Below are 144,179 nucleotides of genomic sequence, written 5' to 3' on the forward strand. Positions count from 1 at the left end.
GTAAAAATCACTTTCTACTGGGAATTCTCTGGGCATCTTTGGGCTTCCCCCACCCCCTGCCCTTTTTTTTGGCCAGACATAGGCCCTATTTATTATACTAGTAAAGTCATTTCCCTATATTCCGCCATGCCCTCCTCCTTTGTCAGGACATCAGGAAACTATTACATGTAATGCCCTCAAAGACCACCTTCTCAGAGTTGAGACAGCTGATTTCAAATGATGTTATAGAGTGCTGACATCAAGAAGCAAGTTTTAAAAGTTACGGTGTTCTGGATAAAAGAGCAGCTAGACTGGTGATCAACATAGAGAAGAAAAGCAAATATAAAACCAGCCTTCTTATCAGAGGTATACCTCATAAACACACACACAATACTTTCTAATTTGATGATCACATTCACCAACAAGGTCCTAAAAAATGTTTCAATAATTCTCAGATTCCTCATAAAAGAGCCCTCGTGATGGCAACAGATTTTTTTTTTAGAGAAGTCATAAACTACAAGCCCACCAAATTCATTATTTTTGGTTCAGTGTCTTCACCTCAAAGGAAGTATCCCCGAATTTAGTTCCCTTCATTTGTACGAGTGTCGGAAGCTGTCAGGGTTTCATGATCCTACTTCTCACACATACACACACACCACCCCGAGTAGAAAGACATATATGGGTGAAGGTGACAATTAAAAAAATGAAGAAAGAAGTTATAGGAAAAAGACAGGGACAACCCTCCTAATTCCTCATTATTCCTTCATTTACCTATATACCACTATCTAGAAATTCTTATCATGGCAAACACAGTCCCTGAGATGTTCCATGTAGATAACATATAACACAGTTAAAACGAACTGAATCTTAGCATACTCCGGATAAATGCATGTGTAGGGATAGTGCCACTTGGAGGTAAATGTGGCAGGGGAGCCTTTTAAATGCTCACACCCACGTCTAGATAAAAAACAGCACAGCACACCGTAGCAAATATTTGGTCTACCTTAAGTGGAAGAACAGAAACAGAAAAATCCTCTTGTTCTCTCCAACTATTTGGTGTCCATGAATACCAGTGCACAGAACTCACACCAAGTACTTTAAAGAGTATAAAGGATGATAATGAAGGGAAAAATAGTTTCTATCATTTCAATCTCCTAATAAAACTTTCACACACATTTAATGATTATTACACACAGAACCAAATGCAAGCATAATAAACCTATTCTCAAAAAATATGTTGCAGCACACAAAGAAATTTATCCTTATACAGTATACTATCAAATGCTGTAAATAAATTGAATCTTCTTTTGAGGGCAAAAACAAAACAAAAAAAGCCAGTGCTATTTCTCATCAATCCCCAAGAGATGTACATGTCTCTATTAAAGTTAACAGAGTATCTGAAACACAGCAGGTAATAAAGAAAAATACTTGACTGTTTGATTGGAACGAAGTGATGATGTAACTGCCTTCAACAAGATCACAATCTAAGGAGAGGGTCATATGACACACTTGTATATACACAGGAATCAGTGGCTAGGACGCTGTAGGCAAGCTGACACACACACAAACACACACGTAAACAATGGGGAACTACTGAGAAAGAAACTTAACTGAACACTCCCTACTCCAATACATATTACCAGCATCTAGGGCTATGCCTTGAAATGGCAAAACATTCCTAAAATAAGCCATCTTTGAGCACTTAGTAGGCCAGTTTCCAAGTACAGACTGAAGAAAAAGTCTCAGAACAGGAATTACAAATCAGTTGTTTACAGGAGCCAGTTCATAATGGAAACAAATGAAGTGAACAGGATGGGGACAGACTGAGGTAAACTATAAAGAATAAAGACTCACTCTATATGAGAGGTGCAAGTACCTAGGTGGGTCTAGCTGACTGTTGCTATGAAGAATTCAGGAGACGATGTTGCCAGATTTTCCAGTTCTTCAAGAGGAACTGATACTTGGATTTTGTCTACTCTTCATTTTTAAAGGCAACCAATTTACAAAATGGTAAATATTGTGTGAGATCAAAAAGGTACACCTAACAAGCCACATTCTGCCCAAGGTCTGAGAATTTGCAACCTTGGTTTTAAAGGGTGAGAGAATTAGGACACATATGAAACTGGAGGTGAAAGATGGACTACAAAATGTATTAGGCCTCACTGGAGTGAAGGATTAGAATAGGAATGTAGCATATTATAAACACTGATGGAAAGGTTAGAGCTAGTTGCTTATGTTCTTTGAAACTAAGAATCAAAGTCCAAGAAGACCGAGCTTCTCAAAGTCTGTGAGCAAGTCTCAGTTTAGCACAGCACCTACTTCACAAAAGGACTCTCAAAAGGTAGCTGAACTCAATATTCATGAATTGAGAACCACACGCATCAAAGTAAAACTGAGAAGCTAAGGGATAGTTCTACCAGGAAAACTTCAATAGGCAGAATTTTAAAAGATGAAACTATGACCTATACCCTGAAAACTACAAGACACTCTTAAGAGAAATTAAAGAGGTCACTAACAAATGGAAACTCATCCCATGCTCTTCGCTAGGAAGAGTTAATATCGTCAAAATGGCCATCCTGCCCAAAGCAATATACAGATTTGATGCAATCCCTATCAAATTACCAACAGCATTCTTCAATGAACTGGAACAAATAGTTCAAAAATTCATATGGAACCGTCAAAGACCCCAAATAGCCAAACCAATCCTGAGAAGTAATCAAGTGTCCCACTTCCATATTTCATGTATTTGAGAAGGTTAACTGGAGAGACCACATAAAAGCTAATAAGGCTTTCAGCATTTGAGCCATATACTATAAGGGTACAATTCTAAACATGACCAGCATCAAAGCCTTCCATTCTACTGATTAAAAACATCAATAAGATGAGAAGAATATTGTTTCTTCTCTTCCCTTCCTCTTGAACTGTCCCGTTTCTCTTTCCTTTCTATCTTTTCTTTATCATGCCTAGACTCCTATAAGGAACGGCGGAATTAGTTCGGGAAGGGAAAACCAATTACAAAAAAAACAGCTCAAAATCGTTTTACATCACCCATCAGTCACAATTTTTTCTTCAAAAACTTACTTAATAAATATGAGACCAAAAGCACAAGCAACAAAAGAAAACATTGGACTTCATCAAAAGTGAAAACTTTGATGCATCAAAGAACACTATCAAGAAAGTGAAAAGGCAACCTACAGAATGGGAGAAAAACATTTGTAAATCATGTATCTCATAATGGTCTAGTACCCAGACTACATAAAGAGTTCTTATGATTGAGCAACAAAAAGACAATCCAATTAAAAAACGGCCAAGTCATCTGAATACACTTATCCAAAGAAGGCATACAAATGGCCAATAAGCACATGAAAAGATTCTCAACATCATTAGCCATTAAGGAAATGCAAACCAAAACCATGAGATACCACTTTAAGCCCATGAGGATCAATATAATAAAAAGCAAAACAAAAACAGAAAATAACAAGCGTTGGCAAGGATGTACAGAAATTGGCACCCTCACACATTGCTTGCAGAAATGTCAACTGTGTAGCCATTGTGGAAGTTTGGCAATTCCTCAAAAAGTTAAACATAGCATTACCATGTAACCTAGAAATTCCACTTCTGGGTATACACACAAAATAACTGAAAACACGCATTCAAACAAATACTTCACAGCAGCACACAAATGTTCATAGCAGCACTATTCAAAATGGCTAAAAGGTGGAAAAGAACACAGAAGTCCATCAACTGAGGATAAACAAATGTTGTACATCACACTAGGGAATATTATTCAGCCATGAAAAAAAGAAGTACTAATACATGCTACACAATGGAAGAATTCCCAATACATTATGCCTAGTGAAGGAAGTCAGACTACATTATTATACAATTCCATTTATATGAAATATTTAAAATTGGTAAATTCATAAAGACAGAAAGCAGATTAGTAGTTGCCAGGGGCTAAAGAGAGGGAGAAATGGAGAATTATTGCTTAATGGGTATGGGGTTTCCCTATGGAGTGATGACAATATTTTGGAACTAGAGATGATTGCATAACATTATAAATATACTAAATGTCACTGAATTCTATACTTTAAAATAATTAATTTTATGTTATGTGAATTTTACCTCAATTGAAAAAAAATACTTATGAAAAGGAGCAGACTCCCATTTAAGAACTATTAATATATGGAATACATTTTTAATATAGGCCATAATAATGCTTAATAAACACTTTAAACTTTAGTAATGACTTGCTTATTACTAAATTATTACTTTATGGCAAATGCATGAGATATGTTTTGAATATCATCCACTAGTATCTAAGAAAATGCACACTACCTAATTTGAAAATGAAAAAAAGTTTGCAAACAAGTTTATCAGGAGAAAATGTTATAGAAATATGTTTAAAAACCACGGTTAATAAAGACTTTGTGAGAATGTAAGGATCAGGGAGAATACATGTGACCATCTTTTAATCTCATGAATGAAGAGAAACTAAAAGCACTGTTGGCAGAGAAAAAAGAGAACACAGAAAGAAAGGCTGAACCATGAACAGAGAAGTAGGTGGGAGTGGAATGGAGAGGAAAGGAATTTTACAAGTAAACCAATTCTACCTTCCCAGTAATTTGGGACTGAACTGGCTCTAATTCCCCAAAAATCTGCCCTCCCTCAAAGCCTCCTCTTTCGACCTCTAAATAATTAACAGAGTATTTGTGACTATAAAAAAACCCTCAGTATTTGCTAACTTTTCAGAGTTGGCTTTCTAAGAAAAACCATATTGTTCCTTTGTTTCCCTAATTTACCTTTTTGCCAAAGGAGATTTTATCCATCTTTTCAGATTTAAATGAATCGCTGCTTTTTCTTTGCCTGAAGATTTTGACATTTTTTCCCTTGTCTTTCTCATTTGGATAAGGAGACTCACATGGACTTTTACTTTTGCGCTTTGGAATCCCCACTAAAATTATAAAAAAGAATCATGAAAGCCTCTTCTAATTGAGGGTGATGACTGCTTTGATAGTATTAATAAGTCTACCTACTTGTTCCATTTTCCTCTTTTCGTCTCTTGGTTAAGTCTGGTGGTACTTCACGGTCATTGTTTGAATGATCCTAGAACCAAGAATCGTGAACTACATTGATCAAGAGTTTATGTTTTTGTTTTATTAAAATATTACTCTTACACAAGAAGGGCATAGTTAACTAGCATTGGAGAGTATCTGCCATAGTTTCACATACTTGGTAAAATGACATGAAAGACAAGCAGAGCTGGTAAAAATTATTAGGCTGAAGATCCTTATTACTGCAGAAGATTCACACTTTAAGATGAAAATACCAGTTATCAGACTGCCATGCAACAAACTAGTACTTTTAAAAAGGCAACAAAACATGCTACTGTATATAACAGCTTCCCAAACTAGTTTAAAAAAAATTACAAACCCTTTTCCGCTCTTTCCTGTCCTTTTCATCCTTTTTCTCTCTTTCTCTGGATCTTTCCCTTGACTTGTCCAAGTCTTTCTTGTCCATTTCTTTCTCCTTACTCTTGGACAGTGGTGGAGCATGATTAATGTAGAGCTGTTAAATTAAGGCAATATTACTAGAGATTATTAGTTTGCCAGCACTGGCATCATTTGCTTGATTCTTTATTTAATAAAAGATAATTGGTAGTTAGACCCAAAGTCAAAACTGGTCAGCAGTCTGGATTATGAGAGGTAAAATAAAAAGAGCAGGACACAAATTATGCAAAGACTTCAATTCCTGGCCATATAAAAATGATCATTTAAACCCAATCAGTGAATTCTTGCCTCAACTGAGACACATTAGTAAAGTTGTAAATTAGTAAATAGCTCCAGTTCCTTATACAGCTCTATTATGAAGACCTGTAACTACCATTAGAAGAGTCCATATATGAAAAATAGTAACTAGACTTTCTTTACTGTGAAAAAAATACAAGCCTCTACACAATCATAGAAATTTTGAATAGTTTTACCATCCACTGATAGGCAATCGATGACAGTGAACAGAAGCATAAAAATAAAAACAAGCTGTAAGTTTACTGGTCTTTTCTGCATCAGCATACACCATGCATAGATTATCCTAAATTATTTTTACAAATGTAAAGGCTGTACATTCTTTACTTCAGAAAGTGCTCCAATTTATCAAATAATCACAACTGGCTATGAAATTTGTCTAACAATTGGTTCTGAATAGTCTAGAAAACCATATAGTCATCTGAATGATGAAACAACTCAAAAGACTGAAAAATGATGAAATAATGTTCTCTGCCTATTATTTCTCTGCCAAAAGGCCCAGAGGCAATAAAAACAGACAAAGATCAAAGATATGCTAATTTTAAATAATTAAAAAGATGACCTTACTTATGCAAGTTGTTAATATAGAAATCCAATATAAAAGAAAATATGAAGTAATCAGATACCTAACCTTATGGCATTTATAACTGTGCTACAAGCTTTTTAAAGATATTATATGTATGAGGCAGCAGAATACGGACTAGAACTCATTACACAACTACACAATTGTAGATACACCTTAGGAATGAAGAGAAAGGTGAGGGAAAAGTCAAGTATTTTTACATGAGGAAATCCTTTAATATTCAAGAGAATATATGAAAAGAGACAACCATCAGTCTGAAAATTAAAAGAAACACATTTTTTAACACCATCAAATATTTCTAATTTCAGTTGGCTCAGAAATACTGCCATAGCAATGCAAAGTAGATTCTTTAAAATTTCATTGTGGAAAAGTTGTTGATCAAATGAAATAGACAAAATGTTTATTAATAACAAAGAGCAATAGAATGAGAAACAATCATCAAAGTGCTTGTCTGAAAGGTACTCCTGCTGGGTATAGTGCCCTAAATGACACTCAAGATTTTATAACTGTAATGCTTATTCATCTTAATATTACTTATGAAACTGACAAAGGAAATAATATATTACCGCAATACTCAAAGATTTCCCTAAGGGAATTATTGCCCAATTCTCCTGATAAAAAATTTTTTTTCATTACAAATGAGCAGGCACATGCACACACAGCCTCCACAAGGATGAAGTTTTTAACTGTGTCAAACTTGAATTCTGTATTGCAAGGAATTGAGAAACCTAAAAATTCTTAGTTTAGAAATGTACCCAATTCTATTTCTTCTTTCTAACCTTTAAGAACAGTTTGGATCACAATACCCTTTTCTACAAAAACATATCATCTCTCACCGCACAGAGAATAAATGCATACAACTTAGCATGGACATTCCAAGTTCTTCACAATCTTTGCACAATTATGTCCTACTGTGAAGCAATCCAATGTATTCGTGTTGTGACTACCACTGCTTCCTAACACCCTGTCCTTCCCAGCAGTTCTCAGGTGATCCCTTTTATCTTAATCCCCAAAGACTAAAGACAGCTCAAAAGCCACTAACACTTCAACCATCCTTCAATTCAATTTCCTGTGAACTCTTGTATTATTTCATATAACCTTTTTTGTGACAGATTATTTCCTATCAGTTTCATGGCTTTTGTTTTTGTCCATACATAGTTTCCATATGATAGGGGAGCTAATATGTCTTTTCTACCTTTACACACTTCCCAGTGCCTTGTACACACAGTGAGTACTCAATACAAGTTTGCAAAATAAAATCATTGATTTGTTAAAGTGATCTGCATGTAGCATTGTTGGTTTTTTTTTCTGATTTGCTTTTAGTTTTGGCATTGGGATCATTAGGTCCAAAAAACAATTTGATAATTCAAAATCTGTTTAAGAGAACATTGCTTTTACTTAGGCTACAATGTATAAAGATGGGCTCAGAATTCAAAGCTGAATTGATTTTAAGGTGGTTATGGTTGCCCTCAAATTACAGAGCAGCCTGTGGCATCTTACTACACTGATGGACAGTGACTTCATGGAGCGTGAAGGGGACTCAATAATATGGGTGAATGTAGTAATCACACTGTTTTTATGTGAAACCTTCATAAGAATGTATATCAATAATTCCTTAATAAAAAAAATTACAGAGCAGCCTGCTTAAAGTAACAAGCTTTTCTCACACTTTCTTCATCAGTATAGCTGCTGGAATAGCTAGGTGAAAACACAGCTGACCAAAAGTGGAAATATGCCAGCTGGAATTTGGGGGTTAAAAGGTGAACTGAGAGAAAAGATTTAGATACTAAATTAGGCTTAGGCTTTTCTCCCTTTAATTAATCTTACTTGAAAGGACAAGTCCATGTTACTTTTACCACTGATTAGAAGGTGAAAATAGTAAATAATTTAATAAAAATGAGGATCCCAGGGACAAAACATAACTAAAAGGTTAAACAAAGGAGGGAAACAATTTTATATGTCTGAGTGACAAGGTAACATGAAAAAATAGACACACGTCTTTCAAATCCTCTAAAAAGTAAGAGCTACCCCAGGAAACAGTGAGTTTATAAACAGCATCGATTTTAGAGATCAAAGCCCAGCAACATTTTTTAAAGACATTCATATGCTATTAAATTTTCCAAGACACATGAAAATGCAGCATCAACTCCTATGCAGACCAGTAAACACTGGATGTTTGACCAAAGGCCAAAGGCATTAAGAGTTCATTTCAAATATTTACTGATCACCTAACCATATTGTCAACGTACTATATACTAAGCACTAAGGACCTGAAAAGTGGTTGAGTCACAATTTTTAGAAGTGTATTCATATTCCATTTTCTAATTTTTCTGACTGAATGTGGAATAAATCTACTGAATTTTAAATGCCCACAAAAATCACCATCTTTTTTAAAGGGGGGAGGACAGACTGACTTGAATCACTGTAATTTAAACAAGATGAACACACTAAAGCGGCTAGGAACCCTTTCAACTAGTGTTGAAGCAGGTGCTAAGAATCAAGGAGCTACAATTTTTGTTGTAACATTTTTTCATTGTAGTAGGAACATTTGAGGAACCTTAATTTTAGTCCAAGATTTGGCACTAACAACTTATATGCCACTGAGAAAGGATCAAGAACTTTAGTCAGTTTGTCAAAAAAGATGCTACCACCTGCTCCATCTACCTCACAGCGCTGTTATAGCATGAAATGAGATAACATATGTTCATCTCACATGTTTTATTTTCAAAAGATTTTCACAAATATAAGAAACTATAATATTCATCAATGATCAGAAAATCCAGTCACCTGTAACAGCAGGTTTCAAATTGCTTCAAAGAATGTTTCAGGAAATAAATACTCACAAAGTAACATTGTTAATCCATGAATTTTAAATAGCCCACACAAGCCACTGATGATTAAGACTAACACAAACAATCTGGTTATGAAAACCTACTATATTATAATACATATTTAATTTAGCTAATAAAAAGTTACTTTAAAAGAAAGCATTCGCAGTACAGCTGATAGTCTTGATTAATACAGGACAATCTAAAAACAGTGCTATGAATTCAGAGCACAGGCACATTGGCTAAAGTGTTAAAAATTAGTCCTCATTTGCCATTGATATTTCATTATAAAGCTACAGAACTAAAAGCAGTAATGTCAACTGATTTTGTTTTAAAATTTCATTTTGCATTGGTCCACCAGTAAGAAATCATACTTAGCAGATATAAAAGGAGGCAAAGTAGAAAAGCAGAGTGAAAAGAGGGTACAAGTTTTATCATAAAGACAAAATAACATGAACAATGGACAATTCAACTACAATAAAATGAACTCGTAATAAGATACACAAACTGCACATTCTTCTTAGTAGCAGAATACTCAAGAAAGAAGAATAATAGGCAAGACAATACTGACATGTAAACACAACCATCAAGTTCAGTATTCCCCTCCTGGAGAAAGGTTGGTTTACATTAACCATATTTCTTGATATTATACAACTGCCAAAAAGGTAGCTTGGCAGAGGCAATAATATAAGACTTTTATGGATTTAGATGGGCTCACTTTTTAGAAAGTTATGTGAATGCATCAAATTTATTTTTTGGTCCTTTGCATTGTCTAAAATCAAAATCAACTCCCCAAAACAAACCAACAACCCATTCCCCAAAAATTATTTCCAGATTTTGAAGCATAATAAGATAATGCATAACACAGCAAGTAAGGAAATAATATAGGAATGTCCCCACATCACACATATTTGATAACAATCTCGGTAAAAGAGGCCACTGTCATCCATTGTTTGTAATAGGTATTTTTAAAGGTTATTCTCTTAGCTTATTGAACACTTACTAGGGCGAGGGTCATCTACTAAATAAATGAAATAAATACTTTTTTGTTTTACTTAGGCGTGATGATTTTAAAAGACTCAAACCTTTGCTGAAGACTTCTTGAGTTCGATGAGACTGTCCTGCAGAAAATGAATGGAGATGACAGGTGAGCTGGCATAGTTCTCGGAACCCAGAGGAACTTTGGGAAAGATGGCTGTAAGCTGGAAATAAACCAGCTACTTCTTGCAAGGATAAATCTTATGATGTCATTATTATATGAATATCAACAATAAAAAACAAAAGTAAAACCATATAATGGAATTGTAATGTTGAAAAAACAATTGTACGCACTCAATGTAACAAAAATCTTTCTCTGCTCAGAATTCAAAAATAAATGTCAATGCCACATTTTTCATAATACTGTACTTAAGTTATAAGTAATATTAAGAGACTTAAGAAAGCAAAACATTTTTCTGCACAAAAAGTTTAAAATAGTGGAGTTCACTGTGGAAGAACATTATCTTACATTTTCATAGTTTGTAATCGGGAGGCTTCAAATTTTACTTCAATTGTGACTCTACCATACACATTTTCATCCTTGCCAGAAAACTGAGTGGCATTACATTAACAAGAAAACAAAAGGTATTCTATAAGAGAGTAATCACTTTTTTTGCAGTGATTCTGATGGTGAATCTCATACCTCCCACAAAAAAAAGCACTTAAAAAAAAAAAACCAATTAGAGTATTCCACCACAGTGCTCTTGACAAAGAATTAGTTAACTTACAGTTTTAAAAGTTCAACATACTGCAAATTCAAATATTCCATGAAATTAGATGACTTTAGAATTAAAATTAAATATGGAGCAAGGAATGGCTACCCCGAGTCTTCAAGAAGGCTACACCCAGGATTTTGTGCTGCAGTTGAATGCCTGGGATTTCTCTGCTGGGTGGTAGGACTGGATGCCACATCTGCTTTTATTGTAATGCAAAGTTCAACTTGTTGGGAAACCAATGGGTATAAACAAACCTCCAAGGGAAGATACAACGGAAGCTGCATGTTCACTGAATATACACAACTACAGGAGAACTGATCACCAAGGAGACTTTAAAATGTAACTCCTTTCAAGACTCCTTCTTAGAAGGCACACATCGGTCTGATGCTCATCAAGAAGCTTGATGAATTCAAAGGTATCTTGTTTATCCTGTATCATCCAGGAAGTCTTCAGTGCTATAAATTCATCAATATTTATGCTGAAAAATATGCTTCATTCTGCTGAAAAGACTCGTTTGCTTGTAGCTACCATTGCACCCCAAAAATGACTGCTTAAAGAAATGAGGGTAAAATTTCTCCTGCACTTTGAAATGCTACAAAACTAGTGCTAGGTCCTTGAAGTTTTAATACTTTTATAATAAAAATACTCTATAGGAAAAAGTATCAGTCCACCAATACATAAAAATTTTATTTTCTAATGCAACATAAAACCTCCAGTGGCTCCGGTCAATACTTGGCACAAGACTTGAAGGAAGTCAGGACACGTATTCCAAACAGGTGAGCCTAACATGGATGCTGCCTTCCTGAGGCTATACTAACCTTTACTGTCGAGGAATATGATGGAGAATGGTGTTTATCAATTTTGCAGCGTTTTTGTTCTGTTGGGCAAAAGAAATAGTGATAATAAGGTATACTTCCACTTTTTCCAAATACTTAAAAAAAAACCCACCAACTTTTAGGTAATTAAGTAATACTTCCCCCAGTAAAGTCCCTAGATAACTTTCCAAAATAAGGAAATTGAAAACAACCATGCATTACAATATGCAACGTTAAACAAATATAAAGAAAGGTAAACTTGCCCCTTTCAGGCTCTGCAATAACTGATCGGAGAACAGGTGACTTTAAGGACACAGAAACTGATGCTTTTTCTCCTCCTTTAGCATTTTCCTTTGATTTCATTACCTTTACTATATCTCTTTCTCTGGATGGCTCCTTCTCTCTTTCCTTTTCTTGAGTAGATTTTGATTCTACATTGGGGCCGGTGGTCTTGAATTTCTCATCTTTAGCTTTTTCTTCTTTCTTGAATTTTTCTTTCTCTTTGTCAGACTTAGGTGTTCTTTCCTTCATTTCTCTTGCTTTTTCATCTTTATTTGGCCATTCTTCCTTTGGTTTTTCTTTACCATCTTTACCAAGTACCCTGGCCTCTGGACTCGTAGCTGGAGTCTTTTCTTTTTTCTCTTTTTCTTTCTCTTTCCCTTTCTCCTTGCCATTTTCTTTAACAGATTTGCTGCTTAGGAATACAAATATGAGATTTTAGGACAAATGGTCATAAAATACACTCCATGAAATGTTTTAAATCATAAACAAAGGTTTCTTAGTGGCTTCAAAATTCTAGAAGAGTAGCCCTTTGAAAACTGAAGAACAACTTTAAATGAAAAAGTACTTCTTTATCCAGTAAGTAATAAATAACCAAATTCATGAAGAGCAGATTAAGAAGAATGATTTAAGTGATGTCAGGCCATTTTCTTGCATATTTTCATAAACTTGGGAGATTACAAATGAACATAACCAAAAATTATCCCACAAGTCAACTGAAGGTGCTACTATCAGGAACTGGATTACCTGACTGGATGAATCACTTGCTGGTCTAAATCAGCGTAGGCTTCTCTTACGTAAATAATCCTTACCCAGACTGTCTACAGCAAACACTCAATCCTAAAATGTTTCTTGACTTCATCACCTACCTTCCCCTGCATACCCCAGCAGGGGAAACAGAGTCAGTCTCAGCTTATACAAAACATAATGAGGATGGTAAGCACATAACCAAAACAAGGGTACATACAAAATTTCAAAGCCCAACATAAATGACTTTCATTTCACAGCATTCAACTACCTTTCATTCATGTCTAATGAGGTTCATCATGTACGAATTCAGAATTTTGTGTATCAATGACACTTCAATAAAATAAAATAAAAAGAATTCAGAATTTTGACATATAGCACAGTGTTCCTACCTGTTAAAGCAAATATTTCCATTGCTTGAATTTCCTTTTGGTGTAGCACTAGAAGCTTTATTAACAGCTTTCACACCGCACTGAGATCTCTCCCTTGATTTATCTGAAATAAAGGTAAGGATTTATTTGACCACCCCCTAAATGTAAATAAACTATAATTTCACAGCAAAATGATTACAGATTGATTAGAAGGAAATAAAGGGCTGATGACTTTTTGATAGTTACATACTCCTACTTAGGGAATAAAAAGTAATACTAAGCTTGCATTTTACTTGTCATGTGATACAAAACATTTCAGTTGGTTGAAACAAAATGTGTTACTTATAAATTTCTATAAATAAGCATACCAGTCTCATCATTACTGCTTTCATCAGATTTAGATGCACTTCCTGTCGATGATGGAGAAGGCCCACCACCAGGCCCATTTTGTACACTGGCAACTGCATTCCTCAAAGAGGGGTCTTTGTGATGAAACTCATTTTCAGGTATCATGTATGACTTTCTACTTTTCAACTGCCCCGAGTAGCTGGAAGTCACACAAAGGGTTTACATATACAAATACAAATAAAAAAATACAAACATGGGGTTTAAAAGAATAAAATTATCAAGTTATTCACTTCACTACTTGGGTCCAGAAAATAAAAAATATTAATTTTCAGTGTTCTTGAAGGTCTTTATAGGAACCCTAGATGCTTCCTTAAAAATAAAAATTCCAGGGCTCTCTTGCCCCCTCCTGGCATGAGCCAGCTGTGTCCTCTCACTGTATCTCTCAATAAAAGCCTCTCCCTGGCTCTACCTTGGGTGTTTGCTAAGTTCATTCTTCGACTCCACGAACAAGAACCCCAGCACCATCTTTGGGGGCTCGTCCAGGACAGCTTTGGAGAAGCCATAAAACTGCAAATAGGAATAGAAATGGAACCTAGAATAGAAGTGCCCATATTCTGAGGCCCTCTTGACTGAGCAGTGATGGGGACCTAACTGCACCCTTTACTGTACCCCCTCTCAGCATGAAGCAGCCAGAGTGGTCATTGCCCCCTTTTCCTAGCAGCAGCTAGGGTCTCTATCTGTAGAGGGGGAAATGAGACAGGGACCAAGGATGTAGTCAGAGTAGGGTGAGGGCCTCCGGAAAAAGCAAGGTAGGATATTTACACTCAGAGCAATGTAACTACATACAAGGAAACCCCCTACCAAAACTCTGTGTTAAACATTAAGCTCTAGAGTCATTCTTCTGTGACATCAATTCATATTCCCCAGATAAAGGAAAGTAGCCTGTTTTTTATTATGCTAATCATTTGCAATCATGTGTGAGATTAACTTTAGCATGCTTTGTCTAGCATAGTTGTCTCATCAAGGACAAACATCCTAAGACCACTTTTAACAAGTCCACACCCCTAAGCCCTTTATCAGTTCCACAAAGTCCTCAACTGCCTATAAATCCCCTAGACAAGCACCACCCCAGGCTCTCTGGTCCCCTCCTGGCAGAGCTCTGTCCTCTCACTGTATCTCTCACTAAAAGCCTCTCCTAAAAAAAATTTCAGTGTGAACCAATCCTTAAATGAAGACGCTTTTCTTTGCTATTGATGAGCTGATTATCTGACGATGAAATGACATTTCCTTCAAACCAAGATATATTGGATGTCACTTTTGAAAGTATCATCCAGTATAGACTGGAAGGTGATAATCGGAAGTGACAACTCTCAACAGCCTGTGGGAATATGAACGCATAATCTCCCATATTTTCCTGAGGTAAAACAGAAGATAAACTTCACCACTGTAAAACATTTTAAAGTCTTCAGAATCCTTCTGTCATCTAGTCTCATAAATCACATTAAAGTATAATTGTGTTACCCCATAGCCATTGCATATAGATCTGGCCTCTTCTCTTTTTCTTCTTGGCAGATTTTATGTACTCTTCTTTCCAAAACCTGACCCAGATTCAATACTTTTGGGTACCAAGGAAGTATTTTTGTCAGCACAATCAAGATATTCCTGATGTGAGTATATTCGTCTGTTTCAAGGCAATGCACCGATGCCTACAACAAACATTTTAAGATCTGTCATTATAAAAGTCTAAGTATGGAGAAGAAAAAAACACCTTTGAGAAATTCTTTTTTTTTACCTTGGTTAATTTGTAATGCCATTTATGTACAACATGACAAAAATTTTCATAGTCTAATTGATCAGCTTTATTTCCTCCATCAAATCCAGTTGCCCATAATATAGTGAGGAATCCTGGATAATTTCCACATTCCTAAGGGGAAAAAAAGGTTTACTTTTCAAAGAAAAGTTCTGTTTCTCAAAATAGCAGAAGCTGAAACTTATGTAGACTAGATTAATGATTCCATGTGAAAACGTGATGCATATTTGAATGACAGGTAGTGTTCATAGGATGGTTCAGCTTAGTCAATGATATTAATTTTGGAATGTCAACATAAGGTAGGATATTTTTAAATAGCACTTTTTAATAATGAACAAATTGTGCTTAAATTTTAAGCTGTTTTACAGCTGAGTCTTAAACTCAGTTTCCTTTAAAAACTGAACAACCTAGCAATTACTAGAAGTGGCTATTAGAGACATGGATAACATAATGATATTTATTAGTCCTACCTTTTCATATGTGGCTCTGTCACTGTGCCACCTGGTCACAGTTTCTAACATGCAGCAAAGAAATCTCCTATATCGACAAGCTTCATTTTCAGTATAGCTTGCAACTGTGTAAATTATGTCAGAGAAAACCTACAAGAAAAAATATTTGAAAAATAAAAACAAATCAAGGTCAAAATTAGTTCAAAATACTAAAAGGTCATGCTATAGCAAATCATAATAAATTAACAGATAAGTTTTAGTCACAATGTATTGTCCCCTTTTATACTCACAATTTCTGAGACCTTTAAATATTTTGGCTTTTGTGAGGGAACAGCACATTAATAAAGCAATGACAACAAAATTTTTATTTAAAAAGCTGATTAACAATGACAGAAGAAAGAAACTACTATTATTATTATATCATTTACTGCTATAACAGAGACTTAGACACAGATACTACCTGGGGTTAAAGGAACAGTAAGGAGAGAAAAGGCTAATAGAAAACAGAAATAAGCAGCTAACATGCTGTAACATATAGCACATTTTTAAACCATGAAAATGCAGTAATTTATTATAAAGAAAAAGCCAGATGCAAAAATTTGTGAATGTGATCATACTGAAAAGCATTCAGAACTACAAAGGAGTATTTTGAGGGTAAAGTTAAGAGTGGAGAAGAGAGTTCTACCTATTATGACAAACATATAAACCCAAATGCTAAAAGATTAACTAGAGGTGCTTATTACATATCAGGCACTATTCAAAGTACTTTTGTGTATAGTGATTCATTTGATTCTCACAAGAATCTTATGAAGCAGGTATTATTATCCCACTTCACAGATAAGAAAATTGAGGCACAAAGAGGTTAAAAACTTGCCAGAGATCATGTATCTAGAAAGTGGCAGAGTTAGGATTCAAGTTCAGGCACTTGGCTCTTGGGTTCATGCTTTTAACCAGACACACAGTAATACTTCTTTAGATTATAATGTTTAGCTATCTTTGTGTGAGACTTTTTTTAAAGGTTCCAATAAAAAGAACTTACACGATCATAGCAAAGAAGTGTGGAAAAATTTGGAATTTTCTGTTAATGCACCAGTTCAACAAAACGAGCACAGTAAACAGCATCAATTGCTGAAAAAATACATCGAGGAAATATACACAGCTGTAGAAATTTTGTGATGGTCTCATTTTTGGTAGATTCTAAAAATAAGGAAAGAATATATTAAGTGGTAAAGTTCATCCTCAAGTGCCTCAAAGCCACTAAACATAATAAGAACATATTAATTTTAGCATAGAGAATGCTATAGAACCACAAACTATTTATAGTTTGTAACCAAAGGTCATGCCTGGGATGAGACTTGTTTTCACTCTGCGGATTTTTTTCTACCTGTAATTTCTCCAGAAGTGTGATTTTATACAGAAAAGTTGAATGATAAGCTGCCAATATTGTAGTCATAAGTTAATTTCACCAGCAAGCTAAATCGGTTCATTTAGTGAACATGTGAAGTTGACTCTGAATTAATGAGTGACCAAAAATTGGGATAGTGAACACTGAGTTGAAATAAAAACATAATACACTTCAACACCTCCAGAATTATAAAGGTTTGCTTTCGTAATTCAGCAGCAGCAGGAATGTAACCATTCTAACTTACTCGCTAAAAGCCAGCTGTCCTTTTCCAGTTTCAGTCTCTGTAGAACTCGCTGTACATGTTCCATCTGTTTTTTTCCTTCTTCAAGAAGCTTGTCCTGAAGGGCAGTACAGCGCTCCTTCTCTTTTTTCTTTTTATTTGGAGGCTACAAAGTGTAAGTTAGATACTTCTCAAAGTGCAGGCACATTACTTCCCTTTCTTTTAATTAAAAAAAGAGATAAATGCCGATATATTATGTCACCAGGGATATTTATGGATGTTTACCTCCATTCAACAAATCTAAGACAAAGTCATCCAGTCCTCAGACACCATCAGAACAGGCTATCTTCCCAACACTGGTACTTTTAGTCTAAGGCATGGAAGCACCTTTGACTCTTCCTTCTTATTCATTCCAAAATCCCAATTGCTTACAAGTCTTGTGCATTCCCAATATACCTCCACCAGTCTACATTCTCACAATGAATTACCTAAAAAGCCACTTTGCTGGTTTCAGCCTAATGCTAGTCCTTTCCCCCACTAAATGCATCCTTTATGCTACTGTCACAAGTCATCTTTCTAAAGTACCATTTTTACCATTATTACTTCCCTGCTCAGGAATTTAAAATAGCTCTCAATTTTATCAAGCCTTCTTTTCTAACTTTCATTGCTCTACATAATCTGACTCTATTCAAATTATCCCTCAGCCAATTCACTACAGTAGAAGTGGTCTCCTTAAACCATAGACTACTTTACTCCTTTGCTGGAGCTCTAGAGTGGCCAGTCTGCCTCCAAATTTCCAAACCTAATTTACCTTCAAGGCCCATGCAGCTCAAGACTTACCTCTTCAGTAAAGTCTTCTCCGAAAGAGTTCTCCTTTTAGGAATTCCTATTGCTCTTGCAATTGTAAAATGATCACACAGATCATGTAAAGTTGCTAGCCCAGCCCTCAGTAGAAAAGCAAACTCAAAAACTTTTGACTGATGCTAACTTCCAAGTACTCATCCATACCCATGCTCCTACCCAGGAGAGGTCACCACTAAACCCACTTAGGAACATAGATAGCAACAAGATCATAGCTTGTTAGTACAAGTTTAAACTATGGGCAATGCTGAACTAATACCATGAGGTTATTACACTTGAGCTACTAGAACAAAAACCTACCATTTCCTGATTGTCATCAATGGCTTTCATCTGGACTTTAAGTTTATTGACTTCCCGTTCGTAGCTGGTATGTGGAACTGCAAGGTCGTACATCGTCAATGACCAGAATGTGGCATAAAATTGAGGGCTGATGTCATCCCAGGCCTCGGAAACATGTAAGGAGACCACTGCTTCATGGACAGGAGCCATCACCATTTCACATGATGTAATGTACTTAAGAACTTTATGCTGCTGTTTACTTCCCTTTTCTGATTTTTTAAGTTCATCATACTTTGACTAAAGATATAAACACACACACACACATTTTTATAGCAGTGACTTTCATAGTATAAAAACCTATGTTCCCTTTTAAAGAGTCAAAAGATGACCAATCTAAACAGCTGTAGGAATTCTACTTCCTTACCAACATTGATTTTAAAATAAATCATCCCAGGAAACTGCTCTAATCTTTGGTCCTGGGTGCTCATTAGGAGCTTTTCAGGAAATTCTTACGAATCTAACCTGTTCAGTAAGGGGATAGGTATGTGTGCCCCTTGCCATTTCCCCCAACCATACTCTCTCTTACTGCTGCACAAAGATTAAACATACAGGGTTTCCACTCCTGCTTCTGAGATAGTCAAGGGAACCAAGCAGCGGGTCTTAACACTAACGAAGAGGCAGAATGGAACTAACAACAGCCAATCTGGACAGAATGTGTTATCACTACACATACCCATATTGCCTGTTACAGTTTCTTGATGAAGCTGGATCAATGGTAAGAAAGGTTATGAAAAATTTATCATAAGACTGATAAGTAGGGCGACCAACTGCCCAGTTTTGCCAGTGACTAAGTGGTTTCCACGGATGCAAGACTTTAGTGTTAGTACTAGGAAGTCCCTGGCAAACTGGAACCAACTGGTCACTAGACTGCAAAGCTAAACACGATTTCCTGTGAATGGCTGTGGTATATTAGAGTTTAAAGAGTGTGGGAACTGACACTATGGTGGGTTTTTATTTTGTGGCCTGACTGGTTTACCCTAATTTGAGGGTATGTGTGATGGGGGAGGGGGCATGCCAGAGGAAGGCCATGCTCTTAATTGTACAAGAACCTGTTAGTACCAGAGGGGGGTGGGAGGGGTAAAGGATGGGACACTACAGAGTGTATGCCAAATGCAAAAAAGAAAATAATACAAAGTAGAGTTGTATTATATATATATATATATATATATATATATATATATTGTTTGGGTTAGGCATAATCCTGAAGATGAACCTAGGAGGAGACCCAAAAAGAGTTTCTTCTTTATGTTAGAAAAACACTTAAATCATTCATTGGGCTGAACATGGAACCCAGAACTAGCAGGTCAGAGGTCAAAGGATCCACTTCCAGTTTCCATCATGGAAGAACAGTCTTGACTCCCCACAGTCCAGCTGCCTTCCCTCCTAAGTATGTCTATACCCCAGGCTCACTAGACTGAAGAAATACCAAGTGCTTTTGGTTCCAGAGGGTATCTCAAGCAGGCTCTGAGAATCTTAAAATTATTCTGGAAGTGAGAAGATTTATCTCCTCCTACCCCATTTTAGAAAGCACACTGATGATAACTACTGAGACTTCACAGGTGACAAAGCTATGAACAACATTACTTACAAGAGAGAGGTCCCAATTATAAGAGAGACCTAAGGGCAGAGCAGCTGGGATCAGAAAGGGTTTAAAAATTTGAGGGTGGGTACTATCAAGAGTAAATAATAATGAATCTATGTGAGCAGAATGATATCGTCTAAGGTTCTAATAAAACATAGTATAGGGTTGAAACAACCTGCACAAGATAACTTAGCTACCTGACTTAGACAAGATCTAGAATATGAACTGGGGGAGAGCCTTTTTTTCAGACCCACATTGCAAGGTGAGTCTCAATAATTATAGATGAAAACTAGGTTATAGGAATGAGAGGGTTATAGGATAGCCCATCTCCCCAATCCTCTTCTAAGTCTGTGACTTGTTACTAGGTACTCCCCTAGTCCCTATCTTGTTAAAAAAACAACAACAGTTTTTATCAGAAAAGATAGCTATGCTTCATATTTACCTATGATGAGTATTTGTCTAATGTCAGTTTAACTCCCTCTTCAGGCTCACATCTTCAGTCAAGTGGAGAGGCATAACAGCTCTACAGCTCAAGGCACTGGGACACTAGATCTATGGAATAGAACTGATACCCACAATTATTGCCATACTTCTAATTATTATTCAGAAAGCTCTTCCTGGCCCAATATTCTGAGCAGTGTTTGGTCAGCTGAATTGTTTTCAGGGGAGAAATCGGTAGTCAGTTTATGGAAGGGACTTTGCAGTCCTCCAATACGCATTCTCTCATCAAAGGCTTTACAAGACAGGATTTCACTCAAGAAGCAAAAGCAAGGATCCCCAGGAGGTTGGATACTCCTCCAAAGTGCAGCCAAGGTTGCCAAGAACTCCCTTTCCAGAAGACAGAATATAGCCAATGGGGAATAGACTTATCTCTGACTTAGCTATATAGCCACCTCTGTATAGTTGTTTTCCTCCTCAACCCTGACAGGCAAATGCCATTTATTGTTTAGATTTGTGTCATTCTTAAATGACAAAGACACAGTATTTTACACAGGCTACAGAAAAGGTAGCTACTGGTATGAATGACTGGCTCCATTTTTTGACCTGGAAAAGTTCAGCCAACCTCAGGCAGCCAAAGTGTTCACTATCACAGATTAGTGATAGTTCAGATTAGTGATATCTCAGAATAGCACAGGGCAGGGCAGAATTCCTGCCATGAAGCAATCCTCCAACCTCACTCCCTTCAAGCAATCAGGTCCCTTGTTGTATAGCTGAAACTGATCTTCTTGGGGGAAGAGGGGAGCAACAACACAGGGTATAACTATGCAAAGAGAGCATACCATTTTTTGGATTGAGAAATTCTAAGAGGAGGAAGAGGCCTTATCCCCTTCCCCTAAAGAGTATAGCACAGAATTGCTGCACAATGCTAAAGTGATAATTAAATCAATTAGCATTTAGTTAATTCTTAAAGGGAAGTGTGAGACTGCAGCAGTTGATATGTAAATACTAATAGCTGACAGCTGATTGCCTAATCAATGAGAACCCAGAATTTCTCAGTGCCTTTTTTCCCCACACTTCTACCGCACAGCCCTGTATTCCTACTGGGAACAAACATGGAATCCTAGTTTAAGAGAAAAGACCGAGATCATTCCCCAAACCATACAGTTACAGACTTTAAAACAACAAATAAAACAGAAGGGGAAGAATCCTGTACAAAAGTGAAGAGTCCGCTGGGGCTCCAGTCAGAGTGGGGAAGTATCACAGTTTCCACATGAGCACTGACCGTGGCCCAAGGCAAAAGGAAGAGTGACTCACCATTAGTGGTCACTGCTTTGCAGGAAAGCATGCAGGCGGCATAGAGGAGCAGAGGAGAGGGCAGGCTGTCTCCTTTTGCCCACATACTTACTGTAAGAATAGAAATAGGTTAGCATAAGCATAGCCATCTTAAAAGCCTAGAAGCCATTTTCTGAGTATGTGACATAGAAAGAAAAACTGGAACTGGGTATGGCCTTGAAAAACAAGCTAATCATGAACACCAGATGGTGGGCAGCTGTGGCCTTTAGTCAGCTAACCTTGGTCAGCTAATCCTACATACCAAGCTTATCGTGCAGAACCTCCCTGACAATTGAGGAGTGGTCTTATCTTGCTCCTGCCTAACCCCAGGATGTATGTCTTGCAAGAATAATGTGCAGCTGTGGAAAATTACTATGAGTTAAGTGTTTTGAAAATGCTATATAAACCCTTGGCTTTGGGTGCTCGGGGTCCTTGTTGAGACCGCTAGGGCTGACATTGGACCCCAGCTAGCTGGCTGAATAAAGACTTTGCTTGAATTTACATCTCTATGCCTGTGTAGTTTGTTCTCTGGAGAAGCCTCGGAAGCCCGGACCCTAACATTACTTGAATTTCAATACAGTCATTACTGGGCTATCCTGCTAGGAAGGCTCTAGTTTACTTCTGTTGTTATTTCATTTAGATGAAGATAAATAAAACAAGAACCAGGAATATACCTTTCCCAGGGATTATGCCACTGAGGTTGCAAGAGATTTTAGAGTACTTGCGGTGGTTATGCCTTTCTGTCCATCTGTCTTTATGACTTTCAAAGCACTCTGCATATCAACAAGTCAGTTATCTGACAGGATATTATCAGTGAAGGAACAGGGCTCTGCATTCAACTGGAGTGTTTCTCAATAATGTACCACATTTGCCTGAGTTAGAATGATCTAGGGCTTGTTAAAAAACAAACAGCAAACAAACAAATTCCTCCAGGTACTATTCTAGTTACTAAACTACAATTTGGGAACATGGGATTGAGTTTTTAAGATGCTTCCCTGGTAATTTTCATCTACACTAATGTTTGAGAGCTATAGTTCTAGAGGGTCCATAAGACATCAACCTGATCAACTGGTGATGCAGCAACAGTAAAATCACACAAAAAGTAAGGCTTATTTTCTTAAAGGGGCATTCTCATTGTATACTGCTCAGAGCTGAGTTATTAACAAAGAGTAACTCCAAGAGACACGATCTACATCTATGTCAGGCTAAAATGCATTTACAAGTAAAACAGGTAAGAAATAATTTGGAGTCATTCCTGAATGGCAGCAGAGAGTATTTATCTTACCGAAATGTGCTGTGCATACATTGGCCTAGACAGGCAAAATGCTGCATCGTAGGGTGTATGAAATTCATTACAGAGCACATCAATTGAAGGCACTCACTTTATGTAATCTTCTGTGCTTAGATTAGATGCTAAAAACCCACCAAATTGCATCAGGGCATCATGACACTAAATTTAAAAAAAGACAAAAGACAAATGCTACTGGTTTTTACAAAACCAAAGTAAACATTTTCCAAAACGATTAAGATATGTCATTTTAACAGTATTTTGGTTAACAAGCACAAATTCAAAGTTTCCAACTTGAAAGAACTTTAGAGACAATCTACAAACATAATCAAATTACAAAGAAAATAAACACCAAGGCCCTGAAAAGTTGACTAATCTAAGGCTTTAACAGTCAACAAGATCTCAAGTTCCAAACTATTCTTGACCACTTTTAGTAGCAGAATATATTTACCTAAATCACATACAACAATTTTATGCATATAGAAGTCAATTCTATTGTCCTTGATAGATGAAAACGTTATAAAATACATGTGGATCTTTTTTTCTCTTGGAATACTGTCAGTGATAAAAAAAACACCTTGTAGGCTAATCATAGGTTTTGGTGCTTAGTATGCAGAAATATATTTTATTAAGATCACATCTACTTTGTTGTGATTGAAATGTCAGATTTCCAGAAAGCAGGTAAGATATGAAAGCAAACAACTTGAAGTTATCTGCTTGACTGAAAACCTTATACATACATACATACATACATATATATATATATGTGTGTGATACATATATATATGTGATATATATATGTGTGTGTGATATATATTTGTGTGTGATATATATATATATATATATATATATATATATAAACCTTATCCAAGGGCCATCTCTTAAACGTAATTTGCACAAATAGCCCCTATATTTCCAAAATATCTATTTTACATTAGATCTGCTTCACATTCATATGATGTGCAAAATGGCATTTTTCAAATTATATAACATTCCATATTTTCCCGTATTAGGATTTTTAAAAATCCACATAAATACAAAAGCCACTTTAACTTGCCTGATGATAGAGCTTCCCCACAGGTTTCAAATGTTTCTCTCCACCTTCCTGAAAGTTGACCCCATTTCTCTGCTGAGCCATAAGCAAATACAGAGGAAGAGCAAGGTCGTGGTCCAATAGTGCATTCCTTCAGTCTGTGGGAGGATTTTTTAGTGTTTCTGCTCTGGCCAAAATAGACGCCCTGCACAAAAGAAAACAAATTTTAACAGCATACAGTACATAACACAGCACATCTGGTTTGAAGACAGAAAAAAAAAAACGGTCAGTTACAATTCAGTTCAGGAAGATTAAGAAACTCATATACTTGCAACATTCCTTCCCTTTCTTCACAAATTTATTTCAGTGACAGTGTTACTGATTATAGTCAGTGGCTGAAAGATAACTGATAACTGAATTAAAACTTCTGCATATTCTCCATTTTATACCTTGCAGTCCCTTACAAAGGAGAAGGAATATTCTTTATTCCAAGTGGAGCAGATTCAACAACAGAATAACTATGTTCAGATTTATGCCAGTTAAGAAATCAAGGACCACAGAAGCTGGTATTTATTTCTCTTACATATCTATTACTGTCTTTTATACTTTGCTTCAGCTTTAAAAAAAAATTAAAACAACCAGTTTACCTCAATTTTTAAGGGGAGGTGGGGGTGGCTATGAGAGAAGGGTACTATGGTTTTGTTTGGTTTTCTATACTTACGTATTTGGATTCTTCACTGTGAGAATATGCACACACTTTGAATTTAAAAAGTCAATAAACAAAAATAGAAACTCTCATCTCAGCTTTTAGCTGCTCTCCACCAGTCAAGGCCTCTAGTTGCTCCATTGTCATTTCCTCTGTAATTTCTATTCCTGCCATTTTCTGTACCGCTTCTTTCAATATAAGCAGGTCAAAACTATTTAGAAAAATAAGAAACAGTTTATAGTTGAAACTTCAAACATAAAAGTAAGAATATATTGTGATTAACATACTGAAAATCCCTAAATTTTTGCACACAAATATAGGGGTGAGGGGTTGAAGCAGTTTTTAAGGAAAAACTGCACTCCTAGAACTACACTGAAAAATACTTGGGGCATGTAATGTTTTTATGCTCAACTTTTTACTTGGAACTAATTTCAAACTTACAGATAAGATGTAAAGATAATAACAGTGCAAAGCATACTGATACACCCTTTACCCCAATTTCACCTATTAACACTTTTACTCCTGTTTGCTTTATCATTTTTTGTTCTCTCTTCCTCCCTCTCTCTATAGACACACAGACACACACACACACACACACACAATTTTTTGAACCACCTGAGAATACCTTACTTACTTAGCAACATCACTTAGGGGTACATTCTACCCCTAAAATTCCTAAGAATGTGTTTCCTAAGAACACAGCTATTCTCTTATATAACCACAACATAGTTACCAACTTAGTAAATCTAACACTGATACAATACTTTTATCTAACCTACAGTTCCTATTTCATTTTTATCAGTTGACCCAGAAAATGTCTCATAGCATTTTTTTAATCCTCCAATACAGGATGGCCAATATGTATTCTTTCGTTGGTTACAGCCATCTCTAAATAATCACACAATTGGAAAGAATGGAGGGAGGGAAGGAGAGGAGAAAGGAAAAAAGGAAGGAAACAAAAGTATCAAGTTGTGGTATTTGAGCCTAAGCTGGAAGTTTGGGTGGTCAGCCTTAACCACATCCATTACTATATTGACAATTATGCATTTTAATTCCCAAAGCTTAGGACTTTCAACAGATATAACACCTTATAACTTCTAATATCTTTAATTAGTTAAGTAATGAAGATAAAAATGAAAACATTCTTTCCTACAAAACCAATATAGATGTCTTTCCAAAGGGAAAGCTACACATACCCAAGATGCAAGTTTAAATAGACAAAGGAAGAATTTTCTAAGATTCTTATTGTTTTCTCTTGCAACTTGACTTGACTTCCCTTAACATGATTTTTGAAAACAAGAGGGCCCTCATGCAAATTAGAATGTAACAAGTACCAATGAAATATTTTAATTCTTCTTTAAACTATCTTTTAATTAGATGGTCACAAAAAACTATACTCACAGTACCCGAGTTACAGGACTTACAAATAACATGTTCTCCTGGCCTACAAAGAGTAAATAGAGTATATAGGAATGATCACTAGATGAGCACAGTATGAATGACATGCTGATAAAATCCTGAATCTAAATAGTACTTTTTTTTAAAGGTTTTCCCTAAACCAAAATAATAATCTGTCAAGAATTACTTAGGTAATACTTCTTTGGAACACCAGATAGCTTTATAAATTTCTGTTCATTTTCTACCAGAAAGCTTTTGGAAACAATTTTTCAGTTCCTTGATTCTAGTCAGTCTACTGCTGATGAGGTTTAATTCCCTTACATACTAATGCAAACTTTAAGCACTGGTATTGGTCCAGAATAAAATATTACACCTCAGCATTTACAAAGAAAATAGGACACTGTCCAGAAGGTATGTAAGCTTTACATATCTCTAAAGTTCAAGGTCAATAATTAATAGTGTCTTAAAGATACCATACCTGCAAAATAAACATGTCCTTAACCAAATGCTTAATGTAAAGGTCAATTACTGCCCAGTAGCAATAATCAATAGTACAATATATTTTGTCTTAAGAGGATTTACAATACACTATACTATTTATTCAAAAGCCTAACAGGTAGTCAAAGTAAGTTAGTCTTTTTAATCACATATGTAGCCAAATATTACATTTCTTTCTGTAAAAAAAAAGTTTATGTATTAAATTAAAGTTTTAGTTACAGAATTCAATATAAGTGAGCAACTATTCTAATAAGACTGTACCAAATACATTTTCAGGATAATAGCAATCTCAATATCCCAGTAATACCACCAGAAGAACTCAAATTACTTAATTTCATTTACATATAATTTGCTAAGAATACCTTTGGCCCGCCTTTAGCTGATTAGCCACATATTGAAGAAGACCAACAAGATTAATTGGGTATTTATGAAAAAACCGCACCACAGAAACTAGCCAGACCTATATGAAATTAAAAAATAGGGCTTTTTAAAAAACAGTTCATAAAACAAAAAAACACAATACTAAGTGTGTGATTTCTTCAACTAACTCAATTTCTAAAAACAAAATGAGCCTGGAATAATTGTATTGCTAATGCCATTGAATGGAATTTTATAATAATAGCTAATATTTATTGAAACATACATACATATGCCAAGCACTGTACTAAGCCCTTTGTTAATTATCTCATTTAATCTTTGCAATAATCATCTCAGGTTGGTATAAACCTATCAGTGAGGAAAATTTGGGTAACTTGTTCATGGTCGCACAGTTTGGTATGGGATGGAAAAGTGATTCAAACCTATCTGGCCTGATTCCAGGGCTTATGATAGGCCACTACAAAATCTTTGCAGATCGCTCCATAGAGCTGAATGATCAACAAAACACCCACCTCTCAAACGTTCGAGTCATACACACACAAAAATCTTTTTATCTGGGAACATGCTACTAGCTGTGGAGAGGCAAGGAAACAGGTGAAGCATTGCCAGAGCAAGAAGCAAAGACCAATTTTAGCCAACAGTCCATCATCACTGAATAGTGAGAAAACCCCAGTCAAGACAAGAGGAGGAGATCTGAGTCAAGTCAAGTAATCCACAGCTTTGCAACAATTGTTTGCTGAGCACCTAAATAATGAACAAACCTAGGTCCTACCCTCAAGGATTCTACAGTCTAGTGAGGGACACAGAAAAGTAAACTGAAATCACTATGACAAATAAAAGATTCCATGGGAGTACAGAAGAGGGACACCTAATACTGACTTCTGGTGGGAGCATTAACAGGGAGAGTTCCAAGGAAACTGACCTCTAAACTGAAATCTAATGAGCAGGTAGAGATGTGGTGGAGGAGATAAGTGGGCACAGAAGAGTATCCCAAGTAGAGGGAATAACACGTGCAAAAGGGCACGCAAAGTGCAAGTAGTTCAGTATTAATGGAACCTAGAATATTAGGGAAGAGGCAAAAGACGAGGCTAGTACAGTGAGTAAGGATCCAACTCTGAAAGAACTACTTGTATGACTTCTACAGACTTCAGATTCTAAAGGGCAATGAGGATCTATTGCAAGATTCAGCTATCAGACACAGTAGGTTGAAAGAAAAGTGAACTAGCTGCTAAGGTACAAGAAATAAAATATATATAAAACAAGACTAGGTTTTTTGTTAAGCAAGAGAAATTTTTTATTTCTTTTAAGATGACTGGAACCTCAGAATGGTAAAGATAATCATTCCTTTAAGATTAATTCCTCTAAAATAATAGACCAGAAGGGAATTTTCTTCTCCCCCTACCAATGCTTATCCAAATACTACCACAGCCAATACCGGTCTCTTGAGTTGGGAAGTACATAACATATAAACCTCCTTACACAGCCAAGGACTTGGACATTCAGTAGAAATCAAGCGGCTAGATGTTCTAAAGAGCTCTTGACAAGTAGGTCCTTAGTACAGGTAATAGAATACATCGAATGGGTAGTCACGACAGATGAAAATTTCATCCTCGGAAAAATAAAAATACTTACTATGAAGCCAGCTTGAGATGGTTGCATCATCGTGTTTCATTTTCTCCTTTTCTGGATTAGCTAGAGCTTCAATGATACAATCTTTCATACATTAAGAAATAATTTTTAGTCACTATTTCTCTAACAAAGACTCTTAAAACAACAACAAATGCTGCATCTTGGGAAAAACTAAGCTTCAAGTTATTATGAATTATTTAAAAATACACACACTGTAGTACCAACTTTTCTTTTTGAGCTTCTTTTCCATCTCTCAGCAAGCAAGGCAGATGCCACCTATTTCAAGATGTTTATAGTAAACTTAACACTGTGTCTCTCTATATAATGCACTCACTCACCCACTCATTCACTCACTCACTCACTCACTCACTCACTCATTCACTCACCCACTCACTCACTCACTCACAACTGGCCAACCTTCAGATCAGCCAACAGAATCATATGCAAATGGTTTCTAAAGGAACTCAGAATGAAAATAAAATGTTCACCATTAACACCTATGAAACATGAAATGTATGCATCACTTCACTCAAAAGGATACAGGCCAAGACATCATAATTCAACGAAGTGAGATATTTCAATGAATCTACTACAGGTGTTATTAAGTTATCATACTTTTGTATTTGTGACAAGATCTGGAAGACAGCAACAAAGAATAGATCGCGTTAACTAATTAAAGGGAACTTGGTGCTATCTAAATAATGGCTACACTTTTTATTTTTCAAAAGAAATAATACTTAAAATTTGTTTCCTTCCATTTTGTATTTATATACAACCTACTATTCTACCATTTGAAAATACTTTGTTAGGCTGTATTTTCCAATTAAGAAATAATTCCAGGGCATCTAAACTTGAATTTTGGAATTACAGAGGATACTTTCATGCTAAATGTTTTAGAGATCTCTAAATATGAAAGTGTTATATCTGAATCACTATGAAATGTTATTCAGATGTTTCTAATAACTAAATCAACAATTAATCCATCTCTTTAGTATGTTTCAATAAATCAAAATGACTGATAGAGTGTTTAAAACAGTAGCACTGTTATAGAAAAATATATCAATGTATTAAATATATTGTATATTGTTTCGTTTCTGAAATAACCATTTGCTAAAGGTTCCACCCCAAGACTACCACACATTTTAAAAACTACATTATTTCATTTACACCTGTGCTGATTAAAAGATAACAAACAGAAAAGTCCCTTAAAATAATGTTAACCTCAAAACGTACATAATCAAACAAAATGGTTGGATTGCTGTGGCTCAACTTTCCAATTTGTCTTCCAGAAGGCTTCACATTTTCCTTGGTTAGACGCCTACGAGGGGAGAAAAAGGTGGCAGGGATCATCGTACATAATTTTCCCTATAATGTTGATAACTTTGTTAAATCATGAAAAAAAAATTCTTTCCCAAGTATCCAAAATGAATCCATGTAAACAACCACATTCATCACATACTTCACTGCAGGACTTGAGCTATTTTAATTAGGCATTCTCCCAGGGGATATTAAGATTTTGTGCTAATGCTTAATATTTATAATGTATATACTTCCTTATATAATAATAATAATAAGCATTAAAACTCTTAATGTGCCCTACAAGTACATACAACTCTTCTTATAGAGAATCATTACTTTAGATTTAGAAAGGCTCATTTATCACCTTAGGGATTAAGATATCAAATTTGGTATAATGCAATGAATTACCTTGTGCCATCTGTCTCAGTGACCCCAAAAGAGTAATAGCTAAAGCTGCACTCCTTGATACAGGAAATTCTCTGGTATTTATATTCAAAGTAAACAACTTTTGAAAAATAAATTTTACTCCTTTTCTTCCTGTTTTATTTTTCCTCTGTTCAGTATTCTTTTACTAACATTCTGGAAATTCATACCTATGAAGTACTTAGAATTCAAAACAATTATTATACAGCACCTTCAACTCTTCTGGTGAGATTATTACATAATAAATCTAGAAACTTAAAAAGCATACACGTGACAAGAAGCTTTCTAGATGGAAAATATAATGAAGCGAATAATCAATTCAGTTGATAGTTCAAGGAATGTGACCATTCTGGAAGTGGCAAACTTGATATACCTTAAGAAGTTTCTTATGACAATACTGACCCATCAATCAAAATTATTTCATCAAGTGCTTCTCTTTCCCATTCTCCATGGCCCAGTTTCTTTTTTGCCATGGTAAAGAGAGACCCATCAAGTTTTAAACTTTGGCGATACTCTCTGTTCTACCTTCAAACTTAATACCACCTGTCCTTACTTTTAACCCTACTATTTCAGGTGGCCTCACTACCTGAAAAAGCTAACCTTCGCTCTCCATACTTTTTTTTATCACATTCCTTTCTACCTCTACCACCCTGGGGGGGGTGGGGAACAAAAATAAAAGGAATACTTTCTTGATTATGTCCTCTCCTCAATCTATCATGGTGTCTGGTATATGGAACACAATCAATGAGAATTTATGGAATGAATTACTGGATTCCCTACAGCAAATTCATGTCTTAAAGAGTAATCAAAAACTTATAAAATTCTAGAAGTAATACATTAATACATTCTATTCTCAACATAAGGTTCAATCAATACTAAAATCACATTGTTCAAGCCTGGTGAAACAGTTACAGCTTAAAAATGCAACAAAAATTCAAGAGTATTAAAGAATTCTGCACATATTCTTCTATGATAAATATTTTAGTTAATTAATTAGTCAGTCCCTTCATTCATTCATATTAATGTCTTCTATGAGAAGCAAAGTGCTAAGCATTAGGGATACAAGGACGAATAATAGATCCTCTCTTAACTTCAGTCCAGCTGGGGAGACAGATTTAAAACCATTTAAAAATTATTATATTCTTAAATATAGCAAATTATAGAACAGTACTTACTGTGTGCTGTCAATACTATAAAAGGGGGAATAATATATTTGTATTCACTTTCACATAAATAAAAATTTCTGGAAGGATCAGTAAGAAAATAAACAGTGACTACTTTTTTTTCCTTGAGAGAACTAAGTGGACAGGCAATAGGCTGAGAGACATTTTACTGTCTACCTGTTTATACTTACTGAAAATCAAACCAATGTGAATGGATAAACTATTCAAACAATTAGAAGATTTAAAAAAAGAAAAGTAATCATAATATATCAAGGGGTATGATACCACTATATGCATTTGGGACAGTGGTGGCACAAATTAAGAATCAACTGTGCTTGGTGGTTTGTGCAAACAGAGGGGCTTCACAGAGGAGGTGCCACTGGAGGCCCACCCTCTGAGGATGAGGTCACCAAAATGGAGAAAGGAAACAGAGGTAAGGGAAAATCTGTACACAAGAAACAAAAAATATATGCAAATGAAAAGGAGATCAATAGCACATTTCAGGGAAACATAAGTGGGCCTCACTATAACTGGAGGCAGAACTGGTGGGAAATGAGGTTGGAAATAGGAAGGGACAGGTCATGGAGGTTCCTTTACAACACCATGCCACAAAGTCTGACATATAACCTGCAGGGTTTGAACAAAGAGAGTAATACAATGTGCTGTAATACTCCAAATAAAATTACTAAGTTAATGGCGAGGAATGAAAAAGACAAATTTAAGAGATTTAATATTATTAGATATATTACTAAGTAATCCATATAAAGCACTTAATTCAATGCCTGGCACATATAGTAATGGCTCCATAAATATTAGCTGCTGTTGTTAAGATAGAACCTCTATTTGAGAAATTCCTAAGATTGGAACTCTTTCAGAAGGATCAGTTCTAATATATCATCTCCTTTCATGCTCTCCCCATTTCCACAGGATCAGATGATTCACTCTTTTTTCTTTCCTCTAAGTCTATACATACTGTACAACAGCACCTATTAAACCAGACTATGACTGTGCATACATGTTTCCCCCACAGACTGTGACCAAAGACAATGCAATTGGGTAAAGATAGTATCACTGCATACTGTTACAGCATGCACTACTTTTAATGAGAATAGCCATACCACAAATGTGAAAGAAAAGACAATAAACAGCCTTGATGAAAACACTGGGAATACAGCAGTGTGTTTAGTATCTTAAACCAAAATAATCTGAAGTATATAATTTTTCGATTAAACTTCTCAGTTTACCAGGAAGTAGAATAAAATCACTAGTAAGTTTTTAATGACATGAAAAAAAAGCACACAGATGAAAAAAAATAGAAAACTTTCAAAAGTTGACTCCCTGTGGAAACAGTTCTACATAATTCCATTAGATCTTCCAAAAAAAGGAAATCACTATAACTTTAGCAGAGGAAATTTGTAGAACCTTGACTATCTTGTACCAACCACTAAATGTATTTTGTAAACTGAGCAATGGCCACAGTATGCTGTCCTTTAAAAAAACTCATCCTATGATGCATTAAAGAGGATTTTTATTAGATTTTATAACTACGCAAACATGACAACTACAAAATCTTGGTAATCAAAATACCACAAAAATTGATAGTCATTTTACCTGCAGTATCCATACAATCAGTTATACCATTAGCAAATACTCCTGGGCTCCCTCAGAATTAAGGCTCACACACAAACTGACTGAAAGGAAGTAAAATAGATTCAGATATACTTTAGATTAATATGAAGAAAAACAAATTAAGACTTACTTCATGATATATTTGGCTTTGTCTATTGTTTGAGCTTTAACTTTTACTAAAACTGGATGATTGTTATAAGTTTCATTCTTCCATTGGCCATACAGATGATATCTTAAAAAATGATGAGATGAAGAATTAGGAAAAGTTAAACACTTAGAGGTTAATGCACTAGAATAGTAGTTAAAATATATTTTGTATTTACCTATGCTGATATGGAAATGTTTTAAACATTCCCCATAGTTCCTCAGAAATACAAGCATTGCAGTCCATCAACGAAAGAGATGGAAGTAGTACCTGGTCAGTAATGCTAAGCAAACAGCTAAGGATAACTTCCTAAGAACAAGGGAGGAAAAATTATTTCAGTAACAGGTCCATATTAATCCACCCTCCCCAAATAAATTTATGTCAGCCTTGGAAAAACTGCCATATCTACTTTCCCACACTATCACTGTCCTTTTCACAGTGGTTCGTTATGTCTCTCCATCTAACAGAGCAAATGAGGTGAGGGGAGGAAAGGGGTAGGAAGAGAACAAGGGATTTTTATCCCTCTTCCTTTCTCAACATGGTAATCCTCAAGAACAGGAGGCCATCACTCTCAAAGATAACTGTATTATATGCCAAAAGCTATATTCAGTAAGAAATGTATAAAATGATTATTCACAAGGGACAAAAGCTGGCTCACAGGAAAATCTGCAGTATGTTGCACCCAGACAAACATCGACACATTGGATTTTTCTAGTCTTACCGTTTTCTCTTTATCTTCTTGTTGGCCCCCAGCAGACTGAAACTAAAAATTAAAAAAACTATATAAATAAAATGCAAAAAGGTTAAGATTATGCTGTCACAGTTTAGTTTCTAATTTGAAAAAATTAATTTGCACATGGTTGTGAATTATTTTCTTACTTTTTATACACATAGATTTTAAGTAGCCAGCACTACCAATGAACATTTTTAGACTCCATCTATATTTCTAATCCCCAAATAATTTGGGACATTCATGAATTTTAAATGTCAATTTTATAAGCCAATTATTTTCTCAACCTCATTATCACAAACGAAAGCATCCTAAAACCACAGCCAATATAATTTAGTTGGAATGCATTTTCCGATCTAGATGTTCTGGTTTTGCCTCTACAGAATAAAACCTAACACGAAGGCAACAATTAAAAAAAATTAAACCCTAAGAAATTTAAAGCTATGTTTTAATTCAACAATACTTAGCCATCACTGAGAAATAAGCCTAAAATATTAATAACACTGTTGACAAAAATACAAAACCACTGCCTAACTTGAACAGACTGAACCAAAAAGACCTGGTCATTATTATACCAGTGATTTGCATGACAGTCAGAAGTGCCTCGTCTGACAATGCTGACTGGTCATTCTGAATGAAGGAGTAACACTTGTGTATATAGGCAGGTGGGAGGTCAGAGGATTGTGCAAAGGCCAACAAGACTACTGAAGCACTGATACTCAAGAACAATTGATTTCAGGGAAGGATTGAGCAAAATACCAAATCAGGGAGGGGGAAAAGCTGATAATGCACCTAACAACCTTATCTCCTTAGCAGATAAGGGAATTTTGTGCATGCATGTTTTCATGCGTGAATAATGTAACAGGTGTCACTACCGGGAAGTCAAACCTCTGTGCAAGATCTTCACATAAACTAATTTAGAGACTGCTGTATTAACCTGATGGGAAAACACACTTAGTTTTTTCTAACTGGCAGGTTAAAAAGATATAGGCACTTTCACAGCAACAATTACTAAATCAACATATATCCTGCTCAGCAAATATCAGGTTATGAAGGAGTGACCTGGCAGAAAACAAACTAGGTTGTTGCTTTCTTCTGTTTGGTTGGGGGTGGGGAGGGTAGATAATTCTGACGGCATATGGAGTATATGTTGGGAGGCAGAAATAAGGGTAGGTCATAATTTGAAGAACTAGGTTTACAGTATATTATGTTGGATATAAAGGCAGTTAAGCTATTCCTTTCCTGGTATACAACAATGTGAAGAAACCTAATAAAGCTACACAGTTTTCTCCATAGAAATAAAACATTCTCTCAGTTAGTAAGCTGTCCTAATTCCCTACTAGATATTTATATGAGTTTCTAATGTCTATATGTCAATTATCGTTATTTCATCTGTAGGAAAATTTGAAAAAAAGAAATACAGAAAGTACAATAAAACCATTTAGAAGAGCAGCTAAGAAACATTTTTATCAAACATTAATCATAACAATGATGAAGAAAAAACATAAATCAAGAGGGGAGAACCAAGATGGTGGCATGAGTAGAGCAGCAGAAATCTTCCCCAAAACAACATACATTTTTGAAAATACAACAAATACAACTATTCCTAAAAGAGAGACCAGAAGACACAGGACAACAGCCAGACTACATCCAGACCTGCGAGAACCCAGCGCCTTGCGAAGGGGGTAAGATACAAGCAGCGGCCTGGCGGGACCCGAGCGCCCCTCATCCCAGCTCCCGGTGGGAGGAGAGGAGTCGGAGCAGGGAGGGAGAGGGAGCCCAGCACTGCTAAACACCCAGCCCCAGCCATCCGCACCAGAGCGCACAGACACACAGTGCGTGGTGTGCTGGATACTAGGGAAACAGGACAGTAAGATGTGTGAGTGGGTTCCCGCAGCTGGCGCACCCAGGACAAAGAAAAGCGAGTGCTTTTTGAAAGTCTTAAAGGGACAGGGACCCCCACAGCTGGACAGAAGCGTCCCGGGAAACTTAGCCCAGCAGCTGGGAATCCCAGGGAACTCTGGGTGCCCTAACCCCCTGGGAGGTAGCGCAGCTCGGAGGCCCCTCATGACGATAAACAGCTGCCCGCCCGTTCCCCCTTGGACGCAGCTCCGCCATATTGGAGAAGCAGCCTGAGTCTGGCCACGACCACAGCAACTGCAGAGCTCCACAGCAGCTTGGCAAGAATTAGATACCCTGGCTGCTCACAGCTACCCAGCACATGCCACTAGGGGTCGCTGTTCTCCCAGGAGAGGAAGGCCACAAACCAGCAAGAAGGGACTTTCTGTTAGCCAACACACGTGCCAACTCCCCACAAATACCTCTATCGCCGTGAAAAGGCAGAAGAATTTGATACAGACCAAGATCACAGAGGCAAATCCTGAGAAGCAGATAGACCTAACCAATCTCCCTGAAAAATAATTAAAAATAAAGCTCATAACCATGCTGATGGAGCTGCAGAGAAATATGCAAGAGGTAAGGGATGATGTCCAGAAGGAGACTACATAAATGAAAAAATCTCTGGAAGGATTTATTAGCAGAATGGATAAGATGCAAGAGGCCATTGATGGAACAGAAACCAGAGAACAGGAACGCATAGAAGCTGATGCAGAGAGAGATAAAAGGATCTCAAGGAATGAAACAATATTAAGAGAACTGTGTGACCAATCCAAAAGGAACAATACCCGCATTATAGGGGTACCAGAAGAAGAAGAGAGAGAAAAAGGGATAGAAGGTGTCTTTGAAGAAATAATAGCCCAAAAATGTGTTTTAAGAAGACCTCCAAGTATATTATGTTCAGCAAAATAAGCCAGGCAGAGAAAGACAAGTGCCAAGTGATTTCCCTCATTTGTGGAGTATAACAATGAAGCAAAAACTGAAGGAAACAAATAGCAGCAGACTCAGAGGCTCCAATAAGGGACTAGTGCGGTTACCAAAGGGAGGAGGGGTGTGGTGGAAGGCGGTGTGGGGAGGGGGGGAGAAGGGGATGGAGGGGCATTATGTTTAGTACCCATGGTGTGGGGGATCATGGGGAAAACAGTGTAGCACAGAGAAGGCAAATAGTGAATCTGTGGCATCTTACTACACTGACGGACAGTGACTACGTTGGGGTATGGGTGGGGGGCTTGATAATATGGGTAAATGTAGTAACCACATTGTTTTTTTATGTGAAACCTTCATAAGAGTGTGCATCAATAATACATTCATAACAATTTTTAAAAAAAGAAGACCTCCAGCCGATTCTGATACATGCTAAGGTTTGAGGATCAGCATACTATTAGAAAGCCCTATACTATTGTTGGAGTCCAGGGGTTGCATTTGAGGTTTTGGAGCAACGCAAAGAGCAAAGGTGGCAGTGGGAGTTGTCATGGAGGGTGCTCAAAGAGACCACTTTATTCTGCATAAAGCTGTACCTCTTATATGCTACAGTGCTAAGTCATGGTTACAGAAGTACTGAAGACGTGTATGCATGTGGCCTTCATGGCCAGGTGCCTGGCCTTCAGGGCCCTTATCTAGCTCCTTCACGGTTACAACATGCTGTGTTTTCAGGTTTCTCAAGGTCAGACATATCTGGCTCCATACAAGGCCAGATGTATTTGGGGTGAAGCAGCAGACAGCTGTCCTCAGAACACTAGAGAAAGTGGGGGGGCCTTCCCTACAACTATGCACCTCCAATTTAAGGAATACACACACAATCAGAGAGAGAAATGACTACAAATAACTTCAGGCTGGAAGACTATTCATTTAAATAATATCTGGTGTTAAATACATAAGCTACTTTTTAAAAACATACATAATTTGATATTGGATGGAAAACAGGGAGTAGGAAGGCAAAGTGGAAACTTCCCACAGGCCCACCAAGGAAGCACCTCCAGCAAACACAACTAACCCTGAAAATGACCTGAAGACTGCATGCAGATCAGGCCACCTACACCTGGTGAAGAGAAGACTACACAGAGAAGGGTAAAGTGGCAGGGCCAGGATTGGTCAGGACCGAAACCCTTCCCCCAGCCCACAAACAGGAGGAAGAGGGGACAAGCAAGCACTCAGGAGCTCTGCACACCTGGCCCCAGAGAACATGAGTCCACATTGCACTGGGTTTTGGTGATTAGTGGGGCTCACCACCAGGGAACATTGGAACACTCTGAGAGGCTGAGATTCCAGGCACTTGTGGAGGACAGGAATGCTCCCTCAGTCTTCCTGGGACCCAACACAGAGGCAGCAGTCTGAAAGATTAACCAGCAGTGGGAAGTGTACCAGACAGACAGAGGTCGGAGGGAGCTCTCTCTGGAGGAGAAAGGGCAGGTGGATGGATGATGCTTCCTCATTCCTCCTTCAGCCCAAATGATCTGGGAAACCAGCTCTAAAGGCTCTATCTCCTTCACTGGCAGCTCAGCCCCTATGTATTTCCCTGCACACCCACCTGCCTGCTTGGCCAGCCTGGCCTAGCAGCCATTAGACTTTGCTGCCTGGCAGGCAGAGGGAGGCCTCCCCAGCTTTCCTGGCCCTCTCTCAGCTCAATAGGTGAGGCACCTGTCAGAGCCAGCTCCAAACACTCCATCTCCCTTGCTGGCAGCTCAGCCCCATGTCACAATCTCCTGCACACCACCCCACTAACCCAACAGCAACCACCATTGCTGCCTGGCAAGCAGAGGGAAGCCTTCCCACAATGATCCAAGGAGAAGTGCCTCTTAGCACTCAAAGGGCCCACAGAGGCACCTATCAGCCTCTGCTGACAGAGATCAGCTACTGCCAGCAGATAGGCAGAAAGGTGGTCCCACCCACAGCCCACCAACAGCAACTGGGGGTCCACCACAAAGTTGAACAAGGCATGGGTGAGAGCAAAGAGTCTTGAGCTTCTGGGCACCACAGGACACCTTCTCCATAAAGCCATTACTTTCTAGACCAGGAAGCATAGCAGATCCATCTAATACAAAGGAAGAAACACAGAAACCCTGACAAAATGAGGAGGCAGAGGAATATGGTCCAAACAAAAGTACAGGATAAGACACCACAAAGAGGGCTAAATGAAATGGAGATTATCAATCTTCTTGAAGATGTCAAAGTAATTGTCATAAAGATGCTTGCTGATCTACAGAAAAGTACTGACACTCTCAGAGAAGACTTCAACAATTACAAGATTTGAAAAACAGCTACTCAGAGCTGAAGAATGCAATAACTGAAATGAAAAATATAATGGAAGGCATGAATAATAGACTGCTGGAAGTACAGGAGATGATCAATGAGATGGATATTAGAGAAGAGGAAAACAATGAAGCTGAGGACCAGAGAGAAAAAAACAATCTCTAAAAATGAGGAAATGCTAATATAGCTGTGTGACAACTCAAAACAAAACAATATTCACATAATAGGTGTCCCAGCAGGAGAGGTGAGAGACAAAGGAGTAGAAAGTCTCTTACAAGAAGTAACAGTGGAAAACATCCCCAATCCAGGATGAAATAGACACCCAGGTTCCTGGAAGCACATAGAGCCCCTAACAAAAGGAAACCCAGGAAAGCATTAAGATATGACAAAGATTAAAGATAAAGAGAGAATCTTAAAAGCAGCAAGAGAGAGGCAGACAGCTACCTATAAGGGAAACTCCACAGGCTATCAGCAGATTTTTCTGCAGAAACTTTACAGGCCAGAAGGGAGTAGCATGAACTATTTAATGTATTGTAAGGGAAGAACCTACAACCAAGAATCCTCTACCCAGCAAGGTTATCATTCAGAACTGAAGGAGAGATTAAAAGTTTCCCAGATAAACAAAAGGTAAAAGAATTCACACCCCTAACATGGCCTCATAGTATATGCTAAAGGGTCTTCTGTAGACAAATGTCCTTAAGCCCAAATATATTCATCAGTGAAAATAAACATACAGTAAATGCAGTAAACCAATTACTTACTAAGCAAGTATGAAGTTTTAGAAAAAGCAGTAAAATCAACTATATACAAAATCAGTCACAGGATACACAAAACATGTAAATTATGTCATCACATACATAAAGTATGGAGGAAGAAGAATAAAAAAGTAGTACTTTTAGATGTGTTAGACCATCAACTTACTATAGACTATTATACACTTAGGAAACTATGAATATTATAGTAACCACAAACCTAAAGCCCATAATACAAACACACAAAAGAAAGAAGAAACAAAAAGAGAAATCCAAGCATAACACTGAAGAAAACAATCAAAGAGAATGGTATAAGAGAGGAAGAAAGAAACAGAGAGGAACTACAAAAACAACCAGAAAACAATTAATAAAATGGCAATAAGTACATACCTATCAATAATTACCTTAAATGTAAATGGACTCAACATACCAATCAAAAGACAGACAGTGGCAGAATGGATAAAGAAACAAGACCCAACTATTCAATACTGACCAGAGACTCATTTTAGACCTAACAACATGCACAGACTGAAAAGAAATGGATGGAAAAAGATATTAGGTACAAATAAAAGGGAGAAAAAAGCAGGATTAACAGTACTTATATTAGACAAGACAGACTTCAAAACAAAGAAATAACAACAGACAAAAAAGAATATAACATAAAGATAAAGGCATCAGTACACAAAGAGGATATAACAATTGTAAATATCTATGCACCTAATAAAGGAGCACCTAAATATTGAAAACAAATACTAACAGAACTAAAGGGGTAAACAGGCAGAAATACAATCTCATTAGGGGATTTAACACCCCTTAAATCAATGGACAGATCATCCAGACAGAATAGGTAAGCAGAGGCACTGAATGACACATCAGATGGACTTAACAGATATACACAGAATGTTCCATTTAAAAGCATCAGGATACACATTTTTCTCAAGTGCTCATGGAACATTCTCCAGAATGCATCACATATTAGGACACAAAAAGAGACTCAATAAACTTAAAAAACTGAAACTGTATCAAACACCTCTTCAGATCACAATGCTATGAAACTAGAAATCAATTACAAGAACACCAACAAAACCCCACAAAGACATGGAGGCTAAACAACACACTTCTACTCATCAATGGAGCAATGAACAAATCAAAGAGGAAATCAAACAATACATGGAGACAAATGAAAACAGAAACACAACAGTTCAAAATATGTGGGATGGAACAAAAGCGGTTCTAAGAGGGAAGTAATTAACAATACCAGCCTACCTCAAAAAACAAGAAAATTCCAAGTAAACAGTCTAAACTCATAACAAAAGTAACTAGAAAAAGAACAAATGAAACCCAAAGTTAGTAGTAGGAGGGACATTATAAAGGTCAGAGCAGAAATAAGTAGAGTAAAACAATAGAAAGAAAAATCAATGAAACCAAGAGTTGATTCATTGAGAAAATAAACAATGCAGAAAGACACCCTAGCCAGACTTATCAAGATAAAAAGAGAAAACAAAAAAAATATCAGAAATGAAAAAGAAATTATAACTGACAACACAGAAATACAAATAATTATTAGAGGACTCTATGAAAAATTATATGACAATAAATTGTAAAACCTGAAAGAAATGGAAAAGTCCTAGAAAAGTATGACCTTCCAAGACTGACCCAGGATGAAACAGAAAATCTAAACAGACCAATAACCATTAAAAAAATAAACTAGTAATCAAAACATCCCCACCAAACAAAAGTCCAGGCTCAGATGACTTCACAGTTGAATTCTACCAAACATTTAAAGAAGAGCTCATACCCATCCTTCTTAAAGCATTGCAAAAGGTATAAGACAGAATACTTCCCAAGTCATTCTATGAGGCCAGCTTAACTCTAATACCAAAACCAAAGACACTACAAACAAAGAAAATTTTAGACCAATATCCTTGATGAACATAGATGCAAATATCCTGAATATTAGCAAATCAAATTCAAAAATACATCAAACATCATGCATCATGACCAAGTTGAGATTTATTGCAGGGATGCCACAATATTTGTAAATATTGTGATACTCCACATAAACAAAAGGAAAGATAAAAACTGTATGATCATCTCAATAGACGCTAAGAAAGCATTTAACAAAACAACATCCATTCATGACAAAAACTCTCAAAAAAATGGGTACAGAGGGAACATACCTCAACATAAAAAAGTCCATATACAACAAACCCACAGATAACATCGAACTCGATGAAGAAAAGCTCCTTTAAGATCAAGAACAAGACAAGGATGACAAAAACTCTCACCACTTTTATTCAACATAGTACTGGAAGTATTCACAATATAAGTACTCACAATGTAAGAGACATAGCAATCAGACAAGATAGATAAAAGGTATCCAAATTGTAAGGAAGAAGTAAAACTGTCACTGTTTGCAGATGACATGATAATATATATAAAACCATAAAGACTCCACCAAAAAACTATTAGAATAATTGGATTCAGCAGTGTTACATGATACAAAATCAGTACACAGAAATCTGTCACATTCCTATATACTAACAACGAACTAGCAGAAAGAGAAGTCAGGAAAACAACTCCGTTTACAATTGCATGAAAAAGAATAAAATATCTAAAAATAAAACTACTCAAGAAGGTGAAAGACATCTATACTCTGAAAATTACAAGATACTTATGAGAGAAATTAAAGAAGACACCAATAAATGGAAATCTATCCCATGTTCATGGGTAGAAAGAATTAATATTGTCAAAATGGCCATCCTGCCCAAAGCAATCTACACATACAATGCAATCCCTAAAAAACACCAGCAACAAACTAAAACCGTCTAAAGTTCATATGGAACCACAAAGAACTCCAAATAGCCAAAGCAATCCTGAGAAAAACAAAGCTGGGGGATTATGCTCTCTGACACCAAGCTATACTACAAAGTTACAGTAATCAAAAAAGTATCATACTGACACAAGAACAGACCCACAGATCAGTGGAACAGAATAAAAATCCCAGAAATAAACCCTTGCATATATGGCCAATTAATATATGATAAGGAACCATGAATATACACTAGGGAAATGACAGTCTCTTCAAGTAATTGGTGTTGTGAAAACTGGACAGCTACATGCAAGAGAATGAAACTGTGCAACTCCATTCACAAAAGTAAACTCAAAATGGATTGGAGACCTCAATGTAAGATATGAAATCATAAGGCTCTCAGAAGAAAACATAGGCAAAAGTCTCTTGAGCATTAGCATGAGCAATTCTTTTCTGGATACATTTCCTTGGGCAAGGAAAACAAAAGTAAAAATGAACAAGTGAGACTACATCAAACTAAAAAGCTTCTGTATGGCAAAGGACACCATCAGCAGAACAAAAAGGCATCCTACATCACGGGAAGATGGCGGCATGAGTCCCTCCTCCCCAAAACATATATATTTATAAAAATACAATAAATACAACTATTCCTAAAAGAGACACCAGTGGATGCAGTACAACAGCCAGGATTCATCTACATCTGCGAGAACTCCGCATCACACAAAGGGGGTAAGATACAAGCCGCCGCCAGGCGGGACCCAAACGCTCCCCCAACCCAAAACCTGGCAGGAAGAAAGGAGTCGGAACAGGGAGGGAGTGAAAGCCCAGGACTGCTAAACAACCAGCTCTAGAAATCTGCACCCGGAACACAGACACAAGGTGCACGGTGTGCTGGATATTAGAGAAGCGGAAAAGAAAAACCTGGGGGCAGGTCCCCGCAACCGGCGTCTCTGAGACAAAAGAAAAGCGAGTGCTTTGTGCAAGTCTTAAAGAGACAGGGACCCCATAGCTGGACGAGTTTGTTCCGGCAGCTGGGAATACTGGGGAAACATAGGAGCCCTAAACGGAGGCAGAGCAGCTCTGAAGCCCCTCACCGCAATAAGCAGCCTGCCAGTCATTCCTCCAACTGGCGTGGACCCCAAAACACAGGCCCAGTGGCAGGAGAGTGGCAGCACGCACCAGGGACAGCAACGCTGGAAGGAACTGAGAGCAGATCCGTGTGCCACAGGAGAGGCTTTTGCTAGCCCGCAGCGGCACGACCGAACAGCCCGGGCACGGCTCGCGCGCACTGGCAGCAGTGAAGCCAGAGCCCGGTAGAAGCCTGCGTGGAAGAGCCCCACGCGCACCTGCAGCAGAGCCAGAGGGAGCAGGTGTGCTCCCAGCAGCTGACCAGAATCCTAGCCCAGCACACAGCCACCAGGGCCAGACCCAAAGCTGATGCTGTCACACAGCTGACTGGCAGGGCCGCCACTAGCACGGAGGAGCGCACCTGGAGTGCCTGCCACTCCCTGCAGGGCCCCACACTGCTCTGACGGACACCCCGCCCACAGCAGCTTAGGGGATTAACCCGGTGGCTGTTCCAGGAGTGCAGGTAACCGTCACAGGCAGCGGAGAAGGGCAAGGCATCCAGCAAGCAGGAAAGGACTTTCTTCTCCCAGCTGACACACCCGCAACCTGCCTACAGCCATTGCTATCACACTGAAAAGGCAAAAACTTCTGGTCCAGTCCAAGATAGTAACACCTGAGAAAGGATCTGCAGAGGCAGACCTAACAAGACTCCCTGAAAAAGAATTCAAAATAAAAATCATAAACATGCTGACAGAGCTGCAGAGAAATATGCAAGAGCTAAGGGATGAAGTCCGAAGGGAGATTACAGATGTCCAGAGGGAGATTACCAAAGTGATGCAAACTCTGGAAGGATTTATAAGCAGAATGGATAAGTTGCAAGAGGCCATTGATGGAATAGAAACCAGAGAACAGGAACACATAGAAGCTGATGCAGAGAGAGAAAAAAGGATCTCCAGGAAGGAAACAATATTAAGAGAACTGTGTGACCAATCCAAAAGGAACAATATCTGCATTATAGGGGTACCAGAGGAAGAAGAGAGAGAAAAAGGGATAGAAAGTGTCTTTGAAGAAATAATTGCTGAGAACTTCCCCAAACTGGGGGAGGAAATAGTTGCTCAGACTACGGAGGCACACAGAACTTCCAAAAGACGGGATCCAAAGATGACAACACCAAGACACATAATAATTAAAATGGCAAAGATCAAGGACAGGAACAGAGTATTAAAGGCAGCCAGAGAGAGTAAAAAGGTCACCTACAAAGGAAAACCCATCAGGCTATCATCAGACTTCTCAACAGAAACCTTTCAGGCCAGAAGAGAATGGCATGATATATTTAATGCAATGAAACAGAAGGGCCTTGAACCAAGGATACTGTATCCAGCACGATTATCATTTAAATATGAAGGAGGGATTAAACAATTCCCAGACAAGCAAAAGTTGAGGGAATTTGCCTCCCACAAACCACCTCTACAGGGTATCTTAGAGGGACTGCTCTAGATGGGAGTACTCCTAAAAATAACACAGAACAAAACACCCAACATATGAAGAATGGGCGAGGAGGAAAAGGAAGGGAAAGAAATAATCACCAGACTGTGTTTATAACAGCTCAATAAGCGAGTGAGGTCAGACAGTAAGGTAATAAACAAGCTAACCTTGAACCTTTGGTAACCACGAATCTAAAGCCTGCAATGGCAGTAAGTACATATCTTTCAATAATCACCCTAATGTAAATGGACTGAATGCACCAATCAAAAGACACAGAGTAATAGAATGGATAAAAAGCAAGACCCATCTATATGCTGCTTACAAGAGACTCACCTCAAACCCAAAGACATGCACAGATTAAAAGTCAAGGGATGGAGGAAGATTTTTCATGCAAACAACAGAGAGAAAAAAGCAGGTGTTGCAATACTAGTATGAGACAAAATAGACTTCAAAATAAAGAAAGTAACAAGAGATAAAGAAGGACATTAAATAATGATAAATGGCTCAATCCAACAAGAGGATATAACCATTATAAACATATATGCACCCAATACAGGAGCACCAAGATATGTGAAACAAATACTAACAGAATTAAAGGAGGAAATAGAATGCAATGCATTCATTATGGGAGACTTTAACACACCACTCACTCCAAAAGCCAGATCCACCAGACAGAAAATAAGTAAGGACACAGAGGCAGTGAACAACACGCTAGAACAGATGGACCTAATAGACATCTATAGAACTCTACATCCAAAAGCAACAGGATACACATTCTTCTCAAGTGCACATGGAACATTCTCCAGAATAGACCACATACTAGGCCACAAAAAGAACCTCAGTAAATTCCAAAGATTGAAATCCTACCAGCCAACTTCTCAGACCACAAAGGTATAAAACTAGAAATAAATTGTACAAAGAAAGCAAAAAGTTTCACAAACACATGGAGGCTTAACAACATGCTCCTAAATAATCAATGGATCAAGGACCAAATTAAAATGCAGATCCAGCAATATATGGAAACAAATGACAACAATAACACAAAGCCCTATCTTCTGTGGGATGCAGCAAAAGCAGTCAGACCTAAGAGGAAAGTATATATCAATCCAGGCATATTTAAAGAAGGAAGAACAATCCCAAGTGAATATTCTAATGTCACAATTATCAAATTTGGAAAAAGAAGAACAAATGAGGCCGAAGGTCAGCAGAAGGGAGGGACATAATGAAGATCAGAGAAGAAATAAACAAAATTGAGAAGAACAAAACAATAGAAAAAATCAATGAAACCAAGAGCTGGTTCTCTGAGAAAATAAACAAAATAGATAAGCCTCTAGCCAGACTTATTAAGAGAAAAAGAGAGTCAACAAACATCAACAGAATCAGAAACGAGAAAGGAAAAATCACGATGGACCCCACAGAAATACAAAGAATTATTAGAGAATACTGTGAAAACCAATATGCTAACAAGCTGGAAAACCTAGGGGAAATGGACAACTTCCTAGAAAAATACAACCTTCCAAGACTGACCCAGAAAGAAGCAAAAAAACTAAACAGACCAATTACCAGCAACAAAATTGAAGTGGTAATCAAAAACTACCCAAGAAAAAAAACCCCAGGCCAGATGGATTTACCTCAGAATTTTATCAGACATACAGAGAACACATAACACCCATTCTCCTTTAAGTTTTCCAAAAAATAGAAGAGGAGGGAATACTCCCCAACTCATTCTACGAAGCCAACATCACCCTAATACCAAAACCAGGCAACGACCCCACCAACAAAGAAAACTACAGACCAATATCCATGCTGAACGTAGATGCAAAAATACTCAACAAAATATTAGCAAACCGAATTCAAAAATACATCAAGAGGATCATACACCATGACCAAGTGGGATTCATCCCAGGGATGCAAGGATGGTACAACATTCGAAAATCCATCAACATCATCCACCACATCAACAAAAAGAAGGACAAAAACCACATGATCATCTCCATAGATGCTGAAAACGCATTCAACAAAATTCAACATCCATTCATGACAAAACTCTCAACAAAATGGGCATAGAGGGAAGTACCTCAAGATAATAAAGGCCATATATGTTAAACCCACAGCTAACATCATACTGAACAGCGAGAGGCTAAAACCTCCTCTGAGATCAGGAACAAGACAGGGATGCCCACTCTCCCCACTGTTATTCAACCTGGTACTGCAGGTCGTAGCCACGGCAATCAGACAAAACAAAGAAATACAAGGAAACCAGATTGGTAAAGAAGTCAAACTGTCACTATTTGCAGATGACATGATATTGTACATAAAAAACCCAAAAGAATCCACGGCAAAACTACAAGAACTAATATAGAAATTCAGCAAAGTTGCACGATACAAAATTAACACACAGAAATCTGTAGCTTTCCTATACACTAACAGTGAACTAATAGAAAGAGAAATCAGGAAAACAATACCATTCACAATAGCATCAAAAAGAATAAAATACCTAGGAATAAACCTAACCAAGGAAGTGAAAGACCTATACCCTGAAAACTATAAGACACTCTTTAGAGAAATTAAAGAGGTCACTAAGAAATGGAATCTCATCCCATGCTCCTGGCTAGGAAGAATTAATATCGTCAAAATGGCCATCCTGCTCAAAGCAATATACATATTCGGTGCAATCCCTATCAAATTACCAACAACATTCTTCAATGAACTGGAACAAATAGTTCAAAAATTCATATGGAACCATCAAGGACCCCGAATAGCCAATGCAATCCTGCAAAGGAAGAATAAAGTGGGGGGGATCTCACTCCCAACTTCAAGCTCTACTACAAAGCCACAGTAAACAAGACAAGTTGGTACTGGCAAAAGAACAGAGCCACAGACCAATGGAACAGAACAGAGACTCCAGACATTAAGCCAAGCATATATGGCCAATTAATATTCAATAAAGGAGCCATGGACATGCAATGGGGAAATGACAGTCTCTTCAACAGATGGTGCTGGCAGAACTGGACAGCTACATATAAGAGGATGAAACTGGATCACTGTCTAACCCCATACACAAAAGTAAACTCCAAATGGATCAAAGACCTGAATATAAGTCATGAAACCATAAAACTCTTAGAAAAAAAATTGGCAAAAATCTCTGGGACATAAACATGAGTGACTTCTTCATGAACATATCTCCCCGCGCAAGGGAAACAAAGGCAAAAATGAACAAGTGGGACTATATCAAGCTAAAAAGCTTCTGTACAGCAAAGGACACCATCAATAGAACAAAAAGGCATCCTACAGTATGGGAGAACATATTCATAAATGACAGATCCAATAAGGGATTGACATCCAAAATATATAAAGAGCTCACATGCCTCAACAAACAAAAAGCAAATAATCCAATTAAAAAATGGGCAGAGGAGCTGAACAGACAGTTCTCTAAAGAAGAAATCCAGATGGCCAACAGGCACAGGAAAAGATGCTCCACATTGCTAATCATCAGAGAAATGCAAATTAAAACCACAATGAGATATCACCTCACACCAGTAAGGATCACCACCATCCGAAAGACAAACAAAAACAAATGTTGGCGAGGTTGTGGAGAAAGGGGAACCCTCTTACACTGCTGGTGGGAAAGTAAATTAGTTCAATTAGAGTGGAAAACAGAATGGAGGTTCCTCAAAAAGCTCAAAATAGAAATACCATTTGACCCAGGAATTCCACTTCTAGTAATTTACCATATGAATGCAGCAGCCCAGTTTGAAAAAGACGGATGCACCCCTATGTTTATCACAGCACTGTTTACAATTGCCAAGAAATGGAAGCACCCCATGTGTCCATCAGTAGATGAATGGATAAAGATGTGGTACATATACACAATGGAATAGTATTCAGCCATAAGAAAACAAATCCTACCATTTGCAACAACATGGATGGAGCTAGAGGTTATTATGCTCAGTGACATAATCCAGGTGGAAAAGACAAGTACCAAATGATTTCACTCATGTATGAGTATAAGAACAAAGAAAAAACTGAAGGAACAAAACAGCAGCAGAATCACAGAACCCAATAATGGACTAACAGTTACCAAAGGGAAAGGGCCTTGGGAGGATGGGTGGCAAGGGAGGGATAAGAGGGGGGAAAGAAAGGGGCCATTCTGATTAGCATGCATAATGTGGGGGGAAGCATGGGAAGGGATGTGCAGCCCAGGGAAGACAATTAATGACTCTACAGCATCTTACTATGCTGATGACGGTGACTGTAATGGGGTTTAGGGTGGAACTTGGTGAAGTGGGGAGCCAGTAAACATAATGTTCTTCATGTAATTGTAGATTAATGATTCCAAAATAAAATAATAAATAAATAAATTAAAAAATTTGACCAGCTAAATATTAAATGGTAGATCAAATATTTCAGTAGCCAAAGGATTGATATACAACAGCTGTTAAATTTTCTAGGCAGTTACTATTATCAAAAATCAAAATTAACATGGACGGAGCTAGAGGGTATTATGCTCAGTGAAATAAGACAGGTGGAGAAAGACAAGTATTGAATGATTTCACTCATCTGTGGAGTATAAGAACAAAGCAAAAACTGAAGGAAGACAACAGCAGCAGACTCACAGAACCCAAGAATGGACTAACAGTTACCAAAGGGAAAGGGACTGGGGAGGATGGGTGGGAAGGGAAGGATAAGGGGCATTACGATTAGCACACATAATGTAGTGGTGGGGTATTGCAAAGGCAGTATAGCACAGAGAGTTAGTGAGTCTACAGCACCTTACTATGCTGATGGACAGTGACTGTAATGGGGTATGTGGTGGGGACTTGATAATGGGGGGAGTCTAGTAACCACAATGTTGCTCATGTAAGTGTATATTAATGATACCAAAATTAATGTATATATATATATATATATATATATATATATATATATATATATATATATATATATATATATATATATATATATATATATATATACACACACACATATAAATCAAAATGACATGCAATTACCAAACACTGGAGAAAACTGCTATTGTGCTGGTAACAATTTCCAGTCTTTTGGCTGCCTTGTTTTACAACAGAAAAGAAATTATGTATCCTTTTTAGCTTTTCAAAGACCTTGGATTACACGAAGATTTCTTAGAATACAAAAAGCAATCCATAAAAGTACTGCTAACTTGGAATTAATCAAAATTAAAAGCTTTTGCTTTTCAAAAGTTCATAAAATAAAAAGGCAAATCAAAGTGAAAAGTAATAATAGAAGACAACCCAGCTAAAAATGGGTTGCAGATTTAAATGGACATTTCAATATGGATGATTGCAAATGGCAAAGAAGGACATGAAAAATGTTCAACATTATGGATCACCAGGGAAACATAAATTAAAAGCACAACAGATACCACTACATACTACCCATTAGAGTGACTAAAGTTTAAAAAGACTGAAAATACCAAGTGTTGATGAGTATGTGAAGCAACTGGAAGTCATATACATTGCTTCCAGGTATACAAAATGATACACACATCTTGGAATAGTTTGGCAAAAAGTTAAATATACACTTATCTGTATGGCCCAGCAATCCCATTCCTGGGGAAAAAATGTGCCTTCAACCCCCAAAGACTTGTATAAGAATATTCACAACAGCTTTACTTATAATAGCCCCCAACTAGAAACAACCCAAATGCCTCTCAACTGGTCAATGGATAAACTCTCATATGTCTATATAATGAAATATTACTCAGTAATCGAGGAACTACTGACCTGTGCAACAACTCGGACGAATCTCAAAAGCATCAAAGTGGAAGAAACTAGACAGAAAAGAGTATGCTCTATAGAACTCCATTTACATGAAGTTCTAGACAGAAAAGAGTATGCTCTATAGAACTCCATTTACATGAAGTTCTAGAAAAAGCAAGACTATAGTGACAGAAAGCCTACCAGTGGTTGCCAGGAACCAGAAATGAAGGGGAAGGAATTGACCAAGAGGGAACTTCCTGGGGTGATGAAAATATTTAATGTCATCATTGTGGTGGTGAACACACAACGTGTGCACATCTGTTAAAATTCATCAAATTATACACTTAAGATGAGTGAAGTTTACTGTATGTCAATAATAACTCAAAGATGATTTAAAATAAAGCAGCACAAATGGTTACTCATAGAGTAGCGACCACAAGGAGTACAAGGAAAACTCTGGTGCACCGGTACTGTTGTATTTCTTAATCTGGGTGGGGGGCACATGGGTATTCTGTTTGGAAGAAGCCACTGAGTTGTACAATTATGACTTGTGTACTTTATTTCAATGAAAAGCTTACTATAAAAACTAAGGAATGGGTCCTCCTCAACAGTTTGGATTTCATACAAATCATGGCAATGATTAAAAATTGCAGCTAAGAAAATAACTGAGCAGAAGAAAAGCAAGAGGAAAGAACACTGAGTCAACCACTAATTATAAGGTGATTCAAAAGCAATCACTTGTTCCAAAGCATATTTTCCTATGTGGGCGACAACTAATAATCAAGCTAAATTCAAGTTTTATGTATCTATATATGTCTATACATACATACATGCATACATACATACATACATATATATATATATATATATATATATACACATATATATATATAGAGAGAGAGAGAGAGAGAGGATACAATGGACTTTCCCCAAAACTTTAACCATCAACCTTTTTTTCTTAAGTTCATGTTCTTTTAATTTCAAGAGAAATAAAAACAGAAATAAGCTCAGAACATGTTCACTCCACAACTTAGTTTTCTGCTTGGAAAAAAAGACTCTTACTAACCTCCTTCATAAATGATTTGCCAATGCGCACCACTTTCGTGAATAAAATGGGATCATGAGAAAGATGAGGACCAAGGTAACAGAACATACTGAAGACATCTCTCCTCAAAGTCTTCAAAGCTCTCTGCTTGTTTTGGTGCTCTCTTAGTTTGCAAAGCATTAACAGGTGAGCCTTTAGCACCTTTAGGAATGCCAACTCTATAAAAGGAAGTAAAATTCTTATTAATACTATTGAATTGCCCATTTTAAATTAATACAGTCATATTAATCAGTAAGTAAAACCTTTCTTGCTCATATTTGCTTTCTATATTTCAACTGTGCCTAACTTTATTCTACCAGATAATTTAACTAGTAGAAAATACAAAACCAATACTCATTTGAAAAAAAATCAAGAACTCAGAGGAGAATGTTTTAAATTTACAGCCTAAGAAAAGGAAATAAGAAAAATGCAAATTTCAAGTAACACTTAACATACATCATATGAATTTGTTTTTAGTTAAACTTGGCCAGTATCAGGAATTTGAATATGGGCATGGGGAATAAGGGATGGATGTCAGAGACACTGGAAGATGAAACAGAAAAATATGGATAAAACAACACTGACTTAAGTCAATAAACATTTCTCAATCTGTGTTCCACTAGCTAGACGGAGTATGAGGTAGGTGGTGGGAGGGAAGGTGAGCAGCGTAAGGAAAGAGTGTGTCACACTAAAAGCACAGCATGCCCAGAGTTCTCACCTGCTGTGGAGTCACAGGGGTCACTCTCTGAGAAGAAGCCTTCATGGTCCACAGCCCAGGTGGCACTGAAGGCAGCAGCCAGCCGCTACCCGCAAGTCACAAGGCTGGGGCTTTTGAGGCAGGCTCTGCTCTCTGGGGCGGAAGCCAGAGCTTCTGCCAATACTGCTCCTAAGTATCCTGCAAGTAGGCTGAGGACTAGAGGACTGGTCGACACAGTAACTAGGGATGATGAGGGAGGCTGCACTAGCAATTTCCCCAACAGCAGCCTAAATGTCAGGAAAGATAAGGCAAGCAGAGAGGCAAAGGCCTCACTCAGAGCCACTCAACGCAGGATAGAGGAAAATACACTAAGTAAAAACCTTAGAATTCTCTACATCTCAGATAGGAGGAAAAGTAAAGAACAGAAGAATGGAGTTTTCACTCTCAATGGAACAAACTCAACCTAAATGTCTAACCTATATTTTTTAGACTAGACGGCAGCACACATTCTGTAACACCTGATATAGACGTTAGGCGACAAGTCACTAATTAACACATACCACACTGTGAATAATTTGTATCTTCTTATAAAACATACTAAAATATATGCTTGGTTTGAAGAGACAGGATAAACATGCAGATTTTTTATAGTCCTAATCTAATTCTACCTCAATGAGTACTAAAGCATATACTAACATACCTTCGGTAGAGCGGCTCAATAGTTATGTGAATAAGCTTGCAAATAGCAAGGGATATTAGCTTATGTGAAGCTGCATAGTATGGAGGCATCTGATCCATAATGTTCTGGGCATGCGGCCAATCACCAATCTTTAACAAGGCTTCCAACAAACCAAGTTTTTGGTTGTCAGGTGGCTAAAAATAAACAATTACAGTAAGAATACAGACCAGACACCAATAAATCCTAATTTCTTTATTTTTGAAAAATTGAGCTAAATAATACAACAATGTATGTCAACTATGGCTGCCATTCATGGTAAATGCAATGGTATTTTCCAGAAACTACAATCAAGTTTTTTACCAACTGAAAAAAAAACAGAATCTGTTTTTTCATTTAGCAGACACAGTGTGACAATTTTTAGACTAAGGATTATATACTACCCTGTACTTAATGTTCTGTGCCACAGCAAACTAGAACTCATTCACCTGTGAGAACCCCTTGGGACTTCAGAGACAGAGCACAAATAAAAGTCACAAATACATTTGTGATTTTACTTAGAACTCATTTTGAAATGTATGTAAGAAATCAAACCACCTTTCTTCAGCATAATCAAAATTAATAAATTGTTGATTAACTAATTAAATAATTCTAAATCCAGAAGACAATGTTGATTTTACTAGAATGAACCACATACCTTCTCTACTTTCTCCTCTTCTTTTTCCTTTTCTTTGTCTCGCTCATCCATTTTTTTGGAAGACAATACAACCATTGTAAGTTTTCTAACAATTTGCTTAGCTTCCACAATTTCTCATTTGTGTTCAGCCATAATGCAATTATCAGCTGGAAGAAGCTAAAAATGGTTCATTAAAATTTCATATAACAGCTAATACTATTTGCACATAAAAAGCAAACACTACACTCAATAAAACTGAAAATAACAAAGTCAAGCTTATTCATGACCATGATATCCCTTCTAAATAAGTTTCTCTCCATTATAATTTTATAATCTAATTAAGAGCTTAAATTTTGTATACCTTTTAACATCTTGTAGCAGTTCAAAGTTTCATGTTAACACAATACTATAACAGTGATGCTTACCACTGAACTTGGTTTACCCAATAAATGTGTACCTGTTCCATTAAAAATATCAGATTACCCCTCTAAAGGACAAACTCCAAATTAAATAAAGTACTACATAGAGATACAATTTGGGAGAGGTGAGCTACTGAATTACATAACAGCATGAATTTGATTCCTCTAAATGAAAAATCTAAAGTAGAAAAATTATAAACAATTTGACATCTTAGTTGTCATTTCCTAGACAACTATATGACTTAAGTCACAAACTAGTTTCTAGTTTATTACTATTGTGTATAGCTGACCCTCCAACATGAAAAAGGACTGAGTATCTCAAAGACAGCCATCTTGTATGCATGGAAGATGGTTAATGTAGACATTTCATAAAGTAACCCAGACACAAAGAAAAACACAGAAAACAATCCATTATTTAGTAGTTTCTGATAGCACTATAGTGAGCTATAAAAGTGTACCTGCCCCAAGAAATGCATAATCTAATAATTCAGTAGCTAAATCTAATGCAAAGCAAACCAGCAGCAAATAAGAAAAGGCAACAGTGAAATAATAAACTACATATTGTAGACTTTGTCCCATTAGTCAAAAGAGGGGGTGGAAGACAAGTCACTATAGACTGGTACAAGGAGTTAAACTTTTGTCATTCATTATGCTCTCCACTGCTTATTCTTTTTGCCCTCTATTTTTATTGTTTTCCTATATATCTTCTGTAGGTCCCCATCTTTTATATGGTCCCCATCTTTTATATAGAGTACTGCCAATTGTCTCTAAAATTTCTCATTACAATGGATGAACTTTAAGCTTCTTAAATTTCTTTTTCTAGTTTTGTCTATTTTGGGAATGTATTACTGGGTGCATATAAAGTTACAACTGCCACGCCACATCTTGCTAGTGAACACATGCTTATTATGAAGTGAACACAGTTCAGCCCCAATCCATTTCTCCATCTTCATTTCCCGTACATACCAGCCCAGGGTCCAATGACTTTGAGCTTCCTGATGTTCCCCTGAGGTGATGATAAGGCCGTTTCAAACCTCCACCTCTATACCCAGTTCATTTTACTTACAAAGCTTCCTACCTTGTAAGCTTAGCCAACACCTACACATCTATCAAGATCCCAGTTCAACATCACTAGTCTGGAAAAGCCTTCCAACATAGAGAGTCACTATCTATCCTAAGACCCAACAGCACTCTGTGAATACCTCCAGCAGAGTACTTACTATATAATGCAAAATGTTTCTCCCTTGCTAGACTATGACTGCCTCCAAGGGAAAGACCAAGTTGTAGTCAACTCTGTAAACCACAGTACATGATAATCAAGAAAGTCAGAAAGTTTCTGCAAAAGCAGTGAAGGTTATGTCAGCTTTGGACAAGTTTAAGCTCACAGATATCCTAGCACACAACCTAATAAAACTGTAAGTGGTATACTACAAACTTAGTTTTATTTAAACTGACAGGCTAAATTGTTGCTAAACTAGAGGTCATCAATCACAATTTCATACATACTCTTCTAGATCCTGGATCCGGAAATTCATCCTAAATGCCTAAAATTAACATTTTGGGGAAAAGGAACAAGTATCTAGGTAATCCCACATTTCCTGTTATTTAGGTATAATAGAGAAGTCTAAATCCACACTGTTTAGAATTTGGCTTCTCCCCCATGAGATATGCCTTGATGACAACTGAGAATGTCATATCCAACTTTGAATCCTGCAAGGATGATTAAAGTATCTGATTTCCACAGTTTGTCAAAGCATTAAATTCATTCCCTTTATAAAGTAAACACAAAGCAATGAAGCATTAAGGCTTCAAAAATTAAGACGTGAAAGCCTAGGACCAACCTTGGAGTGCTATAAAGGCTGTCTACTCCTCCCCGCACCCCTGGGATGGACAACTAAATATTGTTAGCAGCCTATTGACTTACATGTACATAAAGATCATCTAAATCAATAATATTAAATTGTAGAAGTACTGCTGCAGCTCTGTATAAAGATGAAGGGGTCTCTCCATTTAGTTCCTTGAAGAACAGAAGAAAAGTTTCTCCTTAGTGCACAAAATACAATTAAAATCATATCCTTTACCTACCAATAATTAAGAGCAAAGAGACTAAATAACTCTAGGTTAACAATAAGCTTCATTCTTCTTCCTGATCATACATAACATCTGAATGCAGGACAAAGATACTTATCTCAACATCCCTTTTCATATTAGAACATCTTCTAAAGAGCATGAGGAAAGATTTCAAAATGGATACACTATACAATGCATGCTAATAGTTTAATAAAATCTGGAAATTGAATAGAGTAACACTTTATACTGCATAATATTTAGTTTGGGTTTCTGTTTTTGTGTTTTCTTACCTGGCTTTTTTAGGTGTTCTCAGTGGAGATGCAGATAGACGGACAAATTGGTAAGTGCAGCACTTTCTGTGTCTGCTTTAATTTTTTTCTCCCTATTCTTTTATTTCTTGGTTTTGTGCTATGTAAATCAGCAGATTACCCCTTCAAAACAGGTCTCTATACATATTACACATGGATAAACCAACATTTTAAAATAGAAATGGTCAATTCTAGGCCAGACCTGCAGACCCTGCATAGAAACAAGGATATCTGAATGCTGTCAGGAAGACCTTTCCCTAATTTTTAAACTGCTTGTGGTCAGATGAATGGAAGAGTGAAGTGAGGACAACTGGCAATTACTAAATGGCCAAAAGAAAATAAAAAGCAAACAGTAACAATATACTGTTTTGCTTCTCAAAACTGAAAATGAGATCGTTGTAAGGCTTCCCCCACAACTGTGATAGGTGTTTTGCACTTACCATATGAACCTAAAAAAGCAAATAGGTTTATCATAAAAAAAGGCATTTTTCTACTCTAATTTTTAAGACAGATAAGAGATGTCATCAACTTAAGAGTTTAATTCTAAACTTTTGTACATGGTTACTTAGTATCAAAACATGTTCCCATAAAAACAAATGGTAGTCAGGATTTCAGAGCAAACCCACAAAACCTCACTACCTGACCTGAATCTACCAGGTATTATTCTCATTATTTCCATTATCTTTATTTAAATGAGTCACCACAAGCCCCCAACTCCCAGCCATACGTCAGCTTCCATACTCTGCTCCTGATACTGCCCTGCACAATCCTTGTTCTGTCCTGTCCATTCCACTTTTCCACATTCTCAAGAAACTTCCATGGAATCCTCTTGAATTCATGACTCGTCCTCAGCAAAACCCCCTATATCTGAACCTGTCCTCTAAATGTCCCCTCCACCTTCATGCCTGAACAGAGCCTAGCACTCTCTAGGAACACCACTCCCACTGTAACCTGGTGGCTATTTTCCCCAGGCCCCACACTACTAGGCCTGTAGGTGAGGTACGAATCATGTTTGCTTTTAATAGTTGTTTTCAGTCTATTTTTTTCCCCTGCACCCTCACTAAAACCCACCCAGCTTTGGATTTCTTATCAATCACTACTGCTGTTAACTAGTTTTATTCCATCATAGTCAAATAATATGTTTTGTACAAATGTACTTAGACTTACTTTGCCATCCAAGGGTCTTCCCTGGAGAATGTTATATGTGCAGTTAAGAATAATGTGTCATCTATTGTTAGGTAGAGTGTTCTATATATGCCTGTCAATTCTAATTGGTTTATAGAGTGAAGTCTATTTTGCCTGATATTCAAAGAGCTACCCAGGTCTCTCCTGGATGTTATTTGCATGGGATACCAATGCCCACACTTTCACTTTCAACATATTTGTATCTTTGTATTTAAAGTGAGTCTTACAGATAGCATAAAGTTGGATCATGCTTTCTTATACATTCTATCGAACTGTGTCTTTTTTATTACAAAGTTTAATCCATTTACATTTAAAGTGTTATAGTTTACCCTTGAACAATGCAGGATGGCTAGGTTAGGGGTGATGACCTCCACACAGTTGAAAATCCACACATAACTTCTGACTCCCCAAAAACATAACTACTAATAGCCTACTGACAAGAAGCCTTACCATTAACATGAACAGCTGATTAACATATTTTCTGTTATATGTATTATATACTGTATTATTACAATAAAATGTTTTTTTTCAAATTGTCACAAATCTCAAAAACATTTCCCAATATATTTATTGGAAAAATTCCCCATGTAAGTGCACCTGAACAGTTCAAACCCATGTTGTTTAAGGGTCAACTGTACTGACAAGGAAGGCTTTCTGCCATTTTGCTATTCGTTTTCCATGTCTTACATTATTTTTTGTCCCTCATTTCCTCTAGTATTGCTTTCTTTTGTGCTTGTTTTTTTTAGAATGTACCATTTAGTTCCCTTCTCCTTTCCTTTTCTGTGTGTTTTTTAGTTATTTTCTTATTGGTTACCTGGGATATTACAATTAACATTTTAAACTTGTAATAACATAGTTTGAATTAATACCAACTTAGTTTTAATACTATATAAAAACTCAATGTAATAGTATACAGAAAGCACGTATATATCTCTATCCCTCCAGTGTTACACAATGTGTGCCAATTACATTTATAATTACTGTTTAATGCCTTTGTCTTTTAAATCATATAGGAAAAAAGGAAGGCCTACAACTAAAAGATACAGTAATATTGGTTTTATATTTACCTATGCAGTTACCTTTACCAGGGTTCTTTTTATTTCTTGATATGGCTTCAAGTTACTACCTAGTGTCCTTTCATTTCAGTCTGAAGGACTCCCTTTAGCATTCTTGTAGGGCAGGTCTACTAATCCAGCTCATAATCTCTCATTTTTGAAGGGCAATCTTGTTCGGTATAGAATTCCTGGTTGTCAGTTTTATTATTTTAGCATTTTATATACACCATCCCACTGCCTTCTGAAGAGAAATCAGCTGTTCATCTTATGACAATCTCTGGTATGCAATGGGTCGCCTGTTTTGCTGCTTTCCACATTCTCTGTCTTTTGATGATTTGACTAAAATGGGTCTCAGTGCAGATATCCTTTGAGTTTATCCTGCTTGGTATTAATGGAAAGTCTTAGATGTGCACATTCATCTCTTTCTTCAAATTCGGGAAGTTTTCAACCATTATTTTTTCTGTCCCTTTCCCTGTCCTCAGCTTTTGGGACTCGGTAATGCCCATATTGGTACAGTTGATGGTGTCCTATAGGTCTCTTAGGCTCTGTCATTTTCCTTCATTCTTTTCTATTTCAGCTCCTCAGCCTGATCTACTTCAATTGACTCATCAAGTTGGCTGACTGTTTCCTCAGCCTCCTCCACTCTGCTCTTGTGCCCCTCTAGTTAATTTTTCACTTCAGTTATACTTTTTGACTGCAGAATTTATTTGGTTCCTTTTTTATGATTTCTATTTCTTTATTGATATTCTCTACCTGGTGAGACAGTGCTTTCCTGGTTTGCTTTAGTTCCTTGCCCATGGTTTCCTATAGATCATAAGCGTATTTAGAAATGTTAGTTTAATTGACCTAGTAGGTCCATCACCTGGGCTTCCTCAGGGACAGTTTCTACTAATTTATTTTTCCTTGTGAATGAGCCATGCTTTGCTTTGCATACCTCATTTCTTCATGAAAACCAGACGTTTTGAGGATCATGTGACAACTCTTAAAATCAGATCCTGCCGCCTCTCTGAGGGGTTTGTTGATGCTGCTTATTATGGGTTATTGTTGCTTGCTTTTTTAGTGACTTTTCTAAACTCACTTTGTAAAGTCTGTATTATTGTCTTGTGTGGCTACTTAAATCTGTGTTGTTAGCTTTGAATTTTCTTAAAGGCCTGAAGCCAAAACAAAAAGAAAGAAAAAAGAGAAAAAAAAATACTCCTCTGGTCTTTGCACACTGGCTGTATTGTTAGGGCCTCCTCAACACTCGGCCAGGTCATTTGCAACTCTGCCTTAGTTTTCACTTCCCGCTTGTGCAGAGCCTGAAGGTCAGCCAGAGGAAAAGGCTTAGGGGTCTTCTCAGCTCTTTTCTGAGCCCGCATTCAGTTCTGAGCATGTACGTGGCCATTTTTCCTGCAATTCCCTGGTATATGAAAGAGCGTTTTAAAAATCCTTATTCTCCCACGTATCTCCTTATCCAACTCCTTCCTTTCTAGGCTTTCAAGTCTCTCTATTGCTTATTTGATTGTTGTCTCTTGCTCCAGGCTGCTAAAGCCAATAGTTGTGCTTTTAAATACTTTTGTCAAAACTACCCCAGCCCTGGGGATAGCGCCAGTCTGGTGAAACAAAGACAGGCCCTTGCACCAGTCCTTCAGGAAGCAGCCAGACAGGTCACAACCCACAGCTCTTTGAGAACAATTCTTTGTATCCTCTGGCATTAGCAATCTGCACTAGGAATGTGGGCTTCTATCGTCTCACAGACACCACCAATCTGGGTGTGAGCGATAGTAGGCAAGCAATTTAAGACACCACAGTGCTCTCTTACCCCAGACCAGCATCTTCTTTCTTCACCAAGCCTTTTCTTGGTCGCTTCAAGGTTTTTGCTAAATTCCAGAGTTCTGTAAAAGTTGACTGAGAGTTTTTGCCAATTCACTGGTTGCTTTTATGGAGGGACAGAGCTCTGGACGTCCCTACTATGCCATTTTCAGTGCTGTCCTATTGCTGCTATCTGTGGACCCCTGGTCACTATCCTTCATTTAGCAATGGCCTTCACTGTCACTGTCTTAACTCTATTCATTTCTTAATTTTTGGAGATTTTCATATATACGTAAGTGATCCTTCCATCGAGCTGCCTTCTCAGTTCCTTGAATTCCTCTCTTCCAAAGACCTTCTCCTCTACACTATTTCAGCCATTAGCTCCATATCCTAAACTTTAAAATTACCAATAGCTACAACCCCTCCAATATGCTGATTTCAAGTACCCACCCTCAAGTGGGTCCTTAATGCTGCTGGCCAATCATATTCTATTTTCTCTTGTCCATTCATTGCCCTACACAACTATTTCCTACCCTCTTTCCTAACCTCCATATCTCCTCTTTCATCCTCTCTGTCAGAGGCTGACCCTGCTTCCTATTTCAGCAAGAAAACGGGAGCAATTAACAGGACTGCTATAAACTTTCACCACCATATCTACCCTCCTACCAAAAATTGTACCTACATATGCTGCCTTTCTACCGATTATTACAGATGAACTCTCTATGGTCGTATTTAAAGCCAACACATCCACTTATGCCATAGACTCCAGTCCATCTTACTCAAAACACTATTCCAATAATTCTCTCCTCTCTCCTACATCTCCAGGTTTCCTCCTCTCCACTCAGTCGTTCCCATTAGCATACATATGTTCTCTTTCCCATATTCAAAAAAACCCTCAAGCTCACATTCTCCTGCCAGCTACCACCTCATTTGTCTGTCCCTCTTTGTAGAAACTCCTTTATATAGTTGTCTATTCTGTCTCTAATTTCACTCTCCCCATTCTCTCTTAACGCCACCCTAACTCTACCAAATTGGCTACTTTAGACCTCTCTGCTGATAAATCCAATGATCAATTTTTAGTCATCTCAAATGACCGCCCAGAGGCATTTAACAGAGTTCATCATTCCTTCTTCTATATAGCTTACAAAAAGATGCTACATTCTGTTTTCCTCTTACTTTATATGTTCCTGCTATACCTGCTTTGCTGGTTCCTCCTCTTCTCCCAGGCCCCTTAACATTGGCGTACCCCAAGGCTCAGCTGTTGATTCTCTCCTCTTGTCTCTCCATATTGAACCCTTGTTGAGTTTATACAGTATCACCACTTTAAATATCTACATGCCTTTGACATCAATATTCTATCACTAGCCCATTCTGTTCTCTTGGACACCAGATCCATATATCCAATTATTTACTCAACATCTGCACTTGGATATCTAACACAACCTCAAACTTAACATGTCCAAAACTAAATTCCTAACTCCTATTCTCAACACTCCAAACCCATTCCACCTAAAATTTACCCTATCCCAATGATGACAACATCACCTTTTTAAATGGTCAGTCCAAAAAAAATGTTAAGATAGTCCTTAACTCTACTTTCTCACATTCTGTATCTAATCCATTAGCAAATACTACTGACTCTACCTTCAAATTATGTTCAGGATCTCGTCAACTTCTACTGCTACCATAACCATATTGATTCTTTGAAAACCTAAGCCAACACGCAAATGCACTCTGTCTTTTTGTCTCTTTTGTCTCTTTCTCACACACTCACCACTCATATCACCATTAGAGGTGGCTACTAAAGAGGCTCCTCACTCTGCCAGCTAGTAACTAATGGGGGAAAAAGTAAAGCATTTTCCCTGGCTTTCATAGGAACTTCATTTCAGGGTAACCAAACAACCCAAGTTTATAAGGGACAACTCTTCTTTATAGAAGAATGACAGCTAATAAATGTAGGGGGCATGATAAAATTAGTGAATGAAAAATTTGGAACTGCTAAGGAAATAACTGATTCAGGAAAGGATCATCCATCTATTCTAAGACACTTAATGTAAGGTTGATGAAAAACTGGATATTCACATGGTACCAAAGTGACAAACTACAGATTACTTGCTATCGGCAAGGACGGAAATATTATTGTATAATGGAGATATTAGACTGTCACCAGTATTCTGGAATGTTAAAAGTCAGACAGATATTAGACATTATGTTATATGAAATATATAGTACAACCTATGAAATATTTCTGAGATAAAATATTTCACCTGAACACAGTCAAGACTTTAGACCTAACTCCAAATATAAAAGACAGGGGACAAAGAACAAATTAAACCAATCATGAAAAAGTAATTAGATAAATCCAAAAGGCAGAGTCTTCTATGGGAATGGTCTCTTCAAGAAGTCAATGCCATTAATGGTAAGGTGGGCACTATTCTAAACTAAAAGAGACTGATGAATCCTAACAATCAAATGTAATGTTTGGTCTTTGGATTATCACTTGAATGAACCAGCTATAAAATTTCAGGGATAATTTGGGAAATATGAATGTGGTCTGAGTTCACTATAACGATGGCAATCTAGTTAGATATGAAATTGGTATCATGGTACACAGAAAAATGACCTTTTAAAAAGCACACACTAACATATGTAGGAGTAAATGTTCATGATATCAGCAATACAAATAATTATTTCCAAAAAAGTATACCAACATGTTTATAAACTTGCTTCTAAGTGATGGGCTATGGGTATTTATTTCACTATTCGCTCTTCCCTATATGTTTGAAAATGTTCATAATAAAGTGGAAAAGAAAAAGAAAAATAAAATGAAAACACAAAGTCAGAGCATATCACTCTCCTACTCAAAATCCTCCACTGGCTTCATCCAGCATCAAAGTTAAAAACCTTGCACTAGGCTCTGTGTAATGTGGCCCCTCGTGTTAGACCTCATCCCCACCGCTCTGCCATTCAGTCACCCTGACACACCCACATCAGTCTTCTTGCTATTCTTCAACACATCAGGCATGCTCACACCTTAAGGCCTTTGCACTGGCAGTTCTCTTAACCTGAATGTTCTTCCCCAGACTTTCTGCACATTTACACCCTCACATCTTTTGTATCTTTGCTGAAATCTTACCTTTTTAACAAGGTCCACTCTCTCCATTCTACTCAAAATTGCAACCTACCACTCCCAACACTCCCAATCTTCCTTATGCTACTCTATGTTTGCCCCATCACAATGATCATCTTCTGACATACAATGTAACTTCCTTTGAATGTGAGGATCATGAAGGCAAGGATTTCTATTTGTTCACCCCAGCACCTGAAACATAGCCTAGCACACAAGAGGTGCTCAATCATTATTTCTTAAATGAATGAATTTCAGCTATAATACTGCCTAACCATGGCACCACTATTATTATTATTATTTTGTCTTGAATCCAGGAATGAAGGGGCTGTGATATGGGTGAGAGTGATCATCTTGCTCTTCTTTCTGATGGCAAGACAACTCCAGCCTAAGAGTCCTGGGGTACCCTCACACCTTCTAGTACTCCTTCCTTCCTCCTGTCCTTTGTGTTGACCCTCATGTTGTCCTGAAACCCTCTACTGTAGTAATCCCTGTTAGGAAAATCAATCAAATGTGCCTGCCCAATTTTCCAAAATGGTCGTGTGCTCTAAAACTGCTTATATCCCCTACTATCTTTCCAAGTCAAAACATCCAGTATGAGGAGGTTGAAACCAGAATAAAATCACTCTCACTGACTTCACAGCAAAATAATTAGCTTTGCCAAAAAGTTTTAGCAATGGGGGGGAGTGGGAAGAAGCCTGCCAATCCAAATAATTCCCAACTGGTGAAAATATGGGCTGTAGACAGGAGGAGTGAACATTTTCAGGTAGTGATAGGAAGAGGGGAGGGAGGAGTAAATTAAGGGACCGATAAACAGGGTGACCATACATGTCCAGGAACCAATTCCCAGGGGTGTAGCCCCTAAGCAGTTCCTGATTTTTTTTTTGAGAGGGCATCTCTCATATTTATTGATAAAATGGTTGTTAACAGGTAACAACAATAAAATTCTGTACAGGGGACACAATGCACAATCATTAATCCACCCCAAGCCTAATTCTCATCAGTCTCCGATCTTCTGAAGCACAGTGAACAAGTTCTTACATGGTGAACAAATTCTTACATAGTGAATAAGTTCTTACATGGTGAACAGTACATGGGCAGTCACCACAGAAACTTTCAGTTTTGATCATGCATTATGAACTACAAACAATCAGGTCAGATATGAATATCTGTTTGATTTTTATACTTGATTTATATGTGAATCCCACATTTCTCCCTTATTATAATTATTATTATCATTATTATTTTTATTTTTAATAAAATGCTGAAGTGGTAGGTAGATGTAAGATAAAGGTAGAAAACATAGTTTAGTGCTGTAAGAGAGCAAATGTAGATGATCAGGTGTGTGCCTATAGGCTAAGTATCTAATCCAAGCTAGACAAGGGCAACAAAACATCCACGGATGCAGAAGATTTCTCTCAAAGCAGGGGGGGTGAGGTTCTAAGCTTCACCTCTGTTGATCCCCAATTTCTCACCTGATGGTCCCCCTGCGACTGTGCCTGTCTTAGGTTGTTCCTCCCTTGAGGAATCTTACCCGTCTCTGGCTAGCCAGTCATCTTCCGGGGCCATATAGGGAAATGTAAAGTTGGTAAGTGAGAGAGAAGCATTATTGTTTGAAAAGGTTAGCTTTTTACTTCTTTGCAGATTTATGCCCTGTGGGTTTTATGCCCAGCATTTGTCTTGAGGTATCTTTACCACTTGGAAGAATTATGATACTCGGTAAATTCAATATGAGGCACGAATTCGATTTAAGGGTTGTAATTAGGAAGGAAGAAGAAAAGCTATAGAAGTAGCAGACGGAAGAAAACATGGGAAGATTGGTTATTTCTTTGACATATCTTCTTGTAGAGTAACCTGAGCATGTATAGGTTTTAAACTACTAATTAAATTGCACACACACATTAACATAATAAGAATACAGTTACATATCCAAAGCAGACCTACAATTACCAGCCATCTCCAGTGAAACCAAGAAAACCAGTTAGGCACCCTAAGCATCTGTGAAAACTTATCTGTGATATGATGGACATTGTCTAACTGAATTTAAATAGTTTGAGAAAAATCATACAATTTAAAACAACACATTCCTGGGAACTGTTCACATCCCATATGTTCTTTTAACAGTAGATAGTCTGTAGTCTCAAGATTTTGGAGCGCTGCAACTTGCACTTCTCCTAATTCTTAGCAGTTCCTGATTTTATGACTTTCCTTCCTTTACCTCCCACACTATAAAACTTCTAACACAAACACTTTTCTTCCCTTAACCTCAAGGGTCCTTAAGACTGCAGACTGTCACAACAAGATCACTTGGGCAATAGAAACAAGGGAATGGTGTTATAATTTGAGGGTTATTCTTTCTAATAATAGGTTATTTCAAAATCAAATATTTTTTGGTTGGGCATTTCTCATATAAGAAAAAGAGATTCTATTTTTGAAAAAAAGGATTATTCCAACATTGTCAAGACCCCCAGGGATATTTTAATTCAGCCCAAAAAGTGTTACCATTATGAGGAATATTTTCATATAAAAATCTCAGTTCTAAAACTCGCAATACTTGATGTTATGCAGTGGATTATCATTATTCACTGCAATATGGTCCAAGACCTACAATTTCCAAAGCCCTAACCTATACTCTAGTCATGCATGCTCAAGTTGAATTTCAGCTACCCTGTCATGTCAGCAGTTGGCTTCATGTTCTCAAACCCAAAACAACCACAGTGCCTCTTAAAATGTGATTAAATACTTTAAGTTCTCTTTGCCTGTACTAACACTTGCACAGTGGCCTCCCTGGCTGCTGGTGAAACAGGGAACAGCTGCTATCATCAATTCTTGAACAAAGATAAAGTGCTCTTGCCTGAAAACCCTGCCATGAGTCTTGTTTGGTATCAAAACGGTATACGCTTTCAAGTTCTCATCTGACTTCTCTTCTGCAACATCCCAAAAAATGGGAAATCAAAGATAAGCAAAGGCAGTAGGGGATATTATCATTTGAAAATCCTTAAAAAACTGTATTATTATCCTAAACTTGACCTTCAGAGAACAGGAATACACACTCTTCACCAGGGTATCCTCAGTGCCTAGCAAAGCAACACCATTATCACAAACACTCAATAAATCAGTATTTCTTGACTAGCTAAGTACCCCAGACAGGAAAACAAATTAGGAAAGCTATACCAACAGGACAATGGAGGCCTTATTATGTTAAAATCCTCCATGCTATCAACAGTTATCTTCCTAAAACATAGATCACTCATTTACAATTAGTGAGCATGTACTCTAGGCTAAGTAGTAAATTAATTCAGAAAAATTAGTAAAACACAGACCTTGTCCTACGTGGCTTACAATCTTGCAAAGGATGTAGATATGTTTTATTCTAATATAACCTGATAAGTACCAGAATTCTGTGCCAAGTTTTATGAGAACAGAGATTAAAAAGTGACTAATTCTGCATGGGTGAAGTGTCAGTGAAGAAATTACAGAACAAGAAGCACTTGATTTTAAAGAATAAATAGGAGTTCACAAGATGAAAAGACAGGTGAGATGGTTGGGGAAGAACACTTTTCTAGTTATAAAGAACTGCATGTAAACAAAGGTTTATACGTAGCACTGTCTTTACCTAAATGCAGGAAATGGCTAGGAATTTCTTATGATGAGAATATTAGGTTTAAGAAAATGAAATCACTAAAGATGAGGATAGAAGGAAAGAATGGGGCTAGATTGTGAGGAGCCTTTCTACCATGTTTGGAAGTTTGAATTTCATTCTGCAGGCAGAGGTTTTTGTGCAGTGTGTCAATTACATCTATTTTAGAATGTAATAGTAATAATATGAAAAATGGATTGAAACAGAAATAATCCAAAGCATAGATTTGTTAGATAATTACTATAGTGTTTTAAATGAAAATTTATGCTACGATATGCCTTAAGAATTTATTCACATCCATAAAAAATTCCAAAGGTCACTGTGATGGGTACTATCTATTCAGTAAAATTCTAAATCAGCACAGATATCAAGGGACCTTGACAATCTAAAGTGCACCTAACTTTCCAACTTCACTTCTGGTCCCTTCTTTTCCCATCTTACAATCCAGCCACATCAGATTATGTACCATTTCTTCAATCTGTTGCATACATTCATACTGTCATGTCCTCACTCTCACAGTACTTGTTACGCCTGCATGGACAACTCTCAAAAAACTTCTACTCATCCTCCAAGAACCAGGTGAAAAAAAGGTCGTATCTCTAAGGTCCTCCCCGATTCCATCTCTTGAAAGGCAAATATTTATTATGCTTTCCTCTAGGCTTTCACATCAAACCATTCACCCTACTAATATAGCACTGATCATCTTGCTTTGTTACCTATCCATTTATCTTCTCTCCTCTGCTTGAATGGCTGAGCTGGAGCCAATCATTTACAAACAAAATCAAATTAAACTGTACATATAAAATGATGAAATTAACCTCCCCCTCTTTCTCCATTGATATATAGAGATACACATATACACATTTTTTTATTACCTGATAAAACTTGAACTTGGATCCAAGTATATGACACAGTGTTTGCGGTTCACACATACTCATATAAGATTCTAATAAAGATATAAAGAATTCATCGTGTTCTGGCCTGCATTCAAACACTTCTAAAATGACATCCAAAACTCTACTGGGATCCAGATTAAAGCATCCTGCAAGAGATGAGATACACACAAATTCAAAAGTGATTATACATCATTTCTACTGAAGCCATTAACTTTATGGGACAACCTACATTACAAGATAAAAATGTTTCTAAAAACAACTTCCTTTATAAATTTGCTTCCCCTTCCCCAGAAGAATATCTTCATAATTTTTAAGGTCATCAAGTCCATTCCCCACATTTTACATATAAGAAATGTGACTTTCCCAGCATTACAAAGTGGGTTAGTGATACAGCTGAAGCTCAGGATCTGCAACACTAAGTCAAGTAAACTTTCCTCTTTGCCACACTGTCTCATCAGTTACTCTCGCTAGTGAAAGAGATAAACATTGTTAACTCTTAGCAAAATATGAAAATCAAACAATGCATTTTACAAGTTAAGCAACTAAAGGAGATTTTTTAATGTTTTATATAGAAGTACTTTGAATGTTTACAAACAGTTAAAAGCTCAGATTCATGAACGCAGAACATACTGTTAGAATCATTTTTTAGTTTATTTTACATACACAACAAAGCTACAGAAAATAATTGTACCACTGATTTATACTTATGGTTTTGGGCAGCATTTATAAAGATAAGCAAGAGAGAAAGAAAAAAATAAGGTAGAGCAGGAGGAAAGAAGCACTGAATAAGTGCAGACGGCTACTTATCCATGCTAATCCCTTAAGGTAAGCTCAAAAGGGCCAATGGACACATATTTAATAAACCTGCCTATCAGCCACCCTACTCTTAGTAAATTATTACCTCTATTTGCATTCAGCTGCTGCCATATTATATTATAGTGCAGTGGCATCATATACGCATTTAATTTATGAGAATACAACCATTTACACACAGCAAAGAAAATGATAGAAATAAACATTTAATTAAATGATACAGGCAATTCTACCCACCATTCCTCTCAATAAAATGTATACTTATGACCCAAAGTCAGCATGAGATGTTAATCTGCTATGCCATTTATATCAGTTCCCACATGTCTTATGCATTAAGCCAAATAGAATTCTAGTGTTTTAAATTACATATTTTTTCATTAGACTCAACCCGTACACACAAGCTAACCACTTCACGGTGGCAAGCAAATAAACACTGGCTAATGCAGCAGAAAATGGAACTGCGCTGAACTTAGGGAGAGGCATTATGTCAAACACTGTACCTAACAGATGACTTTGGGGATTTTTCAAAGAAAATTCTTACATAACCTATTTTATAAGATTTCCAGAGTTACTCCTATTAAATCTGCAACTATACTAAATGCTATAAAACTCATGTCTGATTCACACTATCTTGGCAATTACTTAGAAAACCAAATTCTTCAAATACTATAAGTATTTCTTTCCTCTTTTTATGAAATCTGAAGTTAAGAACACATTTTTTTCCCATTTCACATACTAAGGAAAAAATGAACTAACACATTGATGATGTCTTACTGAAAAGAGTTCCAATTTTTACAAATTCTCCAAAAAGATATTTACTTAAAGTTCTGGGAGGAAAATGTCTAAATATTTTAGCCCCTCCCTGTAACCCCAAAAAGTATGGCTCTCAAATAACAACTGAAAAAGTAAAATAAATGTAAAAGTGACTCCAAAATAGCAATTAGAATTTTTAAATGCTACTAGAAGAAATATAAAATATGAAATGGTACAACTACTTTGTAAAACCAGGAGTTTCCTTAAAAGTCAAATTACACCTCCCATATGACCCAGCCACTTCAATCCTAGGTATTTTCCCAAGGGAAGTAAATATCTATGTCCACACAAAGACTTGTACACAAATATTCCTAGCAGCTCTATACAATAGGACACACTCAAATGTCCATCAACATATGAATGGGTAAAGAAATTGTGGTACAGTATATTTGTAGTATATACAGTGGAACACCACTCAGGAATAACAAGGAAAGAACTGTTAATATATACAACATGCATGAATCGCAAAATAATGATGCTGAATGAAATAAGCAAGACAAAATAGAACATTCGCTATATGATTCCATTTATAAAAGAATTCTAGAAAATGCAACCTGGTCTATAGAGTCAGAAAGCAGGTCAGTGGTTGCCTGGCGAGGCAGTGAAGGGGAATGAAATAAAAAAGGAGGAAATTGGGGGGTGGGGGAGGAGGTAATAGAAACAAGCATTATCTAAGTTGCAGTGAGGTTTTCACAGGTGTATACATATGTTAAAACTCAAGATGCTCTTTAATTTGGACAGTTTATTATATGTCAATTATGCCTGAATAAAGATGGGAAAAATGCCTCCAAACTGCTAGTAACATTGACAATAAACATTATCAAAGGAAGATCTAGCAAATTCTCCAACCTTATAACTACTCCTACCTTTACTAAATGTAAAGATTCAATCATTATATAAAATGAATAATACTCTAACAGAAAGGACAAAAGATACACTGAATATAATTTTGAAAAAAATGGCTGGCTTATAATTAATTACCCATTAAGCTACATATACAAAACGTGTATATAAGAACTACAACAGCAACATGTTACATGGAAATGTTGTTTCATTCACATTAAAGTTTATATTTTTAGTTTCCTATAATATGAACCAATGACATGTTTTATGAAGCAGTGTTACTCTACTGAGACTTCTATCAATGACCTGCACTGTCAACTATCTACTAACTTCTTTCTAGGTGCAATTTAAGGCAGTAATCTAGAAGAGGCAGTATATGCACTTCTATTTATAACAGGTATCAACCTTGCATCTTTCAAAAAGAAGAACTGGCTAATGAATTTACTATTAAATGTCTCAAATGCCATCAGTTAGACCAATAAATTGGAGTGAACTTTGCTACGTAAGACAGAAAATGTAACCAAACCAAAGATTTTTAAAATGCTTTTTAAAACCTTACAGATTTGCTAAGTAACAGCTAAGCTATTTCATATACAATGGGACTCTAGTAACAATCAGTAATCTTGAATGTCCAAAGTAATTTTTTTCTAATGGCATCTGTGGCAGAACATTGGCACTCTTGTGCTCAAGCATCTTAGAAGGCTCTTGTCCACCCTAACCATCAGTAGTCATGTGACCTTACGCGAGAACATAAGCTTAGCTCCCTACCTCTTTCACCAGCTACATTAAGGAATATTTATAAGCACATATAATATCTTTACGACTTTTGAGGAACAGACAAAGGAACCATATCAGAAGGGAACAAGTGGGAAAATATAGAAATGGTGAATCTGTAATGGTGAAATTCCTTCATTTCAATAAACATAAATACCTACTATATACCAGATGTTGTGATACAGAGATTAATAAAATGCCTTCTCAAATCTTGAGGACTTCACACCTTTTGGGTGATAGATCTTTGAAAAAATGCACTGAAAAGTAACTGGAGTTTCCTCAAACATGGACAAGACAGCCAGTGTATGGAGCAAGTGATTTTAACTAGAGGCAAAAATATAATTAAACTGACAATGGTTGTTTTAGGAAAAGGCCAAATTGAGATTCTTAACAGGAAAAAAAAACCCAATGTAATATTGTAAACATGATTGAGAGAGATGCCTAGCCCATAATGTCAAACAATATGATAGCTCCAGTAACCATGTGTCTGATATAACAGACCTTCCAATACAGAAAAAAACTTATTTTGAATAAAACAACATGATCTGGCATCTAGAATTCACTTTAGAAATAGGCTATACTATGGTCTGAATGTTTGTCCTCCACCTCCCCCCCAAAAAAATTCCTGTGTAGAATTTCTAATGCCCAATATGATGGTATCAGAAGGTGGGACCTATAGCGAGGATGGGGTGGGGTGGAGGGGATGATTAGGTCATGAGAATGGAGCCTTCATAAATGAGGGCAATGCCCTTTAAAAAAAGAGCTCCCTTGCCCCTCCCACCATATGAGGATACAGCAAGAAGTCAGCAGCCTGCAGCCCAGAAGAGGGCTTTCATCAGAACCCAAACATGCTGGTGCCCAATCTTGGGTTTCCTGCCTCAAGAACTGTGAAACATAGCTTTTTGTTGTTTATAAAGCCACCCAGTCTGTGGTACTTTGTTACAGTAGCCCTAATAGACTAAAACAGGCAAATAAAAGCCTGTGTTACACTATTTCTAAGAAATAGTATTTGCAAAACCCTGCACATAGGATCAAGGCAAGAACCAAAGATGTTGGTGACCAATCTTGGGATTCCTGCCTCAAGAACTGTTAAACACACCTTTCTGTTGTTTATAAAGCCACCCAGTCTATGGTACTTTGTTACAGTAGCCCTAATGGACTAAAACAGGCAAATAAAGACCTATATTAGACTATTTCTAAGAAATAGTATTTGCAAAAAACAGCACATAGGATCAAGGCAAGAACCAAAGATGTTGGCACCCAATCTTGGGTTTCCTGCCTCAAGAACTGTGAAACATACCTTTCTGTTGCTTATAAAGTCACCCAGTCTGTAGTACTTCGTTACAGTAGCTCTAATGGACTAAAACAGGCAAATAAAAACCTATATTAAACTATTGCTAAGAAATAGTATTTGCAAAAAACTGTACATAGGATCAAGGCAAGAACCAAGGAACCAAGATGCAGAAAAATGAACCTTGCAAAAAAAAAAAAACAAAATGAAAGTATAATTATAAAAAAACTAGTGATGAGAACACCAATTGCTATCTTCTTTTCATAGTAGAGAAAAACAACTTCTTCATAACTAGTATACAGTAAAGAAACTTCAATAAAGCAAAAACTTAAGCAGAGGAGGCAGTCAACTGGCTTCACTTTCAAAAGGACAGCAGACAGCTAACACAGTAAGATGTTTCTAGGCTGAAGGGCCCTTATATTCAGACTGGACCCAATACAAAATATTAAGCATACTCGAGATAACATAGTCAAGGGGGTTAAATGTCCCATAATCTGTCCAAGAATAAAATCATTTGGCTTGGGTTTTTATTTTGTGTTTAATGTTTTTGTGGTCATTTGACAAGCAACCACATTTAACCTGTGAGACTCAAGAGGCAGAGACTCTCACCCTACCCCCAGCCAAAGCTACAACCTTGGACACCAGGCAACAAATGAGAAGGTCCTGAAATTTGATGAAGAGGTCTCTGATTGAGGGTGAGTGGGACAGGTCTAGAGCCTAGGCCAAAGAGATCATGAGCCACTACACCCAAAACCAGAGAGAAGCATTTTCATTCTTTAAAACTAAACTCAACTAAGCTAGGTCCATAAATAATGTTACTCAGCACTTTTGATTTAGAGCAGAGATTAGCACACTACAGCCTATGGCTCAAATCCATTCAGATTTTGTAAATAAAGTTGTACTGGAACACAGAAACAATCATTTATTTAGATACAGCCTGTGGCTTCCTTCATACTACAATGGCAATGTTGAGTAGTTCCAACAAAAACCACGTGGCCGGCAAAACAAAAAAAAATTTACTATCTCACTCTTAACAGAAAAAAGTTTGCTGACCACTAACTTAGAAGAATACCTAGCCACTACTTTCTTTCGAAGGGCATTCAGAAGAGTAAAGTGCTTATGGTTTAGTTCAGCAATCAAAGGAGTCCAGCTCTAATATCCTCATCTCTAATTTATTGTAGATGTTTTCTGCCATCTTGATGCAGGGATGGTTTGTGTGGGATCTATCATGACAGCTCAAGAACTTAATGATCACTATCCTATCCACTCCTATTTGACAAGTTTTTCAAATTTAGTGTCGGGTTTGAAAACACAACCACATGCAGGCTCATAAAAGTTCTGCTTCCTTGCTTTTTCATGCAGTAAACAACCCCAGGCTATCAGCAGGCTAGAAACTGTTTTATATTTAGGATATAAACATTTTGATAAACCAGAATCTTGTAGGGAACAAGTAACTACCCTTTAGTTAAAGGGTAATAAATAAGGATGCTCCTGATCACACTAAGTACCATCCTGTTCCCCCACCACAATGTCAGGGGAAGGAAGGTAAGAATCACTACAAACTGTACAAGAAAGGGGGAAAATTGCAGTCATTTTTCAACAAGTATTTATCCAGCACCTATATATCAGGCACTGAGGTTAGAGATACTAAACCAAACAAACAAAAATCCATGTCCTCATGGAGCCTACATTCCAGTGGGATTGGAGAATAAAATGCATTGCATGTTATATGGTGGTAAGTGCTCAGAAGCACAGTGAACACGAGGCAGGCCTGGGGGAGATGGCAGGGAAGGCTACACCCAGGAGGTGACATTTGTGTGCGTCATAGTATGCTTGATACTAGAAGTTTAGCTCATAAAATCTAACTGTTCATATTCATGGAATATCCATTATGTCGTGAGCTTGCACTTGTGATTCCAACACTGTTCTTCGGGGACAATAACATAATCAGTTCTCTGAGGGCAAAGTTTAAAAAAAAGTAAGTAGCATCCATTTTCCCAGTTAGATAAAAACACACCTTCAGGAAAACCCCGCTTTCAAATGTTGCCAAAATAACAAGGAACCAAAATAAAAAGGTATAAATTCACAAGGACAAAGACTAGAAGAAACAAGGCCAGATGAGATAACAAGATATAGGCAAACAAAGTGAAAAAAAAACCACAAAAAACCAGGTAGGTACTTACACAGCACAAAATTTTTATGTGGGAAACACCATCTTAGGAAAGTGAATAGCAGGCCATAAGGAAAGACAAACCTATAGGAAAGCAGTACTGACAGGCATCTCAAGCTAGAACAAAATGCTGCAGGAAAAAGGTACAGCCTACCCTAGAAAGAGAAAAAGAAACCCTACTGGAGGATTTTTTAAACATGCCACTGCCACACAGGTAAGGAAGAGCCCTGCAGGCCTAGGGGAATACAAGTCTTGGTGTGGAAACAGAAGGAAGTAGCAGAGAGAGTAAATCAGCTGCCAAAACTAAACTTACTTCAAAGAAAGTAGAAATTTTAAACTAAAAGCATCTTACCTTCTATACCAAAAGCATAAGCTAAAAACATGATCTTTACTAAAGATGACTGTAGTTAAACATAGTTTTATCTGTGTTCCTACTCAGTATAACATTGGAAGAACTGTGTAAGGATCAGGATACTCCCCACTCTTAGTCATACATAAATTTAAAAAACAGGGAAAGAAGTTGAGCATAAACATCTCTTAAAATATAACCAGGGAGGATTAAAGATGGTGGCATGAGAGGAGAGACAGAGGCTTCCTCCTAAAACTGGATACAACAAGAAAATACAGTTGGCACAACTAATCCTGAGACAGCAACAGGAAAGAGGACGGCGCCAGACTGCATACACCTGGAGAAAAGAGCAGACCTCACTGAATCGGGGTTGGAAAGCTGGGACAGGTGGAGTTCCTGGGAAGACTGGGTTTCTGGCAGCTTGTGGAAAGCAGGGATCCATATCTGGCTACTCAGGGACAAAAGCTTATATCTGTGTGCTTGGTTCACTAGTTCAGGCAGTGGAGACAGGCACAGCAGCTGGGAAGTGGGGTACAGCTCTTCCCTCCCCACCAGGCACCAATACCGCTCCACTGCGACCACCAACATTGCTTCAGGGGATGAGCAGCTCCAGAACAGAGCTTCTGGACACTAGAGGGCGCCATGTACAAATATGAAACACCAATGAAACCAGGTCCAGAGTAAAATTACTAATACAACTCCCGAGAAAGATTTCAATGATATGGACCTCGTGACTCTTCCCAAAGGGGACTTCAAAATAAAAATCATCAACATGCTAATGGAGATACAGAAAGATATTCAAGAACTCAGGAATGAATTCAGGATGGAGATCCAATCGTTGAAGAGCACGATGGAGGGTATTAAAAGGAGGCTGGACATGGTGGAGGAGACGATAAGTGAAATAGAAACTAGGGAAGAGGAATACAGAGAAGCTGAGGCACAGAGAGAGAAAAAAAGGATCTCTTAGAATGAAAGAATATAGAGAGAACTGTGAGACCAATCCAAATGGAACAATATTCCCATTATAGGGACACCAGAAGAAGAAGAGAGACAGAAAGGGATGGAAAGTGACTTTGAGGAGGTAGTTGCTGAAAACTTCCCCAGTCAAGGGAAGGAGACAGTCTCTCAGACCATGGAGATCCACAGATCTCACAACATAAGGGACCCAAGGAAGACAACACCAGGTCACATAGTAATTAAAATGGAAAAGATCAAGGATAAGGAAAAATTGTTAAAAGCAGTCAGAGACAGAAATAAGATCATAGACAAAGGAAAGCCCACCAGGCTAACATCAGACTTCTCAGCAGAAAACTTACAGGCCAGAAGGAAGTGGAATGATGTATTTAATGCCATGAAGCAGAAGGGCCTGGAACCAAGATTACTTTATCTGGAAAGATTATCATTTAAATTTGGAGGGATTAAACAATTTCAAGGTAAGCATAAGCTGAGAGAATTTACCTCCCACAAACCATCTCCGCAGTCTATTTTGGAGGGACTGCTATAGATGGAAGTGTTCCTAAGGTTGAATAGCTGTCACCAGAGGTAATAACACCACAGTAAAGAAATTAGAACAGCTAATTACTAAGCAAATGCAAAATTAAATTAACTATCTCCAAAGTCAATCAAAGGATAGACAAAAAGTACAGAATATGATACCTAATATATAAAGAATGGAGGAAGAAAAAGGAGGAGAAACAGAAAAGAACAGTTAGATTATGATTGTAAAACCATACTAAGTGAGTTAACTTACACTCTTAGATAGTAAGGAAATTAACCTTGAACCTGTGGTAACCATGAATCTAAAGCCTGCAATGGCAATAAGTACATACCTATCAATAGTCACCCTAAATGTAAAGGGACGGAATGCACCATTCAAAAGACATAGAGTCACTGAATGGATAAAAAAACAAGACCCATCTATATGCTGCTTACAAGAGACTCACCTCAAACCCAAAGACATGCAGAGACTAAAAGTCAAGGAATGGAAAAAGATATTTCATGCAAACAACAGGGAGAAAAAAGCAGGTGTTGCCGTACTAGTACCAGACAAAATAGACTTCAAACCATTGAAAGTAACAAGAGATAAATAAGGACATTACATAATGATAAAGGGGTCAGTCCAACAAGAGGATATAACCATTATAAATATATATGCACCCAACACAAGAGCACCAGCATATGTGAAACAAATACTAACAGAACTAACGGAGGAAATAGAATGCAATGCATTCATTTTAGGAGACTTCGACATACAATTCACTACAAAGAACAGATGCACCAGACAGAAAGTAAGTAGGGACACAGAGGCACTGTACAACACACTAGAACAGATGGACCTAACAGACATCTATACAACTCTACATCCAAAGTCAACAGGATACACATTCTTCTCAAGTGCACATGGTTCTTCAGAATAGACCACATACTAGGCCACAAAAAGAACCTCAGTAAGTTCCAAAAGATTGAAATTCTACCAAGCAACATTTCACACCACAAAAGTATAAAACGAGAACTAAATTGCACAAAGAAAGCACAAAGGCCCACAAACACATGGAGGCTTAACAACATGCTCCTAAATAATCAATGGATCAATGACCAAATTAAAATAGAGATAAAGCAATATATGGAAACAAATGAAAACAACAACACAAAGCCCCAACTCCTGTGGGACGCAGTGAAAGCAGTATTAAGAGGAAAGTATATAGCACTCCAGGCATATTTAAAGAAGGAAGAACAAACCAAAATGAATAGTCTAACATCACAATTATCAAACTTGGAAAAAAAAGAACAAATGAGGCCTAAAGTCAGCAGAAGGAGGGACATAATAAAGATCAAAGAAGAAATAAATAAAATTGAGAAGAATAAAACAATAGAAAAAATCAATGAAACCAAGAACTGATTCTTTGAGAAAATAAAACAGATAAGCCTGTAGCCATACTTATTAAGAGAAAAAGAGAATCAACACACATAAACAGAATCAGAAACGAGAAAGGAAACATCATGAGGGACCCCACTGAAATACGAAGAATTATTAGAGACTACTATGAAAACCTATATGCTAACAAGCTGGAAAACCTAGAAGAAATGGACAACTTCCTATAAAAATACAACCTTCCAAGACTGACCAAGAAAGAAACACAAAATCTAAACAAACCAATTACCAGCAACGAAATTGAAGCAGAAATCAAAAAACTACCCAAGAGCAAAACCCCCTGGCCAGATGGATTTACCTCGTAATTTTATCAGACATACAGAGAAGACATAATACCCATTCTCCTTAAGGTTTTCCAAAAAACAGAACAGGAGAAAATACTCCCAAACTCATTCTATGAAGCCAACATCACCCTAATACCAAAACCAGGCAAAGACCCCACCAAAAAAAGAAAATTACAGACAAATATTCCTGATGAACTTACATGCAAAAATACTCGATAAAATATTAGCAAACCGAATTCAAAAATTCATCCAAAGGATCATACACCATGACCAAGTGGGATTCATCCCAGGGATGCAGGGATGGTACAACATCTGAAAATCCATCAACATCATTAACCACATGAAGAAACAGGACAAAAACCACATGAGGATCTCCATACATGCTGAAAAAGCATTTGACAAAATTCAACATCCATTCATGAAAAGAACTCTCAACAAAATGGGCATAGAGGGCAAGTATCCCAACATAACAAAGGTTATATTTGATAAACCCACAGCCAATATCATACTGAACAGTGAGAAACTGAAAGCTTATCCTCTGAGATTGGGAACAGACAGGGTTGCCCACTCTCCCCACTGTTATTCAACATAGTACTGGAGGTCCTAGCCACGGCAATTAGACTAAACAAAGGAAATACAAAGAATCCAAATTGGCAAAGAATAAGTCAAACGGTCACTATTTGCAGATGACATGATATTGTACATAAAAAAACCCCTAAGGAATACACTCCAAAACTACTAGAACTGATATCAGAATACAGCAAAACTGAAGGATACAAAATTAACACACAGAAATCTGTGGCTTTCCTATACACTAACAAAGAACTAATAGAAAGAGGAATCAGGAAAACAATTCCATTCACAATTGCATTAAAAAGGATAAAATACTTAGGAATAATCCTAACCAAGGAAGTGAAAGACCTATACCCTGGAAACTATGACACTCTTAGGAGAATTAAAGAGGACACTAACAAATGGAAACTCATCCCATGCTCTTGGCTAGGAAGAATTAATATCGTCAAAATGGCCATCCTGCCCAAAGCAATCTACAGATTTGATGCGATCCCTGTCATAGTACCAACGACATTCTTCAATGAGCTGGAACAAATAGTCCAAAAATTCATATGGAAGCACCAAAGACCCCGAATATCCAAAGCAATCCTGAGAGGGAAGAATAAGGTGGGGAGGATCATGCTCCCCAACTTCAAGCTCTACTAAAAAGTCACAGTAATCAAGACAGTTTGGTACTGGCACAAGAACAGAGCCACAGACCAGTGGAACAGAATTGAGACTCCAGACATTAACCCAAACATATATGGTCAATTAATATAAGATAAAGGAGCCATGGACATACAATGGGGAAATGACAATCTCTTCAAGAGATGGTGCTGGCAAAACGGGACAGCTACATGTAAGAGAATGAAACTGGATCATTGTCTAACCCCATACACAAAAGTAAATTTGAAATGCATCAAAGACCTGAATGTAAGTCATGAAACCATAAAACTCTTAGAAAAAATAATAGGCAAAAATCTCTCGGACATAAACACGAGTGACTTCTTCATGAACATATCTCCCTGGGCAAGGGAAACAAAAGCAAAAATGAACAAGTGGGACTGTATCAAGCTGAAAACCTTCTGTACAGCAAAGGACACCATCAATAGAACAAAAAGGTAACCTACAGTATGGGAGAATATATTTATAAATGACAGATCCGATAAAGGGTTGGCATCCAAAATATATAAAAAGCTCACACACCTCAACAAACAAAAATCAAATAATCCAATTAAAAAATGGGCAGAGGAGCTGAACAGACAGTTCTCTAAACAAGAAATTCAGATAGCCAACAGACACATGAAAAGATACTCCACATCACTAGTCATCAGAGAAATGCAAATTAAAACCACAATGAGATATCACCTCACACCAGTAAGGATCACCACCATCCAAAAGACAAACAACAACACATGTTGGCGAGGTTGTGGCAAAAGGGGAACCCTCCTACACTGTTGGTGGGGATGTAAATTAGTTCAACCATTGTGGAAAGCAGTACGGAGGTTCCTCAAAAAGCTAAAAATAGAAATAGCATTTGACCCAGGAATTCCACTTCTTGGAATTTACCCTATGAATACAGCAGCCCAGTTTGAAAAAGACAGATGCACCCCTATGTTTATTGCAGCAGTATTTACGATAGCTAAGAAAAGGAAGCAACCTAAGTGTCCATCAGTAGATGAATGGATAAAGAAGATGTGGTACATATACACAATGGAACATTATTCAGCCATAAGAAGAAAACAAATCCTACCATTTGCAACAACAGCGACGGAGCTAGAGGGTATTATTCTCAGTGACATAAGCCAGGTGGAGAAAGACAAGTATCAAATGATTTCACTCATATGTGGAGTATAAGAACAAAGAGAAACTGAAGGAACGAAAGAGCAGCAGAATGATAGAACCCAAGAATGGACTAACAGTTACCAAAGGGAAAGGGACTGGGGAGGATGGGTGGCAAGGGTGGGATAAGGGCAGGGGAAAAGAAAGGGGGCCTTACGATTAGCATGTATAATGCCGGGGGCATGAGCAGGGATGTGCAACACAGAGAAGACAAGTAATGATTCTACAGCATCTTACTACGCTGATGGACAGTGACTGTAATGGGGTTTGTGGGGGGGACTAGGTGAAGGGGGGAGTCTAGTAAACATAATGTTCTTCATGTAACTGTAGAATAATAACTAAATGAATCAAAAATATCTAAAGAGAAAAATATATATATATATATAACTAGAGAAGCAGGAAATACAACTTCTGCAAAAGGTCTCAAAACCTAAGACATCTAGGTGTTAGATAATCTTCCCTAAGTTAGCACAATACCTAACCATTAAGAGCGACAATTCTTTCCTTTCTTGAAAAATCAGGACTACCTATTTTTCTACCATTCATTCCTCCTTTTTATAGAAGCCAACTATTTCCTCTATATACTCAATGCAAATAAAAAGAATAATGCTAAAGAAAGATTTATTTTTAAAAATTCTCATATAAAAATAACTTTCCTGTTACACTTTTATACCACCTGCTGCACTTATTTTAACAGGCTGCTTTAAAGATAAAATAAGGTGTGTTCAATGTCCCTGGTAAAGATATTTTGTAAAGCAAGTTCACAAAAACTAAACATCTCTGCATTTCAAGAGTTCAGCGAAGACTTTGTGTTTCAACTGCTTACTTTATTTTCTGCTCTCTATAAAATTATTGAGAAATACTTAAAAGTTGAAGAGAAATACCAGAGAAACCAGAAACTAATACAAACACACAGGTAACAGTGACAGAAAGATTTGTCATCATCAACTTAAATTTTTTATTACTGATAAAATCTTAAAAGAACAAGTTTAAAAACACATGCTCTCATTTCTTAATTAAAAAAAAACTATAGGGAATGCACTCATTTTGTCTTTATGTATATCCTCCAATAACTAAAAAACTCATTTCTTATTAACATACTATGCATGTCTTACCTATTAAAGATTTGATATTTTCTACGATTAAGTCACTAGTAATATTGCCAGATAAATCTTGCCCCAATTCAGCAATCAGCTTCGCATAACCTTCATTCTCTTCTCTTAACAAATTGAATTTTTGCTGCTTACAACTGAAATTAGATAAACATCATACAGGGGATAAAATTAATTTCAATTAGCAAGCTTAATTAAGAGTACTGTACTCTTTTCATTGAATATTCTTATCTCTCTCAGATAACAATACTAAGAACTGTTGAAAAATTTACCTTTGTTTATCTTTTAGGATAGAATGATAACAATAGTTCAAAGAGACAATTACACAGGGAAAATCAGTAACACAAAGAATAGATATTGCTAATCCCAAGGAGCAACAACATACCACTATTTCCATCACTCAGGATATACCCTAGAATATAGCCAGTTGTAAATTATTTTAAAGCACTGAACACTATTTCAACTTCTAATATGGGAAAAAATTTATACTAGTTTCACACAGGCCACGTTCAGTGCTGACTCAGTAATTACAGGCTACTTTTAAAAGGAAAAAATAGGAGACACATGGTAAGAGCAACATAAAAAACCTTCAACTGCCTTTAGAAACTTCTAGTATTCAAAACGAGAGCTAACAAAACACACTCAGGTGTCTGCAACAGAAAGGTACGTGTACTTACAAGAGTTTTGTCTTGATTTTAACTGACTTTTGATTGAACTGCTGTGATTGTTTGGTAAGCCCTAATGATTCCAATGTTTCTGGATCCAGGCGTTCCTTTAGAACTGTGTCTGAAACTAAATACTGCATTAAAAAATATTAAAGGCCATTTATTCCTTAGCATTCCAACTACACAACCACAATATTTAAAATATATAATACATTTATTTATATTGAGTATATTTCAATATATTCAAAACAGCTTTTCCCAAATACTAAAATAACACAAAAACATATCAATTTGTAACAATAAAAAAGCTTAGAACTTCAATTGAAAAAAATGAAGACTGCAAATATTGAAAAATGTGACACAGCTCTTTAAAAAAACACTCACTAAAAAATTAAATGCATGCTGTACACGGCCTACAAATGACAAGAACAACCGATGAAATTCTGATTAAAATTGAATCTGTCAACTGTATTTTAAGATAATACAGCACTTTGGTCAAATTCTAGCACAGTAAAGACAAGGACATTCTTCCAGGTCTGAGTAATGGCATTTCTCCTTGATTGTAAATGTATAAACACAAAATGGTTTATTAGACAATGATTATGACAAGTTCTAGAATTTATTATTTTTAAACTACCTTCATTTCTTTTCTCCTTACCTAATCATTTAGGAAAAATTGCTCAGTTTAAAAGCTGTCCACATCATTTCTACTCACTTGATAGATGTTTACCTTTCTCTCAGGAATTTATTAGGTCAGGAATACCACCTAAGGTTTTATATGTATAGATAAATGATATGGTAGCATGCCTACCTCACAGAAATAATTAGTATGTCTAATTTTACAAATCATTCCATTTCAAAACCCCAATCTCACCTTAAAATGAATAGTCAACTAGATGTCAACATCCTCCTCCATTAACGTGTTTACTGTAATTACAAGTGTCCAATGGAAAATGTAGAAAGCGTTTTTTAAAACTTACCAAACATGCTAATACCAATTGTGTAAAATAGTCACTCTTGCTTTTTTCTTCTAAACAATTTGTCTCAGTATCTACAGTGGAGGAAAAAAAAGATGAAAGTTTGACATATTTTCCTAGACTCTCTCCAACACTAAACTAAGATACTTAATTTTCTTTAAAACTAGCTAATTTTGAAATGCTCATTTGGAAAAAAAATCTGAAACTATGGTAAGCATGAGCTGTCCTCCATATGCATATGAATGCTTAGAATTAATTTCTCCTTATACTGGAGACTGACCCTGTGACCAATGGCATACCCATAAAATGGTAAACCCATAAAATGGTAAGTAGATTACACAGAAGCTGCGTGCTATGGCACTGGAAAAGCAACAAAGCTTCAAAAAAAAAAACCCCACTGTTTTCAAAAATGGAAATATTAAAGCAAAGTTTAAATGACCACATGTCACAGATACTAAAGAAGAAATTCCTTTCTTGAGTGTTAAGTTGAACTGGGTGACAACAAAGATCTCTTCTGACATTAAAGATCCTATTACTCAGGAAGTTCAAAACTCTTGACCTTGGCCACCTTGTTACCATGTACCATGTACTACTATTCAAGCTACCTGGCCATCAGTTCTATGAAAAGACAGTATTAAAATATATTTTTAATATCCTATTTTGAGTTATAATTCTAGTCAGCAAACAAAAATATATTCAAGATTTTTATTTTCTTCCTACTGAAATCTTTTTTAAAAGCTGAGACCTCCTTGTTGTATATCTGAAACCAATAAAGATTGCATATCAACAATACTTCAATAAAAAAACTGACCTATTTGTCGAATAATTTTCTGAAGTATGAAAGAAATAAAACAATTAGCTCCAAATGCCAAGCATCAAAAATTTCAACTAGAATCAGCAAGATTACAAAGATGATTTTAGGATTATTACTTTAGCTAATTACATACTATTATTTTAAAGTCAACTCATACTTTAGAATGTGCTATAGAAAGCAGCACTGATATTAGGGATGTATTAAAAGTGGTCCTCTAAGTATTGTAGGGCTCTCCCCAGACATCCTACCACCGCTTTGCTTCAGTTTAGTTTCTACCGCCATCCGTGAGAATTGAGAGAAGGGGATTTATCATGAAATATACCCATGTTTTCTTTGCCCTTCTCCATTTTCCCTTCCTGGACAGTGCCATTTCGCAATATCCTGGCCAATGTAGCTAACTTCAGAAAACTTAGCCTTCTTATTTGAAATGGCTTAATTTAGCTTCATTTTATATAAAGATACATTCTGAAAACTGAATTATAAACTAAAACTAGCACTAGTTTATAAACAATGATCGTACTCACATTTGACTTAAAATACTATAGTCTCTATAGAGTGAAAAGATATATATTCTAGATTTATAAAAACATTTGTACATTGTAAAATACTTACTTTGGAAGAAAACATTTTAACATAGTACATTAATTTAATAAACAACACTTTTTACAGGTGAAATAAAGGTTTAATACCTACCTAATATGCAGAATACATCAGCAAGAATGGAAGGCATATCCTCATGAAATTCCTAATTTTAAAAATATAATTATTCATAATAAAACACTACAATAGCACACCAGCAAGTACTATGGTTTCAGAATAACAAAACCCCAACACCGCTGTGTTGACATGGAATAAAATTCTTCATGTTTCATAATATAGAGAAAATAAAGAGACAACAGCTGGAAAAAAATGTTTGAATTTCTATCATTAAATAACTTGATAAAAAATAGAAACCTAAATAAAATAAACACCAGGAAATATTAAAGAGCACAACTGATTGAAATTTTTCCAATGAATTTTCATGTTAGAAACCACTGGAATTTGCAGTACCTCCCACCTACCTAAAGAAAAACTGTTAAAAATGGTTTATTTCTCATCCAAAATTTCAAATATTGTGCCCATCACTGACCTATGCAAAAATCATAGTAGTATCAGAACAGAAATCTAAAAAATATAAGAACAATCACAAGCTGGTGTTCCCTAATTCAAGATTCTCCGAAGACAATTATAAAAAATCTATCTTTATTTTTCTTATGCTCTAACAGTTGTAAGCCTTTGGAGAAACACACCCAAAAATCTCCCCTCATTTCTGGATGAAAACTTCAACATTTTTACTAGATCTGTCTCCTAACTTCCCACTCCCATGCCCCATTTTAGAGCGATTTTTCATTAGGAAGGACATAATTCAGTTATTGCAGTTAGTTTGCTGGCACTGTAGTAACCCTAAAACTAGCCTATTTTCAGAGACTAAAGGAAAGAAATGTAATTCTAAAGCAAAACCTGGCATCTGTAAGAGACACACAGGATATGCTCCTGTGGCTAAGAAGCGGGCCCGTGCGATTCAGTACTATGAGAAGGCCATGACAAAGACAATCCAGCTGCAGAAGAATATGTATCACGAAGGACTGAAAGGAAGGGTGAGCTAAGGAAGAACAAAACACACATTTTATGGTGACAGATGGTAACTGCACTTGTCATGGTGAGCATTTCGTAATGTACATAAATGTGGAATCACTGTCATACATCTAGAACTAATATGTCAACTATACTTCAATAAAATACTTTTTATAAACATTAAGTTCATTTGGACTGTTCATTTTCAATAAATGAGAAAAGTATTATAATCAAATTCCATAAATACACTAAACCCTACACCAATGCCCAATTAATGGAATGATATAACCTTAACTGTCAACCAGATTTTAGCCTCAAATTTCTTAAATGGCTATGAACTTTGGCTATGTCTACTTGAATGCAAGTACTCAGGATACCTGAAGACCGGAAATTAATAGAGCAAGACACGAGTTTTCAAACATGGAAAACTCACAGTTGAAAGACTACTCCAACATGAACTAATGTTGCTTTCTCATATAGAAAATTTAGCAATAAAAGAGAAATGCATATTGAACCTCTATTGCTCAAATACATCTCAATGTGAGGGGAAAAAATCACAACAGGTAAACACAGAAGTTCCTTAGAACCATCCTCGGAAAAACACAAAAATATAAAGGAGATGACCTACGCTAGCACGAAAATGCCACAGAAGCTTAAAGCAACACAGGGTAAAATGCATGTTGACATCAAGAAGTGCCAGGTCCTACCTCAGTAATAGTTATGAAAGTTGTTCTCAACTGGGCAGATAATTTTATTTATATCAGTTGAAAATACAGCCTAATAGAGTAATACACTACTTGTAAAAACTGAAACTTAACTACTGGTTTACAATAAACATGACTACAATTTGACAATTCATCTTTCCATTTAAATATCAAACCACAATGACCAGTATCTGGTCTGAAGTTAACTTAAATACTCTAAAAAATAAAAGAGTGAAACAGAATAACCACTTAAAGGTTAGGGGGGAAAATCTAGTTAATATTTTCTAAAATAAATGGCAAAAACATGAAAATTGGTATCAAGTGAAGGTCCTCTATACAACCTCAATTCAAAATCACTGAATCCTCAATTTAAAAAATACATTTAACTTCTAAACATAACCACAAACGAAAGAAAATACCTGGAGATGCTATATTGGGAGAAAAACATATTCTAGCCAAATTATTTTTTATAGTAGCACTTTTAATTGAGTATACCTTGACTTCAGTAAAATGCTGGCTTTTTTTTTTTTTGCTCTCCCAGCTTACCTAACATTTTCCATTTTACTCACAACCAGACAAAAGATTAAAATGTGTTTCTGCCTAGCAACAATGACTTATCACTATTACCTTAAAACATTCACTACTGTTGTTGCTGGGCAGCTAGGTGAAGAACTAGGAGAAACCTCAACCTGGATGGGGGAAGCCTTCTTAATTCTGGGTGAGAGAGAATTCTCCAACAGGTCAGCCCAGTGTAGGTAAGGAAGGAATCCATTAAAGCAACAGCAGCAGGGAATGGCAGCTGCCTTGCAGGCACCAGAGAACAGGAAAGTGCAAGGGAAAGAGGGAAATTTCTTGGCCTAGGACAGATTCCCTTGCCAACTCCTGAAGCCAGAGTCACCTGGCATCTTGCGTCCACATGGATCTGCACAGCACGGGGACTAGCCCCTATGACTCCAGGATTTGGGGGAGCCAAGAACAGAATGGAGTAAGATTATGTTCTGAGAACTTCCCAAAGAAAGGAGATTTTCCGGCAGGCTACTAAGAACAGATCGCACAGCGGCAGTTCCGTCCATGTCACCCAGGCAATGGGATGGAAACATGCAGGCCCAAATCTGATCTCTTAGCAGCCCCTTCCTACTTATTAGGAGTAAATCGGAGACAGAATGAAGACCGCAATAATCTGAGAAGTGAGAAAGCTTTATCTGAAAGTACACACTTAGAGAAGGTGCAGACGACCTCAGAGAGAAGGCACACTGAAAGTTTGGGGATTCTGCCTTTTAAGGCTTTCAAGAATGGGGCAAATGGCAGAGGGGGGTTGTTGGGCATAGGCTTGACTTGTGGTCTCAAGGTGCTTATCTCTGGTGAGAGACACCATGTCTCTTTTCCTTTCTTATCAGTCCTCCAGATAATTCTGCTAAATAAACCCAACACAAGGAATTTATTTGTCCAGTTCTTCTCCAAGATAGGGTTACCCTCAAGTAGTAGGGACATATCAGTTAAGACTGCCTGCCCTGCCTTAAGATAGGCTGTTGGGCTACTGTCTCATTACCAGAGAATATGTTAGCAATCTTACTTCTTCAACTCGCTGCTTTTTAAAATGGAATCTTAGCCTTAAGATGGGGTTCCTCCTGTTCTTACTATACTGTTTATATCTCAGAATTTTTCATCATAGGTAGGAAAAGTTAATTATGATGCTTGTCCCATGTCCCCGCCCTACCTCACTATAATTCTGAATAAAATGAAATGCCAATTTATACACTACAGGGATATTTGTATCAAAAAAGAACACACACACACAACTTACACTAATGTCGTTAAGAACATTAGATGCATGTTCATGCTTGAGATTTCCATTAACGACATGGCATGATAACTCATAAAGAGCTTGCTGGAAATCTGTAGAACATAATAGAAATAATGTGAGAACACAGACTCTTGAACATGAAATGTAGACCCTCAAGTGTTAGATCTACGTATTTTCTACTTCTAAGAATTATTATAAACATCAACAATGGTATGAAAAATATACTTTAATACTTTTCTCTAGATTTTTTTCCTTTTATTTTCACAAAACAAAATACTAAAAGAGAAAAAAAGCGAACCTTGACTATACTACTATAACATAACTACTGCTTGAGCATTCCCTCCCCATCTTTTCCTTTATGTCAACATATTTTATATATTTGAATTCACAAGGCACATCATTTGGTATTCTAATTACCCCACTAACACTTTTAAAAGCATTTTCTCTAGGTACAAAAGTCTCCAAAATCACCAAAGTCTCCCCTTTCTTTTTCCCTGCACTTATCCCTTCCTTCCCACCCATCTGCCCCAGTCCCTTTCCCTTTGGTAACTGTTAGTCCATTCTTGGGTTCTGTGATTCTGCTGCTGTTTTGTTCCTTCAATTTTTCTTTGTTCTTATATTCCTCATATGAGTGAAATCATTTGGTACTTGTCTTTCTCCGCCTTGCTTATTTCACTGAGCATAATACCCTCTAGCTCCATCCATGTTGTTGCAAATGGTAGGATTTGTTTTCTTCTTATGGCTGAATAAGAAGACTGAATAGAACTCCACCATGTGAATATAAACTAAATTAGCCATTCCTCTCATCATCAGATTTCACAGATTTTTCTAAATATATTCAGATTATAGTCAATTCAATCTCAGGGCTACACTGACAATAGGCAAGGAATAGCAGTAAATATAAAATCAACTTTTACAGATATCCTAAGGTCAGAGAAACTTCTCCCCAAATATCAATCTTTTTTGCCCTCTATTTCCATCAGAATTCAAACTAAAATAATTACATACATAAAACAGCAACTCTATGAGAACTGTCAACCACAAGTACTATCATTCACTATTAAAATTAGCAAGTAGTCCCCTTTCTAGGAGGAAGAATCTCTTTTTTGGGTGTGTGGGGCAGGGTGGATTGTTATTGGTTAGGTAAACAACTCCTTCCAGCTATCATTTTATTTAGTTTCATACAATAAAAACTTTACTTGCTTCCTTTCTTAAGTAGGAAAACAGGCAGCTCTAAAAACATTTATGTAAAATAAAGTCAAATTATAATCCCCTTTTAAAAGGAATCAAAAAGTTTTCAGGGCAAAACAGCAAATAAAAAACTAAATATTTAAAATCTTCTCTCTTGGTTTTACTAGTCACAAAAAGAGAATATAATAGAAATCAAGACTCATATCAATCCCCCTTTAAACAATGAAAATAGTATTCTACAATCAAATAAATTTGTCCTCAAATTATTTGTTAATGTATTATAGCCCAACTGTCCCAACTCCTTATGAAGAATTCATTATTAAATAAACCCACCTTTTTCACAAATATGCCTTAATTATGCTTAAAATAAACTATATAAAAACTAACTTGTTAGCATGGTAGGAACATGAGGTTAATTTAATGCTTTGAATTTCCATCAATAAAATGCTTTTACAGCAAATAATACTCATGTAAAGTTACCAAGATAACTAAGATTTTTAATAAAAGCAATCACTCTTAGGACAAAACAGCTGAATATCAAACTAAATTTCCATAAGAATATAAGCTGATAGAGGCTGAGGGAATTCTAATCTTAATCACAGGAGACTATAAAACAGAGAACAAAGAGCCCAGGTCATTTTGCTGACAGTAAAGGACATAAAAACAATCACAACGTGATCCACAAAGAAGAAAAAACAGCCCCCAACTCACATATTTTTTAAATGCCCATTTAACTGGTTAGGAAGTCCTACTGTTTTTTTTATCAGTGGATATACTATAGTAATTTTTCTTATTCATTTTGTTATCATTAATCTACAATTAAATGAAGAACATTATGTTTACTAGACTCCCCCCTTCACCTAGTCCCCCCCACAAACCTCATTACAGTCAGGGTCCATCAGTGTAGTAAGATGCTGCAGAATCACTAACTAGTCTTCTCTGTGTTGCACATCCCTCCCTATGATGCCCCACACACACTATATGTACTAATTGTAAGGCCCCCTTTCGTTTTCTCAGCCCTTATCCCTCCCTTCCCATCCATCTCTCCACAGTCCCTTTCCCTTTGGTAACAGTTAGTCCATTCTTGGGGTTCTGTGATTCTGCTGCTCTTTTGTTCCTTCAGTTTTTCTTTAATCTTATACTCCACATATGAGTGAAATCATTTGGTACTTGTTTTTCTCCGCCTGGCTTATTTCACTGAGCATAACACCCTCTAGCTCCATCCATGTTGTTGCAAATGGCGGGATATGTTTTCTTCTTATGGCTGAATAATATTCCATTGTGTATATGTACCACGTCTTCTTCATCCATTCCTCTACTGATGGACACCTTAGGTTGCTTCCTTTTCTTGGCTATTGTAAATACTGCTGCGATAAACATAGGGGTGCATCTGTCTTTTTCAAACTGGGCTGCTGTATTCTTAGGGTAAATTCCAAGAAGTGGAATTCCTGGGTCAAATGATATTTATATTTTAAGCTTTATGAGGAACATCTGTACTCCGTTCCACAATGGTTGAACTAATTTACATTTCCCACAACAGTATAGGAGGGTTCCCCTTTTGCCACAACCTCCCCACCATGTGTTGTTGTTTGTCTTTTGGATGGTGGCCATCCTTACTGATGTGAGGTGATATCTCATTGTGGTTTTAATTTGCATTTCTCTGATGACTAGCGATGTGGAGGATCTTTTCATGTGTCTGTTGGCCATCTGAATTTATTGTTTGTAGAAATGTCTGCTCAGCTCCTCTGACTCTTTTTTAATTGGATTATTTGCTTTTGGTTTGTTGAGGTGTGTGAGCTCTTTATATATATTGGATGTCAACCCTTTATCGGATCTGTCATTTATGAATATATTCTCCCATACTGCAGGGTACCTTTTTGTTCTATTGATGGTGAACTTTGCTGGACAGAAGCTTTTCAGCTTGATACAGTTCCACTTGTTCATTTTTGCTTTCGTTTCCCTTGCCCAGAGAGAAGTGTTCATGAAGAAGTGTCTCATGTTTATGTCTCAGAGTTTCTTGCCCTTTGTTTTTTTTCTAATAGTTTTAAGGTTTCATCATTTACATTCAGGTCTTTGATCCATTTTGAATTTACTTTTTTATATGTGGTTAGACAATGAATTCAGTTTCATTCTCTTACATGTAGCTCTCCAGTTTTGCCAGCACCATCTGCTGAAGAGACTGTCATTTTCCCCCATTGTATGTCCATGGCTCCTTTATCATATATTAATTGACCATATATGTTTGGGGTTAATGTCTGGAGTCTCAAATCTGTTCCACTGGTCTGTGGCTCTGTTCTTGTGCCAGTACCAAAGTGTCTTGATAACTGTGGCTTTGCAGTAGAGCTTGAAGTTGGGGAGTGAGATCCCCCCCACTTTATTCTTCCCTCTCAGGATTGCTTTGGATATTCAGGGGTCTTTGGTGGTTCCATATGAATTTTTTGAACTATTTGTTCCAGTTTGTTGAAGAATGCCATTGATAATTTGATAGGGATTGCATTGAATCTGTAGACTACTTTGGGCAGGATGGCCATTTTGACGATATTAATTCTTCTTAGCCAAGAGCATGGGATGAGTTTCCACTTGTTAGTGTCCTCTATAATTTCTCTTAAGAGTGTCTTATAGTTTTCAGGGTATAGGTCTTTCACTTCCTTGGTTAGGTTTATTCCTAAGTATTTTATTCTTTTTTGATGCAATTGTGAATGGAATTGTTTTCCTGATTACTCTTTCTATATTAGGTCCATTGTTAGTGTATATGAAAAGCCAGCCAGCAGATTTCTGTGTGTTAATTTTGTATCCTTCAACTTTGCTGTATTCTGAGCAATACTGTTATACTAGTTTTGGAGTGGAGTCTTTAGGGTTTTTTTTACGTACAATATCATGGCATCTGCAAGTAGTGACAGTTTAGCTTCTTCTTTACCAATTTGGATTCCTTGTATTTCTTTTGTTTTGTCTAATTCCCATGGCTAGGACCTCCAGTACTATGTTGAATACCAGTGGGGAGAGTGGGCATCCCTGTCTTGTTCCAGATCTCAGAGGAAAAGCTTTCAGCTTCTCACTGTTCGGTATGATGTTGGCAGTCGGTTTATCATTTTTGGCCTTTATTATGTTGAAGTACTTGCCCTCTATACCCATTGTGTTAAGAGTTTTTTATCATGAATGGATGTTGAATTTTGCCAAGTGCTTTCTCAGAATCTATGGAGATGATCATAAGGTTTTTGTCCTTCCTTTTATTGATGTGGTGGATGATGTTCATGGATTTTTAAATGTTGTACCATCCTTGCATCCTGGGATGAATCCCACTTCTTCATGGTGTATGATACTTTGGATGTATTTTTGAATTCACTATGCTAATATTTTATTGAGTGTTTTTGCATCTAAGTTCATCAGGGATATTTGTCTGTAATTTTCTTTTTTTGGTGGGGTCTTTGCCTGGTTTTGGTATTAGGGTGATGTTGGCTTCATACATTGAGGTAGGGAGTATTTTCTCCTGTTCTATTTTTTGGAAAACTTTAAGGAGAATGCATATTATATCTTCTCTGTATGTCTGATAAAATTCTGAGGTAAATCCTTCTGGCCCGGGGTTTTGTTCTTGGGTAGTTTTTTGATTACCACTTCAATTTCTTTGCTGGTAGTTTGTTTAGATTTTGTGTTTCTTTCTTCGTCAGTCTTGAAAGGTTGTATTTTTATAGGAAGTTATCCATTTCTTCTAGGTTTTCCAGCTTGTTAGCATATAGGTTTTCATAGTAGTCTCTAATAATTCTTTGTATTTCTGTTAGGTCCATCGTGATGTTTCCTTTCTCATTTCCAATTCTGTTGATGTTTGTTGATTCTCTTTTTCTCTTAAGAAGTATGGCTACAGGCTTATTTGTTTTGTTTATTTTCTCAAGGTAACAGCTCTGAGTTTCATTGATTTTTTTCTATTGTTTTATTCTTCTCAATTTTATTTATTTCTTTTCTGATTTTTATTATGTCCCTCTTTCTGCTGAATTTAGCCCTTATTTGTTCTTTCTTTCCTATTTTGATAATTGTGAGATTAGACTATTCATTTGGGTTTGTTCTTCCTTCTTTAAATATGCCTGGAGTGTTATATACTTTCCTCTTAAGACTGCTTTCACTGCGTCCTGCAGAAGTTGGGGCTTTGTGTTGTTGTCATTTGTTTCCATATATTGCTTGATCTCTATTTTAATTTGGTCGTTGATCCATTGATTATTTAGGAGCATGTTTTTAAACCTCCATGTGTTTGTGGGCCTTTTTTCTTTCTTTGTGCAATTTAGTTCTCGTTTTATACTTTTGTGGTCTGAAATGTTGCTTGGTAGAATTTCAATCTTTTTGAATTTACTGAGGCTCTTTTTGTGGCGTAGTATGTGGTCTATTCTGGAGAACGTTCCATGTGTTCTTCAGAAGAATGTGCATCCTGTTGCTTTTGGATGTAGAGTTCTATAAGTGTCTATTAGGTCCATCTGTTCTAGTGTGTTGTTCAGTGCCTCTGTGTCCTTACTTATTTTGTCTGGTAGATCTGTCCTTTGGAGTGAATGGTGTGTTGAAGTCTCCTAAAACAAATGCATTCTATTTCCTCATTTAGTTCTGTTAGTATTTGTTTCACATATGCTGGTGCTCCTCTGTATTTGTGCATATATATTTATAATGGTTATATATCCTCCTGTAGGACTGACCCCTTTATCATTATGCAATGTCCTTCTTTATCTCGTTACTTTCTTTGTTTTGAAATCTACTTTGTCTGATACTAGTACTGCAACAGCTGCTTTTTTATCCCTGTTGTTTGCATGAAATATCTTTTTCCATCCCTTTACTTTTAGTCTGTGCATGTCTTTGGGTTTGAGGTGAGTCTCTTGTAAGCAGCATGTAGATGGGTCTTGTTTTTTTTTTATCCATTCAGTGACTGTATGTCTTTTGATTGGTGCATTCAGTCCATTTACATTTAGGGTGATTATCAATAGATATGTACTTATCGCCATTGCAGGCTTTGGATCGTGGTTACCAAAGTTCAGTCTTAATTTCCTTACTATCTAAGAGTCTAACTTAACTCACTAAGTATGCTGTTACAAACACAATCTAAAGGTTCTTTTCTGTTTCTCCTCCTTTTTCTTCCTCCTCCATTCTTTCTATATTAGGTATCATATTCTGAATTCTTTGTCTATCCCTTGATTGACTTTCGGGATAGTTAATTTAATTGTGCTTTTGCTTCATAATTAGCTGTTCTACTTTCTTTACTGTGGTTTTATTACCTCTGGTGACAGCTGTTCAACCTTAGGAACACTTCCATCTGTAGCAGTCCCTCCAAAATAGACTGTAGAGATGGATTGTGGGAGGTAAATTCTCTCAGCTTTTGCTTATCTTGAAATTGTTTAATCTCTTCTTCAAATTTAAATGATATTCTTGCTGGAAAAAATAATTTTGGTTCCAGGCCCTGATGCTTCATGTCATTAAGTACATCATGCCACTCCCTTCTGGCCAGTAAGGTTTCTGTGAGAAGTCTGATGTTAGCCTGATGGGCTTCCTTTGTATGAGATCTTATTTCTATCTCTGGCTGCTTTTAACAGTCTGTCCTTATCCTTGACCTTTCCCATTTTAATTACTATGTGTCTTGTTGTTGTCTTCCTTGGGTCCCTTGTGTTGGGAGATCTGTGGATCTCCATGGCCTGAGAGACTATCTCCTTCCCCCGACTGGGGAAGTTTTCAGCAACTACCTCCTCGAAGACACATTTAAACTCTTACTCCCTCTCTTCTTCTTCTGGCATCCCTATAATGCGAATATTGTTCCATTTAGTTTGGTCATATATTTCTCGCAATATTCTTTCATTTTTAGAGATCCTTTTTCCTTTCTGTGCCTCAGCTTCTTTGTATTCCTCTTGTCTAGTTTCTATTTCATTTATCGTCTCCGCCACTGTATCCACCCTGCTTTTAATAGCCTCCATCGTTGTCTTCAACGATTGGATCTCTGACCTGAAATTCATTTCTGAGTTCTTGGATATCTTTCCTTTACCTCCATTAGCATGTTGATGTTTTTTTATTTTGAACTCCCTTTCAGGAAGAGTCACGAGGTCCCATATCATTTAAATCTTTCTCAGGAGTTGTATTAGTAAATTTTACTATGGAAGAGGTTTCTTTGGCATTGCATATTTGTAGATGGCGCCCCTCTAGCAATCCAGAAGCTCTATTCTGGATCTGCTCAGCACTGAAGCAATGTCAGGGGGTCGCAGGGGAGTGGTATTGCTGCCTGGGTGGAGGAAAGAGCTGTTCCCGGCTTCCCGGCTGCTGTGCCTGTCCTCCGCTGCCAGAAACCAGTGGGCCAAACACAGAGATATGCTTTTGTGCCAGAGCAGCCAAATATGGATCCCTACTTTCCACAGGCAGCCGGGAATCCCTGTCTCCCCAGGTAACTCCACCTGTCCCAGCTTTACAACCCCATAATCAGAAGAGTATGATGAAAAACACCATGAAATGTAGGTTTGTGCTCCCAGAGCAGATCTCTGGAGCTATGTATTCAGCAGTCCACAAGCCTTTCACTCCCTCCCTGCTCCGTTTCTCTTCCTCCTGCCGGTGAGCTGGGATGAGGGAGGGGGCTCGGGTCCTGCCAAGCCACAACTCTAGTATGTTTTCCCCGTTCGGTGAGGTCTGTTTCTTTTTCTCCAGGTGTATGCAGTCTGGCCGTCGGCCCTCTTTCTTGTTGCTCTCGTCAGGATTAGTTGCGCCAACTATATTTTTCTTGTTATATCCAGTTTTAGGAGGAAGCCTCTGTCTCTCCTCTCACGCCGCCATCTTTATTCCTCTCCCTCTCCTACTGTATTTTGTCCATAGAAATAGTAAAATGGTACCTGGAGAGTACGATGGCTAGCTCCACAAAATCCTGAAAAAAATCTACACTAAAGTTGAAAAAACTTTGCATTTACAATGGAGTGGAAAATTTAAAGCCCTTATACACAAAAAAAAATGAACAGAAGATTTTATCTTAATGGTCACATTTCAGGAAAAAGCAGTTTTAAGAATAGCCACAAGTAAAAAAAAACTTTTAGGACATTCTTACAAGTGCTTTGTGGGATTTGAATATTGAAGATAACAGTTCTTTGTTATGTTGAATATCCACTAGGATTACCCTGGTTTATCAGCCATCATTACAATGTTATTTTTACTGGGGAAGAGGGATGTATAAATGAACAAGGGAAGTAGTGTGTGCAAGGTAAACTGCCTGCCCTGAAATGAAATGAAAATCAATTGAGAGGAGCAGAAAGGGAAAGGGTAGAGAGAACCCTATCCAAACTCAATCCCCGAGATAGAACAAAAGAAATTCAGAAGAAATGACATACAATTTCCAGCACGGACTACCAACTGGGGCCCTCAGACCAAAAGCTTGATTGGTGGAGCAATCAGCCAGAGCTGTAACGTGTTGAAGGCCGACAAGGGCCAGCAAGAGAGCACTGGCAATCCAGCCAATGAGGCCGCACTCAACTACTTTTCATTTCATATGTGAATCAGAAACAAACATGCAAAAAGTAAACAATAATATGAATAGTTAGATCTGATAGGAGATCCACCCCAGTCCCCATTTAAAACTAAAAGAGTAATCCTCTAGGTTATATTATGCATAGTTTCTTCTGAGAGTTTCTTATTTTATCCACTTAAGATTTCAATTGTAAACAAGATCAAAGTTAACCAAGAAGTCACACACTTGTATCAAATACAGGAATGAAAAAAATTAAGTATCCTAGTGCTTTTACAAAAGAGTCCTTTTTTTTACGTTTTTTATACTTCTGGCAGTGAACTGATTTATTCAAAAAGATGGCATTTTATCAACCTCAGAAAACATTATGAAACGATCTTACAATTTTATAAGCAGGAGGGAACTGGAAAAATAACTTTGGGAATGGTGCGCTTACAAATGTTAAATCTTACAACAGATCTTACTCAAATGACAGGGAAAAAATGGCTCATTCATTTGTTTGAATTCTTCCCATTCGAATGCTTTCCATTAAAAAATTCAAAATATTCTTTAAAAAGTATATAACTCTCATATATTTCATCAAGGTAATATTTTGATTAAAGTGAACATTTTTATAGAAATATTTTCTATTCTTAATCATCTATTCACAAAAAGCATAATTTAAATAAAATTAATTTTTATCCAATAATTTTTTCTTTAAAATAGAATATTTGTTACAAATCATTTTTTTCCAGATTGAAAAAATGTCACGGTTCCCACCCAAAATGAAAGCTACACAGGAAAATTCTTTAAACATAATGGACATAATTGTTTTGTTTTTGCCCCTCCTTTTCTAAATCTAAATTTCTTAAAGGCCTAATTTTAAATTAATGAGTGTTAAATAGTAAAGTCCTTTAAAATTAAACTTCACATCCTAGTTAATTACATAACATTTTACTTAATAAACCGTATTTGTGATGTGCGTATATAATTCCTTTGCTTTTAACGTTTTCCATGACAACTGCCTTTAACAAGATCCCCAGATACCACCTAAACATAACCAGCTTTAGTAAAAACACTGAACCTTAGTTTCTGGAAATTTCCTAGCGCAAACAATATCAAAACAATTTTTCTTTCCATGCTAGCTTTTCTCTTCTGTTTATGACTGATAGCTAGTTTATATAATTTTTACTACAGCTAACAACTGTTGAAATGTAGCTAAAATATTCCATGTCATAATTATAAAGTCAAGCAATATCATTATGACTATTTGACATCCATATAGAGATTTATAGTCCTACAGTTTTAATCCTAACTGTAATATATTCATATAAAAGCTTTATATAGTGTGAACTATCTTATAGCTTTGTTTTAGTTTACAACAATTTAATGGAAAACAATATTTATTAATTTTGGCCAAGCCAAACGTAACAGCTTTGATACTTTTTGAAAGACTTACCTCTATAGGATGAACAATCATGGCTTTTATTTTCACTCAGGACACGGCATAAATGCAAACTAGAATAAACCAGAAATAATATTTATTAATTTCAATACTACCACAGATTTCTTTAAGGAGCAAGTCATATCAACTAAAAATATCTGGAAATATATATGTTAAATCCATAATAAAACAAATCCTAACTGGTCAGAACTGAAGGACACTAGTGAATCAATTGATTATTTTGAAAACTGGTAAATAAAAAGCAAGTACTTACTCTGCCTTTCATATATGAACCAACAGTTGATAAGAAATGTCTCTGTATTGAAGTATTTGAGCTAATAAAAAATGCTAGAACTAGAACATCATCATTTTAAAATCCCTAAAAATTGAAGAATCCACACAGGCATCTAGCAATGGCTGTTCACATCATGAGAGACAGTCTGACATTAGTGCCTCCTGGTCCTAAAGAATGAACACACCACCCACCTGTGAAGTTGTCTTTTTTTTAAAAAAGGCATGAACCCAAATTCAGACTATGGGAAACTCTACGGGACAATAACCCAATCTCTTCAACAAATACATTGCAAGGAAAAATAGAAGATAGTGGGGAATCTTTAGGGTAAAAAAGGCTTAAGGGATGTATCAATCACAATGTATGGATCCATACTTGGATCCTGTTTCAAGCAAGTATTTTTAAAATTTACATTTATGAGTCAATTAGAATGTTTTATAGACTCTTTATCTTTAAAAGACAGATGCTAAAATACATTCAGATGAAATATTTACCTCAGTAGAATGGGAAAATGGGTGATGGGGTTACAGATGAAACAAGCAGTTGATAACTATTAAAGCTGGTTGATGGTTTCATGGGGGATATACCATCCTACTTGCTCATATGTTTGGAAATTCTTTTTCAATAATAAAGATTAAAAACAAAAACTGAAAATCTGAAAAAAAATACTTGTATTTTTTTAATACTTCCTCATTAGAGTAAGTAAAGTAAAGAAAGATATACAGGATACAGTGAAGAGGTATACTTAAATGGAATTCTAGAAAGAAGAGAGAAAACAGGGCAAAAGCAGTATCTGAAGAAATTAGAAGCCAATAATTAGAATTCAGTTTTCCAGAACTGAAGTGAAATCCATATCTGGACATGTCACTGTAAAACTTGTCTTATCTAAGGTAAGAAAAAGACAAAATCATTTAAGCACCTAAGGAAAAAAAAGACAATATTATCAACATGACTTCTCAAAAAGAACACAATGCCAGAGATTATTAAAGATGCATTCAAGGTGCTAAAATGAAATATTTGCCAACCTAAAATTCTGTACCCAAAAAACACAATTCTAAGGGAAGGTAAAGACTGAACTTCACAATAGAAGAAATGCTTATGGAGATTCTTTAGACAGCATAAAAATGATCCCAGATAGAACCTTACAGTTGCAGCAAGAAATGATGAGGAAAAAACTGGCAAGTACATGGATAATTCTAAGTGAATATTAACTTCAATAATAATAATAGTGTTTTGTGGTATTTAAACATGTAGTATTAAGTATAGAGAGAGAATATATAAATGGAAAAATAATAATATATAAATGGAAAAATACATCAACACTAATGCAGGTTTATCCCAAATATTTGTTCTAATTAATTCATCACATTAAACAGAGTTTTTAAAATTACATGACTGTTTCATAGATGCATAAACACACTTGATAAAATTCAATATTCATTCACTATTCTTTTTAAGGAACTTAGAAAAACTGTAGTTCAGTGTGCTTCACAAACTTCCTGATCCAGAGACAGTTCCCGGAGTTCTGTGAGGTCAAAACTGTATCCATAATACCAAGACTTCATTTTCCTTTTTTCCTGTATTTACATTTACACTAATTGTTCAAAAACAAAGGAAGTCAGGACTCCAGGCACCTTAGAATGTATCAGGGCAGTAGCACCAAACTGTTTCATTGATTCATTGTGATAAAGAAATCAGAGAATAAAGCCAGTCTCAGGTATGATGCAAACTGTTTCATTTTATTTTTCATGACCATTCACAAAAAAAGCCAACTTCACTTAAGAATGTCCTTGATGGAAGTGACATCAGCAAGATGGCAGAACAGGAAGCCCCAGGTCTTCCTTCCTTCCTCAGAAACACCTGTTCAACAATACCCATCCCAATTCCCTTTATGAGAACTCAGAAATCAGTTAAGAGGCTCCTGCACCCCAGGTGCTACTAAACCAGCTGCATCAAAGATAGTAGGAAAATTCATGACACCCTTTCACCATAGTCCCCCTCCTCCCAGCACAGCACCACACAACTGGAAGAAAACTGGCCTCTGAAATTCTCCTGGGGAGGAAAAGAAGAATGTACTTTACATCTAACATTCTAAACTTGGCAGGGAGGGGAGGGGAGTGCGGGGCCTGCCTGAGGGACTAGCTTCTTTCTCCACTTCTCAGAGCACAGACAAGAACTGGCACACGCTAGGTGCCTGGGGCCTACTGAGAACTAAAAAAGGAGCTGGGTGGTTAACTACAGATCCAGAGAACCCACGGGACAACAAACAGACCAATACAGCTCAGCAACTTCTCCCTCCTGGGAGAAAGGGAAGACTGGTGGTGGTGTCCAACATTTCAGTTTTCTGTGGGACTGCCTGTGGGGCTGGTTTCTTATCTAGCCTGACATAGGGCGCTACTAGTACCTGGCATACTCTAGCTATCTGGGGGCCATCTAGTAACAAAAAAGAGCTGGGTAGTGTGCTACTTCACAGAACCCATGGTACAGAAGATGCAAGAGAGTAGAAGCCTCTAGGGCAGGAAGAAAAAACTGGAAAATTCCTCTGATTTGGAATCTACATATACAGGTACAGAGAAGACAGACCCAGAGAAAAGGTTGGGGAAGCCCCCACAATCTACAGCCAGGCTGACTAGTAAAGGCCTTTCTCTGTACTCAGCCAGTACGTAAAGACTGAAGAGAGGAGTGTTTTTTCAAATGCAATGATACCAACAAAAAATTACAAGGAACATAATAGAAACAGGGGAAACAGTCCAATAAAAGGAACGAAATAAGTCTGAAGAAACTGAGTCTAAAGATAGAGGTATATGAATGATCCGATAAAGAATTTTAATTAATCATCATAAAGATGCTCAACAAGTTAAGAAAAATGATACATGAACAAAATGAGAATTTCAACAAAAGGACTATCCACACATACACACACACACACACACACACACACACACACACACACACACACACACACAAAAGAATGAGACATATTTTGGAGCTAAAGAATGTTAATAAGTGAACTGAAAAAATCACTAGAGAGGTTCAAGAGCATTATGGACAGCCACATGCAAAAGAATGAAATTGGACACTTAAGTCATACACAAAAATCAACTCAAAATGGATTAAATACATCAACATAAGACCTGAAACTGTATGCCTAGGAAAAAAGCACAAGAAGAAAGGTTCACGACGCTTGTCTAGTCACTGACTTCTTGGTTATGACACCAAAAGCAGATGCTACAAAAGCAAAAACAGACAAGTGGGACATCAAACTAAAAATTGTTTGCACAGCAACAGAATGAAAAGGCAACCTATGGAATGGAAGAAAATATTTGCAAACTATACATCTGATCAGGTGTTGATATCCAATTTTATGAGGAACATCTACAACTCAATAGCAAGAAAAAAACATTAAAAATTTGGCAAAGGATTTGACTAAACATTTATCCAAAGACATACTAATGGCCAATAGGTATAAGAAAAGATGTTCATCACCACATCAAAGAAATGCAAATCAAAACCACAATAACTTATCACTTTACATTTCAAGGATGGCCATTATAAAATTTTTTTATAAAAGCAGTAATGACACATAGTAAAGGACTGTTCCTCAAAATATAAAAGGAAACCTTAAAACTCAACAATAAGCCAAACCAATTTAAAAATGGACAAAGCCCTTGACACCTCATCAATACACACATGGAAAATAAGCATATGAAAAGATGCTCCACATGTCATTAGGGAAATGTAAATTAAAACAAGGAGATACCACTATACACTTAGTAGAATGGCCAAAACTGGAACACTGTGAACACCAAATGCTGGTGAGGATGTGGTGCAACAGGAACTCTCAATTATTGCTAGAGGGAATGAAAGTGGTATAGCCACATTGGAAAACATTTTGGTGGTTTCTTAAACTAAACATACTCTACTTTAGGATGTGGCAATCTCACTTATTGGTATTTACCCAAAGGAGGTGAAAACTTCTGTCTACAGAAAAACCTGCACACCGATCTTTAAAGAGGCTTCATACATAACTTCCAAAATTTGAAAATAACCAACAAGTCCTTCAGTAGGTGATTAGATAAACAAACTGGTACATCCACACAATGCAATATTATTCAACACCAAACAGACATGAGCTATCAAGTCATGAAAAGACATGGAGAAATCTCAAACGCACATTACTAAGTGAAAAAAGCCAACCTGAAAAGGCTACATATTTTATATTTCCAACTACATGGCATTGTGGCTGAGGCAAAACTATGGAGACAGTAAAAAGATGAGTGGTTGCCAGGAGGTGGAGGTAGGAGAACGGATAAATAGGTGGAACACAGAGGGTTTTTAGGGCAGTGAAAATACTCCTATACTATAATGATGGATGCACATCATTAGGCATGTGTCCAAACCCACAGAATGTACATCAACAGTGAAGTAAAAGGTAAACTATGAACTTTGGATGATTATAATGTGTCAATGTAGGTTCACAATTCTAATGTACTGAATGTTGAAAATGGAGCAAGCTATACATGTGTTGGGGGCAAGGAGTAAATGAGAAATTTCTGTACCTTCCTCTCAATTTTTCTGTGAGCCCAAAACTGCTGTAAAAATTCAATTCTTAAAAAAAAGGCATTGGGAAAGATGTGCAGACATTGGAATCCTTGTGAACTGTTGGTGGGAATGTGAAATGGATGGTGCAGCCACTACAGAAAATAGTGTGGAAGCTACTCAAAAAATTAAAAATAGAACTACCATACAATCCAGCAATCCCACTTCTGGGTATTCATTCATAAGAGATGAAATCAGTATCTCAAAGAGGTATTTGCACTCCCAAGTTCACCGCAGCATTATTTATAGTAGCCAAGAGGTAAAAACCACCCAAATGTCCATCAACAGACAAATGTATAATGAAAATGTGGATTATACATATGATGGAATATTATTCAGTCATTAAGAAAGAAACCCAGTCATATACCAAAACATGGATGAGCCCTGAGACTGAGTGAAATCAGTCACAGAACAATAAATACTGTATGATCCTACTTATATGAGGTATCTAAAGTAGTCAAGATCATAGTAGCAAAAAGCAGAATTTCAGTTGCTGCTAGGCGGTTAAGGGCAAAGGGAAATGGGAGAGTTGCTCAATGGGCATAAAACTTCAGTCATGCAAGATGAAAAAGATCTATAGGTCTGTAATACAACACCACACTGTTCACTTAAAAAATTGTTAAGAATTGATCTGTTATGGGTTTTTATCTACAATAAAGAAAATGTCTTTCAGTGTAGCACAGAGAAGACAAGTAGTGACTCTGTGGCATCTTACTACACTGATGGACAGCGACTTCAATGGGGTGTGGGGGTCTCGATAAAATGGGTGAGTGTAGCAACCACATTGTTTTTCATGTGAAACCTTCATAAGAGTGTATAGAAATGATACCTTAATAAAAAAGAAAATGTCTTTAATGCAGTAAACATTATTAATTTTGTTAAATCTTCAGCCCTAAAAATGTCTTTTTTAGTACATTTTTAATTTCTATGTAATGAAATGGAAAGAACATAAAGCATTTCTGCTGCACACCAAAATACTGTTATTGTCTCCAGGAAAATCACTTATGCAATATTTGAATTGTGAACTGAACTAGCTGCTTGCACAGAATACCAATTTTACTAGAAAGAACTGATAAACTATGGTTATTCAGACTTGGGTCTTTCACAGACATTTTCTCAAAAAAGAACTTCAAGGAAAGCAAATGAGAGTATTTGTTGCTAATGATAGAAGGTAAAGTTTCAAACAAAAATTAGAATTTTGGAAAACTTGTCTCTGCAGCCATGGATTTGTTCGCAGATGGTAACAACTTTCCTGATTAGTTCAATGTGTTTTTTTTATGTAATACAATGCACTGTTTCAGTATTTGAAAGACCTGCATCATTCAGTGAACCGGTATTTTCCAAAGGACTGATAAATGATGTTGCAAAATAATGCATGGGTAGAAGACACCCAGTAGAAGAGAGACAAATGCATTTAAATTTAACAAAGTACACAAAGTTCACAGATGTGGTTTTGGATCTGGCATTACAACAAACCATTAAGAACCTACCACTAGACAAATTTTAACATGGTATCAAATAAGGGTATCTACAATTATCTCAAAAGGGTATTAAAATTCCTTCTGCCAACAACTATCAGTGTGAGGCTGCATTTTCTACATATACATCAATGACAATATATTGCCCACTCCTACTTCCCAGCAGATGTGAAATCAATTCTAGTCAGGTAAAACCTAAAAATGAAAAGCAAAATAATGTGTTTCCAGAAAATCATAAGAGGATTAAATTCACTAACGTTGGAATGGGGAAAGACTGCTAAACACAAAAGAGTACTAATCATACTGCAAAAGACTGATAAACTGGGCCACATTAAAACGAGTAACTTTTGTTCTTCCAAAGTCACTATTATAAAAGCAGAAATGCTAGCCAAAGAATAACAACATATTTTCCACACACAATGTAACCAACAAAGGGCACAAATACAGACTACATAAAAACTACAGATCAATGTAAGAAATGCAAAACAATCCAATAAAAAAGTGGGAAAAGATATAAATTGGCCTTTTACAAGAAACCAGAAATCTAAATGACCAATAACATATAATAAGATGCCCATGAAAATATAAGCCCCAATAAAATACCATTACATACTTATCATATTGACCAAAAATTTCAAGTCCGACAATATTAAATGGTAGCCAGGATGTGAAGCAAAGTAAACTGTCTGTCATACACTGCTGAGGGGAGTATATTTTCAAATAGTTTGACAGTATCCACCAGAGCTGAAGTTAATCACAATCTAGAACCCAGTAATTGTACACCTCAATATATACCCAACAAAACACACAATGTGTACACCAAGATACTTGAATAAGAATGCTCCTATTCGTCATGGACATACAATGGGGAAATGACAGCCTCTTCAACAGATGGTGCTGGCAAAACTGGACAGCTACATATAAGAGAATGAAACCGGACCATTGTCTAACCCCATACACAAAAGTAAATTCGAAATGGATCAGACCTGAATGTAAGTCATGAAACCATAAAACTCTTAGGAAAAATCATAGGCAAAAATCTCTTGGACATAAACATGAGTGACTTCTTCATGAACTTATCTCCCTGGGCAAGGGAAACAAAAGCAAAAATGAACAAGTGGGACTACATCAAACTGAAAAGCTTCTGTACAGCAAAGGACACCATCAACAGAACAAATAGGCAGCCTACAGTATGGGAGAATATATTCATAAATGACAGATCCGATAAAGGGTTGACATCCAAAATATATAAAGAGCTCATGCACCTCAACAAAAAAGCAAATAATCCAATTAAAAAATGGGCACAGGAGCTGAACAGACAGTTCTCCAAAGAAGAAATTCAGATGGCTAACAGACACATGAAAAGATGCTCCACATTGCTAGTCATCAGAGAAATGCAAATTTAAAGCACAAAGAGATATCACCTCACACAAGTAAGGATCGCTACCATCCAAAAGACAAACAACAACACATGTTGGCGAGGTTGTGAAGAAAGGGGAACCCTCCTACACTGTTGGTGGGAATGTAAATTAGTTCAACCATTGTGGAAAGCACAATGGAGGTTCCTCAAAAAGCTCAAAATAGAAATACCATTAGACCCAGGAATTGCACTTCTAGGAATTTACCCTAAGAATAACAGCAGCCCAGATTGAAAAACACACATGCACCCCTATGTTTATCGCAGCACTATTTACAATAGCCAAGAAATGGAAGCAACCTAAGTGTCCATCAGTAGATGAATGGATAAAGAAGATGTGGTACATATACACAATGTAATATTATTCAGCCATAAGAATAAAACAAATTGTACCATTTGCAACAACATGCATGGAGGTAGAGGGCATTATGCTCAGTGAAATAAGCCTGGCAGAGAAAGACAAGTACCAAATGATTTCACGCATATGTGTTCCCCACACCACCTCATAGAACTTCTCACTTACAGAGGATTTCAAACGCTACCCCCTGCCGAATCCTAACCCTTCAAACATCCCTCATTGAAGATCCCTCTCTTACCTTTGCAACCTTCCCCCCTCACAATCTAGCCAACCTTCTATCTGCACAACACCCATCCCCTTACACTCCCCATTCTTGTATGTAACACCTAAGCAAGTGAGTCCCTCACCCCGCACATCTGCAGGAGGGAGCCCTCCCTCAAGCCCATTATACCTGGTTCACGGACGGGAGCTCTTTTATACGTAACCATACCCGCATTGCAGGATATGCAGTAGTATCTCTCACTGAAGTTACTGAGGCCCAAACCCTTCCTTCCAACACCACTAACCAGCAAGCCAAACGTATTGCTATAACTAGAGCCTTTACTCCTGCCAGTAATTCTTCTCTTACAATCTACACTGACTCCAAGTATGACTTCCACATTTTTCTCTCCCATGCAGCCATCTGGAAAGAGAGGGGCCTCCTTACCACAAAAGGGACCTCAATCACAAACCACCCTCACATCACCACACTTCTCAAAGCATCACAGCTCCCAAAGGCTATAGGCCTAGTCCATTGCAAAGCACACCAAACAGACCAATCCACCATCTCTGGGTAATAACCAAGCTGATGAAGCAACAAAAAAGGCAACCCTAACAGCAGCAAAACTCCTCTTCACCACTCCCCAAAATACCCCTCTTCATCCCCTATGCCTCAATCCCTTTTTACCTACTTACATGAACTATTTCATGCAGACGCACACATGCTTCAGCAGTACGTGAAACCTTTCATCCCCCTCTCACCGAACAATATCAAATTCCTACAGCATCTCGCCTCATCATGTGAAGTTTGCTAAAAAGCAGTCCTAGTACCTCATCTCACAAACCCACTTTTCCCTCCCACCAAGCCTGAGGGCATCTGCCAGGCCCCGATTGGCAAATTGTTTTTACTCACATGCCCTCGATAGAAAACACAAATACCTCCTAGTCCTAGTAGACACATTTACCGGCTGGGTTGAAGCCTTCCCCACTACCAGCAAGAAAGCCTCTACTGCCTCCAAACTCCTCCTCAGTGACATCATCCGTCATTGCGGCATTCCCACATTCATACAATCAGATAAGAGCCCAGAATTCGTTTCTGAAATTACCCAACCCCTAGTCCAATCACTTGGCATTCCCTGGCATTTCCACATCCCATATCACCCCCAATCCTCAGGAAAAGTAGAAAGAATGAACAGGACTCTAAAGAGTATACTCACCAAACTATCCCTCGAACTTCACCTAGACTGGATTCACCTCCTTCCTCTCGCACTCTTGAGATTATGTAGCTTACCAAAAAAACCCACCCTCCTATCTCCCTTCCAGCTCCTATACATAAGGCCAGTCTTCCTCCAGGAATCCTTCCAGCCCCCCTCAACTGCCCCCCGCCTACATGACACCTCTTCTCCAACTTATAAGAAACCTCCTTTGCTCTCATGCCAACTTTCTCACTCCTGCCCCAGTGCAGCATTCCATGAACACCTATCACATAGGCGACAGAGTTTTTATCACCTCTCCTCATAAAAAACATAACCCCCAACCCCCAAATGGCAGGGCTCCTACCAAGCCATACTCACAACCCCCACAGCAGTAAAGTTAGCCAACTTTCCATACTGTCTCCATAACTCTCGTGTCAAACATTACCACTCCTCTCCTCCCCACTCTCATCCCATAGACCATCATTCAATGACCTCTACTGGACCGTTGACCCTCAAACCCAAGAAGATCCGCTCCACTCCTCGTGCACCCATCGCTGAAGAATAAACACTCTCGTGCGTCCTCCTATCCTGAAAGAAAGATGCCATCTAGCCTAATCTCATCCCTCCTTCTCTCTCTTCTCATTCACACATCCCTCCCAAAAGACTGTACTTCTCCCCCTGGCCAGTACACCTTTGAAGTCTGGAAACTTCACGATGGAGAAAAAAGTAAACTCTTAAATTCCTCCTCATGTCCTCTCTCAAACTGCCCATCTATCTCCCTAACCTTTAATGACCTCGAAACCTGCGTAGACCATAGCTGTCCTCTTTCTGCCCACAACATCTTTGCCAAGTATCTCTGCAGAAGTGATCCCAACGGGTGGGTGGGGTGCCCCTCGTGGAGCTGTAAATAGCACTACTCCTACCCCACTGTAAAACAAACTGGAGCATGGGGAATAAATCCCACCCGCCTGTGTCATCTAATAATAAACCCAATGTCACCTTCACCATTAACAACTCCACATCCTGACACTCAGACCGAATCGCAGCAGTAGGCCTCCACAACATCAATCCCCCAGACGGGAGAGGGAAAATTATCATCACAAAATCCGTGCAGCACTCCCACACAGACACCGAGTCTGATTAGTCGGGGCGAGCCTCATCACAGCTATGACAGCTGCTGGGCTACCATCAGGGAGTCTATCCCACTCATTATTATCCTCCCACCGTTTCACTCAAGACCTCTTCGACCTCACCAACAAGCTAGCAACTACTGTAGAAGTCACTGCTCAATCCATTCAGTCTCCAACTCCAACTTTCCTCTCTAGCAGAAGTTACCCTACAGAATAGGAGGGCCTTAGATCTCCTAACTGCGGAAAAAGACGGAACATGCCTCTTCTTACAAGAAGAGTGCTGCTACTATGTTAACCAATCAGGTAAAATTGAATACAATATCTAGCGGCTAACTAACCTCTCAAAAGAACTCCTTAATAAGAGAAGAAATCCCAATAGCAGCCCGAGATGGCCCTTTTCTGACCATTTTCTAAATCTTTTCTCACCTCTTCTCTCACCCCTACTAGCTGTTTGCGCCCTACTCCTACTAGCCCCCTGCTTCCTCAACTGCCTCCGAGCCTTACTCCTTACTCAAATCTCTAAAATCACCAATCAAACCATCAACCAAATGTTGACCCAAGACTACTAACGGTTAAAGACTCAAGAAGACCAGATGCACAGAGACTCAGACACGGGCACCACCTCCAATTGCTGAGAGACCTTCGAGTGCAGACTTACACACCATCCCTTCTCTTCTCTTTTCTTCTTTTCCATACCAACAGAGAACTTTACACCAGCGGAGAACCTCCGTCCTAAACCCGCAAGAAGTAGCTAAGAAAAGACGATCGCCGACCATTTTTGCCAGTACCAATACTCCCTCTCAGAATACCATAAACAAAACGTGGGAATGTAATGAATGAGAACACCCACATCCGAGAGCCACCTGCCAAGAAAAACAGCCCCAACAAACTTGTTTCCATTTCCCTGTAAGGCAACGCTTCTCAGAAAACACCTGACCAACTTCCTCTCCTCAAGAGAGTATATAGGCCAGGGAGCCCCCACGCTAGCTGCTGCTCTCATTTCAGCTCTGAGGCAGCCACTTTTGTCTTTGCAGATAATAAACCCTGTTGTGAGACCTGTGCCTGCTGTCTCTTCTGTCCGCCACCTCGGGGGTCGCGGGAAAAGCCTTTTATGGGGATTTCAGGAGACCAGGGAAGGAAGGAGGTCAGCAGCGGTGACCAGCACCGCCCCTCTCCGAGTTCGAAACTCCAATACAACCATCCCCGCCCGTTGCGCCATGGGGGAAGGAGCACTGCCACCCCTTTCCCAACCTCCCGACAGAGGTGAGAGCGTAGTTGACGCCCCAGCCCGCGCCCGCCTCCAACCTGGACACTCCCAGTTCTTTATCCACTCGACAGGCAGCACGACAGCAGCGGCCACCATCTTCCCGGGACTAGTAGCAGCAGAAGCCCGGATTTGTAGGAAGGGAGAGAAGGGTCAAAGGTAAGCACCGTCCACGTGGAATGCCGGGAGCACAGAAATCGGTTTTCGGTGTCCCGTACCACTATCCTCCCCACCCGCGGAATTCTGAGGCCCAACCGCCAGCGCGGAGGCTGAGATGTGTGGGTTTCCACGCGGACTGCGCCGGCCGCGTCTTCCGCTACCCTTGCCGTCACTTCCGCCTAGAGCAGGGAAAGTGCAGTCCGCTGATTGACTTGTAGCCCTTACCTTCTCTCCTAGCGTCTGCTGCATGCCACTAATTGAAACATGTAATTTTCAAGCACCTAATAATATGTGACAGACACTGGGGACAGAAAAGCAATAAGCCATGATGACTACTCTCAACAAGCTCACAGTCTATGGGAAAGACATATAGGCAGATAATTACAATACACATTCTAATTGCTGACATAAAAGAAATGAATCAGGTAAGAAACTGCCATTTACTGTGTGCCAGGCATTGTGCTAATACAAGGCATACAATCTAGGGGGAAGACAGAAATTGGTCCTGGGAAACAGCCACCAGAGCTGACATGCTGTCTGCCACTGTCATTGTAACCTTGGCAATACTAGGGGGAGCAAGTACCCTGGAATCAACTTTACATTACTTGGTCTCCAAGTATCTCCCAACAGGTACTATTTCAAAGAGCGAAATATTAACGTTGTGGTGGGAAACCATGGCACACACTATCCTATGGTGAAAAGAAGCACCTCCTGCAAATTAGACAGGCTGCGTGTGCCTCATGAAAAGGTACTAAAAACACTAACCAATTGCGAAGTACCATCATGACCAATATTCACACAGCTGGAATTTCCTCTTGAACCCACATCAGACAAACACATACTGAGGGACAGTCTACAAAATTACTGGCTTGCACTCCTCAAAATTGTCAGTCACTAAAGACAAAGACAGACTGAGGTACTCTTCCAGATGAATGGAAACAACTGATCCCCAGCCAGGAAAAAAACATGTTTTATTTTGCTAAAAGGGGCATTGTTGGGACACTTAAGCAAATCTGAACATCTGTAGACTAAACAATAATATTTCATTAGTGTTCAGTTCTTAATTTTAATACTTGCCATTAAGTATCTTGTCTATCTATCTATCTTTCTGTCATTAATATACAATTAGATGATTAACATTATGTTTACTAAACTACCCCCATCACGAAGATGCCCCAAGCTAATCTATTGCACTCACTGTCCATGAGCATAGTAAGATACTGTAGAATAACTTACTTATCTTTTCTGTGTTGTACAGCCCTCCCTGTGAACCCCCTCCCACATTATACATGCTAATTGCAATGCGTGCTTTCTTTCCCTCTTCCCCTATCCCTCCACTCCCAACTATTCACCATAGTCCCTTTCCCTTTGGTAAATGTTAGTCCATTCTTCGATTCTGTGAATTTGGTGCTGTTTTGCTCATTTAGTTTGTCTTGGTTATCCTTCTCCACAGGTTAGTGAAATCATTTGATACTTGTCTTTCTCTGCCTGGTTTATTTCACTGAGCATAATACCCTCTTGCTCCATCCATGTTGTTGCAAATGGTAGGATTTGTTTTCTTCATATGGCCTAATAATATTGCACTGTTCATCTGCTGATGGACACTTAGCTTGGCTATTGTGAATAGTGCTGTAATAAACATAGGGGTGCACATGTCTTTTATAAAATGGGCTGCTTCATTCTATTATTTGTTTTTTATGTATGTATGTATATATGTATTCATTTATGTACTTATTTATTCTTTCTTTATTTCTCATTAGTCTAAAACTACATGAGTAACATTATGTTTACTAGACTCCCCCCATCAAGAAGATACCCCCAGATAGCCCATTGCAGTCACTGTCCATGAGCATAGTTAAGATACTGTAGAATCACTACTTGTCTTCTCTGTGTTGTACAGCCCTCCCTGTGACCCCCTCCCTCCCACATTATGTGTGCTAATCACAATGCACGTTTTCTTTCCCTCTCCCATTATCCCTCCATTCTGAACTATCCACCCCAGTCCCTTTCCCTTTGGTAACTGCTAGTCTATTCTTGGGTTCTGTGAATCTGGTGCTGTTTTGTTCATTCAGTTTATCTTGGCTCTCCTTCAACAGAGGTTGTTGAAATCATTTGATACTTGTCTTTCACAGCCTGGCTTATTTCACAGTATGATACACTTTAGCACCATCCATGTTGTTTCAAATGGTAGGATTTCTTTTCTTCATGTGGCCGAATAATATTCCACTGCTTATCTTCTGATGGACACTTAGCTTAGCTATTGTGAATAGTGCTGTGATAGACATAGAGGTGCACATGTCTTTTTTAAACTGGGCTGCTGCATTCTATCAATTATTTAGTTATTTAATTATGTGTTTATCATTAATCTCCAATTACATGGGTAACATTATGTTTACTAGACTCCCCCCATCACCAGTTTACCAAAGGTAAAGGACTAGGAAGTCTGGTTGGGAAGGGAAGGAGAAGGGTGCAAATGGGGCATTATGATTTGCTCACATAATGTGGGAGGGGTTCCACCAGAGAATTCAAGTACTGATTCTTTAGTATCTTACTATGCTGATGGACGGTGACTCTAATAGGGTATGTGGTAGGTGGGGGACTTGATGATCTGGGGAGTCTACTAACCATAATATTGCTCATATAATTGTTGATTAATGATACTGAAAATAAAACCCGTGTATTCCTGACTAGATAATAATGAGACCCTGAAAAAAAAAAATCAGACATGTGAGGGTTACAGCAGGGTGAGCTCCTGGCGGGCGTCCCGCCGGTGCCTGCAAGCTGCTGCGCTCTCCCGGTTGGGTTAGCAGGGCTTCCCTGGCCGCCCCCATCAGGCAGCGCGCCGCGGTGACCCCGGGGTTATTTTCCCAAGGCGCCTGCGCGGCGGCCCAGCCATCCCCGGTACCCTGATGCCGCTTCGTTACCGAGCCACAGCCACCGTGGCCCACCTCCGGGGCGACCGCGAGGAACCGCCGGGCTGGGGACCAGCGGGTGCGGGCGCGGGCTCGGGAGGCGCTCGAGGGTAGGCCTCCTGCCTGGCCTCGCTCAGACGAACGCTCCTCCCTCCACAGGAAGCGGCTGCCCGCCGCCGCCTCCACCGCCACTCCCGCGGCCGAAGTTCCCTCAAAGCCTTCATACGGTGCAAAGTGTACAGCCAGCGCGGTGGCCCTGCGAGAGCGGCCGCTGACAGCTCCCCGCGTCCGGTGTGCCCGCCCCTCGCCGCCGCCTGCCTCTGCTCCGTGGCGCCCTCAGCCACGCCCATGCCCACCGCCCGAGCGGCATGCCTGCAGTTGTAAGTTTTTTGTTTTTTTTTTGCATAAGGTTTTTTACTCAGCATGTCTGTGAGATTCAATCATCTTATATTGGTGATTCAGGCCTTTCTATTGATGAGTAGTACTTCATTGTAAGAATAAACCACAGATTTTTTAAAGTCTGTTTTTAGTTTTGCCTATTATGAATAAAGCCTCTCTGAGAAGGTTTGGATATAGGTCTTTTTGTAAGCATAAGCACCCATTTTCATTTGGGTAAAAGCCTACAAGTGGAATTGCTGGACCATAAGGTCAGTATGTTTTTAAGTTTATCCAAAGTGCTGGATCTTTTTCCCAGAAATGGTATACCATTTTACATGCCCACCAGTTTGATCAACAGTTGATGTCTCGCGGTGTCAGTTTGTTAAATTTTAATCATTCTGACGTAATTGTGATGTCACTATGTCATTTAGGTTTGCATTTATTTGATGACTAATGTTGCTGAATGTTTTTCCATGTACTTATTGGCCATTTGTATACCTTGTTTTATGAAACATCTCTTCACTTTTCTCCACTTCTTAATTCAATTTACAATTATTTTTTATTTTGGTATCATTAATCTATAGTTAAATGAAGGACATCATATTTACTAGGCTCCTCCCTTCACCAAGATCTCCCCACATACCCCTTCCCAGTCACTGTCCATCAGCGTAGTAAGTTGCTGTAAAATCACTACTTATCTTCTCTGTGTTGCACAGCTCTCGCCATGCCCCCCCACACTATACATGCTAATCATAATGCCCCCTTTCTTTTTCCCCTTCCTTATCTGTCCCTTCACACCCATCCTCCGCAGTCCCTTTCCCTTTGGTAAAGGTTAGTCCACTCTTGGTTTCTGTGATTCTGCTGCTGTTTTGTTTCTTCAGTTTTTCTTTGTTCTTATACTCCACATATGAGTGAAATCATTTGGTAATTGTCTTTCTCCACTTGGCTTATTTCACTGAGCATAATACCCTCTAGCTCCATCCATGTTGTTTGCAAATGGTAGTATTTGTTTTCTTCTTATGTCTGAATAATATTCCATTGTGTATATGTACCGCATCTTCTTTATTAGTGCATCTACTGATGGACACTTTGCTTGGTTTTGTGAATAGTGCTTTGACAAACGTTGGTGTGCACATGTCTTTTTTAACTGTGCTTCTGCATTCTCTTATGTATGTATGTATGTATTTACTTACCTACTTACTAATTTATTTGTTATTTATTTATCATTAGTCTACAACTCCATGAGTACCATTATGTTTACTAGGCTCTCCCCTACCCCAAGTCCCCCCCACAAACCCCATTACAGTCACTGTCCATCAGCATAGCCAGACACTGTGCAATCACTACTTGTCTCCTCTGTGTTGAACATCTCTCCCCCTTCCCCCACCCCCCACATTATACATGGTAATCATAATACCCCCTTTCTTCTTCCCCACGCTTATCCCTCACTGCCCTCCCATTCTCCCCAGTCTCTTTCCCTTTGGTAACTGTTAGTCCATCCTTGGGTTCTGTGATTCTGCTGCTGTTTTGTTCCTTCACTTTTTCCTTTGTTCTTATATTCCACAGATTGGTGAAATCATTTGGCATTTGTCTTTCTCCACTTGGCTTATTTCACTGAGCATAATACCCTCTAGCTCCATCCATGTTGTTGTAAATGGTAGGATTTGTTTTCTTCTTATGGCTGAATAATATTTCATTGTATATATGTACCACATCTTCTTTATCCATTCATCTACTGATGGACACTTAGGTTGCTTCCATTTCTTGGCTATTGTAAATAGTGCTGCGATAACCATAGGGGTGCATCTGTCTTTTTCAATCTGAGCTTCTGCATTCTTAGGGTAAATTCCTAGAAGTGGAATTCCTGGGTCAAATGGTAAGTCTATTTTGAGCATTGTGAGGAACCTCCATACTGCTTTCCACAGTGGTTGAACTAATTTACATTCCCACCAGCAGTGCAGGAAGGTTCCCCTGTCTCCGAAACCTTGCCAACATGTGTTGGTGTTTGTTTTTGGATGGTAGCCATCCTTACTGGTGTGAGATGATATCTCATTGTGGTTTTAATTTGCATTTCTCTGATGACAAGCGATGTGGAGCATCTTTTCATGTGTCTGTTGGCCATCTGAATTTCTTCTATAGAGAACTGTCTATTCAGCTCCTCTGCCCATTTTTTAATTGGATTTTTTGCTTGTTGATTGTTGAGGTGTGTGAGCTCTTTATAGATTTTGGATGTCAACCCTTTATCAGATCTGTCATTTATGAATATGTTCTCCCATACTGTAGGATACCTTTTTGTTCTATTGATGGTGTCCTTTGCTGTACAGAAGCTTTTCAGCTTGATATAGTCCATTTTGTTCATTTTTGTTTCTGTTTTCCTTGCCCGGGGAGATATGTTCATGAAGAAGTCACTCGTGTTTATGTCCGAGAGATTTTTGCCTATGCTTTTTCCTAAGAGTTTTATGGTTTCATGACTTACATTCCAGTCCTTTATCCATTTTGAATTTACTTTTGTGTATTGGGTTAGACAGCGATCCAGTTTCATTCTCTTACATTTGCTGTCCAGTTTTGCCAGCACCATCTGTCGAAGAGATTTTCATTTCCCCATTGTATGTCCATGGCTCCTTTATCGAATATTCATTGACCATATATGTTTGGGTTAATGTCTGGACTCTCTAATCTGTTCCAATGGTCTGTGGCTCTGTTCTTGTGCCAGTACCAAATTGTCTTGATTACTGTGGCATTGTAGTAGAGCTTGAAGTTGGGGAGTGAGATCACCCCCACTTTACTCTTCTTTCTCAAGATTGCTTTGGCTATTCAGGGTCTTTGGTGTTTCCATATGAATTTTTGAACTATTTATTCCAGTTCGTTGAAGAATGTTGTTGGTAATTTGACAGGAATTGCATCAAACCTGTACATTGCTTTGGGCAGGATGGCCATTTTGACTATATTAAATCTTCCTAGACAAGAGCATGGGATGAGTTTTCATTTGGTGGTGTCCTCTTTAAATTCTCTTAAGAGTGTCTTATAGTTTTCAGTGTTTAGATCTTTCACTTCTTTGGTTAGGTTTATTCCTAGGTATTTTATTCTTTTTGATGCTATTGTGAGTGGAATTGTTTTCCTGATTCCTCTTTCTATTAGTTAAAAAAACACTACAGATTTCTGTGTTTTAATTTTGTATCCTGCAACTTTGCTGAATTCCAGTATTAATTCTGGTAATTTTGGATTGGAGTCTTTATTGTTTTCTATGTACAATATCATGTCATCTGCAAATAATGACAGTTTAACTTCCTCTTTACCAATCTGGATTTCTTGTATTTCTTTGTTTTGTCTAATTGCCATGTCTAGGACCTCCAGTACTATGTTAAATAGCAGTGGGGAGAGTGGGCATCTCTGTCTTGTTCTCGATCTCAGAGGAAAAGCTTTCAGCCTCTCGCTGTTCAGTATGATGTTAGCTGTGGGTTTATCATATATGGCCTTTAATATGTTGAGGTATTTTCCCTCTATGCCCATTTTATTGAAAGTTTTTATCATGAACGGGTGTTGAATTTTGTCGAATGCTTTTTCAGTGTCTATGGAGATGATCATGTGGTTTTTTCCTTCTTTTTGTTGATGCGGTGGATGATGTTGATGGATTTTTAAATGTTGTACCATCCTTGCATCCCTGGGATGAATCCCACATGGTCATGGTGTATGATCCTTTTGATATATTTTTGAATTCGGTTTGCTAATATTTTATCGAGTAGTTTTGCATCTACATTCATCAGGGATATTGGTCTGTAATTTTCTTTTTTGGTGGGGTCTTTGCCTGGTTTTGGTATTAGGGTGATGTTGGCTTCATAGAATGAGTTTGGGAGTATTCCCTCCTCTTCTGTTTTTTGGAAAACCTTAAGGAGAATGGGTATTATGTCTTCTCTCTATGTCTGATAAAATTCTGAGGTAAATCCATTCTGGTCTGAGTGTTTTGTTCTTTGGTAGTTTTTTGATTACCACTTCAATTTCCTTGCTGGTAATTGGTTTGTTTAGATTTTGTGTTTCTTCCTTGGTGTGTCTTGGAAGGTTGTATTTTTCTAGGAAGTTGTCCATTTCTCCTATGTTTCCCAGCTTGTTAGCATATAGGTTTTCATAATACTCTCTAATAATTCTTTGTATTTCTGTGGGGTCCGTCGTGATGTTTCCTTTCTCGTTTCTGATTCTGTTCATGTGTGTTGATTCTCTTTTTCTCTTAATAAGTCTGGCTAGAGGCTTATCTATTTTGTTTATTTTCTCAAAGAACCAGCTCTTGGTTTCATTGATTTTTTTCTATTGTTTTATTCTTCTCAATTTTGTTTATCTCTTGTCTGGTCTTTATTATGTCCCTCCTTTTGCTGACTTTAGGCCTCATTTGTTCTTCTTTTTCCAATTTTTATAATTGTGACGTTAGACTATTCATTTGGGTTTCTTCTTCCTTCTTTAAATATGCCTGGATTGCTATATACTTTCCTCTTAAGACTGCTTTCACTGCATCCCACAGGAGTTGGGGCTTTGTGTTGTTGTTGTCATTTATTTCCATACATTGCTGGATCTCCATTATATTTTGGTCATTGATCCATTGACTATTTAAGAGGTTGTTGTTAAGCCTCCATGTGTTTGTGAGCCTTTTTGCGCTCTTTGTACAATTTATTTCTAGTTTTATACCTTTTTGATCTGAAAAGTTGGTTGGTAGGATTTTAATATTTTGGAACTTACTGAGGCTATTTTGGTGGCCTAGTGTGTGGTCTATTCTGGAGAATGTTCCATTTGTACTTGAGAAGAATGTGTATCCTGTTGCTTTTGGGTGTAGAGTTCTATAGATGTCTATTAGGACCATCTGTTCTAGTGTGTTGTTCAGTGCCTCTGTGTCCTTACTTATTTTCTGTCTGGTGGATCTGTCCTTTGGAGTGAATGGTGTGTTGAAGTCTCCTAAAATGAATGCATTGCATTCTATTTCCTCGTTTAGTTCTGTTAGTATTTGTTTCACATATGCTTGTGCTCCTGTGTTGGGTGCATATGTATTTATAATGGTTATATCCTCTTGTTGGACTGAGCCCTTTATCATTATGTAGTGTCCTTCTTTATCTCGTTACTTCCTTTGTTTTGAAGTCTATTTTGTCTGATACTAGTACTGCAACACCTGCTTTTTCTCCCTGTTGTTTGCATGAAATACCTTTTTCCATCCCTTGATTTTTAGTCTGTACATGTCTTTGGGTTTGAGGTGAGTCTCTTGTAAGCAGCATGTAGATGGGTCTATTGTTTTATCCATTCAGTGACTCTATGTCTTTTGATTGATTCATTCAGTCCATTTACATTTAGGGTGATTATCAATAGGTCTGTACTTATTGCCATTTCAGGCTTTAAATCCGTGGTTACCAAAGGTTCCAGGTTACTTTCCTTACTATCTAAGAGTCTAACTTAACTCACTTAGTATGCTGTTACAAACACAATATAAAGATTCTTTTCTATTTCTCCTCCTTTTTCTTGCTCATTCATTCTTTATATACTAGGTATCAAATTGTGACTTTTTGTCTATCCCTTGATTGACTTTGGGGATAGTCAATTTAAGTTTGCATTTGCCTCGCAATCAGCTGCTCCACCCTCCCTCCCATGGTTTTACTACTTCTGGTGACAGACAGCTATCCAACCCTAGGAACACTTCCATATATAGCAGTCCTTCCAAAATATACTGCAGAGATGGTTTGTGGGAGGTAAACTCTCTCAGCTTTTGCTTATCTGGAAATTGTTTAATCCCTCCTTCAAATTTAAATGATAGTCTTGCTGGATAAAGTAATCTTGGTTCCAGGACCTTCTGCTTCATGGCATTAAATACATTATGCCCCTCCCTTCTTGCCTGTAAGGTTTCTGCTGAGAAGTCTGATGTTAGCCTGATGGGCTTTCCTTTGTATGTGATCTTATTTCTGCCTATGGCTGCTTTTAACAGTCTGTCCTTATCCTTGATCTTTCCCATTTTAATTACTATGTGTCTTGGTGTTGTCTTCTTTGGGTCCCTTGTGTTGGGAGATCTGTTGATCTCCATGGCCTGAGAGACTATATCCTTCCCCAGATTGGGGAAGTTTTCAGCAACTACCTCCTCAAGGACACTTTCTATCCCTTTCTCTCTCTTCTTCTTCTTCTGGTATCCCTATAATGCGAGTAATGTTCCGCTTGGATTGGTCACACAGTTCTCTCAATATTCTTTCATTTTTCGAGATCCTTTTTTCTCTCTGTGCCTCAGCTTCTCTGTATTCCTCTTCTGTAGTTTCTATGTCATTTATTGTCTCCAGAAAGGCTGTTTTTAATTCTTCATCATTATATATAAGATACTTCTCTTTTTTATATGTTTGGGGGCTTGTTTGGATTTTTAAGTGGTGCTCATTTATTATATTTGAGGCTTCAGGCTATGTTAGCAAGTGTTACAATTTTAGAAATCTTAAAAAAATTTAAATGCCATGTGGTAAGAGAATAATATGTTAAAATGTAGAATCTCAGTATAGAAGTACTGCTTTCCTTTTTAAATAAAGGCTACTGATAATAATTATCACTGTCAACAAACCCTGATACTTATAGAGAGAGCTTACAATCCTCTAAGAATTAGACTAGGCACTTTTTTTCCCATTATCTCCTATAATTCTCACAATAATCTTATGATGTTAGTATTATTATTTTATTATCCCAATTTTATACATTTTGAAACCAACTTTCAGAGTTTAAATAAATTGCCCAAAGTGACGAAGTCTCCAAATTGCATCTTCAGGACCCACTATTGCAGTGGCCAGATGTAAACTACCACATCACGCTGCTTGTCAACGCCTCGACTTCCACTGCCCCACCCAAGTCATGAGAGCTCCTCCTTGGACTTCCGAATATGTAAGCAGATAAGCAAAGATCCACAATCTGGGCACTACCTACCACTGTCCAGATTTATACCATTTGTATTGCTTTCATGCTACTCCTATTAAAATCAACTCTTTTTCCATATATATTATTCATTTCCCAACTCCAGGAAACCCTACCCCTCACCATCTCTACCATTACCTTCTTCCCAACTCAGCCTATTCCAGTCCAGTCCAATCCACCTTAGTTTACTGAGAGTTTTGAACTACTGTTATTCGAATAAAATTACTCCTCCTGATCTGCGGTGCTATGGGGAGAGTGCAAGTGCACCGTCAGTGGTCTGAGCTGCATCCATGGAAGCTGCCAGCTGGGCAGTGGAGTTTGATGGGCTATGCTCAGGTTCCTGACCTCTGTACGGCTTCCGTATACACCAGATGGGATGCACATGAGTAAAGTGATCACATGTTATGGTAGTCTGGGAGAGGACGGGCTGTGCAAATCCGGGCCACACAGAGTCGCATCAAATTTTCTTTTCAACTGCTGTTCTGAAACTTCTCTAGAATGTCCCAGTTCTTTTCTGTACCACTCAATTGACACCTATGTTTATTATCTTGTGTTGTTGGCACTTTCCCAATGTGTTCATATTATAGCTCACATCTTAAATTAAATATGAAGGGAGAAAAAGAATATTTTGATGTAAATATTTGTTTTTCTAAAACCCACCTGAGTCTAGGTCCACCTCCAGCCCTTTCTACAGATCCCTACTGCCAAGCTCCTTAGCATGATGTACCAGCTCTTTATATTTTAACCCTGGGATTTCCCCTCATCTCTATCATGTTCCCAGTACCCCAAACTTGCCTTTTCCCATCATTTCATGCTTTCTGGGAACTCCAGACCTTTGCACATGCTACTCTCATTGCTTGTGCCACCTCTCTTCCCATGAACTTCCACCCATGTCTTGCCCTGCTTCCCTTCATGTAGAGTGAGAGTACCTCCTCCTCTTGGAAGCCTCTGCTGACTGTTCTGTCCCCTCCACGGGCCAGATGTCCCTGAGGACATGCCTCTTGGCACTCTCTATATGCACTTATTACAAAATGCTTCTTATACCATAATGCAAGTGACTGCTCACCTGCCAGTCTCCCCACCTAGGCTGTGAGCTTCTTATGATTTACCTGTCTTCATAGCCCCAGTGTCTGGCACACTGTACACATTCAATACATACTTATGGATGGAAAGGAACTGAAAATAAATATCCCCTGTGAGTGTTTGCCCAGGTTCCTGTTGCATGCCATTCCTAACTTGAAGCTCATTTATTCTAATGAAATCCCAAACTACTCTTAAATAGTTCAAATATTTAGGAAGTTCTATCTCATTTTCACTGTTCAGGTTCATGCATTATAATCTTTATGCATCATTACCTTATGTTTAAATATTTAGAATTCTCAAAACCTCCAAGAAGCTCCTGATAGCTTCTCCTATTACTCAATTGCTCATGAAAGAAAATTTATAGAACACAGAATCAAATATTCTGTGTACCCTTTTGGTATTTATCCACTGGCTGTAACTTACATTAGTCTCAATCTATGGGAAATGAGTGAAGGCAGAAAAATGAACAGACCAACAGAAAATAGAGCCTATGACTACACAAATGTACACAGCAGCTTATTTGTAAATGCCCCAAATTGGGAACAACTCAAATATTTATCAAGCGAATACACAAACAAGTTGTAGTACATCTGCACCATGGATTACCACTGAGCAATTAAAAAGAAGAAACTAACATATGCAACAGTACAAATGGTCCTCAAGATAATGTTGAGTAAAAGCAGCCAGGCAAAAAAAAATGCACATACTGATTCTACTTTTATAAGATTCTAAAAAATGTGAATTAATCTACAGTGACAGAAAGCAGTTCAGCAGTCCTGGTGTCGGAGAAGGGGGAGGGAAGGGAGGAAGGGATTCCAGAGGGCCAGGAGGAAACTTTTGGAGGTGATGGATGTACGAATATTCTTGACTTGATGAAGGTTTTACAGACATATACATATATCAAAACTCAATTGTACACTTTAAATATGTGCAGTTTATTGTATGTCAGTTATACCTCAACGAATCAGGGAAGGAAGGAAAGATGGGAGGAAGGGAAGGAGGAGGAAAAGGTTGAGATATTGCAACTATAATATTTCCTACAACAAAAATAACTCATACCCAGGGATACAAATCCCAAATGTGTGGATATTAAATGGAAGCCACTGGGATTTTTCCACACTCTAATCACACAGGAAGGTGTTGGCAGGATCGTAACTGGTAGGGGCAACAAACGTCCCCTCTCTCTATTCTTTATTTTTTGTGCCTTGGCAAATAGCTGCTCACAAACCTGAGATGGCTCTTTCATCCCAATCAAGTCTTCATCTCCACCGGTATGGGAAGAAGATCTTAAATAGAAGGGCCCAGTAAACTTGACAGTGTTACTGCCCACTGTCCTTCCTCTGCTATCTGATTGAAACACTCTACATCACACATTTCTGTTTTCTTGGTAATCAGTCCTCCTTTTCAGCCCCCATACAAGCAGCTATGCAGAATAACATCCACTTTGCATATGCAAATACTCAATTTATTAACAATTAACAATTAAATTACTCAGAAAGCTCTACTGAACTCAGATGCCATCTCCTTCTAGAAAGTGAGATCCCACTGGCTTCCTACCCGCTCATTCTCCAGTACACAATGGTGGGATTGATGTTAGAGATGGGATCATAGGCATCCTTACCTCTGGGCTATTTGCATGCATGCTTACTCCCGTTAGTCTTTGATTGTGTAGAGTAAAAATGCTGCCTGTTACTGCCTTATTCCTCATACAGGTTATCACTTAGTCTTTGGCAATGTTTTCTTCTTGGATAATGAAAAGAGAATCCTTTTACCCAGATGAAGGAGGCAAGCTTTGCTGTGCTATTGTTGAACTAGGCACTAGCCCTTTATGGTTCTTGAAAACAAATGCTGTGTGTTGTGTTTGCACTGTAAGCTCAAATCCTAAAGCAGTGCTTAATGTAGGAGACACTCAGTAAGTATACGCAGGATGGAATGTGGCCACAGTGTGGATCTGAAGTCAAGTCCTGTTCTTACTGAGCCCACCATGCATACTAGGATCTTCTGTACCTTCCTTGAACCTCATAACATGCCTGAAAACTGACAGAAAATGTATTATAGTTTATGGATTAGGAAATAGATGCTTAGAAGATTGACAAATTCACAAGGCTTATAATATCCAGGCTAGGACTCAGACTAGAGCCTGCCATCCTTCCTTTCCTCAAGTATTTACTTACTGAGGCTTGCACTAAGAGATGGTGATAATAGTGAACAAGAGGGGCACAGTCCCTTCTTCCATGGGATTCAAAGACTGAGGGAAAGACAGGAAAAGAAAAATGGTCAGTTACAAAGTGGTACTGGGACTAATCTCAGGGTGTCTTAAGGATGAGAAAGCAGGTCATGTAGCCCAGACAGGATTAGAAGGCTGCAGGGATAGGAAACACTTTCCAGAAAGAAGAATAAACTGAGGTCTGAAGGGCAAGGAGGAATTGGCCACTAGGTCAAAGGTGAAGGGGTAATGTGCCAGGTAAAGGCCTTCTGACATTCTTTTCTGTATCATGTTTATATAATTTAGTAGGTTGGGAATTTCCTCAAAATCTAGTCTCTTTTCGAAAAGTTTAACCATCTTGCTAACAAAGCCCATGGTTTGTTCTGATTATTTTTTCTGAGCCTCTCTCTGCATTCTCAAGTAACCTGTAATATTATCCAAAACCTACTTCCCATTCCCAAGGTGAATCAGATCCAACTAATCATCTTCTGTGTAGGAGAAATACAACATGCGAAGCATATACTTTCTTCTGAAGTGAAATATAGTATATTTTTGGATTAGCAGCAATTTTTAGATTAGAAGTTAAATTCTATGACTTTTATTAAATATTGCAAAGGAAGAAAAAAACCAAAGATGAAATGTTGTAAGAAAAAAACCAAAGATTATTTATTTACTGGCATTTTACCAACCCTTCAAATGGCTGGCTCTAGGGCACAGTGTGCACAAAAGTAGCCTCCATTTGTTATCTCATTTAATCCCCACAACAATCTAATGAAGTAAATACTATTATCATCCCATTATAAACATATAAATATTAACCAGTACTCAGACCTAACTTGCCCAAAGTATGAGGCAACTAAATTCAGGTACCCAAATGTAAACCTTGGTTTGTATTTGCTTCCCATTGTTGCTGCAAAACATTGATGAACACATAGTGTCACAAAACAACACAAAATATTATCTTGCAGTACTAGAGGTCAGAATTCCAAAATGTGTCTCTCAAGGATAAAATCAAGGTGAGGGCAGTGCTGCATTTCTTCTTGTTGAATTTCTGTTTGTTGACTCTAGGGAAGCGTTTTTTTCTCTTGCCTTTCCCAACTTCTAGAAGTAGCCTACATTCTTTGGGGGTAAGCAAAAGTATCAGTCCAACCTCCACTTTTATTGTGACATATTCTTCTATGACTCTCCTGCCTCCTTTCACTTAGATGGTTGTTATTACAATCTAATCTAAAATAATATTAGATAGTCTTCCAATCACAAGTTCTTTAATTTAACCATATCTTCAAATTCCCTTCTGCCAAATGAAGTCACATAGTCATATGCTCTAAGGATTAGAGTGTAGATACATTGATGGGAGGCATTATTCTACCATATCATCTTTCCATTATGCTATGGGGTATGTCTGGTGTTAGTGGCGCAGTGATAATGTTCAAATCAATGATGCCCATGATAAAAAGTAACTTAATTTAGTCTTACTGCTAAAATCACCTTTCTCTTAGTGTATTTTGGGTCTCTGGGAGATGATTCAGATATCCAGACCCATCACAGATGTTAGTAAGTGTCCAAAGCCTTCTCCCTTCATAACAGTAAGGGTCACCTCTGCAGCTGGTACTATCCCATTAGACTTTTTCTGATTCTCCTCCAGCTCAGCCCCCTTCCTCCTTCCATCAGAACAACTCATGACCCATGATAAATGGCAGAAGCCTCAGCAGAAACCCTAAGAGAAGCAAGCCTCCAACCCCTACAAATCTGAGGCATTTAACTTGTCGTGTGAGTGTTGCTGGGACTCCTAGGATGATGTGTATTAGATCAACCTGTTCATGAAAATCAGTTCCATTCAGGTAAAATAAAAAAATATTAATGTAAGGAACACTGAATTAAGAGTCAGTGACCTACATTTCAGTTCCAGAATCAAATTTTGGCACTCTGTTTCACTAGCCAGACAAGTTACACAGCTGTGCTAAGCCTCAACATCCTCAGATGTGAAATGAGGCGAATAACCTCTTCCTTTCTGCTCACCCTCCCTTTCAGAACTCATGAAAAGACCAAATGAGATCCTCAACACAGAAGTGCTTTATAAGCTGTAAAATTCACAGTGAGATGAGCAATCACTATAATAATTATTAGTGAAGACTCTGCAAGGTACTGTGGGAAGTATAAAGACACACAAGGCATAGCCTTTGCTTCTAAAGGAAGCTACAACTTGATAGAGGCAAACCACGGGCACAAATAATCTGATAGCAAGACTACTTATTTATTTATTTATTTAAATTAAGGTAATTGATATACAATCTTATGAAGGTTTCACATGAGCAATATTGTGGTTTCAACATTCACCCGTATTATCAAGTCCCCCCTCCCCATTGCAGTCACTGTCCATCAGCATAGTAAGATGCTGTAGTGTCATTACTTGCTGATAGCAAGACTATTTAAAACCCCAACTAAAAGGCAGCCTCAACATGGAATATCATTAGCTCAAGGTAGGATTTGTGTAAGATTGGACGTTAGTCATGGATGTTTCTGTATACTTTGAAATTTCTTACTTGAACTCCAGTGATAATAATAGCTAAGATTTATTCAGAAATTATGTTAGTGGTGAGTATTTCTTGACTCCTCATACTCAGTTCTCATGATGGAAGCTCAATTAGTATATCCACTGGCTTGTCTGCACTTCTTTATTCATTTTGTCCCTGGGGTTTTGTGGAGAGCTTTTCCTCATGGACAACTTTGGCTGGAGTAATGTTCCTTTCCCTTCTTGGGGAACACAAATCCTCCTCTTCTCCTCCATGGCATCCATGCCATCTATAAAGAGGGACTGCCTTGATCATGCACCGGCCATGGCTGAGAAACGATGCTGAGCTTGCCCACTGGCAACTCCACTTGGCAATCAGACCTGATTCTCCAGTCTGGACTTTCTTTATCAGTAAATAAGATGATATTTTGGTCTCTAGTTTTTCTTTCATTTCTCAATGTGCTCAAAATTACAGAAGCATTTGCTCCAGGAATAGTATGTTCTATGTGCCATGCTAAATATTTTCCATGTCTTATTTCATGTAAGCCCCATAACAACTCCCTAAATAAGGCATGTATTATTATCCCATGTGAATGAGGAAGTTCATATAACTTACCCCAAGTCTCCCAGCTAGTCAGTAGCAGAATTAGGAGTCAAACCCAGGTCTCTAAATCTGAAAGCTGCACACTTGGCTGAGCCCGCTGGTCTGAGATTAGTCATGAAGGGAATTCTCTAGTTTCTACCGGGGCTAACTTAGACCCCTAGAGAACCAAGCAAAGGTCATTATTTAAGAACTGTCTCCCTTCTTTTTTGCCCCTTGCCTGCTGTATGACCCCTGGAATCTTATTTCCTTGTATGTAAAATAGAAATAATAGTAATACAGGGGGTTCCTAGGGCACCTGGTCACTTGTAATGAATACATGAGAGAGAGGATGTACGGGTCCTCTGTAAACTTGGTGGTATGATGCCAAGAAAGGTGGTGAGGGTTTCATAATTACTTGTTTAAGATATTATGATGAAGATTGGCTGCAAACATGGTTTCAGGCACTGAATGTTAAAATTGTTATTATGGTTCAATATAAATTCCTGACCAGAGTTTGGATCCAATGACTTGACTGCTACTGTGTCCCCTCCTCACAGGCACCAGCACCATCAGTACCTAGAGAAGTGATCCTTTGGTGCACAGCCTAGAACCACAGTCCTCAAGTCTGATCTTAGGGACCAACAACCCTGTAACTTCAATTCAGATTCAGAAATGTGTCTCGTGTAAACTACAGATTTCTCCATAACAGGAACTTCTGGGGATTCACAAAAAGAATTCCTATGTATCAGGCGCAGGATTTTATAAGTCTCTATACATTCTTTCTACAAAGATCCGTACCCCACAATCATCATCTCCATCACAATAATGGAACCTGAGGTCAGGCTCTGACATTGCAGACAGGTTACATGTCATGACAGAAGCTTCCCTCAGTCACCAGAGAATTAAATATTCAATTAGGGAGCAATGATATATCCCGCCAATATGATCTTAATATTAAGGCTAATCTATTTATTTATTTAACTTTATCATCTATGCTTGAAAAACCAAATGGAAAAAAAAATACGCCCACGATGAAGACAGATTTATACTTAAACACAGTGAAATGACTCAAGGCACAGTTTGGATAAGACTCAAATTGGTCTCTAATTTTGAACAAGGGAAAATTTGTGAGGAAAAATATTGGCAGCATATTTGGCTTTATGCCTTTTAAACTGAAGTATATTAACTTTTGGTAAACTTTTTACTGGCCATTTGATATTACCTTACAGATCCCATGGCTTGACCAGTCGGTCATTGTATCCAACTGAATCTTGAACATTGGTCCTAGACACCAGATATGCAGGGATGGAATCTGTCATCCTCTCACGAGTGACAATCTCCAGGGTAGGGTGGGACTGGCCTAAGTACTTTCTTGAAGTGAAGCACACACTTCCTCACAACTATGACTTCCGGCTTGGCCACATGACTTCCCTGACTCATAGAAAGTGGCTATGTGCCAATTCCTGCTGGAGGCTGCAAAGGCATCCTGTGCTGTGAGCCCAGTGCCACCACCTTCTGCCCTCTGCCATGAGAATGGCATGCCTTGGCAGTGGCTGCCCCTTCAGCAAGAACCTGGCAGCAAAACTGGCAACATATTTTATGGAACCTGTTGAAAAATGAAAACCTAGAGAATCTTATTAAAAAATTAAGAATTTTAAGACAGTGACAACAAAACATCAAAAGATGGGGATCCTTCTTAGTGTAAGACCCTATATGACCAAGCGTTTACATAGCCATGGAGCAGCCCTATTTGGCAGAGCTCCAGGCCGGGCCACAGGTCTCAGGTGATGTGAACAAGAAATAGATGCTTGTTGTTACACTACATTTTTGGCATCACCATTACAATTTGGAGTTGCTTGTTACAGCAGATGCTGACTAAGATTGCAGACACCTAGAGTGATTAAAGCAATCAGCTGAAGAGTGTTTGTTAGTGTGGCAAACCGGGTGTCTTGGCCTCATCCAAGATGGACAGAGGCTCCATAGTTCCTGCCGATGGCTGTCCTGTGAGCACACACTCTGGCCACCATGCTGTTAATTCCCCAGTTTTTCAGTACTATGTGAAAATACACACTTTAAGGTAAATATCTCCATTCTAAAGAAATGGTAACGATTTTTAAAGATATGGGGCAGAGGAAAATATGTCTGTTGTCTAAATCTTATCATTAACCTATATAACTTATCTTCTGGCATTGTTTATTGTTATTAACATAAAGTGATTCAAAACTAGGGGGAGTTAAACAGACTACTATATTATACTCTCCCAGTCTACAAGGGGGTTTCTCAAAAGCCAGAGCTTACTCTTCAGCTGGTAAAGTATCAGGATAAGAGGGGAGAATCATCATCTAAAACACCCTTTAGGTAAAAAGACTTGTCTCCAGAATCCTGAGCATAAGATAAAAGGGGCTTTCAAGGAGTTTAAGGAATGCTGAGAAAACATAACACAAGCTGTCCTTCAAAAAGAATAAAGTCAGAAAAGACTATTTCGATAAGCAAGGTAAGTCTACCAATCACACAATGTATACACACATGTATTATTTAAGAGGATTGAAACAAAACTTGGCTCAAATCTTACCTTTTGTCACCTTTGTGAAGATTCTCAACTTTGCTGGGTCTCAATTTTCTCTTCAGAAAAAAAATGGCAATTTTATAGAACCTACCTTATAGGGTTGTTTGAAGATTATTTAAAATAATGCATGTAAACTTTAGCCCTGTACTTCCCACATAATAAGATTAGCTATTTTTTTCTTAATACTAATGGCGGGGATCTCATCTGATTTTACTTCCCATTGTATATCTAACCCCTAGAACAGTGCCTATCTGCCTATAAACACATAGTATTTAATAACTTTGTTGAATAAAATAAATTAATCCTGCCCAATAAGCATTCATTGTGAGAAATCAAAGCCATGGCCAGTACTTCACTTACAGAATATAAATTAAATATATTCAAATATTTTTTATTCTATTTAATAGAGCCATTTCCTCCCTGATTGCTAACAGAACTCCAGTTTTTATTCAGCAGTCAGGCAGATGACAATGTGCTCAGCAAAGCTGGGACCCTCCCCCGGCCCCAGGGGATACAATTTGACTGATCTAAATTTGTATTGATCTAAACCAATGGTGATAATCTCTTTTGCCAGTCACTGGTTTGGGTCAGGCATGTGAATTTGTTCTGGCTAATGAGAAACACAGAAATTCTAATGGAGAACTTCAGGGAAATATTTTCTTCCCAGATAAAAATAGACTTGTAGAGGCAACAGAATTATTTCTTTCCTTCCTTCCTTAAATGTTGATGCCTGCGGAGGTGCTGTTTGCAACTGTAGTAGTCATCTTGAGTCCATGAGGAGAAAACCAAGAGATTCATAGAAAAAATCTCCAGTCTCAGAATTGCTGAACAGTTAAATGAAGCAATTCTGAGTCTCTCTGTTAACTCAGAACTTCTGTTTAAGGAGACAACAAATATTTTACTGTGTAAGTCAATTTTAGTTGGGTTTTCTGTTTCTTGCAAACCCAAAGCATCCTAATTATACAATAATTTCTACCTTGCTAAAGCTTAGACTCTAGAGAACGGAGATAGGTTCAGAGAAATTTATTGTACCTGGCACTCAGTGTTAACTGTCCTAAGAAAGGAAAAGCTAAAATGCTATGGAAGTTCAGGGGCAGATGAAATGCCTTCCAGTTGTTCTGTCCGTCTTTAGTGGGGAAGGGTGGAGGGATACGGTCAAGGGAAAGGAGCAGGAGACTTTGTGCCTGGGATGAAATGAAATATGAATGGGAAAAATTTCAATAAGCAAAGGTGATGTCCTTCTTGTAGGTACATAATATATCTTATTATTTTTACATCTTGCTTCTGATGTAAATCTTATAAAAATTATTCATGGATGACATAGATGTAATGGATGTTAAGAAATACCATAGGTTTTCTTTTTTTTAATGAACAGTAATTAGAGTTGTCAAAAATGGTGATTTTCCTCACTGAGTAAGGGGCACTAGAGGTATTCACACTGAAAAAGGATGAGCTTTTCACACACAAGAATTATAAGCTAATTATAATTAACTATAAAAACATGGGACTTCTACACCATTGAGGGTATCTCTAACATTTTATGTTGACATCAAAGAGGGCAGCTGCTGTCCAGCAATATCCCTACCCAAGATGGTCAATGGGTCTGGATCAAGAATTAACACTCAGGTAACTAAAGACTTGTCTATAGTTTTACTGACTCTTCTGGGTGAAGGAAGGAGTATACTAGCCATGGTTGTTTTGGGTTTTCTCCACTGGCTCTTTGGCTTCGCTCTTAACATTAGACGGGCTTGAAATCTACATCACAAATAAGTAACCAACTCCATGACAGTTATAAATGACAGAAATTTATCAGTCCCTACTGGCATTATGGCACAGTGGGTAAGATACTATACTTGGACTTAAAATGGCCCAGATTTCAAATCTTAGCTCTGCCTTGTAGAAGCCACATAACTAGGGATACGTTACTTAACTTCTCTCAGTTAATTTATTCAACTGAAGAGTGGAGATAATGTTGACTTTGGCTGTTTTACACAAGGTGAATGAAGTAACTAAATGTACATAAACAGCAAGTGCAGTGACTGACCTCTAGTAATCACTCTGTGTTCCTTGTGTGAATGATGGGAGAAAAGGATGGTCTGCATTCAGAAAAGTATTGAAACCAAGTTTTGTTTGAAAATGAAGTGAAAAATGACATCTACTGGAACCCAGAAAACTTGGTCCCAAGCCCTTTCCCCACCCCCGCTCACTGGAAAGGAGGAAGAGAAATGGACCAGGGAGGGAGTGGAGGCCTGGGACTGCTGAATACCTAACTCTGAAGATCTGCTCTGGGAGCAGAAACCTACATTTCATTGTGCTTTCATGGTACTCTTGTGATTAGGGGGTTGGAAAGCTAAGACAGGCAGAATACCTGGAGAGACTGAGATTCCAGCCCCTTGTGGAAAGCAGGGATCCATATCCATCTGCTATGGGACAAAAAAAAATCATTATTTCCAAGATAAAACTACAAATCTCTAGCATTGAGAAAAGAGTATGCAAACCTAAAAGGCTTAAAAAGAAAGCTGTCGCTGAAGGTTTTACAACAATGCAGAAGAAGAAAGAAAGGAGCTAAAAAAGGATATAGGCAGGTGACATTTCTTGAACACATGTGGGTCAGGCACAATACTAATTTATGTGTGAAGCATATAACCACCACCCTCTGGGGGATGCACAATTACTGCCCACATTTTACAAATGAAGTAAAATTAGGCTTGGAAAGTAAGCCCTCTCTCCTTACTGAATAAACTATGAGTCACAACCTGCCACACAGCCAATCCCTTGTTATATTATCATAGACACAATGAGACCTGTGTTCTCTGTCACCAAGCCCCAGAGAGTATCTCTTCCAGCTCTAACATTCTGTGATTCTGTGTATTTCAGAAGATTTCTCTTTGCTACAACTGCAGCTTCAGGTGCCAGATTTTTTTTTTTTAAATCTCCACAGAAACAGACTGAAAGGAAAATATGTATATAAACACATTTCCTTTTCAAATTTAGTCACTTGCATTATGCTTACAAGTTTTACCCATCCATTATTTTAAGCACAAACTGAACCAAACCCCCAAACCAGGGAAAGAGTAACAGCACTGATGTGCCCTCAGAAAATCTGTAAACCGAGGTCTCTCTGTAGGTGGTTAAATTGCTATTTAAAAACCATTTAGCACCAGGCAGCCCAAGGAAAAGGCAGCCCAGGAGGATATAGAAGAGGTAAGTCCTTTTCCCCTCCCTGTGAAAATGATCTTTTGTTTTCTACCACTAATATGATTATTTATTTAGGCAGTAGAGATGGAGACATTCATTAAAAAGGGTAACAGATTTGGGGGTTTCCTTGTAGTATTATTTTACTTCTTGAGTATATTAACTCTGCTATTAAAACAGGCTTTAGAATTAGACAGATGCAGCCTTGAATCCTAGTTCTCTTACTTAGCTAGGGATGTGGCTTTGGGCACAATTGTAAAATGAGAAGTCATAGTGACACAGCAAAAATGCTGAAATGTCCTAAATGAAGTGACACAAGGGCTATTGAATGAGGGAGAGAGACAAGGGAAGGTCATCAGTACACAGCCACAGAGGCCAGAGCTACTCAAAAACCTAACTACTGGGTGAATTCATTTCAGCAATCACCTAGAAGGTTTCCAGGACCAGCACATCCTTCTTGTGTGTGACCAGTGTCTGACCATCATCAACAACCAATCAATGAGCCTTCTCTGTAGACTAACACTTATTTCCACACTTTCCTTGATTTGCATTAGCCCACCTTCCTTATCTGTAGCCAATGTGAACTTAACAATCTTTCTTTCCCCATAATGTACCCTGTATCTTGACTGTTGTGGCCAAGTTGTTTTTCTTAACTGGTGTTGCTGCTGGTGAAACAGAAATTTCGTATCCCAGGACTCAGTACTTATCTGGCTAGTATTTGTAAAGGCTCAATAAACCCTTTTATTTCAGATATCTCTTGGTCTCTAGAGGTATTGATTTTTCAGTAATATTCAGGTCTCAGGGTGGATGTGGGGTTTAAATGAAGTAACATATGGAGAATGCATTAAAGATGGTGGCATGAGAGGTGAGACAGAGGCTTCCTCCTAAAACTACATATAATACAAAAATATAATTAATGTGACTAATTCTGAAAGAACAACAGGAAAGAGGGCTGTGTCAAAATGCATACACCTGGAGAAAACAATAAACCTCATGGAACAGGGTAACGTACCAAAGCCATGGCTCGGCGGGACCCAAGCCCTTTCCCCACCCCCGCTCACTGGAAAGGAGGAAGAGAAATGGACCAGGGAGGGAGTGGAGGCCTGGGACTGCTGAATACCTAACTCTGAAGATCTGCTCTGGGAGCAGAAACCTACATTTCATCGTGCTTTCATGGTACTCTTGTGATTAGGGGGTTGGAAAGCTAAGACAGGCAGAATACCTGGAGAGACTGAGATTCCAGCCCCTTGTGGAAAGCAGGGATCCATATCCATCTGCTATGGGACAAAAGAAAGGCGGGCAGTCTGAGAGTCTTCCTAACAGCAAGAGGGCTGCTAAAGGGGCAGGGATTGCACAGAGCTTACTGTTCAGGATAAAGGACAGGTAGACAAAATTGTCTCAGTGCACACTACCCAGCAGGTTGGGAACTTTCTCAATCTTCAGGTCCTCCAGCTCCCTGGCTGGCTACACAGCTCAAAGGACCGCCCTCCGTGATACACAGCCTACTGCGACTTTCTCCAAGCCAGCCCCACCTGGCTCACAAACCATCAAAACCTAAACTGACATTAGGCCAGCCAGAGGAAAGCCCCATCTACAGCAACTACACACACAGAGCACAGAGGCTTATATTTGTGTGCTCGGCCCACTGGTTCTGGCAGTGGAGACAGGGATAGCAGCCGGGAAGCAGGAAACAGCTATTTCCTCCCCCCAGGTACCAATACAACTACAATGTCATGACACACATGACCTTGCTTCAGGGGTTGAGGAGCTCCAGAGAGTAGAGTTTCTGGGCACTAGAGGGCACCATATACAATTATGAAATGCCAAAGAAACCTGGTTCAAAGTAAAATTATGAATACAACACCTGAGAAAGTTTTAAATGAAATCGACCTCATGAATTTTCCTGAAAGGGATTTCAAAATGAAATTCACTAACATGCTAATGGAGGTGCAGAAAAATATTCAAGAACTCAGGAATAAATTCCGGTTAGAGATCCAATTGTTGAAGAGCACAATGGAGGGTATTAAAAGCATATTAGATATGGTGTAGGAGGTAATAAATGAAATTTAAAGTAGAGAAGAGGAATACAAAGAAGCTGAGGCACAGAGAGGAAAAAACGATTTCTAAGAATGAAAGAATATTGAGAGAAATGTGTGACCAATCCAAATGGAACAATATTTGCATTATAGGAGTACCAGAAGAAGAAGAGAGAGAGAAAGGGAAAGAAAGTGTCTTTGAGGAGGTAATTGCTGAAAATTTCCCCAATCTGGGGAAGGAGATATTCTCTCACGCCATGGAGATACACAGATCTCCCAAAACAAGGGACCCAAGGAAGACAACACCAAGACATATAGTAATTAAAATGGCAAAGGTCAAGGATAAGGACAGACTATTAAAAGAAGCGAGAGAGAGAAATAAGATCATATACAAAGGAAAGCCCATCAGGCTATTCAGACTTCTAAGCAGAAAAATTACAGGCCAGAAGGGAGTGGCATGCTGTATTTAATGCAGAGAAGCAGAAGAGCCTCAAAGCAAGAATATTTTATCCAGCAAGGTTATCATTTAAATTTGAAGGAGGGATTAAACAATTTCTACATAAGCAAAAGCAGAGAGAATTTACCTCCCATAAACTGTATCTACAGTGTATTTTGGAGGGACTTCTATGGATGGAAGTGTTCCTATGGTTGAATAGCTGTCACCAGAGATAAGAAAACCACAGTAAAGAAAGCCAAACAGTTAATTACTAAGTAAATGTAAAATTAAATCAATTATCCCCAAAGTCAATCAAAGGATAGACAAAGCGTACAGAATATGATACTTTATATATAAAGAATAGAGGAGAAGAAAAAGGAGGAGAAAAAAAGAATCTTTAGATTGTGTTTGTAATAGCATATTAAGTGAGTTGAGTTAGACTCTTAGAGTAAGGAAGTTACCCTTGAACCTTTGGTAACCATGAATCTAAAGCCTGCAGTGGCAATAAGTACATATCTATTGATAATCTCCCTAAATGTAAATGGACTGAATTCCCCAATCAAAAGACATAGAGTCACTGAATGGATAAAAAAACAAGACCCTCTATATATGCTGCCTAAAAGATACTCACTTTAAACCCGAAGACATAACAAAGACTAAAAGTGAAGGGATGGAAAAAGTTATTTTATGCAACTGATAGGGAGAAAAAAGCAGGAGTTGCAGTACTTGAATGAGACAAAATAAACTTCAAAACAAAGAAAGTCACAAGAGACAAAGAACGACATTACATGATGATCAAGGGGTCAAACCAATAAGAAGATATAACTATTATAATTATCTGTGTGCCCAACACAGGAGCACCTACATATCTGAAACAAATACTAACAGAATTAAAGGGGAAATAGAATGCAATGCATTCATTCTAGGAGACTTCAACATTCCACTCACTCTGAAGGACAGATCAATCAGACAGAAAATAAGTAAGGAGACAAAAGCACTGAAAAACACATTAGAACAGATGGACCTAACAGACATCTACAGACTCCACACCCAAAAGCAGCAGAATACACATACTTCTCAAGGGCATGTGGAACACTTTTAAGAATAGATCATATACTAGGCCACAAAACGTGCTTCGGTAAATTCAAAATGATTGAAATTGTACCAACCAGTTTCTCAGACCACAAAGGTATGAAACTAGAAATAAATTATGCAAAGAACATAAAAAATCCCACAAAAACATGGAGGCTTCAAAACATGCTCCTATATAACCAATGGATGAATGACCAAATAAAAACAGAGATCAAGCAATATATGGAAACAAATGACAACAATAATTCAGCACTGCAAAATCTGTGGGACACATCAAAGGCCATGCTAAGAGGAAAGTATATTGCAATATAGGCCTACATCAGAAAAGAATAACAATCCCATATGAACAGTCTAAACTCACAATTAATGAAACTAGAAAAAGAACAACAAATGAGGACCAAGTCAGCAGAAGGAGGGGCATAATAAAGATTAGAGCAGATATAAAAAAAATCAAGATGAATAAAACAATAGAAAAAATAAATGAAAGCAAGAGCTGGTTCTTTGAGAAAATAAATGAAATACATAAACCACTATCCAGACTTATCCAGACAAACAGAGAGTCTACACACCTAAACAGAATCAGAAATGAGAAAGGAAAAATCAATATGGACACCAAAGAAATACAAAGAATTATTAGAGAATACTATGAAAAATTATATGCCAACAAACTGGATAAGCTAGAAGAAATGGTCAACTTTCTAGAAAAATACAACCTTCCAAGGCTGACCCAGAAAGAAACAGAAAATCTGAACAGACCAATTACCAGCAATGAAATTGAACTGGGAATCAAGAAACTACCTAAGAAAAAAATCCTGTTCCAGATGGCCTCACTGATGAATTTTATCAAACATTTAGTGAAGACCTAATACCCATCTTCATTAAAGTTTTCCAAAGAGTAGAAGAAGAGGAAATACTCCCAAACTCATTCTATGAGGCCAGCATCACTCTAATACCAAAGCCAGTCAGACAGCACAAAAAAAGATAATCACAGACCAATATCCCTGATGAACATAGATGAAAAATACTCAATAAAATATTAGCAAACCGAATTCAAAAATACATCAAAAAGATCATCCATCATGATCAAGTAAGATTTATTCTACGCATGCAAAGATGGTACATCATTCGAAAATCTATCAACATCATTCACCACATCCAAAAAAAGGAGGACAAAAACCACATGATCATCTCTATAGATGATGAAAAAGCATTTGACAAAATTCAACGTCCATTCATGATAAAAACTCTCAACAAAATGGGTAGAGAGCACAAGTACCTCAACATAATAAAGGCCATATATGACAAACCCACAGCCAACATCACACTTATCAGCGAGAAGCTGAAAGCTTTTCCTTTAAGTTTGGGAACAAGACAAGGAAGCATGCTCTCCCCACTGTTATTCAACGCAGTACTGGAGGTCCTAGCCACAGAAATCAGATTACATAAAGAAATAAAAGGCATCCCGATTGGCAAGGAAGAATTTAAACTGTCCCTGTTTGCAGATGACATGATATTGTACATAAAAAAACCATAAAGAATCCACTCCAAAACTACTAGATCTAATGCCTGAATTCATCAAAGTTGTGGGGTACAAAATTAATACAAAGAAATATCTTGCATTCCTATACATCAATGATGAACTAGCCAAAAGAGAAATCAGGAAAACAATTCCATTCACAATTGCATCAAAAAGAATAAAATACCTAGAAATAAATCTAACCAAGGAAGTGAAAGACCTATACACTGAAAACTACAAGACACTCATGAGAGAAATTAAAGAAGAGACTAATGAATGGAAACACATCCCGTGCTCCTGTATAGGAAGAATTAATATTGTCAAAATGGCTATCCTGCCTAAAGCAATCTACAGATTCAGTGCAATCCCTATCAAAATACCAACAGCATTCTTCAATGAACTAGAGCAAATTGTTCTAAAATTCATATGAAACCACAAAAGACCCCGAATAGCCAAAGCAATCCTGAGAAGGAAGAATAAAGCTGAAGGGATTACGCTCCCCAACTTCAAGCTCTACTACAAAGCCACAGTACTCAAGACAATTTGGTACTGGCACAAGAACAGAACCATAGAACAATGGAACAGACTAGAGAACCCTGATATAAACCCTACCATATACCATCAATTAAAATATGATAAAGGATCCATGGACATACAATGGGGAAATGACAGCCTCTTCCACAGATGGTGTTGGCAAAACTGGACAGCTAAATGCAAGAGAATGAAACTGGATTATTGTTTAACCCCATACACAAAAGTAAACTCGAAATGGATTAAAGACTTGAATGTAAGTCATGAAAGCATAAAACTCTTAGAAGACAATGTAAGCAAACATATCCTGAATATAAGCATGAGCACCTTCTTCCTGAACACATCTCTTCAAGCAAGGAGGAGTTGGGGCTACATCAAACTAGAAAGTTTCTGTACAGAAAAGGACACCATCAACAGAACAAAATGGCATCCAAGAGTATGGGAGAATATATTTGTAAATAACATGTCTGACAAGGGGTTAATATCCAAAATATATAAAGAACTCACACACCTCAACACCCAAAAAGCAAATAACCCAATTAAAAAAATGGGCAGAGGATATGAATAGACAATTCTCCAAAGAAGAAATTCAATTGGCCAATATACACATGAAAAGATGTTCCACATGACTAATCATCAGGGAAATGCAAATTAAAAGCACACTGAGATATCACCTCAGACCAGTAAGGATGGCCAGTATCGAAAAGATGAAGAACATCACATGCTGGTGAGGATGCAGAGAAAGGGAAACCCTCCTACACTGCTGGTGGGAATGTAAGCTAGTTCAACCATTGTGGATAGCAATATGGAGGTTCCTCAAAAAACTAAAAATGGAAATACCATTTGATCTCTGGGAATCCCACTCCTTGGAATTTACCCAAAGCATACAACTTCTCAGACTCAAAAAGACCTATGTACCCCTATATGTATTGCAGCACTATTTACAATAGCCAAGATACGGAAGCATCAGTAGATGAATGGATAAAGAAGATATGGTACATATACACAGTGGAATACTATTCAGCATTAAGAAAAAAAACAAATCCTACCATTGCAACAACACAAATGGAGCTAGAGGGTATTATGCTCAGTGACGCATGCCAGGTGGAGAAAGTCAAGTGCCAAATGATTTCCCCTCATTTGCGGAGTATAACGAAGCAAAACTGAAGGAACAAAATAGCAGCACACTCACAGACTCCAAGAAGGGACTAGTAGTTACCAAAGGGGAGGGTGTGGGAGGGCAGGTGGGGAGGGAGGGAGATAGGAATTGAGGGGTATTATGTTTAGTACACATGGTGTGAGGGATCACCGGGAAAACAGTGTAGCACAGAGAAGGCAAACAGTGGATCTGTGGCATCTTACTACACTAATGGACAGTGACGCTTTGGGTTATGGTTTGGGACTTAATAATATGGGTAACTGTAGTAGCCACATTGCTTTTTCATGTGAAACCTTCATAAGAGTGTATATCAATAATACCTTAATAAAAATTTTTTAATGTCAGGTAACACATGTAAAGTGCCCACTGGATAGTGAGGACTTAATAAATAACTTAGAAAGGAGATTCCTTTTTAGTAATTTAATCTAGTGAAGATTTCTTAAATAAAGAACAACTCCATAAAACTGTAGGAAAAAGAGCAAAAGTACATGAGGAGTTGAAGCAACCAGAGTGCCAGTATCTACAACTGTGCGACTTTTATACATCAAAACTTATCCTCTAGGGTATGCACCAAGATATGTCGATGGAAGCATTGATCCAGAGGTAGGATGTTCTGGGAAAAGAATGACGAAGTAGAGGAGAACCACCAGCAGGTCCACACAGGGTAGGAACGAAAGAGGGGCCCACAAGTGTGAGTCAAACAGAGCTTTACCAACTTCCTGCAGTGCAGCACACAAAGAAAGAAGTGATTGTCTACTGTACCAGGAGAGAAGTATAGTGGGCTAAGAGCCCAGAAAATGACTATCAGAGGTTAAAGGGTCACCCTTGATTGTGAGGCGAGAAAAGACCTCTGAAGAATGACATTCAAGATGTAACTTCATTGATTAAGATCCATCCTTGGAAATGATTGTAACAAGAGCATTTCAGACAGAGGGGGAAGCAAGTGCAAAGGCCCCAAGGCAGGATTAAACTTGGCCATTTGCTAAGAACAGAAGGAAGGCAGTAAGGCTAGAAACCGGTAAATGAGGGGGTATGTGTTCTATCATGAGGTGGGGTCTACAGGAGGGAAGAGGTCAGTCATACGTAGGGTATGGAAAGAGACGGTACAGAATTTGAGTTTTAGTCCAAATTCATTAAAAAGTCATTGGAATTTCAAGTATGGGATGACAGGATGAGGTTTATGTTTCAAAAGAATGCTCTGTTGAACAGAAAATAGACTGGGACATGGTGGGGGTTTCAATGAGAGAGGCCAAGTGGGTTAGGAGATTATTGCCATATTCCTTATGGAAGATTATAGAGGTCTGAGCCAGAGAATAGCCACACAGAAGGGATGTGAACATTTCTTGGGTATATTTTGAACTTTATGCTGAAAGAACTTGATGATTGACTGGATACAGGAAGGAAAGGCAAGAAGAGTCAAGACAGAGGGCGTTTGAATCAAGAATAATCTGAACTGCAGGGACCTGTTAAGCTTACTGCGGTAGCAGATGTGACTTCTCTAATATAAATATTGCTTCAGTAGATGAATGGATAAAGATGTGCTGCATATACACAAGGGAATATTATTCAGCCATAAAAAAGAAAGAATTCTTCCATTTGCAACAGCATGGATGGACCTAAAGGGTATTATGCTAAGTGAAATAAGCCAGGCAGAGATAGACAAATACCATGTGATTTCACTTATAAGTGGTCTCTAAACAAACAAAACAAATGAACAAAATAGAAATAGACTCACGGACACTGAGAAGAGACTGGTAGTCACCATGGGTGAGGGGCTGTAGTGGGTGGTGGAATAGGTGAAGGGGATAATGAGTCACAAAACCTCAATGATAAAAAAAATACATGAATACATAAACAATGCTTCAAGTTCAAGATTTTATCATTGGCAACAAATACTATCAAATCATTTTCCTTGAAGCAATAAGCTCATGTTGTTCATTTTTGAGAAAATATTCACCAAATACCCTAGTTTGTATAACCATGGTTTGTCTTTTCTTTTCACTTATATGGAGTATCATGAAAAACCTGCTTGTCTGGAATGTAGTTTAAACAGTCAAAGTGATTTTTCCTGAGACAACCATCATAGTGCTTTCTTTACATATATTTCCCATTCCATCACATGATATATCAAAAGGTGTGTACTCAAAGGTCTATATTTAATAATAAATTTTATTGCTTCATGAAAGCCTTTCCTAAGTGAAACTGGCTTTTTAAAGAACACATTGCAAGTATATTCCAGTGACGAACATGGTTTGGTGCCACTGCCTTGAATTGTGGGCTTCCGGACCATAGCATTTTCCCACCACTCCTTTTCCAACATCAGTCAGAGAGCAACATGGCGAAAAAGAAAAACAACATTTGGTGCTATTCCAAACCGCACTTTGAGAACTGTTGGGCATCACAGTGATGCAGATCTTGCTAGCAAAATGCTGCCCTTAGGAATAGAGAGGGCCCCTGGAGAGGTGGGGATTTTGACAGAGATTTTCAAGACCAAGATATACACTCTGTGATCAATGAAGCCCATTTCATTTTGAGGTCATAAAGAAGGGACCAGTGCATGCTACTCGGAGAGCTGAGACACCCATACACCCCACCACAAAAGATCTGAAATCTAGTGCCCATTAACTTCTCCCCCAAGAGACGTATTTTCAACCAATGGAGTGGAACAACCACCCCCAAAAAAACACCTCTCATGTGGGGAGTCCTACATACCAGGCAGTGTTCTAGGCACCCAGGTACATCATTTTCTTAAACCTCACAACAGACCTGCACTGTAAGGAATGATTTATTCATGATTTACAGGACAGTTTGGAAGGTTCAAAACTTGCCTGAAGCCACAGTACTAGATAATGGTGAATCTTGGATTCGCTCCCAGGAACTCCTACATCATAGTCCACTTTATCACAAGCTGGATAACTTGCTGCCTAACTATACTAACTATTCTCCCAGACATAATTCTCTGGCTGATTTGCCACTGGAACCTGGATAATCCCATTCAAGGGCAGACATCAATCCCCTCTGGACTGTCACAGAGAAAGAATGATATGCCCTAGCTTTTATTGTTGTTTTGAGTAGCTTCAGAAAAAGGGAAGTTCCTGCATTAACTTAAGAATGAAGTCCTTGGTGATGACACAATAACAGGTTTTCTGCTGTAAAATGAAGGCACACTCCTAAAGAGGACTTGGGCACCTTCTTGGAGCGAGGCACAGCTAGAGCAGAATATTCAGCTCACCCAGATCTCAGCACCGACACGTTGGTGTGCTCTGTGCACAAATGGGCACTCAGAGCCTGCCATGCTTGAAGGACCCTGCTGCCTAACCATACTGATGACTCGTCTTTCTCCCTCAGCTCTAAGCCTGTGCACGTGCTGTTCCCCAAAATGGAAGAGTGCCCTTCTGACCCCATGGTAGTTAGGCTCTATTCACTGCTTAGATGTCCTGTCCTCTGGGAAACCCTCACTCATGAAGCTGGAGGGTGGTGGCCCTTCTGTGTTCTCTGATGGGATTCTGTACTTACTCTTATCAAGGCAAGATGGTTATTTTGTACCTATTTCTGTATTTAGTGGTAGACTGGAGGCTCCTTGAGGGCAGAATCTGTTCTATCCTCACTGTGGTAGCCAGAACCTGGTCTACGTGGGAGTTCTAGGACGGGAGGAAGG

General features: G+C 37.8%; 1 protein-coding gene across 1 annotated transcript; it reads right to left on the reverse strand.

The window, feature by feature from the left end:
• Positions 1–2,836: 2,836 nt before the first annotated feature.
• On the reverse strand, positions 2,837–108,705 carry LOC140843298 (THO complex subunit 2-like). Its single transcript, XM_073212279.1, is given in 39 exon segments — positions 2,837–2,950; positions 4,782–4,933; positions 5,016–5,085; positions 5,413–5,547; positions 10,280–10,315; positions 11,767–11,825; positions 12,027–12,457; positions 13,182–13,284; positions 13,529–13,707; positions 15,030–15,214; positions 15,301–15,432; positions 15,789–15,917; positions 16,807–16,964; positions 17,417–17,558; positions 18,554–18,829; positions 23,233–23,397; positions 24,293–24,415; positions 24,417–24,473; positions 25,062–25,185; positions 27,233–27,303; positions 27,305–27,330; positions 28,881–28,961; positions 29,419–29,512; positions 30,111–30,195; positions 33,522–33,623; positions 33,715–33,845; positions 34,258–34,299; positions 52,333–52,440; positions 52,442–52,529; positions 53,748–53,920; positions 54,421–54,576; positions 56,743–56,835; positions 68,870–69,036; positions 82,669–82,802; positions 83,343–83,464; positions 84,311–84,381; positions 85,815–85,866; positions 89,244–89,371; positions 108,624–108,705. Coding segments are annotated over 39 exon segments (4,776 nt in total).
• Between the last annotated feature and the right edge of the window lie 35,474 nt (positions 108,706–144,179).

This window comes from Manis javanica, chromosome 1 (assembly GCF_040802235.1).
Source record: "Manis javanica isolate MJ-LG chromosome 1, MJ_LKY, whole genome shotgun sequence".
Lineage (NCBI taxonomy): Eukaryota > Metazoa > Chordata > Mammalia > Pholidota > Manidae > Manis > Manis javanica.